The 125,263-nt window shown below is 45.9% G+C and overlaps 1 protein-coding gene across 1 annotated transcript; it reads right to left on the minus strand.

Annotated features, from left to right (window-relative positions):
* Window positions 1-9,148: 9,148 nt before the first annotated feature.
* PRKAR1B (protein kinase cAMP-dependent type I regulatory subunit beta) lies at window positions 9,149-117,701 on the minus strand. Its single transcript, XM_063143646.1, has 10 exons — window positions 117,502-117,701; window positions 98,796-98,966; window positions 94,475-94,566; window positions 66,425-66,486; window positions 65,186-65,232; window positions 54,177-54,335; window positions 44,243-44,303; window positions 39,740-39,861; window positions 10,042-10,123; window positions 9,149-9,428 (listed from the first exon to the last, which is right to left on the minus strand). Exons 1-10 carry the CDS (start codon window positions 117,676-117,678, stop codon window positions 9,256-9,258), a joined length of 1,146 nt encoding a protein of 381 aa, XP_062999716.1. The 5' UTR covers window positions 117,679-117,701; the 3' UTR covers window positions 9,149-9,255.
* Between the last annotated feature and the right edge of the window lie 7,562 nt (window positions 117,702-125,263).

Genomic DNA, 125,263 nt, shown 5'->3' on the forward strand with positions numbered 1-125,263 from the left:
TGAAGTAGTAGACAAACCTTCTGCTTAAATTTCCAGTCATCCTACCACCCAGACTCCTCCCAAAAAACTTACTTGTGGCAGTCTCCTTAGCTGCTTTCCTCATCATCAGTAGGTAAGGAGGTCGACCAGGAGGACTTTGTAGGTCCATCTGCATACCAACCACCATCAATGGTGAGTAAACATCCCAAGATATCATCACTCCGGGTGATGAAAACAGCCAATCAGAAAGGGGGGCATATAGCATGTGACTAGCAATGTCAGAGGAATTCACGTTGGATTAAAATGAATTTGGATTCCTATAAATCTGACCTGGAGATCCTTCAGTGCGCTCACTTTTTCCAAGTCACGCAGATTCCATGGACTTGTGGACTGGTTTTTCACTTTGAGGGCAGGGGCAGGAAGATTGGTACGGATTCACAGTAACTAAAATGTGCATTACAGCAGTTGTGCATGTGAGCAGCGGTTTATGCGCTAATGCATCTTTGATAATGCACACGTGCTAATCCGAATTAATGCTACTGTTAATCACCCAGGGAGCTTCAGCTATTGGGCAGTATAAAAATGCAATAAACAAATAAATAATATCACAGGAGAACCAAATTCTGGTAAAAAGAAAAATCCATGTCTGTCCATGAGCGGACGAGGGAATGAAAGGTACCCGGAAACGCATACATCCCTAGTGGTGACACATGGTGTCATGCCACATTATGAGATTCCAAACCACAGCTCCCAAGATGCGCCTTGATATGGCCCATGCGCAAACAACCTGTTTGCATGGATTGAGAATCTGTATTAAAAGAGAACTCTCATCCCAGCTCACATCGACGAATTCGTTACTTTCTGATCAAGTAGCAAATTCGCTCAGGGTAGGTTCACCCATCTCTAAAAACATTTGCTCACCAGCTCTTGAAATAAAAACAAATCTAGCACCACCGTGGAAGCCAGAGTGAGAGCCTAGCAATTAGGGACAAGTCGAGGAGTAGAGACAATTTCGTCTTGCTGGACCAGGGCAAAAACTAGTCTTTTAATTGTTGACCTGGAGGTGAAGCAGGTTGAAGGCATGACCAAATGCACATGATGGACGAGAGGTACATTATATACCCAATTTTCTGTATATGGACAGTGCCTAGATAGGATATGTCCTGGATTGTCCAGGGTGGCATTGTTGAAAAAGAGGAAATACATCACCAAAAAAAGAGGACAATGGTTTACATGTGCCAATTCACATGTACCGATGCACCTTTAGAGATATGTAGCATACTTTCGATAGAAATACATTACATCTTGCCATATTGGGAAAGAATGCAACCAGGTGGCCTGCTCCATCTGTGGTCCAGGTGCTAAGTCAAGACGGGCAACTCTGAAGTCCCTGCTGTTCTCCCTTCTTAAAGTTTTTTTTTATCTTTGAACCAGACTTGGACTGGACAGGCCTTCAAATGAAGGACACCTTCAAGTAGAGGAGTGTCCTCCAACAGCTCTTCAAACAGAGGACTGTCCCTTCTCATATAAGACACGTGGCCACCTTAGAATCATCGTGTACAATGCTTCGATTTCTATTGGGCAAAGGTAAGATATTATTAACAGGGCCTTTTTAGTCACCCAAGTTTTACAGCTTTAAAAACATGCATATGGAGGGGGGGGGGGAGTAGCAGCCATGCCCTCTTATTGCTCTGGCAACTGTCCCAAAAGCCAAAATAGGCATGTGGGTTTCTTTATGGCCCATTGGCAACCCTAATTAACGGGCAGCAGATTCTGAATTATTGAGTTTATTATTATATTTTTACCACTGGGGAGGGATGCAGGGAGAACAGGGGCGCCATTTGGATTTTCTTACTTCAGGCACCAAACTATCCCAGGCCATCTGTGCAAAACAGAAGCGTGGGCAACGGTCCCAGTGGATGGACAGGCCTGGAATTGGCTCGTCAAAATCACATCTACAGGCACGGAGGTTGCCATGACCAGGGCTCTGTATGTCTCCTGCCCTATACGAGCATGACCATTCCGTGAGAAATTCTGCAATGAGAAAGGCTAGATTCTACCCTAAACACCCTGCCAAGTTTGAACTAGGGGTGTTGGAGAAATCTGTTTGAGGGTGGTGGAATTCAATGAGCCCACAGAGTTTGGGGGGGGAACCCCAAACCTCGGCTAGCAAACACAAATCGAGCTGTACACGCCACGGAACCCTGTCGAGTCAAAACAGAACCGGATTTCACAGCGACAGACATTCCTAGTTTGCACAGCTTTGGTAGTCCAACGATCCTCATGCCCAGCCTCACAAGTGTGATATAGACCAGCCCGGTTGCGCGCAAAAGCACCCTCCGCATTCCAGGCAGTGGACAGATGGTAGCAGATGTTCTCTCTCTAGCCAGCTCATTCCGACTTTTACCATGCAAGAGATGTTAGCCAAATAAATCCCCAATGCACAACAAGGAGCTGTAGAACGTGTTAAAACATTGGGCAGGAACCTCATCCTGTTCATTGTTCTTGGTGGATTAATCTAAGGAGTTGTCCGTGTGGAATTTCATGGCGGGATTTCCAACAGATACCACGGGAGACATCCTGGTAGTTGTCGATGTAATGTAAAAGCCCAAGCTTTTGTGAGTGGCAAATCATGAGTGTGCAATAAAATGCTCTATTAGAGGACCCCAGAGAAGGAGGAAGAGGTACTGGTTCCTCTCTATTCGGCCCTGGTTAGGCTTCATCTAGAGTATTGTGTCCAGTTCTGGGCACCACAATTCAAGAAGGACGCAGACAAGCTGGAGCGTGTTTAGAGGAAGGCAACCAGGATGATCAGGGGTCTGGAAACAAAGCCCTATGAGGAGAGACTGAAACAACTGGGCATGTTTAGCCTGCAGAAGAGAAGATTGAGGGGAGACATGATAGCACTCCTCAAATACTTGAAAGGTTGTCGCACAGAGGAGGACCAGGATCTCTTCTCGATCCTCCCAGAGTGCAGGACACGGAATAACGGGCTGAAGTTACAGGAAGCCAGGTTCCAGCTGGTCATCAGGAAAAACTGCCTGATTGTTAGAGCAGTACGACAATGGAACCAGTTACCTTGGGAGGTCGTGGGCTCTCCCACACTAGAGGCCTTCAAGGGGCAGCTGGATAACCATCTGTCAAGTATGCTTTAGGGTGGATTCCAGCATGGAGCAGGGGGTTGGACTCGATGGCCTTATAGGCCCCTTCCAACTCTACTATTCTATGATTCAGTGATTCTATGAATAGGTCTATCTGCAACAATGGGAGTTTTGGATTAACGTTTTCTTTTGTTCCCATTTGTGTTTTGTTGTGGGTTTTGTTTTGTTTTCATGTTCTTCACCATTTCTTCAATCTACAGAGGCCCTGCTCCCTAGTTGGGACTAAAAGTTTACCTTTTCCTAAGTCCCGGAGCCCAGATTGGGGCCCTGAATTACCTAGCCCTTGCAAAGCAATCCAGAGGCTAGTGCAGAAAGTCTTTCTGTCTCTGTGGATTTGAACTACTGCTGCCCTTTAAAAGCCATTCTCCTTGAGGCCAGGGAGGAAATCAGGGAATGGACACCTTGCACAAACAAGTGAAGCCGCTGCTCATGAGGAACATTCCCTCACTCTAGGTGAATGCAGCCTATATCCCCCAGGGTCCTCCCCGCTTACAAATGGACGTACGATGTCATCGTTCTTTATTTTGAGAAACTCACAAGCCATGACTTCAGTTCCAAGAATTTTATTCATGTCACAATTCTGCCCGTTGTCCCGGTCAGCAATCTTGAAAACACGACAGAACATTGCTCGTTTCGTTTCCACTGAACGACTTTCAGTGGTCCATGTTTCTGCTTTTCATTGGAACGTTAACAACAGTAATTGCGATGTGGTTTTGGCCGAGCGACAGGTCTCTTGCAAAGAATGGGTGCAATCCAGAAAAATTAACCCAGCCAGAGTCAGGTTGAAATTAATAATACTTAAGTATTTAACTGTGTGCTGTAAAGTTCAGTCTTGCAAATCCACAAATGATGCTAAGCTATCCACGCACCCATGAATTTACAACCCTTCCTGCCCGCACGTGTAGTGGTAAGAAGGTTCAAAATGGCGGTCTGACGTCTTTCAGGTAAAATTCTTTAGCGCATACACATCCCGAAGGTAACTGTCTCTACAAAACAAGTAAGGCTGTGGTATCAACTTACTGGCCCTGTTCAGAAGACACCCTAACCACAGCTTTAACCACGGTGAATAAGGCTTTTGCCATGGTTTAGGGCGTCTTCCGTCTCAAAAAAAAAGTGGCTCAAAAAGCTTGAGTGTCACTCAAGATGAGAAAGCAGAATGGTTGGATAACCACTTCAAAAATGGCGACCATTCCATCGATTTTAGCCAGCCTCTTAAAAGAGGCATTCTTCTAACTAAATGCCGACTAGGACAAATGTGTGTTACATTTACCAAGAAAACACACTTCTTCCTTCAGAACCATTGGCCCTGTTCAGCCAACACGCTAAACCATGCTGCTTAACTACAAAATGGTTAATGGAATGCATGCATTCTGTTAACCATTTTGTGGTTAAGCAGCATGGTTTAGCGTGTTGTCTGAACGGAGCCATTGTCTTTACTCCGGTGCAAATTTAACTGATTCATGTGCCCCATTCATTGAGTAAAACTCACAGACCATAGCTAGATGGGGCTTTACCCCAGGGCAAACCCCAGGATTGTCCCTGTGTGTCCACATGATGCACGGGGGATCCCGGGATCAGGGAGGGTTGATCCCTCCCTTGTCCCAGGATCTCGCCCTCGCCTTTGGCCCTGGTTTTTCCGCGGTCCCAGGCTGAGCCCGAGACCGCAGAACATGTGGCCAGGTGCCGCAGGTTGACCTGGCTCCACGCAATTCCTCGTGAGGAGCCAGGAGCTGTGCCCATTGGGGGTAGAGTGGGGGGAGTGGGGAATTTATTTATTTATTTAAAAAATGCTTACATTTTGCACACAAGCGTTCGTGCGCTGCTGTTCCTTTAAAAAATTAAAATGGCGGGCGCAACACCTCTCCTTCTGAGGTCATTGCGCGTAAACAGAGGAGGGATCTCGCGTTAAACACAATGCGAGATCCTTCCCTCCTCCATCACAGGATAACAGGTAGGTCTAGCTAAGGCCACAGAATTAATTAGCTAAGATTTCTTTAACTGGGTGGCAGTCCACAAATGGACTTATGTTTGGATATGTGGTCTGCCTTTATAAAGCTTATGTGTAATTACTCCCTTTTACTCTTTTCTTTACTTTTTAGAACTTTGTAATATTTGAAACTGAGGCCTTTTAAAATATGTAGTTCTACCTGCGTTTTTTGTCCGTTTTGTTTTGTTGAAATGTATAATAGCTGATAAAATAAAATAAAAATTAACTGGGTGACAGTTATACATTGCAGAGTTACTTTTATCACCTCTCGCTTGGCCCCAGGCTAAGGTGACCATATGGAAAGGAGGACAAGGCTCCTGTATCTTTCACAGTTGCACGCGCTCTATGTGGGGCTGCCCTTGAAGCTGCTCCGGAAGCTGGAGCTCGTGCAGAATGCTGCAGCTCGGCTGTTGTCTGGAGCTGCCCCTTTCCAGCATGTAACTCCTCTGCTGAGGGAACTGCACTGGGTGCCTCTTCGCTACCGGGCCAGGTTGAAGGTTCTTGTACTTGTGTACAAAGCCCTAAGCAACTTGGGACCAGGATACCTGAGAGAGCGCCTTCTCCCTTACCAACCTGCCCGGTCACTGAGGTCATCTGAGGGCCTGCTCCTGGTGGTTCCACCTAGATCCATCCTCCGATTGGAATCCACCAGGGGAAGAGCCTTCAGCGTGGTGGCTCCCCTGCTATGGAACTCCCTGCCTCTGGAAGTCAGGCAGGCGCCAACCTTGTACTCCTTTCGGCGCCTCCTGAAAACATCTTTACTCCAAGAAGCCTTTCTCTAACATGCAGCCTTGGATTACTGTTATTGCTTCTTTTAAATTTTGTTTTAACTGTTTTTATTCTGTTTTTATTTTCATTTTACCTTGCACACCACTCCGAAATTTTTCAATGGGGAGTGGTATATAAATATTCTAAATAAATAAATAAATAAATAAAAAGACATTTCAGCCGGTGTCATTTGTATGCATGCAGCACCTAATTCTGTCTTCATCAAAACAGTTAAAGCAGCAGGAGCCCTGCCCTCTTTTATATCTGCTCAAGAGGGCAGGGCTCCTCTTGATGAAGACAGAATTTCACCAGGTGCTGCATGCATAATAATGACACCTGCTGAAATCCCTTTTCTATACAACTGTGCAAGGTACAGGAGCCCTGTCCTCCTTTTCATATGGTCACCCTACCCCAAGCACTATTTCAATGAGATGCGTGCCTGTAATTTTTGTTGAATTGCACCCACTTTTTCAATAGCGGTAAATCCTTTGAGTCTGAAATTCTCCACAATGCGGCAGTGATCAAATGTTTCCCGTGCATTACACCACTCACATTTTTTAATTTATTACCAATGAAGCCACAGAAATCCAATAAGCAAAACAAAAAGAGTGATTAAACATTCACTTTTTAAAAAACAAAAACAAAACCTTTTTCTTTCAAAAAAAAAAATATCCACACAGAACAGAATACCAAAATAGTTCACAGGAGATACGTTTATATGATTATGACTAGTATATATATTTGATTTTTTTAAAAAAAAAAAAATCTTTTTAGAGGGTGTCATTACATTACTGTTATCGAACACAGCATCTGATCTTCCATAATTTGTAATACATGCAAAAAATGGGAATGAAAGTCATAAATAAGAATAATAAATACAGATTACAAAGACCAAATAAGGTCTTTGTAAATACATCAGACAGAAAATACATCAGACAGAAACTCTTCTTGCAGATACATGCCTCCATCCTAACATTAATGGAACGGGGCCCAATCCAGTGAGATTGGGGCCTGGACAAGCCCAACTGTAAAATCAACAGGTACAATAACACTCCTGTTCATTTCAAATGCGCTTCTTCCAGGAGAATCGTGCCAGATCATGCCTGCAGCATATAAATGGAGTTAAATATGGAATCACAACTTGGCCAGTGTGTAACATCCATTAGAATATAAGAACATAAGAAGAGCCCTGTTGGATCAGACCGAGGTTCCATCTAGTCCAGCACTCTGTTCACACAGTGGCCAACCAGCCATTGGCCAGGGACCAACAAAGCAGGACATGGTGCAACAGCACCCTCCCACCCATGTTCCCCAGCAACCGGTGTGTGTCTCCCTATCCACATTCTCCACACCATCCATAATTTTGAACACCTCTATCGTGTCTCCCCATAGCCTCCTTTTTTTCTGAGCTAAACAATCCCAGCTATTGTAACCTTCCCTCATAGTGGAAATGTTTGATAGATAGATGTTTGATAGACAGAAACCCTACCTAAATTCTAAACACAGGTTTAGAGTAGCACTGAAAGGAAGTATTGTCAGAATTCACCCAGGGGCAGGCAGGGATGCCTAAAAAGGAAGTGCCCCAAAAGGAAGCAAGCTTATCTATATTAGCTGCTGGGGAACATGGGTGCTATTGCACCTTTGTCTTCCTTGTGGTTCCCTGGTTGACTGCTGGTTGGCCACTGTATGAACAGAGTGCTGGAGTAGATGGACCCTGGGTTTGATCCAGCAGGGCTTTTCTTATCTTATGAAAACAGACACGTTTACATCTTTCCCCACTAATGGGCACTCCATAATGGGTGGGCAGTGTCCTAGAGGGGAAATACCTGTGGTGGTGTTGCTCTCTCTGCTTTGCCAGGCGGGGAGGTTGTGTAAGCCTAAGTGCATGTCACTCCTGGCTAGACTTTTGCTCCATTCATTAATCAATTCCCCTTTGAAGGTCAGCATGTCCTTTTGTAATGTGTGAGGCCTCCAATCCCATAAAAAGGGACAGGTTGAAGAGCATCCAGAGAAAAGTAACCAGAGTAGTGATAGATCCAGAAACCAAGTCCTATGAGGAACGGCTGAAGAGCTGGGTTTGTTTAGCCTGGAGAGAGGGCTGGGCAGAGGAAGGGGGGCAGTGGGGGCAGTTGGCATGGGCCTACGATTTTGAGGGGGGCTACTCCGAGTACCCCAGTAGAGGCAAGGGGGGACCCTTTGGTAAAGATTCCTTACAAAGTAGCCATTTTTCTGTCATTGCCAGCAACAGTGGCCTCTAATGAGAGGTGCTTCAGTGTCCTAAAACGAATCAAATCATACTTTCGGTCCGCAATGGTGCAAGAACGTTTGAATGGATTAGCAGTTTTTGAACATTGACATTGACAAGGCAAAGTTGCTTGATTTTTCTGTTGCTGATGATGGATTTGCCCAAAGAAAAGCACGTAAAGCATTTCTGAGTGTGAAGAAGTGATGTCTTATATACATCTTGAATAAAAGTGCTTGCCATTACCTTTTTAATAAATCGTTCTAGTTCATATGTATTTAGAACTGATTAAAAAAAATACTTAATGAAGAATTTGAAATGGGGCCTACATTTCCCATCTGGCCCGGGCCTATTACCAGCTTTGCCCGGCCCTGCCTGGAGACAGAAGATTACAGGGACACGCTATAGCAACCTTCAAATATCTAAAAGGCTGTCAGGTAGAAGATGGTGCAGAACCGTTCTCAGTTGCTCCAGAAGTGAGGATTAAAACAAAGAGTGGAAAATGCAGGGCAACACAGATTTTGGCTAAACATTCGGTGAAGCTTCCTAAGAATAGGAGCTGTTGAATAGACTCCATTGGGAAGTGATGGGTCCTTTTTCACTGGAGGCATTTAAGCAGAGGGTGGGTGGCCATCTGCCAAGGATGCAGTGCAGAGCCTGCATTGACTAGATGATCTCCAGGGACACCTTCCATGATTCTATAAAGGGCATTTAACAATGAATATCCAAGGTGCAAAATATCTGAAAGAACGTCGACAGGGCTGTTTTTTCAGCACAACTAAGTTAAATAAATGGGGCTTTTGGACGTTTAAAATTGTGTTATTAAAAATGTAAGGAGGCCCAGTGACAACAGCAACCTGGAATGTGATTCATGTGTAGAATAATAATAATAAAAAACCAAACAGTTCCCCAAAAGCCCCTTTCCTCTCGATCTCCGTTGTCTACCCTTTTTAATGACAGATAATGATTGGATAACTAGTGCACCCATCATGAACGTGGTGTGGGGGGACATATATCAAATGGATGTGTCTGTCGTTCACTTCGCAAAGCTATGGAACGGCACGGGTCGGATTTTAAGTGCACGAGTTTGAACGTAAAAGGCAGTGGCAGGGATCACTTTAAACAGTCAGGGAAATGAAACTGTTGTATCTCTGGATGTTCCTCTTGAGGATTTCCGAGCAAGGGCCGAGGACTCGTTCAAAGCGAGGGCGGTCCAGCTTGACGCATTTCAGGGGCCCCCGGGCCACCACAGTGGCAGCCCGAGGCCTGTTGAGCAAGAGAGCAATCTCCCCTGGAAGTGAGAAGAAAAGGACCGTTGTCACACCTCTGTAGGTTAGGCACCTAGCCTCTTGCCTCGTCCACAGTGAAGGTCTCCGACCCCTGCTTTCCTCTGGTTTCGTCTAACTTCTTCCCTCTCATCCAGCACTCTTACTCCAAGCTGTAAACCTCATCACGGTCTTCTCCCCATCACCCCTCCCTTTCATTTGAGCTGCTTTTATGGCATTGTTTACCTAGCTGAGCATTTTAATTTATCTCCAGCTTTGTTGAAGTTAAGGGCTGCTTAGTTGATCTCCACTTCTGTTTTCCACCAACCAAGGAACATCTATGGTTTGCCCACGATGGAGACAGTTTTGAGTTAAGGGATGGATTTTCTATTTGCAAAAGTGGAGGATCAACTATTTATTCTCTCCCCTGCGTTTCGGCAGAGTCCTCTGCCACCGGTGGCCCCCTAGTGACTTTCGCTCCCCCATCGATGATCTGAGCCCTCCGAAAAGCTGGAACAAGACCAACGTGGCTGCATACCTGGGCAGCGTGCCTCACGCAGCAGCACCCTATGAATGCAATAAGCCCACATTTGCTGGCCTTCCTCGATTTTTTCCGACGGAAAGGAAGCGGAAGCTTACCGAAATAATCCGATGGCCCAAGCCGACCCACTTCCACATACTCCTCCTTATCAGACCGGCGCTGAAGGACAGAAGCAGTGCCCTGGGAAAATATAGCCAGAAGGGTTCATGTTAACTTTGCATAAATACAGTACTGAAATCATACGTTTGAGGGAAGGGCCGTAACTTTGCACGCTTTGCATACCAGAGGTCCCAGTTCAATCCATGTTAACTTAAAATAAAAAGAGCTCAGGTAACAGACGACGTGCAATTCCCTTCTCCACCTGAGGCCCTGAAGAGCCACAGACAGCCAGAAGAGATAAAACAGGGGTAGAAGGGCAAAACATCCCGTTCAGAGCAACTTCATGTGTTCCAAACAGTGTTGCCTCCAGGTTTTTGAGGGGCAAGACACCCTAAATGGCCTGCCTCCCTCAGTGGGGTCTACCTTCTGAAGACATAAGTACTACAACTCCCAGCATTCCCTGGCTAGCATGCTGGGAGATGTGGGCTTTTTTTCCTGACTTTTTTTCCTGTCTAAACATGCATAGGATTGCACCTTCAGTAAATCTGCCCACCATTAATCCCTTAATGTGTTATTATTTTGTGTTATTTCTTTATTGGTGGCATTTATATCCCGCCTTTTTTTTTCCTCCAAGGAACCTGATGTGGTGTACATCATTTATTTATTTATTTATTTCATTTCATTTCATTTCTATACTGCCCAATAGCTGAAGCTCTCTGGGCGGGTCACAAAAATTAAAACCATGAAGAGCATAATAAAACAAATAATAAAACAAATAAAATAATCCTCCTCTTGTCTGGGCTGAGGGTCTGCGACTGGCCCCAAGTCGCCCAGTGGGTTTCCGTGGCCGAGTGGGGACTAGAACCCAGATTTCCTGACTCCCAGTCCAACACTCTAGCTACTATGCCACACTGGTTCTCCAGTGATGGAGAGGGAATGAAGAGGGAACTATGGATCCTTCAGTTCTGTGTAGCAACTCAAAGGGGTAAAAAAAAATTAAAAAAATAAAAGCCTATGTTCTTAGCATTGTGCAAGGGACTGTACATTATAGAGTTATAGTAATAATAGTCATAGGAAAGAATCATAGAATAGTAGAGTCGGAAGGGGCCTCTAAGGCCATTGAGTACAACCCCCTGCTCAATGCAGGTATCCACCTCAAAGCGTCCCTGACAGGTGGCTGTCCAGCCACCTCTTGAAGGCCTCTAGTTTGGGAGAGCCCACAACCTCCTTAGGCCATTGGTTCCATTGTCATACTGCTCTAACAGTCAAGACATTTTTCCTGATGTCCAGCCAGAACCTGGCTTCCTGTGACTTGAGCCCATGATTCCGTGTCCTGCACTCTGGGAGGATCGAGAAGAGATCCTGGCCCTCCTCTGTGTGACAACCTTTCAAGTATTTGAAGAGTGCTGCCCTGTCTCCCCTCCATCTTCTCTTCGCCAGGCTAACCATGCCCATTTCTTTCAGACAAGAGCAATGTACCTTATTTATCTTACATTTCCACTTGAGGTAAAGAAAGAAGTGTGAAAGGAGAATTTTAAGCCAAACCTTGCCTTAGCCAAGAAGAGATTTGCTGACTCATAAGCCTCATGCCTGGAGCATCGTGCCAGCCAAGCGAGGGGTCTATGGGTTATCATGCAGGTGCACATACATTCCGTCTGCTGGGCAGCACTGCCACACGATTAATGCCCACTGCTCTCATTGGCCAAGCATCAACAAATCCCAGGGGAGGGCCTGCTGCCATCCCACAGTGGAATCTGAACCGCTGTGCCCGATCTCCCCTGTCTGCGTGCCCCTAAGACATCTTCCCCGTCTGATCATTCTCACTTGAGCTAGAGATGCAAGAGGGTATATTCGGAAGGTTGGAGAGGCCCACATTGCCCCCATGGCCACAAGCCTTGAGTGGGCTTGAGTCACACTGGTGTCCTGGAGCTCCATTTTCCAGGCCTGTAGTGGAAACAGAGCACTGGGAGGATCAGGAGATAAGCTAGGGTGTAGCGAAGCCGGGGCTCACCGTGCTGGTGTCTCTTCATTAGCAGGGACACCAATGTCATCTGCCACCCCCACCCAGCCCTCAGGCTTTCCTGTTCTGTCTGAGCTTAGCTTCAATCGTCACAGCAGCTAAGGTGGTGAAATGGATTTTCCCAGCTACCAGGCATGGTGCCCTGTTGTAATGCAAAAGCAGGGTCAGAAAAGCATCCAATGAAGTGAAAAGAAGGGGGAAACGAATTCTCAGGATGCTGAACTTTTTTATTGTAGGTTGTAAAGCCCGACACGTCGGGCTTTACAACCTACAATAAAAAGTTCAGCATCCTGAGAATTCGTTTCTCCCTTCTTTTCACATTCCCTGTTGTAATGCAAAGTCTTCTGGGGTAGCTTGGTCTTGAAGGGTCAAGGCATGTCTAGGCCCAGTATTGGGCAAAAGGCAGGATACAAATAAATATAAATATAATAATACACAAACCCTATATCTTGGGATCGTCCCGGGATCATCCCTGTGCATCCGAATGACACACAGGGGATCCCGGGAGCAGGCAGGGATGATCCCTCCATTTGCCTGGGATAATCCTTAGGTGTAGAAAGGACCTCAATCAAGACCCACTAGCTTCACCAAAGACCTGCTGCTAGAGGAATGGAAAATGGCTAGAACTGGTTGGTTGATACAGATCAACGCAGCTGCCTGCATTTCGGGATTCTCCTCGGGGGCGTGGCTAGGGAGACTGTAACGCTGAGCTTCTGCACGTGAACATTTACCACTGCGCCACTGCCTTGCTCTTTTTTTTATGAGCCCAAAGGGCTCAGCCTAGTACCATGGAGTGATAGCTGTTTACGATTTCTCTCGGCAAAACCTCCATCACCTCCCGCCTGGAAACAGGAACGTCCACGAAACGTCTCAACCCACTGGTGGAAAAATCACATTACAGCACCTTCTCCCTTACCAACCTGCCTGACCACTGAGGCCCGATGGGAATCCACCAGGAGAAGAGCCTTCAGTGTGGTGGCCCCCTTCCTATGGAATTCTTTGCCATTCGAGGTCAAGCAGACGACAACGTTGTGTCGCTTCCGGTGCCTCCTGAAAACGTCTTCATTTCAGGAAGCTTTCTTGAGGGACCGGCCGTGGTTATACCAGAACTCGGGTTTTATGAGAACTCTGTTGTTTTTAAAATAGTAATTTTCATATCGTGTTTTTTATTCTTCTATTCTATCTTTTGTTTACTGCTCCAAAAGCTTTTGGATGTGGAGTGGTATATAAACATAGTAAATAAATAAATAAATCAAGAGGAAGAGGAAATGCCGTAACTCTGTGGCAGAGGGGGTGCATTGCATGTACAAGGTTGGAGCTTTGCTCCCCGAAACCTCCGGGGGAGCGGGTGTTGGGAACGACGTTTTCCGCCCAAGAAGCCCAGGTCAGGATAGGCACTACTGGCCTAGGCAGATCTACGTAATGGCTCAGCGTGCGGCATCATCATGCATCCCAGTTAAAACGCCCCTCCCACATCCTCAATGTCGTGTTTCTCAGAAAACTCCTGCTTTCAATAGGAGGCAAATGACGAGGCTTGCTAAGTAATCTACAAAGCTTTTATTAAGCAACAAACGTCTCTTCTACCTGAAGAGACTCTAACCTCTTGGAAACGTCCCCCTAGGCAAAACTATGCAAACTAAGCAAGACAATTGTCAGCTCAAGAAGAATAGGAAGCCACTTCCCAAACGCCCGTTACTTCAGAGAGCGTGGTGCAGGTTCTGGCATAATCCAGCTGACTTCCTTCCGCCTGGTGCATTTGAGCTTCTGGTGGACTCGAGCATCAGCTAGCTTGTCGGGATGCTCACCCCCGGAAGAAACCTCACTTCCTACTGAGTGTGTAGGATTTGGCCTTGAGGAGATAAGCTCTAGAGAGGGCTGACTCCCAGCTGGGGAATCGCCCGTGAGAGCTTCCTCCCCCACTGGTACAGGCTGGCTGGTGTCTGACGCTGCATCTTCTAGTTCTGAATCTGATTCTGATTGATTACCTGAGACATCTTCTCCCAAAACAGGGGCAGTAGAGTTAGACATGACACTCAAGGATTAGCCAACGTCCCGTTACTCAACTGAAGAATGTGTCCAAACTATCTCCTTCTCTTCTCCATGCCTTTCCCAAAGTTTTGTTGTGGGTGAAAGAAGGGGGAGGGAGGAGAGCGTTGAATACTCCCATCGTGCAAGAAAAAGAAGGTTGAGGGAAGGAAATCTCAGCTTTCTATCCTGTCTGGGCTCAGAATTACGTGCCACCTTCCACAAATGCCACCACTTACAACGGGATGGTTGGGTTCCCCCCCCCCCCGATCCGATATAAGACTTCAATAACAACAGGGGGTTTGAGAGCTTTTTCTTCCACCGCTCTGTGCTGCCTTCTGGATCCAAGAAACACTGCGTGATATCAGCTGCGGAAGGGCAGAGATGGCCAGCCTCCACAATACCTTTTTTAAAAAATAAAAAATAAAATACACAGCTTAGCAGGAGGAAGCAATTCCTATTCCAAAGACATATTTTTTCCATTCTTGGTGTGTGTGTGTGTGTGTGTGTGTGTTTGTGTTGTGTGTATGTTTTTAACAGTCACATTTTCTGCCTCTACATAGTGAGAATTAGGTCCATCATGGACCAGAAAGAAAGCCGCTGATATCCAGACAACAGGAAGCAGATGCGAGAACAGATTACACCGTTTTGCCTCTCGCTGCAAGAGCCCTGCGCTTGGCTACTGCTTCCTGGAGCGCGGTCGGTGGGTGACCCTGCTGGAAATACGGGCACGAAAGGAAAGGATGCTCCTAATTAATCATCAAGAACAGCTTCGTTTTACATTTCGAATCAATCCTGTAGAATCTTCCATCTCCACGAATCCACATTATTCCGTCCGCTGGAGGATGCAAGGTCCACTTGTAGAAACATTGATAACATCCCCAACTGTGCACTGTTGCCATTCAGTGATACACAAACATTGACATTTCCAGACCCTTACTACTTCCCCTGGCCTTATTTTAATGGAGCTAAACAGTTCACAAATCTTTTATAAAGATTAGCGTGCTTATATTCAGGAAACTAGGGCACCCACGACCACCATAGGTTCTTCCAGGGTTGTCAGGCTTGTTTCAAAATCAGTAGGACCCCTTAGTTTAGGAAATAATCAGCCAATGCACTTCAACACACCTTAGTGTTGTTCAATTAACTCTGACGTAGCTAAATCGAAGACTCATCTTCAAAGGTAGGATAACCAGATGCAGAAAACAATGCATAGGGAACAGCCATTTGTCTTCTTACCCTGGTCCTGCTAGGATTCCCAGGAACAAATGGAAGGCCATGGTGGAAAACAGAACGCTGGATTGCAAAGCAGTTATTATGTTCAATTGACCAAGGAGCCTCAAAGGCCCCTGCCCATCTGATGGACCTTCTACCAGCCATTTTACAATCTTAGAAATGCATATGCCAGCCAGGAGTGCAAGATCTCATGGCCTTCAAGTGTCGCTCAGTTAAAGCTTCCTCGGGCATCCAGCAAGATTTGCAGCCTCATCTTGACATTTTATGAGCTCCAGCATCTCAAGATCACCCGGCGAGTTTGAGAAGGACGTTTGACCTCGGGGCAGATCAGCTGAGCGGAGGGGCTGGCCCTCCAGGCTAATAAATGTTGGGGGGTTGAAATGATAAATTGTGAGTGGTCTCGGGGCTTCTGAAAAAGCACTGGAGGGCCTCCCTTCTCCCAGGAACTGATATCGTTTCACCTCTCCTCCTCCTCCTCCCCTCCGCTGAGTAAATATGAGCATCGTGTTGCAAGAACAACAGGAGCCATTGACCTAAAGGCAGCTTGCCTTGGCCACCAACCCAGTATCTTTCCTCTCCTCCTGCTTTGCCCCATGCACCTGTCTCCCTCCCCGTGTCCCGGCAAACCAGCTGGGTTTGCAGAAGCGCAGCGCGTCGCTTAATGGCTTTCAGATGCCTGCAAAACATTTACAGCTTCTTGATGGTGCCGTCATTTGGGATATTCGAAATGAATTAAAATTTACAACCCGTGAACTCGCATCCCTTCTGAAGTAATGAGGTGGGGGGGGGCGTTCTTTAAAGCGATAAATAGATGTTTTATTTTGAAATGGTGGAACACATCCAAAATGCTGTAAAGTCCTGATTGCAAAGCCTGGCTCACGAGGCTAGAGTCTGACCCTGCATGGCATTAATCGGTGAACCATCCGTCTATCAGTGGAACTTGTCCTCATGGCTCCCATATGGTTCGGTCTTCCCCAGTTTCCTGTCTGAAGGCTACCAGTTAGTTTCTGGGCGAAGTATAAAGTGTTGGTTATTACTTTTAATGGTTTGGGTCCAGGTTACATGGTTTGGGTCCAGGTTACCTGCGGGATCGCCTTCTCCCATACAATTCTCCCCACACACTCAGGTCCTCTGGGAAGGGTCTACTCTAGTCAGTCACAACTAGGCTGACAACTGTTACCCAGAGGACCTTTTCTCCTGCCGCCCCCAGACTGTGGAATGGCCTGCCAGAAGAGATTCGTCAGCTTAATACTCTCTCTCATAGAATCATAGAATAGTAGAGCTGGAAGGGGCCCATAAGGCCATTGAGTCCAGCCCCCTGCTCAATGTAGGAATCCACCCTAAAGCATCCCTGACAGAAGGTTGTCCAGCTGCCTCTTGAATGCCTCTAGGGTGGGAGAGCCCACCACTTCCCTTGGTAACTGGTTTCATTGTCTTACCGCTCTAACAGTCAGGACGTTTTTCCTGATGTCCAGCCATAATCTGGCTTCCTGTAACTTGAGCCCATGATTCCGTGTCCTGCACTCTGGGAGGATCGAGAAGAGATCCTTGCTCTCCTCTGTGTGACAACCTTTTAAGTATTTGAAGAGTGCTGTCCTGTCTCCCCTCCATCTTCTCTTCCCCAGGCTAGACATGCCCCTGGCATGTACAAAAAACTCCTCCTCCCTCCCAATCCCCTTTCCTTTTTTGTCATGTCTTTTAGATTGTAAGCCTGTGGGCAGGGACTGTCAAGCAATACTTTTGTAAGCCGCCATGAGAGCCTTTTTTGGCTGAATGGCGGCATAAAAATGCTTAAATAAATAAATCTTCTCTTCTCCATGATCTTCTCCGTGTCTTGCTTACAGTTCTCTGGTCACAGCTGGTTGACCGCTGTGTGCAGAGTGATGGACCCTTGGTCTGATCCAGCAGGGCTCTTCTGAAGTTCTGATGTTCAATTAGAGTGGCATCGTGCCTTTCTGTGCAGATTCTTCTACTGGCTCTCTTAATGTTTCACCTTATCCAGTTTCCTTCCAATGACCAGCAATGAATGTCCTCAACCATCAAAGAAACCTCTGAATGGAAGAGTCATCACTTCTGAAGTTAAGAGGCCCGTGCAGAGCACTTACTGATTACTGACAAGTACTGTGAGCGTATTGTTTCAGGGAGGGAGCAGGCAAAAGGGCACGGGGCCAAGGAAAGCAGCGGCGAGATTATAGTTTGGATCCAATAGTTCTCCTCTGATTCAAACTATTGCTAAGAAGCAGTGCAACGCTGCAAAAGATGGCAGCCACATCAAACACTCCGGTGATTGTGCAATTCCAACTAATGTGCCTTCAAGTGTGGAGGCTTCAGATGGGGTTTTTATTGTGCAATCGGCCTGCCTCATTCGTGGAATTTTACAGAGGGGTGCCCATACAACCATGTCTTCCATTTGTAACCCTCCCGCGTTCTCCGAGAAAACCGGAAGAAGAAAAGTTAAGGGGAGAAACACAGGATAGCAGTGCAATGATCGGAAGCCCTCCGCCCGGAAACGCGCTAAGTCCATAGCCTAGAGATGCTACGATTAAGAACAGAAGTGTCAAGTATTAGGGGTCCCATTCCGGTTGATTGTTTCCCCCTTCTAAAAAATTGAACTGCCTCTTCTCAGCTTAGTTACTGGCAGGCAGTGCTTTAAGCTCGATGCACCTCCTGCTTTTGCTGCCTGCTGTTCTGAGAAGCATTATATGTATTTTTTGATGGAGATAGAAAGATGCCATCCAGACAAGTCTCTTTGCATTTCCTGGTGGGCATCTGTGGCGATACCACCTTTCTGTCCCTTAGGTATGTCTGGAAGTTTGTTTATCTAGTGAGTGCAGAATGTTTGACTGAGGCCATAGCTAGACCTAAGGTTTATCCCTGGATCGTCCAGGGGTCAAACCTGTTCATCTAGGTGACACACAGGGGATCCAGTGCTCAGGCAGGGGCGAACCCTGGATGATCCCAGGATAAACCTGAGGTCTAGCTGTGGCCTGAGCGTGTGTGGCTGATGATGCTGTGAGAGAGGGGGGAAGAGTATAAATGGGTTAGCTGAGGAGATTGTTGTAGTTGGAGTTTTGAGTGGGTTTTGAGTGAGTTAAGAGAGTTAGGGTTTGTTTAGTCAGGAGAGTGTCCAGTGGTGTGGAGAGTGAATGGAGATAAGATTACTGAATCTATTAGAACTAGTAGATTAAGCAGGTTAACTGGCATTAAAAGTAACTAAGATCTGTTAATCAAAAATAAACATTTTATTTTGTTTTGTTACCTCAAACCACGTGTCTGCTTGGCTTTATCACCTGCTCTACAGTTACTATCATAAACACTATATATATATATATATATATATATATATATATATATATATATTAATTATATATTTCAGCTTATTTCATACACAGCAGAACCTTTCCAGATTCTAGCCTTTACCCACTCATGTGAGGAAAAGGTTGTGTTTTACCCTACACTCAGGTTGTTCAAGTGTTAGTGCTTAGCTTGAGAAGGGTGTGCTAGGCCAGGCCTTCTGTATAAGGTCAGTGCCATCGCAGCATCTTTGGCCCCTAAGTCCTGATGCAAATGTTTGCCATCTTGGACACGTAACCCGGTTCAACCAGCATGGCTGAGAAATCTGTAAACCAATTAACCTAGGGTGACCCTATGAAAAGGAAAACAGGTGTCCTGTATCTTTAATAGTGGTATTGAAAAGGAAATTTCAGCAGGTGTCATTTGTATATATGGGGAACCTGGTGAAATTCCCTCTTCATCATAACAGTTAAAGCTGCAGGTGCCCTGCCCTCTTTTCAATCTGGTCACTCTAGTATAGCTCCTACACCAAGAAAGGACATGGAGAGATAGAGAGAGAGAGAGAGACCTACCCAAGGCAAACCGTGTAGGTTCACTGTTTGCAAGTAGGCGGGGGGAGGTTTGGAACTGGGTTTCTCACATCTACACACACTATTCTAAACTCAGCACCACACTAGATCTCACCAAGGCAACCACAGTTCCTCTTCCTCCCCAAAAAATTCTGTGCAGCAAATGCCATATGTACATTAAGCCTGTTTGCATGTTATTTCCCTAATATTTATTCTTCTTTTATTAGCCATGTGGATTAGTAAGATTGGTATCGGGGAGAAGGGAAGAGGGGACGGACAGAAGGAAAGGTATTGGTACAGTGAAACAGCTACAGTAGCTCAAATCCCTTCTGAAAGTAACTCTGTTGTTGTTTTCTAATTCAGAATTTATATCATAAGAACACAAGAAGTGTCCTGCTGGATCAGACGGGGTGTCCACTCTGTTCACACAGGGGCCAACCAGCTGTGCAACAGCACCCTCCCACCCATGTTCCCCAGCAACTGGTGCACACAGGCTTACTGCCTCTGATATTGGAGGTAACCCATAGCCATCAGGACTACTAGCCATTGATAGCCTTCTCCTCCTCCAGGAATTTATCCAACCCCCTTTTAAAGCCATCCAAATTGGTGGCCATCGCTACATCTTGTGGTAGTGAATTCCATAATTTAACTTCCATTAAATACTGATTAAAAAAACACACACGTCATCTAACAAAGAAATAATTTTAGGAAAAGGTTTTTAAAAAGGAATAGTTATTATAAGAATCTATTTAAATTGATAAACACTGAATTAATAATAAATCAAAAGCATGAGTCATGTCAATTGTATGATTTTATCTGTATGCCATCCTGAGATCTCAGTGATACAGGATGGGATACAAACGTTTAAATGAATAAATTGATGATCCCCCCCCCCATTATCAATACATGTTGTCCAATTCTGAATAAAGTAATTGTACTTTTGCCTCCTTTCTCTTGTACAGACATAATAAGCATGTTTTATCATTACCGCATCTCCACACGACTTATTGCCCCATTCAGATAAATGGGGGAGATATTGAGGAACTAGCTATTTAATGACATTCTTCCAAGCTACCATCACTCTGTGTAGTGATGTCAGGAAGTGCCATGGCTCAGCGGTACAGCACATGCTTTGCAAATGGAAGGTCACGGGTTCAATCCCCTGCATCTCCAGATAGGGATGGAAGAAACCCTGCCTGACACCTTGGAAAGCCACTACCAGTCAGTGTCAACAATACTAGGCTAGACAGACCAAGGATTTGAGTCAGTCAAAGGCAGCTTCCTCGGTCCCTAAGTTGCCCTAAGACCAGGCTGGCTCCAGGTTTGGAAGGTCTTTGGACAAGACACCCAGAATGGATCCTGCCACAACACAAGCTCTGAACAACAGACCCGGCCGCGGCTACTCCCTGCTCAAGCCAAGCACCACCGCTTGATACGCCTGAGGCAAGGGATAAAAACCACCTTCCTCCAAACTATGTGGAGGAAGGGGTTTAAATGGAGAAGGATTTCAAGATATAAAATAAAACACTGTGAGTTATATGTGCTGAGGGGAATTATTGACAGAGTGGGTGTTAAATGAGTAAACTTCAGATGTTAAATGCCAAACAGACACGTGGGATTTTTGTGATAGTTAAAACAAAATGATTAAAATTTATTTTTAAAAGTTCACAAGCTTTGTTTCCAATAAAACATTTAAAAACCTTTTTGAAACCTTTCATCCAATCCTTTCACTCATTCACATACATGCTTTCCTTTCCCTCACACAATCACTCTTGAACTTTCTTTATTATCTGTATTGATTAATATACATCAACTACGTGCACACCACACTCCAAAGACTCCACTCTCTACGCTGACCCTCAAATTTCCCAGAACTTAAGTACTCTAAACACAGAGAGCACTAAAGACTCTAAGAGGACCTAAAAAGTCCCCTCCAATCCCCTCAGTCATTATATATCACTCCTTCCCCTCCTAAGACATTCTAACTCCGCCCCCTCAGGCCAACATTCTAAACTCACCACAGACTTACAAACTGCAAACATACATTTGGGAACTGACTTGTGCGGTGTAATGCTACAGATCCCTCCTCCGGTAAGCCTACATTCTCACCACCATAATCCTATACACGTTAATTCCCACTTTGTTCCCACTGTCAGTTGGTTCAGCTACCAGCCTGAACATATTTATTTACTTATTAAATTGATTCAAGTAAGTCATTTAGTCACTCACGGGGCAATGCACAAGAAAATAGAGCAACCGTAACAACTAGGCAGAGTACATTGTGATGCAGTCAGATCCAGGTTTTGGGGGCACTTGGACAAGACACCCTCAAGGGCACCCTCCTTCAGTGAGTCTTCATTCTCATCACCATGGTCACCAGCAGCTCTGGTTCCTCATTCACTTTCACATCATGGCTGCCACTTGGTTGCTTGACAGAGAGCCAGAAAGCAAGTAGTAAGCGGCGTCTGCTGCAAGGAGCAAGGAGGGCATAGCGTCTCTGGCTTCTCCTCACCACCACCTCCGTTGTCTGTGCCAGAGTGAGCGGCAGGTGAACCAGCAGGTTGCCAGGGTGAAGAGGAGGAGCAAGTCCCAAGGGCACTTGTCAGTAGGCCCCAGCTGTGGGCCCTCAGCAGGTGCCCAAGGATACCTACCTATCGTTCTGTCGCTACCTAAGAGTAGCATAGATATTTATTATTATTATTATTAATAATAATAATAATAATAATAATTTATTTATTTCATTTATATCCCACCTTTTTTCCTCCAAGGAACCCAAGGTGGCGTACATAATCCTCCTCCTCTCCATGTTATCCTCACAACAACAACCCTGTGAGGCAGAGAGGCTGTGACTGGCCCAAAGTCACCCAGGGGGTTTCCATGGCCGAGTGGGGACTCGAACCCGGATCTCCCAATTCCCAGTCCAACACCTTAGCCACTACACCACACTGCTCCAGATATCCATATTGGACAAACCTGCCCATTGTGATGCGGTTATAACAGCTACATTTCTTTCTCCATGACAGCCCTGCTGTTGAATTTTGGCTCTCCAAAGGAGCTACTGAAGATTTTACGAGTGTGCTCCGGAATAGTGTACAACACACACTCATACACACACCCTCCAACAACGCAGCGACCACTAAACATGAGCCAAACCAACACTCAATCCAAGTCACGTTGCAGTCAATGGAAATTCTTGCTGGCTTCTGCAGCAGTTGGAGAGAACCCTATAAGAGCAAAATACATTTTACAGCACAGATGACTTAGGAGATTTATTTATTTTCATCCTCTTTGGTCATGTGCTTGATAATTTACCAGAAACGGACTGACCGACACCCTGCCTCGTGGTCATTATTAGCTTGAATTCAAGTGGTTACTGAAGCTATAACTGCTAAAATTACAAGTTTGGAAACACCGTCGGCCTAACGACTCCAGGAGACGCACCGAGATTCAACCCAACCTCAAGGTGATGTCTTTAAAACCCAGAAAAACAACCCTAAGACAGGACACCTGCTTTTAATTTAAACTCTACACCAGCGCAATTCCAAGCCATTTCTGTTCAATTTCACTGGAGTTTGCCTGCATGCCTCTTGCGGCTTTTTGCCTGTTAGAATGATTACCCCCTTTGAATTGGGGTTGCCTAGACAGGCCTCAGATTTGCATTTCAAAAGCAAACACTCTCTTGGAGCCCTGTCCGCTAACTGACTCGCTTTTCTCGGCCGGTGAAGATTAATTGGACAATAATGTGATGAAAGACACATTTCTCAATCTGCAGAGACACCAGCTTCCAAGCAACAGGAAGAGCTAGTGACTTCTTAACAAAAAGTGTACATTATTTTGTGCTGGGACACCACATGCCGCTCTGTGACTAATGAGCCAGGGCAGGGGAACGGCCAAGGCCCTCTGAAGCCTAGTGGTGTCCACGAGATGTGTGCGAATCCCACAGAAATCATTGTGAATGTACGGAAAGGCAGAGACAAAACGAACCCTCCCCGTTCTAAATGGTTGAACTGCCTCTCCTAAGGATTAGTTAATGGCTGTAAGAGCTTTAACATCTAAGGTCCTCCTCTGGGTGGACCGAGTTTCTCCGAGGGAAACTCTGAGGTTGGCAACAAGGCAGAGGGCCTTCTCAGTGGTGGCCCCCCAATTATGGAATGATCTCCCAAACGAGGCCAGCCTGGCGCCAACATTGTTGTCTTTTCAGTGCCAGGTCAAGACTTTTCTCTTCTCCCAGGCATTTAACAGCATATGTTGAGTTTTTAATTGACCCCAGATCTATCTTCAGGCCTAGCTGAGAGTTTAAAGTTGTTTTTAAATGTATATTGTCTTTGTATGCCATCTGCTTTATGCTTTTATGCTTTTAGGCCTACCCAGTGAAATTTTAGAATGTTTTTTAGAATGTTTTTAGGATGTTTTAAGGATGTTTTAATCATGTATGCTATGTTTTTAATCAGTTTTTAATGTGTTTTATATTCATTGTTGTTCCCCGCCTCAATCCAAGTGGAGAGGTGGGTAAGAAATAAATTATTATATTATTATTATTACATTTTGTCTAGCGGTTTTTAATGTTCCACGTTTTAAACTTTGTAAACCGCCCAGAGAGCTTCGGCTATGGGGCGGTATAGAAATGTAATAAATAAATAAATGTAAAAGAAGGTGATCTAATGGAAGAGAACCCTAAAATTCTAGCCAATGCTATATTCCACATCACAGTATCAAGAGTTCATCGTGCTTTCCCCATCTAGGCATTTTTAAAGCCACTGCTGTTATACCCCCTGTTTCAACTCCATGTTCCTCCCCAAAGGAGGCTTATTCATGTCGCATTGAATGGGAATCCCTTGGGACATGACCCCAAACCTTACTCGTGATTGTATAATGACCATGGGCCATGGCTTCAGCCTACAATGGGTCTTGAACTAGTAGCATAAAGGGTGTTGAGAAAAGCTACCTTTCTCAACCTGAGATGTGTTGGGCCATATTTCCCTGAGGTAGCACATCTGGAGAGCACTAGATCCAGAAATGTTCCTGTAAAGGCTTCGGCCTGACAGCCTCCATCCATCCCTTGACCAATCAGGGGAACTACAGCGAGATCAGCCACATCGGCCAAGGAAGCCTCCTTGCACCAATTGGCCAAAGCAAGTCAGCTGACTCTCCCTTTGTTTATTCATTCAGTCGTTTCCGACTCTTCGTGACTTCATGGACCAGCCCACGCCAGAGCTGTCTGTCGGCCGTCGCCACCCCTAGCTCCCCCAAGGTCAAGTCTGTCACCTCCAGAATATCATCCATCCATCTTGCCTTTGGTCACCCCCTCTTCCTTTTGCCTTCCACTTTCCCTAGCATCAGCCTCTTCTCCAGGGTATCCTGTCTTCTCATTATGTGGCCAAAGTACTTCAGTTTTGCCTTTAATACCATTCCCTCAAGTGAGCAGTCTGGCTTTATTTCCTGGGGTATGGACTCTTCTGGGTCAGACTGGCTTGCCAGCCTTCCTCTCTCATAGTACTAGAACCCAATGGGGTCATCCCATGAAGCTGATCGGTAGGAGATTCAGGACATATGAAAGGAAGGACTTCTTCGCAGAATTAAACTATGGAATTCGCTACACAAGACATAGTGATGGCCACCAATTTGGATCACTTTAAATGGAAACTGGAGAAATTCCTGGAGAAGAATCAAAGACTACTGATCCTGATGGCTCTAAGCTACCTTCAGTATCAGAGACAATAAGCCTACATACACCAGTTTCTAGGGAACTTGGGAAGGAGGGTACTGTTGCACTCATGTCCTGCTTGTGGGTTTCCCATGGGTAGCTGGTTGGCCACTCTGTGAATGCTGAACAAGATGGACCCTTGGTCTGATCCAGCAGGGCTCTTCTTATGTTCTTCTGACACAACAAGTAGGAGGACTGTCGTTGCCTTGATCTCTCCCCACCATCAACTACCCAAGGTCCCAGTCTGGCACCATGTTTTGTTTTGTTTTTAATCATCTTCATCCCTCGTTATGAGGTAGGGTGACCATGTGTCCTCTTTTACAGCCCTCTTTAAAAGGTTTTCCAGAGGACGGTTCTCTGTTTTGAAGGCATCCTCCCTTTGAAGGGCTGTCCTTTATTCTGGTATAAAGATAAATCATAAGAAGAAACAGCTGGGTCTTGAAGTTGACCATCAATGGCAACTGGACAATGGTCTCAGCAGAGAAGCACATAGGCCGCCTGGGCACAATTTTCCACATGGTGAGATGTGCTGTGTTTCTATTTAAAATAAATATTGCTAAGTTTGCATCTATACGAATACATTAGCATATGTAAATGTTATGCAAATCCAAGTCCTCCCTTTGGGTGATGCATGTCCTCTTTTAAGGGGGGGTTCATAAGTGCCAATCTATTATGAGGACCACAAAGGTCCTACAAATCATCCATGTATATTTAGAAAATAAGATGCATTCCCTCAAGAGGAAGAAGAACAAAGAAAGCTCTTTCCTTCTCCCTCTCTCCATTTGGGACATGCACAGAAATAGCTGCAAGAATTGACACACAGAGAGAGAGAGAGAGAGAGAGAGATGCTTTTCAAAATGACGCTTCATCAAGACAGGAGAGCAGTAAAAACAACGGAGCCACAGGGCATTTCCGAGGGACCTGTGAAAGGGCAGGGTGAAAGCCCAGACATGGATCCACCCAACTGGCCATTAATCATCAGGAAATTCCTTCTCCTTGATCCTTCCCTTCCCTTTCCAAATTAGACTGAGGCAGAAAGTGCTTTTTTTAGAATCGCCCTGTGGAGTTCGTACAACCTGCATTGTTACCGTCGGGTATTTGGTTTGGTGTTCATCGCAATCAAGATTTGGTGCCAAGAAAAGCCAAGAATTCCATGATTAGCATATATTATGCAAGAGGTTCCCGCATGAAGGAGCAAAAGGGCTTCATCGGACACTTTCTCCCTAACCCTGGTTCGCATCTACCCTGCAGTCCTCCTTGGCCTCCTCACTTTGCCACCTCCGCCCCGTCGGGAATGTGGCCATGTGTCCTACGTTACAGAGGACAATCCTACATTTCAAGGGCTGTCGAAAGACAGTCCTCGATTTATGGACATCTTTTATTTGAAGGGCTGCCTGGTCCGAGGGTGGTTTAAAGATAAAGAGAGCCAGCATAGTGTCATAGCTAAAGTACTGGAGTGAGAGTTGGGAGATCCGGGTTCTAGTCCCTGGGTGACTTTGGGCCAGGCACAGACCCTCAGCCCAACCTACCTCACAGGGTTGTTGTTGTGAGGATGAAATGGAGAGGAGGAGGATTATGTATGCCGCCTTGGGTCCCTTGGAGGAAAAAAGTTGGGATATTAATGCAATAATAAATAAATAATAATAAATAAAAATAAAGAACCCTAAAACAGAAGAGCGTCAGGGGCCTTGAATGTGCTCATCCACAGTTTCCTGGACAGCAAACTGAGCAGCAGTACAGGTCACCTGGGCCTAATCTACACCAAGCAGGATATTGCACTATGAAAGCGGTATATAACAGGCAGGAGCCTCACTACTGCTTTATAGCAGTATTGAAATGCACTGACAACTGTTGGGGCCCATTGACACATACCATATACTGCTTTCATACCACTATAACCAGCTTAGTGTGGCTACTGTGTTTTATATACCACTTTCATAGTGCAATATCCTGGTTGGTGTAGATTGGGCCCTGGTCACAGCCTTTGGCACTAGGATGAGATCCATTATATCTTTATATAAATCCAGGACAGGCAACAAAAGCAGGACATAAGAACATCAAAACAGCCCTGCTGGATCAGACCAAGGGTCCACCTAGTCCAGCATTCTGTTCACACAGTGACCAACCAGCTGTCGACCCACAAGCAGGACATGAGTGCAACAACACCCTCCCACCCATGTTCCCTAGCAAATGGTGTATACAGGCTTACTGCCTCTGAAACTGGAGTTAGCATAGAGCCATCAGGACTCATTACCATTGACCGTCTTCTCGTCCATGAATTTGTCCAATTCTCTTTTAAAGACTTCCAAGCTGGTGGCCATTGCTACATCTCATGGTAGTGAATTCCATTTATCTGTCTTGAACCTCCCACCAATCGGCTTCATGGGATGATCCCATTGGGTTCTAATATGAGAGAGGAAGAAAAATGTCTCCCTACCGTTTTCCCTGCACACCATAGTATCACTATTAGTATTCAATCAAAGTACAAAATATTTTGCCAAGCAGCAGAAGAAATGAAGAAAAAAACCTGCCCTGAGGAGCATACAATCTGAGTTTCGATAGTGAGGAGAAAAGGAATGAGGAAAAGGAGCGGTAACGAGAACCAGTTCGAGACATGGAACTTCTTACTTAATAAACAAAAGATAACACTCACGATTAGAAAGAAAACACACACACACACACAACTGTTACTATTTTCTTTTTCATTTCCTGCTATATTTCCCCCGCACCATTTCGATAAGAAGTACGCCTTTAACTCTCGAGCCGCAACGACTTAGAATTCAACCTCAGTCGAGTTCACGCCTCGATTTGTTCACGCAGTCCTGCTTGTCAAACGGCCGTGGTGGGACAAGCGACAAGATGGCGAGGTTAATCCTTGCGAGAGGTAGATCAACCTGGTTTAAAAGGACAATCCATCGCCCAAAGAAGTTGATCCATCAGGAGCAGGACGACGACATCAGGTCAGCCATAAAAATGGCCTTCGGGTGTCAAGCCCAGAAGCCTCACTTGCAGTGCTGGCTCCAGATTTTGGAGTGCCCTGGGCAAGACACACCCTCATTATCTTCTTACTACCATTGTCATGAACTGCTTTTGCTCTGCCTCCTCTTCCTCATCATTGCTACCATTTCACTTCTAGGGAGGTTCTGTCTGTGTTTTGTGGATTCTCCGTCGTCTTTCATCCCCTTGATGGAACTCGAATTATTTTAGGGACGTCCGCGAATTTTGTTCCACTCGTGCTAATGCACATCAGCACTAATTCGCGTGAGGGCTAATTCGCACGTACTGAGTCACATTAGCGCAACTGCGCATTTGTGAAAAAAACCCAAAAGTTAAAAAAAGAAAGGGTCTGCAAGTCCGCAGAATCTGTGGGATTCGGAAAAAAGCCGGTCTGCTGCAACTTCTACAGGCCAGATTCATAGAAATCTGAACTCATGTGAATCCATTGGTGGGTTTGTCTGACTTCCCTACTTGCTTACTTCACAGGCAAAGAGGGAGGGAGGAAGCAAACAGTGGCGTCTCCTGCCCCTCCTTCTCACTGTTGTCTGGGCCAAACCGAGAGGCGAGTCAGCAAGCAGGGTGCAAGGTCAGTGAACAAGCCGGTTGGTGAAGAGGAGGCACAATTCCAGGGAGCTCTTGTCAGTGGGCCCCTGCTTGGGTGGAGGCCCTCAGCAAGTGCCCCTACATGCCGACCCTTGACGCCAGCTCTGATCACCTGAAAGGTGTTTTGGCCAAGAGAAACAGCGATCGGCTTCTGTGGGAGAACAACGGAATTCTCATGCGCCCTGATGCAGAGCTTTGGGTGTTGAGCCATGTGGCTTATCGCCAAGAAGACTCTGTTTTCCTCCTTCAGACATGCCAGTGGGACAAAGCCATAAAAGTTGCAGAAGGGGAGGACGGAGGGGGGGTGTTGCATTTTAAAGATTCCTGGGCCCGACAAAGCTTGCCATTCTCTTTGCTTTCTCTGTAGCCAGGAAATGTCCACTGAGTCGACATAAAAAGCAACCCGATAATGGCTTATTCATCGGCTCTTCATATTTGGAACTGACCTTAGCAGCTACCAGGCTCGGAGTGCAGGCACTGCAGAATGCTGCCTCCTCCCGAGTCTGCGAGACTGAAGGCAAAGGAAGAAAGAGAAGGCAAAATCAAAGGAGTGGGGGGGATTTAAAAGGTGGAGGCAGCGCAGAATGGTTTCGCTCAACCTCCCCCCAAAATGCCTTTCTGGAGAAAATCATTTTAAGCCAATAATGTTCCTCCCACAAGCCACCTGCCGCCCTGCGAAAACATTCAGCTGATAGCGCTGCGCAGAGACCGAAGGAGGGGGGAAACGCAGGCAGACATCGTAATGGAAGCCTCGGAAAGGGTGGCGAAACTGGCGTCTGGGCCATTCGCTGTGGTAGGTCAGGGCAGCGGTGCGCTGGCCGGAAGAAAAAGGAGACCTTTCCAGCAGGAGCGGAATGAGCCGTTTGAACAAAGGCATGCCGTCGAGCACAAGGGACGCGGTGCAGTTTTTGGGGTAGAAAGGAGACTTTGTGCCCTTGAAGCTGCGACAAAGAGGGTTCTCTCCGACAGGAAAGGGCAGACACTGCTTTCGATCAGGGACGAGGGATTGCGAAAGCCCCCTGCAAGGACATCGCTTCAGGCCTCTGGCCGAGAGACCTCTTCCTCCCTCTGCAGCCCTCTGGGCAGGGAGGAAGGTGTGTCCTGCATGGAAACGAAGCGGTCTGATAGGGGAGGAATGGAGCTCTCCAGTCTAGTAAATTTGGAGGGTGGGGGTGGGCGGTACGAGTAACTTTTTGGACGTTTTTAAAAGGCTGGCATTACGAGATATATATATATATATGTTGTCACCGTTTATTCGTTCACTCGCTTCCGACTCTTCGTGACTTCATGGACCAGCCCACGCCAGAGCTTTCTGTCCGCCGTCGCCACCCCTAGCTCCCCCAAGGTCAAGTCTGTCACCTCTAGAATATCATCCATCCATCTTGCCCTTGGTCGGCCCCTCTTCCTTTTGCCTTCCACTTTCCCTAGCATCAGCCTCTTCTCCAGGGTATCTTGTCTTCTCATTATGTGGCCAAAGTACGTCAGTTTTGCCTTTAATACCATTCCCTCAAGTGAGCAGTCCGGCTTTATTTCCTGGAGTATGGCCTGGTTTGATCTTCTTGCAGTCAGCAGAGAGCGTTGTGGCACCTTAAAGTCTTACAAATTTATTATGGCACTAGCGAATGGACCCAGCTTTGCACGGGGAGGAATAGACCATATCTTGATACAGCAAAGGCTACAAGCTGTCAAAGTGGGACATGTACACGTATCTCCTTTTATTATTATAGATAAGCTTCCATGGATCCCGTCCACTTTATGCCATAATAAACCCATCAAGTCTTCAAGGTGCCACAAGGCTCTGTTGTTTTTGCTCCTACAGACGAACCTGACTCCCCCTCTGGAAACTGTTACAATAGAATGCGACGCAGCATTAAAAGGAAGAGCATGGAATAAAGAACAAGACGGAAAACAAAGAGAAGAGGAAGGAAACAGAAGAGGTAAAACTCCTTCGAAGCTACAGCCGGATTTAAAAGGCCTGGAGGAATACAGAAAGGTTTGCCTGGTGCCAAAAAGACATTAAGAGAACCTCCCTGGGGAAGGCACTCTACCGTGGTGCCATGACTGGAAAGGCCCTTTTATTTGAAGCAACCTGCTGCATCACACCTGGACGGGAGGCTTCAGGATCTGAGCAGGGATGTTCACTTCTGCATGGATCCTTGTGACACAGCCCTTAGACCCCATGCCACTCCCTGCTTTATATGTGAATGGGGCAGATATGTGAAAAAGGCTTCAACGTGTCTCCATCGTGCCTGGGTCCAGTTCCAGCTGAGAGCCCCCTCCCTCCTGCTATCAACTGTCACTGCAGAGGCCACCAGTGAGGGAGGAAGCAGCAGCCAGGCACCTCTCCATCGTGCCTGGGTCCAGCTCCAGCTGAGAGCCCCCTCCCTCCTGCTACCAACGGTCACTGCAGAGGCCACCAGTGAGGGAGGAAGCAGCAGCCAGGCACCTCTCCATCGTGCCTGGGTCCTCCTACCAACTATCAACTGTCACTGCTGAACTTTGAAACTAAGAATGTGGTGCCTGAATTTGCTTTGCTTTTCCCCCTCCTCCTCCCTCCCAATCCCCTTTCCTTTTGTGTCATGTCTTTTAGATTATAAGTCTGTGGGCAGGGACTATCAAGAAATACTTTTGTGAGCCGCCGTGAGAGCCTTTTTTGGCTGAATGGCGGCATAAAAATGCTTAAATAAAAAAATAAATTGCCCCCGAACGACACAGGCTAATCCATTTCAGTACAGACAGAATAATAAAACCACACGTCTTGGCCGCCATGTACAAAACGGGAAGGGTCGGGAAAACCCGACATACGCGAAAATCAAATGATCTGTAAGACGCGACATTTGTCACGAGTGGATTCGCACTCGATTTGCACATCCGGATACATCACCTTTTCCCCCTTAGCTGTCAAAGGAGCCCACGGTGGGAACGGCTACGTTCCACCGTTGTTAGGAACACATCGGCATTTCCAGCGTAAACCTCAATTTTAAGGGGTTTATGAATCAGATGTTTTGGATTACATCTGGGTGAAGCTGAACTGTTTGGAGGAAGCTGTCGTTCCAGATGTGGACTTACAAACCAGCCGTCCTCATTTGTTGCACTACATGTTGAGGATGCCAAATAAATAAATAATAAAAAAAAGGAGGCTTTGGGAATTTAAAGGTTGCAGGATGAAATTATTTTATGCCATTTTGGCTCTTTTTTGTAATGTTGCCATATTGATGAGGGTAGTCCATGGATTGGAGAAATTTAGAATAAAGCCCAAATCTGGATGGGTAATCCATGTTTCACAGCGGGGTTCAGGAACCTCGGGCTTGAGGACAAAATCTGGCCATCAAGGGTCCCAATCTGGTATTTGATCAATTTTTTATTGGGGGATAGATTGCCCCAGGTCTCTGAAAAAGTGGCCCGCTTTGCTTTCAGAGCAGCAATTCTAAGGAGGAAATTCTGTAACAAGTTAAACTGTCTTGATGAGCAATCATTTTAGGTTTTATTATTGTTTAAAACTGATGTATATCTTGCTTTGGGGGTTGTTTGTTTTTATGTGTTTTGTTTATTGTAATGGCTTTTGCTACACAAATAAATTATTTACTTACAACCTGGCCCTTCAGGGCTCCAGGATGGCCCCGCCCCTTCCCCAGTCTCCACCCCCTTTCCTGTAGCCACACCCCTTTCCACAACCAACAATCGTTTCCTGGTTTACCCCGTTTCGTGCCGTTTTCTCTGCCAAAGTTTAGTTACTGGTAGTCAGAGCTTCAAGCTAAACTATGTTGGTATTTGGGGTATTTTCATCCCCATTCCTTTTGCCTTTGACTCCGCCCCTTTTTTGGCTCCACCCATTACTGGCAATCCGCCTCCAAGAACTTCTCCAAAACCGAATCTCAGCCTTGGACTGGAAGAGATCTTCCCCCCATCCCTCCCTTAACAAACTACAAAAACCAGATCTGATGTACAGAGAAACCTTCGGATGCGTGCACCTGTGTTTGCCAAATGCTGCCCCTTCTTCCTTTCCAACTTCTCGAAGCTCCCCCTATTCTTCTTCCCCTCTCTACCGAGGGCTGGAAACCATCCTCATATTCCAGTCACCGATTTGCTACCAAGTCGTTTCGCCGCTGCCACGCTGGGCGAATTTCAGTGGGGCGGACTTCTGATTGAAGTGCTGTCAGGGGACAGTCCTCGTTTGAAGAGCCGCCCAGTCCATGTCCAGTTTAAAGATAAAGAACCATAAGACGGGAGCAGCAGAGGGCTTGAAGCTGCTAATCCACAGTGGTCACCTGGACAGCGTCTTCTCCACTACGGAGAGATGTCTGATGGTGTTTCTGTTGAAATTATAGTAGACCCTGGAGCCTCGCCCCACCCCTGAAGATGCCCACTCCAATCAAGAGCGACACTGGGGAGAAAATTAAACCCTAAAAAAATAACGATACCACATAAGAATAGAAGGACGTAAGAACTGTCATGTTGGATCACATGGTGGCCAACCAGCCGCCCACGGCAAACGTACGAGAGCAGCAGAAGCACCCTCCCCCCTCCGACCCTATTAAAAATAAATTAACCCGGCAACCCCAAAAGGCCAAGGTTGGGAATCACTTCTCAGAACATAGGAATCGTCCCTGAGAACCCGGGGTCTCTCGGAGGCATCCACAGCTTCAGAGTTGTTTTTCGTTTGTTTTGCTTAATGCAAGGATCACTTTAGGGATCGCCGTGGGTCGGGGAGGGGGGAGTTTGTGAGCCACTAATGGGGCTGGCTCTGAACTGTTCCCAGAGTGGCCCTTTGCAACTCCTCCCAGACAACATTCGTCTCCCTAATTAATCATTAATCACGCTGTGTTTCTTCAAGAGATTATCCAGGGCGATAGCAAAGTGAGCCTAAGGTGGGCCTGACTCCATTAATCCCCGCAGAAGAGGTTTCTTCGGAAGTTCTCAGGCTCGGGCGGGCACAGTGTGTGTGTGTGTGTGTGTGTGTGTGTGTGTGTGTGTGTGTGTGTGTCAAAGGGGTGCCTCTCAGGTTAAAAAGTCAAGCAGGTCAGAGTGAGGATCGGTATCTTCCTTCCTTCCTTCCTTCCAAAGAGTGTTTGCCTCATGAACCTTCAAAAGCAGTCCTCACGGACCTCCAAAAGAGTGCGGGTTCAGGGGAAGGAGGTGCGTTCATCTGAAGAATCCCGGAGAGCTCGACTGGGACCTCAAGAGGGCCTGGAATTCTGCACCCCATGGATATTGATTTGAAATGACCAGCCAAATCTTAGTACGGAAGCCTCCTGGTACATTTCAATGCATCTGGAACATACCAATGTTTTGAGGCCCTCACTAAGATTACTCAGGAGGCAGCCTGTGGAAAACTGGGTCACTATAAATTTTGTGAAATAATTTGGCCTTGCTTTCTTGCTCTCTTTTTAATTGCATCCTGCTCCGTCTCTCTCTCTCTCTCTTCCTGATTTGCAAATTTAACGTGGTTGGAATGGTTTCCCATCAACGAGATGGCATTCAGCCCAACTGCTAATCCAGCGTGGTGAAGCCCTCGACATGCAACCGATATTGGGGAGGGGAGGGAGGCGTCCTCTCTCAGCATACTGAGTGGAGTTCCATGACATAACTCCAGACCATATATGGTGCTTGCAGATGATAACTAGAGCCAAAGGATCTGATACGGGCAGGGGGGTGGAAACGTGGGAGCTGAAAAATCCAGGACGGCCTGCCACAGCTGTGGGTTTGAGCATTTTCGGGCAACTGAATCAGACCGACTCCCTCCTAAGATACCGTGCTGCTCAAGTCAGGCTTGGGGAAGATGCAGGGTGGAGCCCTTGGCAAACCTTCCCCTCCATGTCTCTACAGATTGCTTCCCTAAAGGCTTAGCTCCTTAGCTTCAAAGAGTAGTCCCCACTAGGGTTGAACCTCGGGGCCAAGATCCAGGATCCCTTAACCTGGGGTGTGGGTGGAGAGGGCAAAGGAAGCAATCATTTATTCATTGATTATATTTCTATACCGACCCATAGAAGCTGTCTGGGAGGCTGGCAAAACTTGAAAACATTAAAAATACATTGCACAAAGTCCAAAAGCATTTACATAAAAAGATATAAACAGACAGCACACACAGAAACAACAGCTATCTAAAAAAAATGTTTTTAAGAACATAAGAAGAGTCATGCTCAAGTTACAGGAAACCAGATTCCGGCTGGACATCAGGAAAAACTTCCTGACTGTTCGAGAAGTATGACAATGGAACCAATGACCTAGGGTAGGGAGGTTGTGGGCTCTCTCACCCTAGAGGCATTCAACAGGCAGATAGACAACCACCTGTCAGGAATACTTTAAGGTGGATCCCTGCATTGAGCAGGGGGTTAGACTCAATGGCCTTATAGGCCCCTTCCAACTCTACTATTCTATGATTTTATGCTGGATCAGACCAAGGATCCATCTAGTTCAGCAGTTCAGTGCAGTGGCAGAGCCACCGGAGAGCAATCAGAGAACCATTCCCACTGCGTCTGGATCCCTATTCAATGCCCTGCCTTAATTCAGCGCTTATTGTTCAAGACATTAGGGTGTGCCTGAGCACATCAGGCACACCCCTTGTGCATGCCTCTGAGCAGGTGCCTAATCCCTGAGCTATGGCTACTCCCTCCCCATCCCCCTATGGACTGAGGAAGACAGTAGCCTTTGACCATCCCAGCACACCAGAACCCCAAGGCTTAAGGAATTAAGCATGTTGGATCAATAATAATAATAATAATAATAATAATAATAATTTATTTCTTACCCGCCTCTCCAACAGGCCTTCAATTTATTTATTTATTTATTTATTGCATTTTTATACCACCCAATAGCCGAAGCTCCCTGGGCGGTTCATATGGCTCCTGTCCCGAAGAGTTGACAATGATCACCTTGTGGCAGGGAAACAGCAGACATGTGGACAAATGTCAGACATGTCAGAATCAGGGCCGGCGCTTCCATAGAGGCAACTCAGGCAGCCGCCTAGAGCGCCAAGGTAAGGGGGGCGCTGAACGCCGCACCCGGAAGCCGCTCTCCCACACCGGCTCTGAGAGGGCGGCTTCTGGGCGCGCCGTTCCGAAGCTGCCCACCCGCCTCAGTGTCCTGGCTTCGCTTCGGCTGGGTGGGCACCGAAGCGAAGCCAGAACACTGGGGAAGGGGGGTGGGCAGGGGGCTTCGGAACGGCGTGCCCAGAAGTCGCTCACCCAGAGCGGCTTCCGGCAAGGCGAGCCATTCCAAAGCCGCTCCCCTGCCCCAGTGTTCTGGCTTCGCTTCGGCTGGGCAGGCGAGATGGTGCCCCGCGCCCAGGTACGCTGGGATGGGTGGGTAGGTGAAAGCAGCTCACCTGCCTAGGGTGCAAAATAGTCTGGCACCGGCCCTGGTCAGAATGCCATTGACTCTTCACTAAAACTATATGTGGGATTGCATTATAACCAAACTGGAGACCCAGCTAAATACACAGCCTGCCTCTTTAAGGCAAGTACCTTTTTTAAAAAAAAAAACCAATACAGTTCGGTTTAGATGAAATCAGACAGGCAAACGCTCCCGAGCATTATGTACACAGCGGTGAGAGTTTATATGATATGGCTGCAAATTTGTTTTTGGGGAACTGTGCATCTGTTACGAGGTTCCCTTGCCAAAATGTAATTCTTTATGGCAACAAGCGTTGCACGGCGCTTAAGGTCCCGCACCTCTGTGCCAGGAATTTCAAACGGGATAATTCCATGACCTTGAAAATCCAGCAGATGCATTCCACATCTGCCCAGGCTGGGAAAGCCTGATGCTGTTGTGTGAAAAGCAGGGTGGGAAAGGAGATCTCAGAAAATGTCTGGAGGCAGAAGAATCCGTTGATTTGGTAGGGTTTGGGTTTTAGATCGTTCACCCTCCAGTCTTCACAAACCAAACCATGCAATCCTGCAAACATTCGAAACACAAGGAACTGCCTTATACCAGGGTGGACAACGTATTGATCAAGCTCATTACTGCCTATTCTGAGTGGCAGAAGCTTTTCCAGGTCTCAGGTAGACAAATTCTTGGAGGAGAAGACTCTAAGTGGCTACTGGTCCTGATGCCTCCATGCTGTCAAAGGCAGTATGACCATGTACACCAGTTGCTGGGGGACATGATTGGGAGGATCCTGTCCTGTTCGTGTCCTGCTTGTGGGATTCCAGCTTGTTGACTACTCTGTGAACAGAATGCTGGACCAGATAGACCCTTGGTTTGATCTAGCAAGGCTCTTCTTAGGTGCTTATGTCTTTAGACCATCATCAGTAGCTACTTTAGATTTCAAAAAAGTCCCTGCCCCAAATAGGGAGGGGGTTTAATCCCAAAGGAATTAATTCCATAGCAAAGCTAGCAAAGGGGCGTTATCGCCAATTACAGATGTGCAGAATGGTCCCTGTGCTTATCTCGTGTACAGTTGAGCTTTGCATAGATAACTCGCAGGCTTCCATTTCATGGCTTTTTAGCACCATTGTTTACCCGTGTTTTTTCTTTCTTTGTTTCTCTACCCATCGAGATACATGTCCACCAATTGGGAATATAGCCCTTTCATGCTTCTGATAAGGTGGGCTCTACTCCGTTAATACAATTGTCTTTAAGATGCTCCTCATCCTTTTTACTTTAACCAAGGAGGATGCATCTCCTACCCCCACCCACCCACCCCCAGCAACACATACACTTTTTCTATTGTCCTTTGGCCACCAGAAAGCCCAGTGGGTGTAGTGCTCAGAATGGCGGGACACGGGGAGCCGTGGTCTAGTTTCTGCTCAGTTGTGAAGTTCACTGGTTGAGCCAGTCACTGACTCTCAGCCTAACCTACCTCACAGGGTTGTTGTTGAGGATCAAATGGAGAGAAGGAGGACCATGTCAGCCATCTTAGAGGAAAGGTGGGAATATGAAGGCGTTGTACAGCGCCCAGAGAACTGTGGTTATTTGGAGGTACAACTCAAATAACTCAAATAACTCAAATCAGTGGGTGGATCTCCTGCTCTGCATGCAGAAGGCCCCAGGTTCAAGCTCCAGCATCTCCAGGTAAGGCTAGGAAAGGGTCCTGCCTGAAACCTTGCAGAGCGGCACTCCAATCTGGGACAACAATACTGGGCTGGATGGACCCATGTTTTGACTCAGTCTAAGGCTGAATGGTGGGAGATTCACGACAGATAAAAGAAGGACTTCTTCACACAGTGCATGGTCAAACTAAGGAATTCGATACCACAAGACGTAGTGAAGGCCACCACTTTGGATGGCTTAAAAGGGGAGTTAGACAAATCCCTGGAGGAGAAGGCTATAATAGCTACTAGTCCTGATGGCTATTATGTCTTATCTCCAGAATCATGCATGGTGTGGAGAAAGTGGATGGGGAGACCTTTTTCTCCCTCTCCCATAATACTACAGCCCAATGCGGTCATCCCATGAAGGTGATTGGTGGGAGCTTCAGGAGAGATAAAAGGGAGTTCCTCTTAGCACAACACATAAACTGTGGAATTCACTACCACTAGATATAGTGATAGCCACCAATTTGGATGGCTTTAAAAGGGGGGCTGGATAAATTCCTGGAAGAGAACGATATTATCAATGGCTACTAGTCCTGATGTCTATAGGCTACCTGCAGTAGCAGAGGGAGTATGCCTATGTACATCAAATGCTGGGGAACATGGGCAGGAGGGTGCTGTTGCACTCCTGCTCTGCTTGTGGGTTTCCCGGGGGCAGCCGGTTGGCCACCGTGTGAACAGAATGCTGGACTAGATGGGCCCTTGGTCCAATCCAGCATGGCTGTTCTTATGTTTCTTACCACGGCCATGCTGGTGGCTCTATCTGGTGGCAATTTTAGCCCAAAATCTCCAGAGGGCACCGCGTTGCCAATCCTTGATCTAGGCCCTTAAACATCCAAAGCAACACCTTGAATTGGCTCCGGTTCCCTCCCGAGTCCAATGAAGTCAACGAGCAATGATATGCTTGATACAGCTTGTTGCTCGGTCCTGTTAAAAGCACATTCTGGTTCCGCTGTAGCTTCTGGGCGCTTTCCAAGGGCAGTTCCACAGAGACAGCACCATGGTAATTTAGTTGTAATGAAGAGAACAATGACGGTGGCGTCAAGCGAATCCTTCCTTCTAACAACCTTGTTGTCAGCTGATACCAACACTGATGCATTCACACACAAACACACACACACACACACCACCTCTCCCATTCCATCCGTTTCGCCACAGCATCCCTTAAATTACAGAACGACAACTCAGCGTGATACAATCCAGTAAAAGGGAATGCAGCGCTTTTTAATTCTGACAAGTGGTATTTGCATAGGTGGGGCTCCCTTATTTCTAAATGGTTTCACACCCACCCACCCCACCTCACCTCACTCCATCTCCAGACACCTCTGCATTTCAATCTAGCCCACTGCTTGGAAACAACAGGGGGGGGCAGGTATAGAGATAAGTCAGAGGCAAGAAAGCCCCCACCCCACCCCCCTGCTGTTTCGGCACAGAGTGCTAAATTCTCCAGCTATGTTACGGCTGTAAATCCCCATGAAACGAGGTTTTAAATTGCAGCCCCAAACTGTGATGAGAACCAAAACTGCGGGATGGCGGAGTCAGTGAGCGTAGCTGCCCTACAAGATTTAAATGGGTTTACCAGTCCTTCCCTCTCTGTGGGGAACCCTGGGAATTGCAGTTCTGTGGGGGAGGGGGATTCGGTTTCTCTCCGAGAGACTTCTCAAGGGGGCAAGCAAGTGATTTCCACCATCACCCAGATTTTCCAAGCACCCATCCAAACCTCATATTGTCCTGTTTTTGTGCATTTTTCCATTCTTTTTCATTATTATTATTATTATTAGTAGTAGTAGTAGTAGTATCCCGCCTTTTGCCCAATACTGGGCCTCAAGGTGGCCTTACAAAATTTAAAACATATACATTGTAAACCTAGGAAAAGAAATGTACAAAAATTAAAATTAAAAAAATACAATATTAAAACATTAAATGTTCAAAACACACGACAATTTAAAGGCCTTAACAGAGATGGAGGACCAGATTATTCTCCAAAGACCTGTCGGAACAAACAAGTTTTTGCCTGCTTCCAAAAGCCCATCAAGGAGGGAGCCAGCCTAGCTTCCCCGGGAAGAGAGTTCCAGAGCACCGGAGCAGCCACCGAGAAGGCCCTCTCCCGTGTTCCCACCAAGCGCGCCTGTGAAGATGGCGGGACTGAAAGAAGGGCTTCTCCAGAAGATCTCAAAGATGGCGATTACACGTTTGTGGCGAGAAAGTCAGACTTACCTCTGTGATGATGAAAAAGTCATCCCCTGGCTGTCCCTGAACAACAATTTTCTCTCCGTCTTCAAACTGGACGGGTTCTAGTGCATCGGCCACGGTCAGTCGCTCCCACTTATCCAGCGATCCTGAAATAGGAAATGAGCCCGAAGAGGGGTTTCAGCACACCTGCTCTGCTAGTCGCTTTGCCTCTAACAACTTGGCAGAACGTCTTGGCAAACATGGAGCAAAGCCCATCCAGCCTCCCCACCTTCAAAGTGGTGGATTCGTCTGGGGAAAGTCGCATGCCTTTGGGCAGAAAAGACCCGTAACTTTTGCAAGCTGTGGAAGCGTCGGCCTTCAAACCTGATGGAATTTGGGAATCTGATAACTGACAGAACAGTCCTCCGTTTAGGGTCGCCATAGTCTGAATCCACAAAACCGGGACAATTTGTGGGGTGGGGGTTTAGGATTTTTCTTTAAAAAACTGAGCAATATGTAAACGTCTAGGGAAAGAAAGAAAGCTATCTAAGCTTTAGTTATCTAACACTGCAATCCTATGTGTGTCTACTCAGAAACAAATCCTATTAAGTTAAATAGGACTTATTCCCAGGTAAGTATGCATAGGATTGCAGCCTAAAGTACTTAAGCACCTGGAAATAAATAATAGGCAAAGGACAGTTTAAGCAAACAAACAGGGAAAAAATGACACTAAGTTACATTTCTCCACTAGATCTCAAAAGCTAGAGGAGACTTCAATATGGAGACTTGCACTCCACTGAGCAGGCTCAAGGCACCATTTCGGAGGTTGGAATTTCTCCAGCCGGCTGGAACAGGAATCCTGGATTCTTGACTGACTGGCCGGGACATTTTGGAAATGCTTGGAAACCGTGTCATTCCCAGTGTTCCGGGACATATGGCAACCCTACTTCCATTGCAACTAGGGCTCCTTGGGGCAATATTATCTCAAAAGCCATGCTGGATGGGGCTGTTGGAGTCCATCAACGTCTGGAGGGCCACAGGTTGCCTATAACAGGTTTCTGCAACCTGGCACCCTCCGGATGCGATGGGGAGCAATTCCAATCACTCCCAGCCAATAGGCTCATTTAGGCTGGGGCTGATGGGTGTCAAAGTCCAAGACATCTGGAAGACAACACATTGGGGAAGGCTGTCCTCTACTGAGCATGGCTGTGCTGCTCCAATGACTCACTAGCTCAGGCGTCAAGGGTAAGGGAATCCTCCTGCAAAATTCTCCATTGGTGAAACCATGGAAGCCAAACAACAACAAGTCCCATGAAGCTTTTGCAAGAGTCCATAGCCCTGGACTGTGTCCTAACTCTCTTTGAAATCCTATGGTGCAGAAATCCAAGTTCAGGGCAACTGTATAACTTATACGGTGTTATGCAAATCCATCTTCAAAGATGTATTTTCCGGTGTATAAGATGACTGGTCGTATAAGACGACCCCCAACTTTTGAGAAGATCTTCCTGGGTTAAAAAGTCATCTTATACTGTGCGTATAAGACGACCCCCAACTTTTGAGAAGATTTTCCTGGGTTAAAAAGTAGTCTTATATGCCAGAAAATACAGTATATTTTTTACCCTTTGAATTTGATTTTCAAATGATATGTTGATATAATTGTGCAGGTGCAAAGATCGTTAACACGTTCGCCGTGATTTGCCATAATTGGCACTCTTCATCTAGCTTGGAAAATAAGCTGCAGAGAAGGTACGTTTCGGCATTCTGGGTGCTTCATAAATAAGTGGATGATTTCCCAGACCTTTTCCTAAGCGCTGCAAATGTAATTGCAGATTCTCCTGTCAAGATCTATGAAGACGTTCAAGTACATTGCTTGCCACCTTTCCACCCCACCCCACCCCTGAAAGTAAGAAGCATGTGTCTGCTGAAACAGCAAGGGAATATCACCTAATGTGTAGGGTAATCATGTGTCCGGCTTCACAGAGGACAGCCGTCCCATTGAAAAACTGCAAGAGGACAGTCCTCTGTTTGAAGGCATCCTCTATTGAAGGACTTTCCAGTCCAGGTTAAAGAGAAAGAACCCAAAGGAGGGAGAACAAAGCAGGGACCTTGAAGTTGTCCATCCACAGTTAGCACTTGGACAGCAGACTCAGCAGACACATTGGTCACCTAGTCACTGTCTACTGCACTATAGTGAGGTGTCTCCTAGTTGTGAGACTCTGCATTAGAGTCAGCATCCAGCAGGGTTGGACCACTAGAAGACTAGGCTCTGTCATCCTCCTTAAGGCCTTGGTTGACTTCAGTTCTTTGCTGAGACAACAGCTCCTTATAGGAGGATAGTCCGGCCAGCACTTCTTGCAGTGGGCTTTCCAAGGTCCTGACGTGATTCCTGCCCTGACTACCTTGCTTAACACGACCCAGAACAGACAGTAAGTTGTGTGGACGCACCTACAAAGGGCAGAGTTCTGCATTTGGCACATGGGCCAAAAGTTCCTCACCCCTCCAATAAAGAGTTCCCAGGTACTAGAGTAACTTCATCTACCTAGCAGTCCAAGGCCCTCATTGACAGGAAGGACTATATAAAGGCTTCCTGTTCAGGTGGAGTCTGACTATTTGCCTAGGCAAAAGTCGTTCATGGCTCTGGCTTCCTACTCTTGGCTTGGTTTCTAGCTCTGACTTGACTACTCCACCCCCAGCTCCAACTCCTGGCTTCCCCTTGATGACTATCTATGGCAAAACATGGATGCCACGCAGCTTAGATGGACCTTGGTCTGCTCCATGCTTTGCACAACACCCATTCACTTTGGCAGAGTTTACGCACAAGAGCTTTCTGGCGGATTGTGCCTCTTGCAATGGTCACATTCAACAAAGCTGAAGCAAACAAAATTCCAAGCACAACTAGACACTAAATCAGCTTTCCCCAGTCTGTGTTTTCCAGATGCATCGGGGTGGAATGCCCGTCACTCTCAGCCAACATGGCTGTAGGGTACCAGGTTGGGGAAGGCTACACTGAACCACCATTTGATGCACGCAAGATGAGGTTACGAAAGACATCGTAAGCAAGAAGTGTGTCAACCCACTTTTGGGCAGCGTTACATGTGCATTAAAGGTGTGTCCAGTTCTGGGCTCCACAATTCAAGAAGGACGCAGACAAGCTGGAGGGCAACCAGGATGATCAGGGGTCTGGAAACAAAGCCCTATGAAGAGAGAATGAAAGAACTGGGCATGGTTAGCCTGGAGAAGAGAAGATGGAGGGGAGACAGGTCAGGACTCTTCAAATACTTGAAAGGTTGTCACACAGAGGAGGGCCGGGATCTCTTCTCGATCCTCCCAGAGTGCAGGACACGGAATCATGGGCTCAAGTTACAGGAAGCCAGATTCCAGCTGGACATCAGGAAAAATTTCCTGACTGTTAGAGCAGTACGACAATGGAACCAGTTACCTAGGGAGGTTGTGGGCTCTCCCAAACTAGAGGCCTTCAAGAGGCAGCTGGACCACCACCTGTCAAGTATGCTTTAGGGTGGATTCCTGCATTAAGCAGGGGGTTGGACTCGATGGCCTTATAGGCCCCTTCCAACTCTATTATTCTATGATTCTATGATTCTAAGAAGAATTGCTTTCGTCTGGAAAAAAATAATTTCTCACCTGTCAGGTGGAAAGCCTATGAGTTCACGGCACTCCCCGTCTTTCCAACTACCCACATGAGAAATGTTTGCAAGGATTATCAGAGCAGTGGAGGAAAATGCCAACTCAACTCTTCCAGGAAGGGTTGTACTTATACAGCACTCCACCCTGTGATATGTGAGGGGGAAGAGAAAAACATGGCTCTCAATCCATGGGAGGGGGGGGGCTTGTTTTCTTAATACCTGGTTCCATTCCTCTTTTCATCCCTTTCTTTAGGAAGAGACAGCCATGAAGACGCTACAGTGAAGTCTTGGTATTCCATCGCTAGCATTGTCAACATCTTGTCAAAGGTTAAAAATAACTGTTTCTATCCCATGTGCTCCACCCCGATAAACTGATGCAGGAAAGGAGTGGGGAGTGTTCTATGACAGCCTTTTAGAATGGGTGAAAATTGCCCAAAAGCAGGGAAATCAACAAACGCTAGCTGGGCTGCATTGGTATATCCATGGTGCGGATAGCTCCTTTAGAGTTTCTGACTGGTTCATAGAAACCCAGAGTGGATTCACCGCCCCACTGGCATCAGAGCCACCAGCCTGGTGGGCCAGTTTGGCCCTCGGGCCTCAGGTTCTGCACCCCTGATGTATGGGCTTTATGGATATTTTCTGGGTGCTTTTTGTGCTTTTTTATATTGTATTTTGTGCCTGTGTTTTTAGATGGTTGGTTGTTTTACTATGCTCTTCATGGTTTTAATTTTTGTGAACCACCCAGAGAGCTTCGGCTATTGGGCAGTATAAAAATGTAATAAATAAATAAATATGCTTGGTTTTACTGTTTAACCAGGGTGCGTTTTGCATTAATGCAAAGCAAACAACTTGAAGAAAGAAAGATGGGGAGGGGGGAACCCGAAGGAAGAAAAAGCAAACGCACCCAAAATGGAAACCTTGCTGAGGAATTCTTCGTACATCTTCCGCTTTCTCAGTGTGCTTCCCTGAGTAAGAAAGAGAAAAAAAGGAGAACGTTAAGGCTGTAAGAGCAACCTGGTGGAGTCAGTCTCAAAAGGCCATGTCCCCTAGAGCTCTGCCTCCAATAATGACCAGCCAGAAGATGCCTCTTGATAGAAATAGCCAGCCATTCTGGTTTGCCCCTGAGCACCTGTGACAGAGAGGGAATCTACATGTAGTACTGAAGGCGTTTGATACCTCGTGCATTTGGTGATGCATTTGATACCTATCTGGTGATGCATCTGATACCTCGTGCATTTGGTGAAGCATTTTTCATCTTGAGCGATTCCACCAGCTTCTACAAAAGCACACTGACTCCATGAGTGAATCTGGCCCCTGCTTTATTTCCCACACACACACCTACAAAGTCTAAGCAGAAGCATCTACCAATTAATTGCTCAATTACATTTCCTCGTTATCCCCTAAAAGTTAGCCAAGCTTGTAATTAACATGAAAAGGAAGCCGTTCTGTGGACACTGGGAACAGAACCCATTGCCTCGTTTCCCGTCTTGTATATGTCTTTCTTTCTCCCTGAGGGAAAGGCTGGGATATAATTTTATTTATGATGCAACACAAAAAGCTTCGTTGTGCTTATGTATGGGATGGGCCAGCCCAAACATTAGGCAGAGCAAGAGCCAGTGTGGCGTAGTGGCTAAAGTGTCGGACTGGGAGTCGGGAGATCCGGGTTCTAGTCCCCCACTCGGTCATGGAAACCCACTGGGTGACTTTGGGCCAGTCACAGACTCTCAGCCCAGCCTACCTCACAGGGTTGTTGTGAGGATAAAATGGAGAGGAGGAGGATTATGTACGCCGCCTTGGGTTCCTTGGAGGAAAAAAGGTGGGATATAAATGTAATAAATAAATAAATAAATAAATAAAGACCGCCGACTGAGGCAGCAAGTAGCAGAAAGTTGTTAAGACGCCCACCCTGCACCCCTAAATCAAACCCTGTCCCATCACCAATGCTGAAGTAAGATTCAGTGGCCAGTCCGGTTGGCTTCCATACATGGAATGGGGGTGGCGCAATTGGTCCTTTGCCCTGGCAACAAAATGTGCATTCCTGTGCATGGAATAAGTTAGGGCTGTGCACCCCCTCCCCGAACCGCTTCAGATCCTGATCCGAAGCGAGATCCGGAGGTCCGGATCGATATTCGGATACCATTTCCCCCCCCTTCCCCATTTACTTGCCTCCGCAGCGGGCGGCGGAGGCAGGTAAGTGGGGAAGGGGGAACAAAATGGCAGCAGTGGATGGCGGAGCCAGGTAAGCCCCCCTCCCCCCTCCCCCACTTACCTGGCTCCGTCATCCGCCGCTGACGCAGTCTGTGTGGCAGCTTCAACTGCCGCTCAGGCCTAAGGCCTGTTTCTGGCCTTAGGCCTGGGCTGCAGTTGAAGTCGCTGCACGGACCGCGGTGGACGACGGACCCAGGTAAGCCCCCCTCCCCACTTACCTGACTCTGCCACTGTCACCACACAGACCGTGGTGGTGGACGGGAGAGCCAGGTAAGCTCCCCTCCCCACTTACCTGGCTCCGAAGCTTCAGAACGGTTCAAATCGCTTCAGACCGTTCCGAACTGCTTCGGGCCGAACCGGACCTCCCCTGATCTGATCCGGAACCAGGCTTCGGAGTTTCAGATTGGCCCGCTCTGCTTCAGATCCAGGGATCCGTAACGGAGCGGAGCACACCTCTAGAATAAGTGTTTCTTTGCAATCCTAGAAGGGACTGCAAGAAATACGACAATGAGTATGATAATATGAACAGCTGCTGCTGGAAGGGAGGGCTTTACAGTCATGTGGCCCTAAAGTTGTAGAATGAGGCACGCACACACACACACACACACACACACACGGACTGAATGATCCCCCTCCTCTCCCTGTGAGGTAGGTTAGGTGGAGAGTCAGTGACTGGCCCAAAACCATGCAGTGAGCTTCAGAGCCAAGTGGGGACTTGAACCCATGTCTCCTGAGGCCTAGTCCAACACTCTAACCACTACACCACACTGTCTCCCCCCCCCCCCCTTAACATCTATGGTTTCTTCGTTGTTGTTTTTCTGGTTAAAGCGAGACCATTGATGCACGGGACTGGTTTGCACGGTCCATTTAATTAAGAGGGATTTTGTTTGGGGAGTGGGTGATACATTCTCCAGGCCGTGGGGAACCCGCATTTCCTTTCCCTTCCCAGCAGCTGGAAAGCAACCTCGTCGCGATCCATACCTTGCTGTGCACAGTTCGACTGGTTAACTCCGAGGCCTCTTAGATCAGCAATCAATGGTCGAATCGATTCACCACACTGATTAGCCGGTTCAAGCTTGCCATCTTACCGCCCAGCTGTACAAAATCGCTTCCCGGCCCTCTCTCTCCCCGGCTTTGCACCTGTCGGCCCACGCTTCGGAGGCCCCGAGACTTAGCAGAGGGCTGACATGTTAATCTTGCAAGGATCGGAGAAGCCAGAGTGGCGCTTAGTCATGAGCTGGATGGCGAAGCCATAAACAAACAGCCGTGTTTGCTTGTAACAGGACCGGTGGAGGAAGGAGAGGCCATTTGTCTTGACTTCCTCACAAGGAAAGGGTGCCGATCCACTCAGGGAGGAGACAAGGAAGTGGACAGTGAGTACAGAAGACACCCTCACATATACTAATTGGAAACTGGTTCTCTGAGTGGTTTTCCGTCTGTAGTCCAACCAGTACTAGTCCTAGAGGTACTGCCAGCTCCAGGTTTTGATGAGGCCCGCTCCGCTGGAGAACGTACCTCCTTGTTGCAACTGCTTGCTTGTTTGCTAAAGAAAGAGGCAAGGAATAATGGCATCTATGGCTCCTCCTCCTCCTCACCACCTTCATGGCCTTGGACAGACTGAGAGGCAGGCGGACAGGCAGGCTGCAGCGGGGAAGAGAAGGAGCAACTCCCAGGGGCTTTGGTCAATGGGCCTCTGGCAGAGCATGGACCCCCTCGGCAAGTGCCCAGCTATGCTGACCACTGACGCTGGCCCTGGGGAGATAGCATGCTTAAGGGGACCCCAAGGTTTGCAGAAATGCAAAGGAAATTCTTGAGGCCAGTGGAAACCCAACAGGATTTAAAAAAAACCAAAACTCAAAAGACTGTCTAGTGGAGGAGAGGGAATCGGAAAAGAGGGAAGAGGAAGGGAATGGAATATTCTGGAAGACAAGATGGCTGGCTTTGGCTGGAAGCCTGAATAGGAGCATGCTCTGATGCTACACACAATAATAATAATAATAATAATAACAACAACAACAACAACAACAACAACTAAAAGGAAGTACTTCACACAGCACATAGTTAAATTATAGAACTCACTACCACAAGATGTGGTGATGGCCACCAATCTGGATGGCTTTAAAAGGGGGTTGGATAAGTTCCTGGAGGCAAAGGCTATCCATGGCTACTAGCCCTGATGGTTGTGTGCTATCTCCAGTATTTGAGGCAATAAGCCTGTGTGCACCAGTTGCTGGGGAACATGGGAGGGAGGGTGCTGTTGCACCATGTCCTGCTTGTTCATCCCTGGCCGATGGCTGGTTGGCCACTGTGTGAACAGAGTGCTGGACTAGATGGACCCTCCATCTGACCCAGCAGGACACTTCTGATGTTCTTATATAACAACAACAACAGGCATTTCAACCTTTTAAAATGAGGGGAGAATGTGCAATAGCTGGGAAACTACCCAACGATTGGAGGTTGGGGGGAAACGGTATGGCCTTCCGGGGAATCCAAGAGGGCGGATTGTGGCCCTCCAGAAGGCTGGGATTGGGACCCCCTCCCAGAAGGCAGACTAGGCCCTAAGCCTGCAGTCCTGCTCCTCTCCCCCCCTCCCCAGTTTAAATGGAAGAGCCAAGAATGGAACTTGCACAAAGCAGCTGTTATTTCACCGAGCAACAGGCTTGGTAAAGTAAGTGCTGCGTAAACATGCTGAGCGCGCTCTGGGCCGATTTCCTTCGGAGTTTGCTGTGATCAGCCCCGGCCTGCCGTGACCCTCCTCTGACCTCCCCGTCAGATGAACCTGGCCCCTTCCCCTGGAGGATGCCGCAGGCCTGGAAACGCTAGACGTTACGACAACAAAGCCTCGCCAAAAACTGACAGCTCAGCGTGGGACAGTGATCGGAACGCTGGACACCATCCATCCGTCCGTGTCGTCCCACGGCAACCAGGGCAGAGAGTGCAGCTGCGGGCGGGCGCAGGGTTGACGGCGGTGGAAAACCGGGCAGGTGTTTGCCCTGTGTGGACGGGCTGGAAGAGGTGGGGGAGACACAGAGGCAGACGGCGCGCTTGCGCCTGCTGGCTTTTTTGGTATAACTGTGGGCGCAGAAGAATTTTAAGAAGCAGTAATCAAGGAGCCGAGGAAGGCGACTCAACCACAGCCTGGAATAGTGAAGAGAAACTAGACCGGAGCTGGGGAAGCAGGAATCCGGTTTGGAGGGAGGAGCAAAAAATAAAACAAAAGGAATTTAAAAACAAAGACACACACTTTTTGCTTTTCCTAGGGAAAGTGTTATGGACAGGTTGGCTTCTCACAGCCAGCAGTAATGTGATGTTCTGGAACTACCAGCCAGGACCAGCGGATAAACTCCTCTGGATAGGGACTTGGGATGAGGCTAGGGGCAAAGTCACTACCTCGGTTTTTCCAGCTATAAATTGGGAATAAATGTGACCTATTCCACGGGGGGGGGGGGGGTTGCATTATTAAAAAGTGAGGGCCTTTTCGATGGTGGTACATCAGTCATGGTATATGGTCTGGTCTGGTACCTGCGTTGTGGTCTTTTTAATGCCAGGTTAAGGCCTTTTTTATTTTTATATTCCCAGGCTTTTTAATCCTTCAGTTTTTTAAAAAAAATCATGTTAGGGTGCAATCCGTTGCATGCTTAGACAGAAAAAAGTCCTACAACACACAGCATTCCCCAGCATGAAAAAGGTTCTATAACCCCCACTATTCCCCAGCTATTATTGGATAAAAGAACAGCTAATTCGCCCCTGAAACATTCTTTTAATCTGGTAGCAGCCCTGAAAACTACTCTTCTTTTTATTAGCAATAATCAAATATAGCTGTGGACGCAAAAACAATATTGAGGGAGTTCGAAATGGAGACACTTTCAATCTAGATACCAATAAGGAGCATTATATTCTATTGCATTATAGAAATGCAATAAATAAATAAATAAATAAATAAATAAAATTCTAAAAAACTGGATCTGTGGTAGATCTGAGGCGCAAGAAAATGCCAAAAGGGGGATTTACAGGCAGCAAGTGTGTCCAAGGTTCGCGATGCGAGACGGCATCAGGAAAATAAAAGCAGGGGCCATTTCGTTTAGTCTTTGCAAACACACCATCACACGACCGGTCAGGGAGATGACAGCCCCAGTCTCTGATGTTACTGCACCTGTGGTCTGGTGTTCCCATCTGGAGGTCTCATTGCCAAACAGAAAGGAGTTCAGAAGTATTGCTAAAATATTCGGGAGTGATTTATAGGGCAGGATAAACATTGAAAGCTGCACGGCTTTTGATTCCTTTTTATTTTTCCCCTCCTTACTCCAAGCCGGACAGGAATCAAGAACGTTTTGGATGAAGAAAACAGCCGATGGAAAGACTTGAGAAGAGGTATTTAGACTAGAGGGTGAAATCCCAAAGAGAGGGAAGGAGGACAGCTGTGTACTTCTTCACGCGGTGCGCAGGACTATGGAATTCGCTACCGCATGTCGTAGTGAGGGCCACCAATTTGGATGACTTTGAAAGGGGGTTGGACAAATTCCTGGAGGAGAAAGCTATCAATAGGGATGGTGCAACCATCCAACTGGGTCTGCGGGGGCAGTCGACACACATACACACCCGCATCCGGATATGCTTGGGTGCAGTCCCGATCTGCGCCCAAACGCTTGTGAGCCTACTGTGGGCCGCCATTAACACAGCGGAGCGAAGTGAGCACTTCCTGGACGCTCCGGAAAGTGTGCAATTCCCCCTTCCACGCCAATGGCGGCTTTCCAAAGCCTCCTTCTAGAAAAGAGCATTTCTGCTCATTTCGGGGCATCCCCTAGGAAGCGCTAAGACACCTTTGCGTAAGTCCCGCTTGTACAACATAATCGGCAGGAATCAACAGAGTGGAAAAGAAGAGGCAGGGGCATAAGCGCCCCGTAGGATTCTGCCTTCAGTGAAATACGCTCATGCTGTGTGAAACGTGGCTTGCAGGAAACCTCAGCCACCTGCCATCCTTTCATGGCAGGGAAGACCTTGCCCTGAGACCTTGAGCCCATCCAGTTCAAGAAGAAAAAGAGGAAGAAAGGAAGGAGGGAGGGAAAAAGAGAAGGAAGGAAAACACAGAATGTCAGAGCTGTGAAAAGGAATGTTAAAAAGACTTATCAGGCTGAATTGCACCATTTGCTGGCTCCATGACAGTATCAAGGGAATCTATCACCTTCCAAAGCATACTTCAAACCGCCCACTCCCCTTGACTTCACCCTCTGTGGTTTCTCGCTTTCCCTTTCTGCTCCTCCAATCAATTCCCCTTCTGGCTTGCGAACCTCTTGGAATCTCGCTCCCTCACTCATTCGTCCAGCCCATCTCCAGCCGTTCCTCCCTTTTGACCCCAAGCCCTCCTACATCTGTGTTTCCAGGTGTTGACTGGCTGTCTCCTAGACAACTCCTCCTTGAATCAAGAAGTCGAACCAATGAAGAACAAGAGAATGGCAGAGCCAGGCTCTGGTTACAAATAAAAAGGCCAATCCTGGCAGGTGCGCAGCTGGCTTTGGGTCCCGGAATGGAGTTCTGCTTAATCCTTATGTGAGCCTGATATTGAATTATGCTTAGAATGTACATTCTTAGCAGAGCACAAAACAGACATACACACAAACTATGCATACTGATCATGAAACGCCAATATTTTGAAGGATCCTAGTACCATCTGCGGCACACGTGCTAAATGGAGCTGGGTTTAAATTGTTTGCACTTCTCTTTTTCTTAGAATTGCAAAGTTGGACGTTTGGGAGTGGATTTCTCAAAAGTTCTCAGGTTCCAAGATGGCCTTTTGAAGTGTTGCCGGCAAAACAGAGATTTAGAAGCATGTTTCTGAGAAAGCGTCAAAGGCCGTTCCAAGACAGTGCATGCCGTTATGGCAGGAGGCATCGGCAGGGGCAGACAAACTTTAAAATGCAGGGAAGAAGCAAGAAATGAAAAACTGGAGACCAGGGGAGAAAATATAGGGAGGAGAAAGAGAAGGCTGAATCTGTCAATTGCAGATTATCTGTCAATTTCAGCTTTGCATTCTTCCAATCTGAAGCCTGTTCCATTCCTCTTCCACATTAGCTTGCAATTTATTTATATATATTTTAAGCACAGAAATTCACACCAGAACATGAAGGAGGCAAAGTGGGCCCTAAGGAAGATTCTGAAGAACCTCAATGAGCTAGAACATGACACGTTCACCAGAAAAGGTATAGTTCAGCCATATCTGCACTGTTTCGCTGCTGTCAGCTATCTGCTCTTAAGATAGCAAAAAAAACAAAAACAAAGCAGGAACACAAACAGAAACATCTGGGCTTTGCACAGGTGTTAAATCAGCACAGCAAAGCTAGGAGGCAGCTGGACCACCATCTGTCAGGGATGCTTTAGGGTGGATTCCTGCATTGAGCAGGGGGTTGGACTCGATGGCCTTGTAGGCCCCTTCCAACTCTGCTATTCTATGATTCTATGATAGGAAGATGGGGTTGTCACCAATTCCTGCCATTGCGAATGGCCACTGTGCTTACCTTGGACACATTTCAGCTTTATGCAGAAACACAAGAAGAACCATGCTGGATCAGACCAAGGGTCCATCTAGTCCAGAGTTCTGTTCACACAGTGGCCAACCAGCTGTGGATGGGAAACCCACAAGCAGGACATGAGTGCAACACTACCCTTCAGCCCATGTTCCCCAGCAACTGGTATATATATAGGTCTACTGTCTCTGATACTGGAGATATCAAGTCTAGTAGCTATTGATGGCTTTCTCCTCCAGGAATTTGTCTAACTCCCTTTTTAAGCTATCCAGATTGGTGGTCTTCACTACATCTTGTGGTAGCAAATTCCATTGTGTTTGCTACAATGGCCACACACAGAGCCAGTGTGTGTGGTGTAGTGGTTAGAGTGTTGGACCAGGAGTCAGGAGATCCGGGTTCTAGTCCCCACATGGCCATGAAGCTCATTGGGTGACTTTGGGCCAATCCCAGACTCTCAGCCTGTTGTGAGTATATAATGGAGAGGAGGAGGATTATGTAAACCACCTTAATTTTCTTGAAGAATGAAAAAAGCAGAGATGTAAATATAATAAATAAAAATAAACAGGGATACGAAGGCATGGGGAGGGGTACGGAAAAAATGGAAGGGGTATTTTTATGCCGTTTTAATATTTTATTTTTCCCCGGGGATTTTTTTGGGAAAATTGGGGGAGAAATAGTTTTAGGGTTTTTTCCTGTTTTTTCCCCAAGCTTTCACACCTCTAGCTGCACGTGGTTACCTCTTTGCAGATGTGGACTTGTTTTCTCTTAGCATTAGTTTGAGATACTCGACTCACTATTTTGCTCCTGCTTCTTGGAGTTCGGCAGAGACAATATTAATATATTTGCCAGCTTCAGGTTGAGAGACCAGCATTGATCATTTTTAGGTAAGGATGGACTGAGCCATTTGGATAAGTCGCAAGTGACGTCCCAATAAGGAAATTCACTTCGTAACAGCAGGGCTCGCTTACACATGGTCTTGTGTGTCCCGCACAGGTGTGTGTGTGTGTGTGTGTTTGTGTGTGTGTGTGTGTTTGCCCACAGACAGCCCTGCAAATATATTGTAGCCAGGGAAAAAAGGCTCCTAGACGTATTAGTCAGCTTCCCAATGTGGGAACTAGCTAGGCCTCCTCAAAGAAGTTACGGCTGACCAGAAAAGGGTTGCACAAGATGCTCCTTCTGATCTTTCCAATTAATGGCAAGATATATTTCCCACTGAGTGAGTGAGAAAGTGAGTAACAAAGGAAGGAGGGGAAAGGGGAAGACTCCTGACTGAGCTCTGGTTGGGAAGGATAATTCACTGACAAAGAATTGAGCATCATTTTCGGCTGAAAGGTAGGTTACTATGGGCGCAATCCTATGCAAGTTTAGACAGAAGAAAGGCACGGTCAAGTGGGGAATGCTGGGAGGCGTAGTTTTTACCTTATACAAATTTTTATTAAGGCAACCCAGCATGGGTTTTAGCCAGACAGTTTTTACCTGTCTAAACATGCATAGGATTGCACCCTAAGTGAATAAAGAAAATTGACAGTGGAGCCAATCCACCAGAATCTATCCTGCACAAGCCCTATTGAAATGGACAGGAGCAGTGCAAAAAACAACAACTGTGGACTGAAATAACTGTGGCCACCCTACTGGACTGAATTGACCAGGCCTGGCATTACTACGATAACCCTACTTTCCACCTTCGCTTGGGTCAATTGAGTTGCATCTGTGGACATTCGGGTCCCAAGATTCCCACCGTTCCTTGCCTTTTCACACCATTCAGGCCTAGCTTTGGGTCCAACTCTCCACGACCCCAGCTGGATCTCGACCGTTTTCCTGCTCGCTACATTTCTGGGAGAGCCTGGAAGCTTCCCATGTCTCATAAAGATAACCTGGGCGGTGGCATTCCACTTGCAGTGTCTTTCTCTCCCGCAAATCCCATACAAACCCGTGCGTTGAGATTGGTTTTGCAAACGTAGTCGGGCCTCTACCCTGCTGAGACCTAACTTTAAAAGCCGCTTGCCTTTGTCGTGAAATGGGAAAGTGCCGTGTTGGTTTACGACATCATTAAAGGAACTCGTTAAACAGCGGCAATCGCTTCAGCGAGCAAGGAGGTTTTCAACCCACCATTAAAATGCGTCTGTAGCTATCCCTGTCGATGCCCCAGAGCTTGAGGTCCGACTTGGCTTTCACCGTTGCGGCTCTAGGCGTCCCATAGATGAGTGCGAGCTCCCCAAAGCTGCCTCCTTCTCCGATGCTGGTGACCCATTCTCCGTTGACGTACACCTACCGGTTGCGACAAAAGAGAGAAATACCCAATTTAGCCAGGGCAGCTCAGCCTGAGGGAAGGGATGACGGTCCTCCTCCAAAATACACATGACAAAAAATAGCTTGCTTTCTCATACTACCGTTTCTGGAAGTCAACACTCCAAAAACAATAGCTGAGCCATTTCCTCACAGAGTCACCCAAAAACAGAGAGAGAGAGAGAGAGAGAGAGAGAGAGAGAGCAACCTGCACTGCGAACAGAATTTCAAGTCTTCTTGCTTTTGGTACAATGACTGTATTTACTCTTTGAGTTTTCAGCTCCCCAGTGGCTTGCTGGCATCAGAATCCCCCCCGGCTTCCTAGCACTCGGTACACACATTGAACCGAGGAGCAGAACTGTCACCTTTTCTTTCGTTCTTTCTTTTGTCGCCTTTTCATTAACACGGTCAGATTTGGAAGGAGGAGAGGAGATAGCTGCAGTGCGGTTTGTAGGAAAACACCATCATTGTCAAGCCGAAAAGAAACCCAGCACACAACACGGAAAACATCTTACATAAAGGATGCTTCTCTTCCCCCCGCCCCCAGCACACACACATAAACTTCATTAGTGATGTGGATTTTTAGACATTTTTAAGGCCGCTTTCAGACGCCCAACTTTGTACGGTGCGTTTGGTTAGGGAGCAGGGTCAATCCTACCATTGGCCAAGTAAGGCAGCCACCTTAAATGGTTATTGGCCAGGAGACAGGGCCAGCCCTGACCTGAGGCAAAAGAAGGCAGACACCTCAAATAACCATTGGTCAGGAGACAGGGCTGGCCCTGACCTGAGGCAAAAGAAGGCAGACACCTCAAATAACCATTGGTCAGGAGACAGGGCCGGCCCTGACCTGAGGCAAAAGAAAGCAGACACTTCAAAAGGTTATTGGTCAGGAGACAGGGCCAACCTTTACCTGAGGCAAAAGAAGGCAGACACCTCAAATAACCATTGGTCAGGAGACAGGGCTGGCCCTGACTTGAGGCAAAAGAAGGCAGACACCTCAAATAACCATTGGTCAGGAGACAGGGCCGGCCCTGACCTAAGGCAAAAGAAAGCAGACACCTCAAAAGGTTATTGGTCAGGAGACAGGGCCAGCCCTCACCTGAGGCAAAAGAATGGTTATTGGTGGGGGTGGACACACAGAGAGAAAAGGAATGGCATACTCATTTTTGGCACTGGCTCCTCCCTCCAGTGGCCTGCAACCCTGAATAGATTATTACTGTTGAGGGAATATTCCCCACTTCTGGTGTACAGGATATCCCAAGGACTACTGTCAGTGCTATAATTCCCAGGGTCACCCAGGAGTAGGAATAACTTCACCCAGCTTATGTCTGTGGTGTAGCTATGTCCTAAGTCAGCTTTCTCCAATCTGGAGCTCTCCAGATGTGTTGCAGACTACACTTCCCATTATCCCAACCCAAGAAGAATCAGGCTGGAACAGGCCAAAACCTACCAAGTCCAGCATTCCGTTCCCAAAGTGGCCCACGTTCCAGCTGATGTTCCCCAACAGCTGATACTGGAGGTAGTATATAGCCATCATGACTCATAGCCACTGGCCAGGTTGGCTGGGCATGATAGGCACCATAGTCCCAACACATTTGGAAGGCACCCAGTTGGGGAAAGCCGCCCCACTTGGAGAAGCCAGGGTATCCCTGCTCAGTCCTCCAACATCCAACCGAGCGTGCAAAACGAAGCCACCTGGACGTGCCGTAATTCTGCAGTGCCATGAACTTAAGAACCTGCGTTCACTTCCCCAATAAAAATGCCATTTTCTAAGACCCGTCACATTAAAAGAAAGGAGGGGGGGGGAAGAAACCTTACACAAGCGACCCATGTGCTCCAAGCGGGAAGCTGCTGTACTAAAAACTTAAAACCTCAGTGTTTGGCCAGACTTGACTGTAAATTTTCTCTTGATGATGATGATGATGATGATGATACATTGTCCCGTCATCCCGCCCTTTGGCAGAAAGTTCAGCCATGCTAAGTTTACTCGCAAATCTGCCTCTCTTTTTTATTTTTATTTTTATTTTTTAAAAAAAGGAGGGGGGCGGTGGAGAGACAGAAAGAAACTTTGTTCCTTTAGATGAGGTTATTTAAAGTCCCAGCTGATTTTAGCCCTCCTCCAGTTTCCTGAGAATGAATGCAGAGGAATGAAGAGAGAGAAAATTCAGAAGGGCCTAAGGCAGTCTTACCCAAACGTGGAGCCTTGTGGGCACGTTGGACTACAGGTCCCATCATCCGATGATGGGAGTTGCAGCCCAACATGCCCACAAGGCTCTGGGTTTGCGAAGGCTGGCCTAAAGGGTACTTTTTCAAAGACGGAAACATCTGGTACTAACATTCAAAGCCCTAAGCGGCTTGGGGCCAGGTTATTTGAAAGAACGCCTCCTCCCAGATGTACCTGCCCGGTCCTTAAGATCATCTACAGGGGCCCTTCTCCGTGAGCCCCTGCCAAAGGAAGTGAGGCAGGTGGCTACTAGGAGCAGGGCCTTCTCTGTTGTGGCACCCCAGCTGTGGAACGAGCTCCCCAGAGAGGTTCGCCTGGCGCTTACACTGTATTCCTTCCGTCGCCAACTGAAGACCTTTTTATTTTTGCAGTATTTTAACACCTAATTTAACTTACATTTAAACTTTGCTGTTTTAATTCCGTCTTTTAACCTATATCAATTTCTGCTGTGTGGTTGGTTTTATCCTGGTTGTGCTTTTTATATTGTGTTTTGTATTTGTGTTTTTAGACTGTTGGTTGTTTTATTATGCTCTTCATGGTTTTAATTTTTTGTGAACCGCCCAGAGAGCTTCGGCTGTTGGGCGGTATAAAAATGTAATAAATAAATAAATAAATAAATAAATAAATAAATAAATTATTTCCCACCGGGTCGATTTCCAATTCATGTCCTTAACTTCATTCCTCTGTGACTGCATTAGCAACTTTTCCTGCAGCATATGCGTGTGCCTATATATCACCTATTGGCATTAGCAGGCTGATAGGACCGCAGCTCGTACATATTTATCAGGGCCGTGATAGGACCAAGTAGTAAGTCATGTAAAAATTTGTGAAAACTTCCCCTAACCATCTCTCTAGTAAAGGTCATGGAAATCTACTTATTTTAAACACACGGGTGCACACAATGCTGAGTTGATAATTGGGTTTGTACGGCTTTGGTATCTAGGAACTGTTACCCTGTAAAAGTCGGTACAAAATCCACACACGCCCTCTTTAGTTCCTTGAGCTGCTGACCCCAGTCGTACGGTAGCCAAAGAACCCTTCTTTGTCTTCTTTGCTTTCGTGTCGTTTGCACAGGAATGTGGAGATGCAGATATCCAAATATGAAGAGCAAAGTTGCCACCTGAGCCTGCAGCTTCCTGAAGATCAAACGCATTCTGGGCGTCTATTGTTTCCCGTTCTTTTGATATGAACGGCTGCAGTTCCCATGATGGGCTTGCAAATTGTCCAGGTGAGTGAGCTTCCTTTGCCCTCTTTTCACTCTGTCAGACGGGGCGGGCAACTTGTGGGCCTCTAGATGCGTTGGCCTACAATTCCCATGATCCTCCTCTCATTGGCCATGCCAGCTAGGGCTGATGGGAACTGTAGTACCAAACCATCAGAACGAAGGTGTAAGTTACCCACCCCGGCTTTAGGTGGTTGGCCGTGATGCTCAACTGAACCATAACATTGTCCCGACACCGTGTAAACCTGATTCTGGGATCGGTAGGCACAATCAGACATGCAACGTAAAGACACAATCCAGTGAGGGGTGTCGCGGGCGATGGACTGAGTCCGGAGTCCCCTGCGTCCCCCAAACCCATTCAGGCACCTAGGTGGACCCACGGACCCACGTTCCAAACTCCCATGAGGCCTGAAAAGTGCTCGGCAGCCATCCGCCCACCCCACCCCATTGCATAAATGGGCCTTTACAGATTGTACCCTGAATACAGCAGGGCAACTGAACAATAAAAGCTTCGTCTAGAAGCACTCTTGAACTCTGGCAACTTTAAATTTTGCTAAGGGCGAATAGAGACTTCTCAGTATCCTACAGCATATTACATTTCCCAGAATACTTTGGGGGAGGTGGGAGGGAGCCATGACTAATAAAACAAGGTACAAAACTGATATATATCTGTAATGCAGACATATGCGAAGGCTGCAATCTTATCCAGACTTTCCTGGGAGCAAACCCTTCTGGATGCAGTGGGACTTACTTGTGAGTAAACATGGCTACTGGTGTGGAATTTGGGCTTCTTTAATGCAGACTTTGGCATCTCTCGGGTTTTGTTTGTTTATTTCACGGAGTATGCCAAGCCCCAGACATAGATTAACGGGAGAGCTACTGGTGTGCAAGAAGAGAACTCCTGAGGCTGATTGCAGAAGGAGATGAAAGTCCAATAGGACATTGACCATAATAACCCTTTTTTTAAAAAAAAAAAAAACCATCCTGCGAATCTATTTTAAAAGCTTGGCTGACAGTGCTTCTTTATGCAGAGAAGAAGGAGGAAAAGAGCAAGGTTTGTAAAATTAAAGTAACCAACAGGAAGCAGGTTTATATTTGGAAATATGGATTAGGGATTTTTTTTCCCCCTTCAAAAATACAGACTTCGGAGCAGGTACTTTCAACATTTTTACTGGAAGCCCGTCATTTATGTTTCACCAGATACGTTTGGGCAGGGTGCCAGTCTTCTCTGGGTACCGATGTGGCCGCCTGACCGCCGAAACGGAAAAGCCTTAAGCTGCTCTCCTATCTAGTGGAAAGATTTTCCGTATTCAGGGTTTTTTGGCTGTGAATTAGCAAGATGTTTCTCAGCAGCTGACTGATTGACCGGAGCCGTAACGCCACAGCGGCGGACGTCAGATGGAGGAAAACAGGGCTGCCATGAGATATGCCCCCATTCCGATCCATGCCTCTGCCTGCACCACAGTCATTATGACCTGTTTTCATGGTGACTCAGGACCCAGAAGAGCATAGCCAAGAGATCATCTATAATAAGGATGTGTGTCTGTCTGCACCATAGCTCCAAGACCGTGAAAACTACATGCCTGAAATTTGGCAAGACGACTAAGAGGGCCCTTGGAATGTGCACCCTGGGGTTATTTTGCTTTTAAAAAGCATTAATTTAAATTAATGTAAATGTGTCCATGTGGATGAAGCCTGCAGTAACGTCTTCAGTTACCAGGGGCCGACTTCCATAACTGGTATATAGCTTTGCAGTCGATACAGTTTAAAGCCACGGGACATTAGTGGGCAGAGAGACAGGATCTTGGAATTGATGTAGATCACGAGCTGAATATGAGCCAACAGTGTGATGTGGCTGCAAAAAAAGCAAATGCTATTTTGGGCTGCATTAGTAGAAATATAGCTTCCAAATCCCGTGAGGTACTGGTTCCTCTCTATTTGGCCCTGGTTAGGCCTCATCTAGAGTATTGTGTCCAGTTCTGGGCACCACACTTCAAGAAGGATGCAGACAAGCTGGAGCGTGTTCAGAGGAGGGCAACCAGGATGATCAGGGGTCTGGAAACAAAGCCCTATAAAAAGAGAATGAAAGAACTGGGCATGTTTAGCCTGGAGAAGAGAAGATTGAGGGGAGACAGGACAGCACTCTTCAAATACTTGAAAGGTTGTCACACAGAGGAAGGCCAAGATCTCTTCTCAGTCATCCCAGAGTGCAGGACACGGAATAATGGGCTGAAGTTACAGGAAGCAGATTCCGGCTGGACATCAGGAAAAACTGCTTGTTAGAGCAGTACAACAATGGAACCAGTTACCTAGGGAGGTTGTGGGCTCTCCCACACTAGAGGCCTTCAAGAGGCAGCTGGACAGCCATCTGTCAGGGATGCTTTAGGGTGGATTCCTGCATTGAACTGGGGGTTGGACTCAATGGCCTTATAGGCCCTTTCCAACTCTACTATTCTATGATTCTATGATTCTCCCTCCCATCCTACTGCAGGATAGACCACCCCCCTTTCAGGGGAATGGAGCAAAGCTACCCCTCCTCGCAGACAGAGCTGGCACAATGTGTCCAGCAGCCATGTAAATTGCTCGAAGCCTTCTCTATATCAAACTAAGGGCTATTCCAACCCGTAAAAAAACGCTGTGTTCTGTTCCAGCTACTGTGCAAAGATGATAATCTCCGAACCAAACAGCTAAAGGCTCCAAAGAGTCCAAAGAAACCTCTTGCAAAAGGAATCATCCCGTTGTGTCTCAGTATGACTCACTGCTCTGCCCTTCCATTCTTCCGAGGACCTTCTGCTGGAGGCCAATCACTCTGCTCCCTCGCTGCACTGAGCATGACTGGAGAAATTCATTCACTCTCAATCTGGAGACAACACTGCAGAAATACTCAGCCTTGGAGGTGACTGGCTACTGTGTCTCTGGGTGAGTCACCACTCTGGGATTTCCCCCCTTCGTTCTGATTGGAGGAGCATTGATTCATGCACAACCAGACCCAGAAGAGTGATTCATGCCTAAGCAAACTGTGTGGGCTCTTTTGAGAAGAGGCAGCTCTGAGTTTTCCATTGCTCTTATATGCATGTCTTTGGGATGCAAGAGTGAAGCCGTGCCTCTCATTTCGATTTGGAAGAAAGAAAATGTGTGCCTCGGGACTAAATGACACACCACACTAAATACGTAGCGTACAGCTGATCCTCATCCTTATTTACTTTTGTGTATACATGTGGGTCCTCCATCTAGATTGGGAACACTGGCATGGCTAGGTTCAAACCCAGGCAGTTTTGCCCAGATTCACCACCGCTGGGAACATTCATTGGAGCCAATGAGATTCCCCCCACTTTTTTTCAACCCTGTGGGCTGGGGGAGAATTAAAAGGGGGGGAATGCAGCCCGGTGGGATCCCAGGGACCCCTAACCACATGCGGTGGTCCCTATTCAGGGCTAGATCCTGCGTGATTATCTAGAAATAAATAAAAGAGCGAGGGTCAGCTGCATACTGGATAGGTAAGCCCTCGGAGTTAAATACGTTGAGCCCTCAACGACTCGATAAGTTGTACAAGGCAATATGGGGGAGGAGCTACACAGCGCCGTGAAGGCGCTTGCATGCGCCTCCAGTGCGCCCCGAAAGTCATTGTGTAGATCCTGCCTTGGACTACGCTGGGAAGGGCGCCTCTAGTCCGTCCGTCCGTCCGTCAGGCTGGCCCCGCCCCATCCCGGCCATGGGCTTTATAATAGGAAATCCTTCCTCTGAATGGCCCGGGCTGAAGCATTTAACCTGTTGCTGCTGGAGGGGGCAAACGAGCAGTTAGTTCAAGCATCCTTCTGCCCCGCCCCCGCCCCCCCCCCGCCGCCCCCAGAAACGCCGAGGCAGCAAGGAGGTTGCACTCACCCGGGCCATTGGGAGGAAGGATTTCCTATTATAAAGCCCACGGCCGGGATGGGGCGGGGCCAGCCTGACGGACGGTCGGACGGACTAGAGGCGCCCTTCCCAGCGTAGTCCGAGGCAGGATCTACACAATGACTTTCGGGGCGCACTGGAGGCGCACGCAAGCGCCTTCACGGCGCTGTGTAGATCCCCCCCCCCCGGGTGAAAGAAGTCCGGGCGTCCACTTTTCCCTGCAAAGCAGCAAGGGTGGTTCGCTCTTACCTAACCTAGTGCCCTCCAGATGTTTGGGCGCTGAATTTTGATCGACACCCGCCCAGCCACCCTGTACTTTCGCTCAGAATCGAGCCTCAGCCCTGCTCCTGCCATGACAGGTAGTCAGCTGCCAAGGTGCCACGGGCTTTAAAAATAGAAGAAATGTTACCACGTTCCTATAAACAACCCCTTGCGATCTTGTTAAGTTGTCTTTCTCCTGCGTCCCGCTTGCTGATGTGGCAGAGTTGGCTGCTGAGCCGTGATACCTTCCTTGATAGGAGCCGTGAGTCACACGGGTGTCCTGAGGAGCGGGTGACTTCTGGAGCGTGAGGTTTCAAATTCCCAACAATGCCAATTAGTCCGCCCCCTGACACAAACAAGGGCTTTGAAAAAAAAGATGCCACAGACTAAAATACCTGCCAGGCCATGCCGGGTGGCTTAAAATACACCACTGGCTTCTCAAAATAGAATCAGGGTGGGGAGGGACCCACTGGATCCAATTACCAAAGCCTCTTGGCCAGGAGATTAGGCTGTTCCTAAAGAAACCACAAAAGGATCCACTCTCCGGCGTTTTCTTTAAAATCCTTCTCTTTAAAAGATTGCAAACCATGATTCTCAACTTTGCTCATTTGACACAAAGTTTATGCAACTGTTGTTGTTCCAATGCTGCATTTTTGTTTATGGGTGCGTTTTCCTTTTATTTGGAAAGACATGTAAACGGCCCGTGGATTAATTTTAAATTCAGTCTGTATCTATCTTTGGCGAGAGCATTTGCCAGTTGGTCAGTATACAAACTAAGACATCAATAGGTGAAATCTCTAAAGAGCATTTCACACAACCTCCCTAGGTATCTTTGCTCAACTGGCCTTCCAGAGGATGATGACGGTAATAATCCTAATAATGTTTTTATATATTAAAAATAATAATTACAAGCCAAATTTTAGGATAAACCCTCCCGAGGCAGCATACCACCCAAAATAAATCTCCCAAGGCATCATGCCACCCAAAAGAAACCTTCCAAGGAAGCATACCAGCCAAAATACCCTTCTGAAGGCAGCATATCACCCAAAAACACCCTCCCAAGGCAGCACACCACAAAACATAATAAATCAACAATAAAAATAGAAGCCCGGTAATTAACAGTTAAGCTAAATAGCACCATATACACAATGGCCCCAGTGTAGTTCTAACTTAATGAGAGTCTAATGTAAACAGGTGGGTTTTAAAGACCTGTTGAAGAGTAGTAACATTGAGAAAGACATCAACGATAATGATGAGGCAGGTGTCATTTGGCCCGCCGCTGCCTCCTCCTCTACCACTACCATTTCAAGCGTTGTCACCACCACTTCCGTTTTGCCTGCCACTTCACCATTTCACTCAGCTTGTTTACCTGCCCGCTCCCACTCCTGCCATCCCTGCACGCTCATCACCATTCTCTAGTTTCCTGGTGGGGCAGCAGCCCTTTTGAATGGGAGCGAAGCTGTCGCTCCACTCTGGCTGTCCGCCATCGTAAGGTTACCCGCAACGCAACACCTTGACACGTCAACTTTGGCTATTGGGTAAAATCCAAGGTGAGCTCTCCTTAGAGTAGACCCATTGAAATGGATGGAGCTTAGAACAATTGAAGTCCCGTTCAGTTCAACGGGTCTACTCTAAGTAGAGCTCACCTTGGATGTTGCTCACTGCATTTGAGGAAAGGAGCAAGAAGAAGAAGCTGAGCGCTCATTGGCAGCACCATGGCCAACGCCCACGCCCCCCGGGAGTCTGTTACCGGCTGGGCTAGCAAGGTTTCTCAATCCACAGGACTATCTCCTTGACTAGCCCAGGGCAAAACATTCAGATCTGCGAGCCTTCCAGGCTAGCAGGGCAATCTCATGTCTGTTTGATGGAAGCCTCCCCTCAAATGCACTCCCAACCCGTGATTCAGTCATTCAGAGCAAGTTTTGAAACGCAAATTGGGATATATTTTTTTGAAGATGAAACTCTCAGCCTGAGGCTTCCTGTTCATGCTCTATGGGGAGACATGAGCTACATGTAACCTAACCTGGGTGATTATCGAAAACACTCTGCTCTGGTTTCACCCGGCCCTCGAGTGCATTCCACCTTGATAGCCTTCCATCTTGATCTCTCGGTGGCAAGAATGTTGCCTACAGGGGTGGTTAATAGGGGTTCTAAACCTAGAGTAATTTGTTTGCTTATGATATCCCATTAACCTACTTCATACGGACTAATAAGCTTGGCTCGTGACTGTGCTGCATGGGGAAATGACTTCAAAGAGCCCCAAAGCTTCTAATTTGGGGTCAGAACTGACCGAGCTGGGTAGATCTGTGTGATGGAGACCATTGCTCTGACACTTTAGCTCAATTCGGACATAATGCGAAGCCATGGCTTAGCACCATTTGAACTCATGCACTCTCTCTCCTGTCCTTTTCTCTTCTAGCAGATTGGGAACATCTGTTTTCACTTCATAGCTAACTAGCGTTCTCCATTATGTCTAAATGGGGAACGCTGATTAGTTTAAATTATGGTGTGACGCCAAACCATAGAGCATAAACCACAGTTTGATCATGGCTTATTTAAACTAACCAGAGTTTAAATCTGGGCTCTCAGCCTTGTTGCCGTTGGACTCCAACATGCCCATGGACACCTCTCTTAACACCCACCAGGCTTCTGCCCCTCTGGATTTTAATTTTATTTCCTTAAGATATTGTTTAACTGGGCAAACGACTACCTTACAGCACCATCTTTATTAGAGTTCAAAACAGTGTTTTTGTCTTTTGGAGCTCAAACACCACGTCTGCCTTGTACCTAGGTTCTTGGGCGAGTAACTTTTCTTTTAGTCTTACCAGTTGCCCTCTGGGAAATGAGTATTTTGTGACTGTTTTATGAGAGCACCCTGACACTCTCAGACTTCCAGATGTGCCCACCAACCCCCTGGCAAGCCAGGATCATAAACCACAGTTTGATCCTGGCTTGTTTAAATTACCCAGAGTTCAGATGTAACGAAGAACTGCAGTTAGTTTAAAAGCAAAATTGGAAAAAGGAGACAGGAGGGTGAAGTGTATCATGTAGTGCTAATCTATGGTTCTTCATTATGTTAAGTAATCTCCTGCTGCATTCGGTCCCTAGGTGAATCCAACAGCCTAGAAACTGGCCAAGGTTAACGCAATAGAAGCATCCTAACAAAGACAGCATGACTGAGAAAAGAGGGGAGGAAATAAACATCTTCAAAGTGAGAAGTGAATAACAACTTACATCCACTTCCCCTTGATCGATCACATAAAAGTTGTCTCCTTCATCTCCTGCATGGACATAAAAACACAAAATAGTTTTGATGGTCTTTGAAAACCCGTTGTGACGTTGTTACAGAGGACATAAAACAGCCTCCCCCAACCTGGAGCCTTCCAAATGTATTGGATTACTACTCCCATTATCCCCAACCAATGAACCTACCAAGCTGGGGTTGATGGGAGTTATAGTCCAACACATCTGTTGGGCGCCGGCTTGGGGGAGTCTGACATAATACGCCTAGACATATTTCCACAGATTAACATCATTATTAAGGGTATTTCGTGTTGTTTTCCTTGAATACGTATAATCCGAGAGAGAAACAGAGAGATAGCTTCATCACACCAGCGTTATACTGTGCAATCACTGCGAATTGGGTGCAAAGGACTCCAAAGTTTTCCAGCTTATACTCTGCTTTGACTGTGAAGTACTCCCATACATCCTGCCTTAATTGTGCTTCTTAGCCAACCAACCTATTTTACTACCTCTTTAGGAGCGAATCTTTTGTTGTTCTCCGAGCTGGGGGCACAGGAGGAGGATTTGATGTGTTTAAAGAACAAATTAATGTACTTTGATATGTTTAAAAGTACAAATTAAACAAATGCTTACATCTGCGTAGCTAAAGACATCAAAATTGGCACAGTGATAGATATTAAGGAGGGCTTTAAGCATACCAAATTTGAATCGGATTGGGTCATCCGTTGATTTTTTAATGATTTTTTATATTTCTCCCCCTAAAACCCTTTTCCTGGTATGCAAAGGATCTTAGGAGCGCCACTGCCCAGGGTGTGATTTAGCTAACAACAACAACAACAACAACAACAACAACAAGAGAGAGAGAGAGAGAGAGAATAGAACTGCCCCCACTCACTTTTGGTTTGGTCCCTGATAAATGACACCAAGGGAATGTGTCCCTCAACAGAAGAAAAGGTATCCCAACCCTGTTTGACTATACCCATGCGTGTGATGGAAACAGGTGAGAAACGGCCGGGATAAATCTCAAGGGGAGAGCAGAAAGCATTAATTCCCTCTCCTTCTCCACTGGAAATGACCCCCTCCCCGCAGTTTACGGAAGACAAGCCGTGTCCAGGCTCCTTGTGTCTTCAAAAGAAACAGAACAGCCAGGGAATATCCCTGAACAGGGATGCCCAAAGAACCGTGTTTTTCTCACTCTTCCACCCAGATATACGAAGGGACTGTGCGTACCCTGTTGTATGACAGTTTCTTCAGCGATGTGTGTAACAGGGAACATGGCGTCAAATATGTCACTGCAAAAGAAGAAGGGGGGGGAGAGACATCTTTAGATGAGACTTGGTTGGCGCATCAGACAGAAGCCCTGCATTTGCCGTGACGCCGGGATCCTTCACATTTCCTATAGGGAGGTATTGCCCTGTTGCTGAAGGCTGTGCATTTTACAATTAGGGTGATTAAATAGGAGCCTTTTCAAAATGCAGATCCTGAAATCGGAAGGAATGTTGAATGAGCATAAAATTCCCTTTTGGATTAGGTCGATACATTCCCCCAAGGTGAAGAGCATTGAAACTGAGCTCATTTGTTTCCTGAAGAAGATTTAAAACACACACACAAATAGAATTCAAAACACCTCCGCTTTTTTTAAGGTATGAAAATACAAGCCAGACGAGATGTGGTGCAATTAGCCATTGCATGAATGGCTTTTAAAAAGTAAATTGCAGGCGTGGGGCCCCAATCCAGATTTGTACTCTGGCGTGAACAACCCCAAAACAAACCATGGATTCTCAAGCCATGGATTTTCTGTTAGAGAAAATAAGCCACACCGCATGGTTAACAAGCCATCCTGGCTGCGTTCAGAAAACACAATAACCCACGGTTCAACGAACAACCCACGGTTCTAAACAACTCATACTCAACTACCAGAGGGTGCAGAGGGAGAGGGAAGAGAGGGGGCCCTGTAGGGCAGAGGAAGAAAGAGAGGGGGTGCATTATGACGTGGAAAAGAAAAGGCGGATTAAGGAGAAAGAGAGAGGTTTTTAAAGTAGTCTCTGGAGGAGCGAAGAAGCAAGACAGGATGCTATGGATTGCAGAGAGAAAAGACGGGTTGAAATAAAAATTTAAAAAAACAGCGCTGAGTTAAACTGGTGATAAAATGGCTTTTGCATGATTAATGTAGCAACACAGCCCTCTTGAATTAGCAAAAATGTAGAAATGGCCTTCAGAGGGATTTGAGTCGCACACCCTGATGCGGAGCACATTCCTTACTGTGCCACATGAGCTAGGAGAACAAAGGGATTTTTTTAAAAGATTCACCCAACTAACCGGAAGGTCAACGACTAACCTGTGGCAAATTTTCACTCCCATATATGGGAAACTGCACGTTGCAAAATCCCATTATTAGCTTATTTCCTGTCCAGCAGTTCCAAAATTTGCTCAGGCTTGGTTCTCGGAAACACCCGGTCATAAATTTAAACGAAAGCCTGATCTTTACTCCTGGAGAGTTATCATTTCGCTGGAGTAGCTTGGTGTGATGCACAAAGTCACACACCGCACTTGAGTAGGGGAGCCGTCGGGAGGCTCAAAGCTGCCCCCTGTTGGGGCAATTGCTGCACTCAAAAAGCCCAGAGGTAGCCTAGTGGGCTTTCTGGTTCTACTGCACCCAGTTCCCATTTCAGAGGTGGCCAATGAAGAGATGAGGGGATGCAGTAGATCATGCTGAGGTCTCCATGCCGACTAGAGAGTACAGATGTCCATCATTTGAAAATCCGGCCCGTTTGCGACCTGAAGGAACCCTGCTGTCCACCCACCTCAGCTTTCCCCTCGCAAGCCACGGGTTTTTCCCAGAGTCTGGGAATGTTTCAGGGGGAGGTGTCAAATGAAATTCATGCAAATTTCAGCCAAAATTTGCGTATGTTGTGTCAGTTTGGGCTGCAATGGCACAAGTTACGACTGAAATTTGCACGGATTCAGCAAATTACAGTGGAATTCTGTGGAAATTATGTAACTAATTTGCGTAAACCATTTGCTATTTGCGCAATTTTTTTCCAATTTGCGCAAATTTTTTATTTAAAAAAAACAACAACCCTGGCAAATGCACAGGCTGGGCTGACTTGATGCACGTGGAGTTGGGCCAGCTTACTGGGAAGGGAGCCAAAGTCCAGGAGGGCTGAGCTGCTGAATACTCAATGAGATTCACACACAACCTCTGGATAGAATTCCCTGACATCCCTACCAGAGTACGGCCCACTTGTCTCAGCCAATTTTAAAACAAATTCAATGACTCCCATTTGGTTTAGGGCACAACTCCAAGTGCTAGAGTTGCCCTTTAAAGCCCCAAGCTGGCCTTCTGCAACCTGAGGACCTCCCCCCCTGATATGTCAGACTACAAAACTCCCGTCACCCGCAACCAGAACAACCATTTCTGATAATTTCCCCCCCCCCCCCCTCACCTGATGCCAAAGAGACCTTAACATAGGTGCCAGGCGAGCCTCTCTGGGGAAAGCATTCCGCAAATAGGGTGCCACCGCTGAAAAGGACCTCAGACTCACAACTGTATAATGACAACAGCAATTAGAAGGCTTTCCCCCTAAATTGGGCTGATGAAATGAAGAGAGCTTAGCTGGAAATCCAGAGTGGGTTTGTGGTTGAAAGGACTACCAGCTCCATTATGGTATTGAAAACAATTTCCTCGGGCTCTTGATAGTCACTTTCAAAGTTCTATTTGTTTTTATTTTAAAAAAAATCACAAAACTGATCCCTCAACCTGAAGGCTGTCCCCACTTCCTTGTCCTAGAGAAGGGGTGGACAGAAGGGATGGGTCATGACTGACTTCAACTCCAGATCATGACTGACTTCAACTCCCAGCATTCCTGACCATTGGCCATGCTGGCAGCAGCTTCTGGGAGTTGAACATGCCCTGGAATCTTAAAACCCTCTTTGGCAGAAACACAGAGTCTCCTCAGCTGAGACGGGCAGTGTAAAAAACAGTTCTGTGAGGGTTTGGAAGACCGAAAAGTACTGTATAAGGGGAATATTGGCCCAAAGAATTTATAGGTGCACTACTGAATTCCAGCTCGCTTTGAAGAAATATGAGAGAGAGAGAGAGAGAGAGAGAGAGAGAGAGAGAGAGAGAGAGAGATTTCCTTGTTCAGCATAACTTTCTTTAAAGGCCTCTGACTTATCTAGCTCATGAAAGAGAGGAAAGACCTGTCACAAATTCATAATTTAAAAAACCATTATAATCCGTTGATTACGCCTTGACAGAAGAGACAGGTGATCCGCATTTTCTTTGCTCTGCTGAACTTTTATTATCCAAGACAAAGCCGTGCCTTCAGGCACCCTACACCCATGATTTCTTAGCCCACAACAAGAGCACCACGCAGAAGAAGAGGAGGAGGAGCAAAGTCCGCACCTTTGTTTTATTATTTCTTGGTTGCCTCTGTTTATTACCCCTTCCTCAGGTTCGAAGACCCTCGGAGCAGTTTAGGGTTAAAAAGGTAAAGAGCACAAACACATCAAATACGTTTGAAAAACAGCAGTGTCAGCAATCCATACAAAATGAAAAGAAAATATCCACACAAAAAGAACTCCAGACTAAAAGAAGGCTGGCAGTGCAATCCTATACGTCTCTACTTCAATTGTTTTATTTCTTGGTTACCTCTATTTATTATATCCATTCTCAGGTTCAAAGACTTTCAGAGCAGTTTAGCGTTAAAAGAGTAAAACAGCATAAAAAAGTCCAATACGTTTGAAAAATGGCAGCGCCCGCAATCCACACTAAAAGGGAAAAAATCCACACAAAAATAACTCCAGATTAAAGGGAGACTAGAAGTGCGATCCTATACATATCTACTTAGAAGTTACTCTCAGGTAAGGAAGGAAGGCAGCCTAAAACTCATGCTTTTCCATCCAATGAGGCATCCAATGGAAACATGGCAGGTGGCGCATCGTAGCAGAAAATAGCAATGTACATATTGCCAATATTTCAAAGAGAAGTGCTAAATGGTGTGTCCTTCTAAAGATAGGTATGAGCAGGATGGGGTGGGAGATTTTTCATTTTAAGAATGGTATTAGGAAGACAACTTCCATTTCCAGATTTATAATAGTGTTAGCCAAGTCAGGAGTGGATTTTATTATGCAGAATGCAATTGATTATATTATGGGTGTTGAATAAGCCGAAAGTGTTTTACTGTCTGATATATGGTTTTTTCAATGTCTTGATTTTAATTTTTCTTCTTCTTCTTGGAGATTTGTAATGGTTGCACTCCCCTTTTAGTTGCGGTGTCCGGAACTGTACACAGTATTCTAAGTGTGGTCGCAACATAGATTTGTATAAGGGCCGTATGATCTCGGCGGTTTTATTCTCAGTTCCTTTCCTAATTACGCCTAGCATGGAGTTTCCCTTTTTTTTCCCCTTCTTTTTTTAACAGCAGTCACACACTGGGTTGACATTTTCATCTTGCTGTCCACCACAACCCCAAGATCTCTTTCTCGCTCTGCCTCATGACAAGGCCAGCCTTGTTCATCACACAGCTCTGTCTAATACATGATGTGAAAATGTTCTATGAGGACCTTTGGCAGTGGTGCCATCAGGGTAGGAATTCAGAGCAAATATCATGGCAAGAGGACTTACCACATTTCGAAGGAAGTGAAGTAATGTTTATTATCAGCTAAAGGGCTCTCTCTCCTCCCCCGCCCATCCTTACCCCCAGTAAGACCATAACGTCCATAGTCTAAAATTAACTAACTACGCAAATGACATCAGGACCAGGGCCGGTGCTACCATAGAGGCCACTCAGGCAGCCGCCTAGAGCGCCAAGCTAAGAGGGGCACCGGGCACAGTGCAGCACTCACGCGCATTGGCTGTGAGCCGGCCCGGCCCGAGGATTCAGCTGGGCCTGGGCATGCAAGATGGCGCCCCGCACCTGCCCAGCCGAAGCGAAGCCAGGGACGCTGGGGTGGGGCGGCTCTATGTTCGGACTTCTGGAACACGCCCAGAAGAGAGAGAGAGAGAGAGAGAGAGAGAGAGAGAGAGAGAATGTATGGGTGAATGGGGTGCATCATGGGGTCTTTGAGTGAATGCATGTGTTCATGCATGTGTCTGTTTGGAGTGAGTGATGCTGAGTGTGTGTGTGTGTGTGTGTGCGCGTGTGTGAGTTGGGGGGGATGATTTGGAGGTGACATACCTATTAAATAATGCATTTTAGACCCATAGACGTTCCTTTCCAATTTGTTTGCTATAATTGGCATGATGTATTTCTTGCACTTTAAAATAAATTTAGCCGTTTCAAGTTTTGTGCTTCTTATTTTTTCCAGGAAACATATGTTCTTAAAAATCAAAGTTGGCATTTTGGGAGTGGGGTGAAAGTAGCTCACCTTGCCTAGGGCGCAAAATAGTCTGGCACTGGCCCTGACCAGGACCATCATGATTCCATCCTAACCAACAGCAGCACTCTATTGGTGCAAGACTGCAGCCGAAGCCATCTCATCCCCACCCTCAGGTTCTTCATCTTGCAGTCCCCAAAACTCCTAAAAGTCCCGCTAAGGTGTGGTGGGGGAGGAGAGCGACGCATAGGAACGGCTGCGTACTTTCACGGTATCGTGATCTACTGCAATAAATCAAATCCTCCAGCCAAATTAAAAAAAAAAACTTACAGGCTGCATGCAATGCAAAGCTTCGTGTTAACTAGATGAGCAAAAGAAAGGAAGAATCTGTCCAAACATGAAATCTTTATCTATTGGTTAATGTGGGGGGTGGGGTGCAGGGAGAGAGAGAGAGAGAGAGAGAGAGAGAGAGAGACCAGCTGCTTTCTCTAGGAAAATCAAATTTTAGAAGTGTGTTGTTGTTTTTTGTTCTGTTTTTAGACGACTGTAGATATCAAAGACTCACTGCAGGTTTTAACATGCAGAGAGGCCTGAAAGCAACTGAAGTTTCATCTCAAGTTATAAATGCCCTCTCTGTCTTGCAACTTATGTAGTCAGCCATTCTTGTGCAAAAGGGGCTAGAAAGCTCCACATACAGCCATTGTGTAGTGGAAAGAGCACTTGCTAACCCAGTGAGATGGTTCAGCCCGATGTATAAAGCTGCCATAATTCTGAGCAGGTCGCAGTTTTTACAGCAAAGCACGCCAGGCACAAAGCAGGCTAAATAATGGACTATGAGTTCTCTCTCTCTCTCTCTCTCTCACACACACACACACACACACACACACTGCAAGTACAGTTGTATTTGCCATCACTGCTGCCGTCGCTTGACATTTTTTTGCCAGCCACAGAGAGAGGACTCAGCTGTCTTTTTTCTGTTCATTCAGTACAATTACTTTGTCAAATTTCAGTTTTGCAACCTCAGTGGGGCTCGTGGGAAGGCAAGATACAAATTTAATAACATCAAGGTCTCTTTCTGCTGTGCATAAATCACAGGAAAAGAGAGGCCAGAATAGCAGTATGCATGTACACATTATTTATTTATTTTTACATAAATGGAAAATCTCAAATATGCCTCCGGGTTACAATTTGTCAAACTTCAGTCAGGATTATTTCTCTCTGCGGGCACCCGCAAACTATTCCATTTGTTTGCTTTCTTCTCTCCTTCCTTTTAAGTTATATTGGGGGGGGGAGCAAAAAGCAAACCAAACCCCCCCCCCAAAAAAACCCCACACAATTTGGTGATTTCGCAAAATAACAACATATAAATACTTTCAGGCTAAAGAGGCACAGCAAAGATTAAACCTAAACCACCATCATTAATAGCTGATAAGGACAAAAGGGCCCTAGGCTGTCTAGAAAATAGTTTGGTGTTTCTTAACTGCAGGGCATATAGCCAAATAAGGTAATTACTTCAGCTAACTATGAAGTGATGCCAATGGACAGGTAGAGTTTGTCAGACGGGTCACAATTCAAGATCACACAGAACTCTGATCAGTTTGGTATTTCATACTGTTGTCCTGGTGCATAAAAAGAGTATGTCTGGATCAGGCCAGGGACCTGTCTAACCCTAACAGTGGTCAACCAGATGCCTCTGGGAAATCGACGAAAAGGACATGAGGGCAAAAATACTGTCCCCTATTGTTCCCCGGAACTGGGAATCAGTGGCATGTTGTCTCTGAATTTCGAGGTAGTTTGTGGCCATCATGACCAGTAGTCATTGATACCCTTATCCTCCATTATTATTAATTATTATTATTATTAATTATTTATATAGCACTATCAGTGTACATGGTGCTGTACAGAGTAAAACAATAAAATAGCAAAACCCTGCCGCATAGGCTTACATTCTAATAAAATCATAATAAAACAATAAGAACGGGAAGAGAATGTACCGAACAGGCACAGGGTAGAGTAAAACTAACAGTATAAAAGTCAGATCAAAATCAAGTTTTAAAAGCTTTAGAAAAAAGAAAAGTTTTTAGCTGAGCTTTAAAAGCTACAATTGAACGTGTAGTTCGCAAATGTTCTGGAAGAGCGTTCCAGGCGTAAGGGGCAGCAGAAGAAAATGGACGAAGCCAAGCAAGGGAAGTAGAGACCCTTGGGCACGTGAGAAACATGGCATCAGAGGAGCAAAGAGCATGAGCGCGGCAATAGTGTGAGATGAGAGAGGAAAGATAGGAAGGAGCTAGACAGTGAAAAGCTTTGTAGGTTAACAAGAGAAGTTTATATTGGATTCTGAGGTGAATTGGAAGCCAATGAAGAGATTTCAGAAGTGGAGTAACATGGTCAGAGCGGCGAGCCAAGAAGATGATCTTAGCAGCAGAGTGGTGAACAGAACCAACGAACTGATGTGAGAAGAAGGAAGGCCAGTGAGAAGAAGGTTGCAGTAATCCAACTGAGAAATAACCAATGCATGAACAAGAGTCTTGGTAGAAGAGACAGATAAAAATGATCGAATCCTGGCAATATTATACAGGGAAAAAAGACAGGATTTTGTCCCTTCACCTTTCGAAGCCATTTAAGTTGGTGGCTGTCACCACATCTTGTGGCAGTGAGTTCCATAGAGTAACTATATGCTACATGAAGGTGGACTTCCTTTGGTCTGTCCTGAATCTCCTATATAACTTCATGGGATGACCTCCAAATACTAGCATTGTGCGGGAGAAAGACTTTCCCCTACACACTTTCTCTACACGACGTATAATTTTATAAACCTCAGTCATGTCAACCATTACGCGATGATTCTTTCCCCTAAACATAAGACCTTTCCTCATAGCCGAGTTTTTCCAGAAGCTTCCTGGTCATTTTGCTCAGCTTTTTCTGCACTAGAATCATAGAATATTAGAGTTGGAAGGGGCCTATAAGGCCATCAAGTCCAACCCCGTGCTCAATGCAGGAATCCACGCTAAAGCATCCCCGACAGATGGTTGTCCAGCTGCCTCTTGAAGGCCTCTAGTGTGGGAGAGCCCACAACCTCCCTAGGCAACTGATTCCATTATCGTACTGCTCTAACAGTCAGGAAGTTTTTCCTGGTGTCCAGCCAGAATCTGTCTTCCTGTAACTTCAGCCCATTATTCCGTGTCCTGCACTCTGGGAGGATCGAGAAGGGATCCTGGCCCTCCTCTGTGTGACAACCTTTCAAGTATTTGAAGAGTGCTATCCTGTCTCCCCTCAGTCTTCTCTTCTCCAGGCTAAACATGCCCAGTTCTTTCAGTCTCTCCTCATAGGGCTTTGTTTCCAGACCCCTGATCATCCTGGTTGCCCTCCTCTGAACACGCTCCAGCTTGTCTGCATCCTTCTTGAAGTGTGGTGCCCAGAACTGGACACAATACTCAAGATGAGGCCTAACCAGGGCCGAATAGAGAGGAACCAGGACCTCACGTGATTTGGAAGCTATCCTTCTATTTCCAATTCTCCCCTATCAATCCAAAGGCCTGTCTAGCCCAGCATTCTGTTTGCACAGTGGCTAACCAGCTGCCTCTGGGAAGCCCACAGGCAGGACATGAGTGCAACAGCCCCCTCCTACCCATGTTCCCCAGCAACTGGTATACATAGACTTACTGCTTCTGATACCAGAGGTACCATTATAGCCATCAGGGCTAGTAGCCATTGATAGCCTTCTCCTCCAGGAATTTGTCCAATCCCCTTCTAAAGCCATCCAAATTGGAGGCCATTGCTACATCTTGTGGTGGTGAATTCCGTAGTTTCACTATGCACTGTATGAAGAAGAACGTAAGAACATAAACATAAGAACTTATCAAAGGCAACACTTACGATATGCAGAGAGCCGAAAATATAACTTAGCCTCTGTGTGTGTGTGTGTGTGTGTGTGTGTGTGTGTGTGTTTCTTTCTTTTTTTCCCCCTCCCTCTCCCCTTTTTCTTTTTCCCCCTCTTGGATGTAATGTCGTTATGTAATGCTTTTATGTTATGTATGTTTGCGAAACAATAAAAAAAAAATTGGACCACAAGAACTTAACAAAGGCTATGTAGGATCACACCAAGGGTCCATCTAATCCAGCCTTCCTCAACCTGGGGCGCTCCAGATGTGTTGGACTGCACCTCCCAGAATGCCCCAGCCAGCTGGGAGTTGTAGTCCAACACATCTGGAGCGCCCCAGGTTGAGGAAGGCTGATCTAATCCAACACTCTGTTCACACAGTGGCCAGCTGGTGTGATTCAGAAAGAATACACTTTCTGTTTACACACAACAATAAGACTGTCCTATTGGTATCGGCCAACTTCGCTCTTGCAGCTCAAACGTATAGAGCAAAATTTCTGACCTTGTATGTATGATTTGTTTTGGTATTGTTTTTATTGTGTTTGTTGTAACCATGGGTTGGAACAATAAGGCTTTATTACTACTACAGTGGCCAACCATGAGAAACCCACAAGCAGGACAGAAGCAAAATTGCACCCTTTCACCCATGTTCCCCAGCAACTGGTGTATAGAGCCTTACAGCCTCTTGGCATATAGCCATCAGGAATCGTAGCCATGGATAGCCTTGACCTCCATGAATTTGTCTAACCCCCTTTTAAAGCCATCTGCACTGGTGGCCGTCGCTATGTCTTGTGGTCACGAATTCCTTCACTGAACTATTTATTTATTTATTTATTTCACTTATATACCGCCCCCATAGCCAGGGCTCTCTGGGCGGTTTACAGAAATTCTAAAATTAAGATAAAAACGAGTATACAAAATTTAAAATTCTAAAACACAGAACATACACACATAAAGCATTAAAAACCATTAAAAAACTAAACATGTGGGTGATTAAGATGTGCTGCCATATGCCTGGGCAAAGAGGAAAGTCTTAACCTGGCGCTGGAAAGATAGCAGCGTTGGTGCCAGGCGAGCCTCATCAGGGAGATCGTTCCATAGTCTGGGGGCCACCACCAAAAAGGCCGTGTCCCTCATTGCCACACTCCGAGCCTCTCTCAGAGTAGGCACCCGGAGGAGGACCTTAGATGTTAAACGTAGTGACCAGGTATATTAACGTCAGGAGAGGCGTTCATCAGGTATTGTGGTCCCAAGCCATGTAAGGCTTTATAGGTCACAACCAGCACCTTGAATTGGGCTCGGAAACATACAGGCAGCCAGTGCAAGCGGACCAGAGCAGGTGTTATATGGTCAAACCTTCTGGTTCCTGAAATCAATCTGGCCGCTGCATTTTGCACAAGCTGCAGCTTCCGAACAGTCTTCAAAGGCAGCCCTATGTAGAGTGCATTGCAGTAATCTAACTTGGAGGTTACCAAAGCATGGACAACTGAAGCCAGGTTATCCCTGTCCAGATAGGGGCGTAGCTGGGCCACCAACCGGAGTTTGTAAAAGGCTCTCCGTGCCACCGAGGTCACCTGAGCTTCAAGTGACAATGACGGATGTAAAAGAACCCCCAAGCTACGAACCTGCTCCTTCAGGGTGAGTGCAATCCCATCCAGGAGCAAAATATGCGCTGCGCGAAGTCAATCGGCAACCATTTCCCAAGGGTCATGCCACGGTTTTCCAGAGTAATACTTTTAAGCTGCGGTATCACTTCTGAGATTAAGGGCTCCAAGCAGTCCTGGGCCTTCCATGTGTTTGCCTACCCTCAGTTAAGCAAATATCGCTGATGCTACCTTTCAAACGCTTCCTCCAGCTCTTTTATACTCTACGCCACATCATAGGAAATGCCCCTCCTTGTGTTTGTCTGGACTATGCGGGCTGCCGCAGTCTTCAAACGATAAACATCAGCGCTAGCAAACACAACATGTGCCCTTCATAGCAAGGAAGGAAGGAAGGAAGGTAGACTTTTAAAATGGACCATGCCATTCCCAAACTACCCAATCCCGTGTATATTTATTTATTTAGTTTATTACATTTTTACACTTCCCAGTAGCTGAGGTTCTCTGGGCAGTTCACAATCAAAACCATACAATACAGCAAATCAAAACATAACATAAAGCTTTAAAGGTTTTTAAAAATATGTTTACTCCATTTTTACAGTGTTTAGTCAAGGCGGCCTTGCTCCCATGTGCTTGAAAGCTCAGAGCTAGTTCACACCTGCATGTACATGCACTGGTTTTCCTGGCACTTGATTAGTACATAGAATATACCAGTGGTGGGCGACATGCAGTACGCTGGCTGAAAGCATCTCACCCCTGCAGCCCTCCAAATTTGTAAAAATAAATATATTTAAAATAATAATATTTTAAAAAGTCATTTGGAGACGCCATTATAAAGCTTCTTTTTTTTTTTTTACCCTTTCAGTGTATTGCAGCTACTACGGAGCTATGCGGCAGGGTCTTGCTATTTACTGTTTTACTCTGTACAGCACCATGTACACTGATGGTGCTATATAAATAAATAATAATAATAATAATAATAATAATAATAATAAAAATTGCATTTCTGCCCTGCTGCTGGTTTTATCCTGGTTGTGCTTTTATATTGTATTGTACATCAATATTTTATACTGTTCGTTTTATACTTTGAATGGTTTTAATTTTTGTGAACCGCTTCGACTATTGGGCGGTATAAAAATGCAATACATAAATAAATAAATAAGAAATTAGCTTATTTTCAAGCGAATTTTGACCCCTTTTGGTGCTGTATTTCGATTAAAATTGTATTGATTTCTATTTAAATGGTAGTCATTATTATTCAAGTTTGTATCTGGGCCTATAAGAATATGCAAAACTTATGCAACTCAGTGTCCTCTTGCGTCCTTGTTCTTGGTGACGCATGTCTTTGATGGTCCTCTAATAGACTTTAATAACATAAGAGCATAGGAAGAGCCGTGCTGGATCAGACCAAGGGTCCATCTAGTCCAGCATTCTATTCTCACAGCGGCCGACCAGATGTCCAGGAGAAACCCACAAGCAGGACAGGAGTGCAACAGTACCCATGTTCCCCAGCAATCGGTGTACATAGGCATAGTGCCTCAAATACTGGAGGTAGCATAGATCCATCAAGACTAGTAGACGTGGATAGCCTTCTCCTCCAGGAATTTGTATAATCCCCTTTAAAGCCACCCTACACTCGTATTTACCCTAGTAAATAGGAGGACCCTCACCTTCTGTCCAGGCTTGGTCAATTTCTTCTGTCTGTTGCAGAAGAGCCCTCTTCTCCTACCAGCAGCTTCATGTCCCGGATTCTTCACATTCTCCAGGCTCCGATTTGGGTGCTGCCACCCCAATCCCTCCCTGCTATCCGGGCTGAACGCCAGATACATAATTATGCTTTGTACTAGGATCAATATGGGCCTTATAAAATCGTTGCAACCAAATTACGTATAATGTCTTCTTTTCCTGAAGAAATGGCAGGTATGAATGAGCTCAATTTATTCATTACACTCAATCTTCTTGTCTCTCTCTCTCTCTCGCCCACCCGCCACCCGCTCTCCCATTCATATATCCTCAAGCACTTAGTGGAACATTTGCTTCCCTGATGGAGCTGAGAAATGTTCCCCGGTACTTTTTGCAGCGCTGCTCATCCCTTCCGCAGCACATGGGCAACAAGGGCCCGGCCTTTGCAGCGCCGAGTTGGGGCAGCTCCTCCGTGAAACCCCACAGTATTGCTACTGCGGTGTGGCGTCGAGTTATCTAAACAAAGGGAGGCAGCATGGGGGTTCTAGCAGCCATTCGGCTCGCTGGGCCCGCCCCCAGCTTTCGGTGACCAATGGAAGGTTGCCTTCCACCAGGAACGCCCCGCAAAGCGGCACTGGAGCGAGGACAGACGGTGGAAGAGCCGTACTGATCTCACTCGGGCAGGAAAAGTCAGGGTCAGTCCCTGACTTTTCCGTTGCACATCAGCATCTCTTTGCCACATGGTGGCAACGAATTGGTGGCTTAGGACCCCAATACCTGATGGAATGCCTCTCCCGACATGAGTCTACCCGTACACTGCGCTCAACATCTAAGGTCCTCCTCCGGGTGCCTGCTCTGAGGGAAGCTCGGAGGACAGCAACAAGGGAGAGGGCCTTTTTGGTGGTGGCCCCCCAATTATGGAATGATCTCCCTGATGAAGCTCGCCTGGCACCAACACAGTTATCTTTTCGGCGTCAGGTCAAGACTTTTCTCTTCTCCCAGGCATTTAACATCTCCGCTGTGGCACCCCGGTTGTGGAATGAGCTCCCCAGAGAGGTCCGCCTGGCGCCTACACTGTACTGCTTTCGTCGCCAGCTGAAGACCTTTTTATTCTCTCAATATTTTAACACTTAATTTTAACTTAAATTTAAATCTTACTGTTTTAACTCTGTATTTTAATCTTATATCAATTTTGCTGCGTGGTTTTATCCTGGTTGTGCTTTTTATACTGTATTTTGTAATTGTGCTTTTAACCTGTTGGTTGTTTTATTGTGGTTTTAATTTTTGTGAACCGCCCCAGAGAGCTTCGGCTATTGGGTGGTATAAAAATGTAATAAATAAATAAATAAATAAATAAATTTAACAACGCTAAGTTTGTTTGTTTTTTAACAGACCTCAGAACTGCTGTTTTAAAAGGGATACCGTTGTTTTTATACTGTTGTTTTTATGTTTTTGATGGTTTAAAATTTTTGTACGCTTTTTAATGCTCACTGTTTTTAACTGTTGTAAACTGCCCAGAGAGCTTCGGATATGGAGTGGTAAATAAATAAATAAATAAATAAATAAATAAATAACAAACGCAACGTGAATTCGGAACCACCGCAGGGCAAAGATGACGTTTAGACAGCCCCAAGCTGATTCAAGCTTGGCATTCAAGAGGCCTTCAAGAGGCAGCTGGACAACCACCTGTCAGGGATGCTTTAGGGTGGATTCCTGCATTGAGCAGGGGGTTGGACTCGATGGCCTTGTAGGCCCCTTCCAACTCTGCTGTTCTATGATTCTATGATTCTATGATTCTACCTTTAACAAAGTGACTTCAAAACCTACTTCTCTCTCTCCCTCTCTCTTTTTCCAGATGGCAAATAGAACCATTGTTAGGTTGTTTTTATTCGGTGGCAGTGGTACAACACCCAAATTGTACACAACTGCTCCTCTTTTCAAAGGTTCAATACGTCACACACAGAGGTCAGCTCAGATGTAGATATTTGACTGCCAGATTTTACAGCCCAGAGAGAGCGGCTTTCCGCCTCCTTTTTTTTGTTGTTTGGTTTTCAAACCGATAAAACAGCTGAGCAGTTCTGCCAAGAGGGCTGCGTACCTGCCAGGATTTTACTGGCAATGCCAGAATTTCATCCTCCTTATTAGATGCCAAAACAGAAGGACAGAAAGCCAGAAAGAAAGAAAAAGAAGAATGGCTGTTTACTGTTTTCCGTATAATTTTCCAATCTAGAAGGTGTTTGTTTGTTTGTTTAAAAAAAGAAATAAAATCAGATTTTTTCTTCATTTTCTTCATTTTTTCATTTCTTTCAGGAAAAAAACAAAAATGGCTATGGGGGAAAAAATGGGAAAAAACCAGTTTTTCCCCCAATTTTTTCTGGTTTTTTCCGGGCCTTCACATCTCTACTAGGGAGTAAGGCCCATTGGACACAGTGGGACATAGATCTGAGTGAATGTGTATCAGATGGCGTATGAGTTTCAGGCTGCAATCCTAAGCATGTTTTAGGTAGAAAAAGTCCTACAACTCCCAGCATTCCTAGAACGCCTAGGATTGCATCCTTAGTCAACAGACTGAAGCCATGGCTCAGTGGTATAGAGCCCTTGCTTTTCACGCAGAGGTTCCCAGGTTCAAACCTAGGCGTCTCTAGGTAGAGGTGGAAAAAAATCCTGCTTGAAACCCTGGAGATCAATGGAATCCAATTGGGTAGGGTGACCATATGGAAAGGAGGACAGGACTCCTGTATCTTTAACAGGTGTATAGAAAAAGAAATTTCATCAGGTGTCCTTTGTATGCATACAGTACCTGGTGAAATCCCCTCTTCATCACCACAGTTAAAGCTGCAGGAGCCCTGCCCCCTTTTGTATCTGGTCATGCCAGGCAAGGCTCCTGCAGCTTTAACTGTGGTGACAAAGAGGGGATTTCACCAGGTGCTGCATGCATACAAAGGACACCTGATGAAATTCCAATTTCAGAAGAACTGTTAAAGAAACAGAAGCCCTGTCCTCCTTTTCACATGGTCACCCTACTGGCTCATTCATTTGGCATCCACCTCTGTCAGATCCATTCTCTTCCCAGATCAAACTGTGCATCACATGCATAGCTGAGAGAGTCAAATAATTTCACTAGCAGGAGCAAGCACCTGGTGCTCTTAATTTCAGATAATCAATGTACTGTGATTTTGCTGGGTTATAAATATCAAGCTAGTAAACATGGTGCTATTTTAATCCTGCTCCCTTGACATCACACACACACACACACACACACACACACACACACACGATCAATTAAAAGGGACAGGATGGGATAAGGCACAATGATAACTATTTAACGAATCTGGATTTTGACACCTTATTTTCTGCCTTTTCACAGAGAATCAACAAGTTTTCAAAGCGTTTTCAACGTGAATCTTTTATCTGAGTTTGTCTTTTAGTAAACCCAGAACTGTTACCCTCCCTAAGCCTTAGCAATAGAGTGGGGTACACATTAGGGTGACCCTATGAAAAGGAGGACAGGTCTCCTGTATCTTTAACTGTTGTGTAGAAAAGGGAATTTCAGCAGGTGTCATTTGTATGCATGCAGCACCTGGTGAAATTCCCTCTTCATCACAAGAGTTAAAGATGCAGAAGTCCTGCCCTCTTTTGTATCTGGTCAAGAGGGCAGGGCGCCTGCAGCTTTAACTGTTGTGACGAAGAGGGAATTTCACAAGGTGCTGCATGTATACAAATGACACCTGCTGAAATTCCCTTTTCTATGCAACTGTCAAAGATACAGGAGCCCTGTCCTCCTTTTCATATGGTCAGCCTAGTACACATTGTTTTCAGACCAGCCTTCCCCAACCTGGTGCCCGCCAGATGTTTTAGAACAACAACTCCCTGAATTCCTGATCATTGGCCATGCTAGCTGGGGCTTATGGGACTTGAAGTTAAAAACATCTGAGGGGAACACCAGGTTATGGAATACTGAAGGACCACCTCCACCAGTATCAGCCTTACTGCACTTTAAGATCAGAAAGACAGGGCCTTCTCATTTTCCCACTCATGACAGCAATTAGATGGGTGATCACACATGGCAGGGCCTTCTTTGCAGTGGCCTCACACCTTTGGAACAACCTCCCATCAGAGGCCCGCCATGCTCCGTCGCTGCAGGCTTTTAAGAAGTCCATGAAAACATCGTTTTAGAATAGCCTTCACTGGAATATGATCGCTGATGTCGTTGATTTTGCGATTATCGTTTTTGCTGGTTTTATTGTTGGCTTCTGATTTTATTTCATTTTTATTGCTATTTTATTGTGTTTATGTTTTTATTGCTTTTAACATCTTAACCGCTTGTATGTTATTTTCTTGTTTGAAGCTGCCTTGCAGGGGCTTCTGCCCTGGAAGTCGGCCAAGAAATGTTTTAAATAAATAAATAAAACATAGACAGAGCCCGGGTTGACATTGCTAGGATGATGTGGCGCTTCTCAGGTCCTTAGGCAAAAATCGACCGTGTTGTTTTGGATGGAAGAGAAAGGGAAAGTAAATGCTTGAATCGGAGCACAGAAGGGTTTAGCCTTGTGTGATTTCCACCTTCCACCACCACCTCCACCTCCACCTCACCTCCAGACAACTCTAGGATACAGAGCCGGCCCTACCATTAGGCCGAGTGAGGCGGCCACCTCAGGCAGCAGATTTGGGGATGGCATAAAAGCCCAGCAAAATTATATACTTTTTGTTGTTATCTTATTTCTGCTGCCAGGGATGTGGAATTCTCCACCTCAAGTACGACAAATAATTTGGCTGGGTTTGGATACTAAGCACCTTGAGGTGGGTGGGTACAGTGCTGCCTTTTTCTGCTCTGCCTCAGTCAACAAAACCGGCTCCACCAGGAGCTAATGGGTCTTAATTGCCCACTCCAAACTAAGCCATCGCAGAATACTTTACACTACCCCAGGGAAAGCTCACAATATATATATATATATATATATATATATATATATATATATATATATTTTTGCTGGGGAAATCCATTCTCCCTTCCCCCCAGCTACTGTGAGGTTTGCAGCTAAGTTTAGGGGGAAAGGGACATCTAAGTAGGGGTGGCAGATGATACCAGAGTCCCTGCTAATAAAAAGGTGCCCATGCTGCATCTCTGTGAGCCATGGATTCAGCACACCACTGGTCTCCAGCATCTACCTCTCCAGTTTATTTCACTCAGTTCTCGCAGCCAACTTGCCTTCTCTGGGCTCCACCTCCTCCTTTCCTAGGCCTCTGTTTTCACTCATCTGCTCCTTCCTTTACTTCCCCATCCTCAGGCCAGCTTGTGTCCTCCTCTCCTCGATATCCAGACACACCGTTTGCCTGCTTCCAGCCATTTCCTCTGGTCCTTCTTTCATCCGCTCGCTGCCTCCCCATCTACCTACCAGGCTTCCATGACATCACAGCTGCTCAACCAATGGCTTGGGGGAGTAGGTCTTCACTTTGACAGATAACATCTAGTCCCTGTTTATCTCAAACCCTGCCCTTTCCCCCCTTCCAAATCTCATGGACTTTTCGGTTTGGCAAATCACTGAACCTGTCTGCTGCTGTTGTGATTCAAACGGATACAGCCTGTCCTTTTAATTGGACGCCACGTTCGTTTCTCTACAGCCGCGTTAAGTGCACTCCAAAAGAGCATCCAACACAGACATCCTGGTTGGGTTGTCCATCCCTCTGCCCAACCCCTGCTTCACTTGAACATGAGTCTTCTAGGTCCCAGATCTGTGCTTGACAGAAAAAAGGACTTGGTTTGGTTTTCGTCGCCTACTTCTTTTCTGTTCTTTTCATCAAACGCTGAGAACGATAACCTGCTCTGCAAATATGACTTCAAGCAGGTATGCAGCTCAGGCAAGTATTGTGCTTGCTCTATCAGGCCTCCACTTTTTAGAACAGCTCGAAAAATGCCCTCCGGCGTTCGAATCTTTCTAATGTTAACTATGGAGGAAAGGGGGGAAATACCTTACAATCCTTCCTTGCCACCCCCAGGGCTTGACATAAGGCTGAGCTAAATTATCTCAAGAAAAAGTGTGTGTGTGTGTGTGCACGTGTGTGCACAGGGGGAGAGAATACACACACACACACACACACATACTCCCTGCTTTGACATTTTATTTCTGAATGTGCTGAAAAGATGGGAAAGTCGCCGTGCAACTTCCTTTTCATTTCAACCCCGAATTCCATGAAGCTTGCAAAATATCAGGCCTGGGGAGGCCCCTTTACAGGGTAACTCTTATGCATGTCTGCTCAAAAGTAAGTCAATGGGACTTACTCCCCAGAAAGGGTATACAGGATTGCAACCTACAGGGGTTATTTGGTCCAATGCTCTGCACTGATGCAGCGCTGAATCCATCCAAAACCATCCTCGGGTCTCTACAAAGGAGACCTGGCACTAAACGTGTCGCCAAGAAACAGGCCATTATATCCGTTGAAATTTTCACCAGAGCTGCAGTGCCTGGTGGAAGGGGACTTTAACCCTTTCCTTCCACAGCTGTAATCAGTCCCACCTTACCCCATTATAAAGCTGGGAGGAAAAGTTCTCATTAGCATCACTGGGCAAAAAGTTGGGGGTACGGACCCTATCTTAGCTTCCCAGAACGCTTGTTCCTAGTGAAACTGCAGAACTAGTTCCACCTTCAATTGTTTGGCCTGAATGCTTCCAGTTAAGGAAGAATGTGAGGATGTGGCACTGGGGGGGAAAGGAAAGCGATTAACGGCGTAATAAACTGGAGCCTGTTGGAAAGAGGAAGGGACATTTAGGTGAGAATTTTTTTAAAAAAGGAAATGATTCAGAGGCTGGGGGAGAGATATTTTCAAGGAGATGGAGTTTCATGTACTTCATTAAATCTGACTTTGTTGGAAAAGGGAGGGAGGGGGCGGACCAAGCTGGAGGGGGAGTCAAATTGGGAGGACGGTTTAGGGGGCGCACTTGGAGAAAGGAAGCTGGGTCGGCGTCAATGGTAGGCGTGGTCGGGCATTGGCCGAGGGCCCATTCCACGGCAGGGGGTCCCAACTATGAGAGGTCCCGCTGGACTCGCTCTTCCTCTTCACCATTGCAACCTGCTTCTTCACCGGCCTCTCACAGTGAACCGGACAACAGTGGCAGTGAGGAGGAAGAGCACTGGATGGCCTGGCCAATCTACCTCACCGACTCTCAACCTGCCAAGCAAGTGAGTGGTACCCGTGAAGGGAAAGAGGATGAGTTTCAAGAGCAACTAGTGACCATGGTGCTGAGAAGGTAGGCACATTGAGACAGGGTAGTGTCATGTCTAACCCTACTGCCCCTGTTTTGGGAGAAGATGTTTCAGGCAATCATTCAGAATCAGATTCAGAATTAGAAGACGCAGCGCCAGACACCAGCCAGCCTGTACCAGTGGGGGAGGAAGCTCTCTCACGGGTGATTCCCCAGCTGGAAGTCAGCCCTCTCCAGAGCTTATCTCCTCAAGGCCAAATCCTACACACTCGGTGGGAAGTGAGGTTTCTTCCGGAGGTGAGCATCCCAACAAGCTAGCTGATGCTAGGGTCCGCCAGAAGCTCAAACACACAGGGCGGAAGGAAGGCGTGAGAAAGTCAGTTCAATTATGCCAGAACCTGCCTCCGCACCAGGATCTCTGAAGTTATGGGCATTTAGGAAGTGGCTTCCTATTCTTCTTGAAAGGACAATTGTCTTGCTTAGTTTGCATAGTTAGACTCTCTTCAGATAGAAGAGACATTTGTTGCTTAATAAAAGCTTTGTGGATTACTTAGCAAGCCTCATCATTTGCCTCCCATCAAAAGCAGGAGTTTTCTGAGAAACATGACAGGTAGACTCCCAGAAACCAAACTGGGACTGAAGTCCTTCAAAATGAGAGCCACCTCTATTTGTAGTGCCCAGAACTGGACTCAGTACTCCAAATACAGCTGGACTAATGCAGAATCGAGCAGAACAATTGCTTCCCATGACCAGAACATTAGGCTTCTATTAAGGCAGCCTAAGAACGCATTAGCTTTTTTAGCAGCCCTATCGCACTGCAGGCTCTTGTTCAGCTCATGCTCCACCAAGACACCTAGGTCCTTTTCATCTGCACTGCTTCCAACGATGTGGTGAAATCATGACCCTGTTTCAAGGATGGCCTCTTGGGCTGGGGAATCAAGCAAACAGAATGGATCAACTCCAGATACTCCCTCAAAATGGCGACCATCTAGAAACCCCCACAGGGCCACCTTGGGCTACTGAGACTTCCAGCGGGCTCACCAGGGTCTCAGGTAAAAGTCTTTCTCGTCACCCCCTCCCTGGCCATTTCACTGGAGATGTTGGGCTGATATTATCCAGGGCCTTCTGCAGAGCAAAGCACGTGCCTGCCCGAAACATTATTCTTTGCCCCCCAAAAAATCCTGGGCAATCTCAACTTTCTCTTGGATTGACACAACACGCTTTCCCTTTGCCCCATCTGCTAAAAGTCAAAACAACCTCCAAAATCAAGCTGTTGGAATCCTCTTCTCCTCCTCCTCCTCTCATGCTTCTTATGGGACGGCATTGTTTCCATTTAAGCCCTCAAGTCTGTTTTAGTGATGTTCCCAGCCTCCGCATCTAGAAAAAGTGAAGCAGCACGGGCCAAGGAGAGAAAGAAAGAGATCCCTTCCCCGGGGAGGCACAATCATCCGAGCGCCTGGTGCTTGCTGAAGAAAACACTCCCTATCCTGGTACGTACAGAGGAAGAAAAACCCTTGTGATGACTGCTATAGGAAAGGCCGCGGCACGGACGTTAAAACAGGGCAGCCTGGAAGAAATCCGGAATCAGCAGCGGCAGGAATGCAGAGCGAAAGCACAGTTCTCCAGATGTGATTCCAAGCTGTCTTTCTCATCACCACCTGTTGGATTTCTCCCCCCCCCTTTCACCCCACCCACAACAATAACTTGAATGTGGAAAGCATCTGCCCCCACACAATTGTGCGGTTAGGACTTCCTGACCAGAGGTTTGGACTGCTATCAGCGACCAGGGCGCTCTGAGCATGGTAAGCAAAACACAGCTGCAGGAATATAAGATGTGTGGCCTCATTCAACCCACACAACAGGGGCTCAAGTAGTTATAGCTCTTAGTACCACAACAGCTAGCCAGTGCGGTGTAGCGGTTAGAGTGTTGGACTGAGACTCGGGAGATACGGGTTCTAGTCACCACTCAGCCAGGGAAGCTCACTGGGTGACTTTGGGCTCGTCACTGATTTTCGGCCCAACCTACCTCACAGGGTTGTTGTTACGTGGCATTTCAAACTTACGTACGCCGCCTTGAGTTCGTTAAGGAGAAAAAAGGGGGATATCAATGTAATACAGAAATAAACAGCTACTGGTGGATCCTGTGAAAAGCAGTGAGCTTCGTAGCAGAGCGGGGACTAGAATACGGATCTCTCAACTCCCAGTCCGACGCTCTCACCACTACACCACCTGGGCTCTGCCAAATATCCCAAAACGGGGCTGGGTGGGTGGACGCAACGTGGCAGAGAAAAGCAACATTTTTTATTATTATTGCATTTATTTTTACTACTTACTTGACCCCAGAATAGTTGTTTTTAAAAGGCTGTTGTTTTTATGTTCCTGATGGTTTTAAATTTTGTATACTTTGTAAACCGCCCAGAGAGCTTCGGCTATGGGGCGAAATATAAATGTAGTAAAATTAATAAATAAATAATTTCATTTCTATCCCGCCTTTTTCCTCCAAGGAACCCAAGTTAGCATACATCCTCCTCCGCCTCTCCAATTTATCGTCACAACAACCCTGTGAAGTAGGTTGGGCTGAGAGTCTGTGACCGGCCCAAAGTCACCCAGTGGGTTTCCATGGCCGAGTGGGGATTAGAACCCGGATCTCCCGACTCCCAGTCCGACACCTTAGCCACTACACCACACATGGCAGACAGAAGCACAGGGTTAAGCACCTCTTCCTTGTTTGCTGCATCTCTCTGCAACGTTGCACCCGCCCAGTCCCCTTCGGGGATATTCGGCAGATATTCGGGTCGCCAGGGCCTGCCGCTGGATGTCTGGATGGGTCTCAGCTCCCTCCCGGCTTTGTTCCAGGCAGGCAACGGGCGCTGCTGCTACTGCTGCAAGGCTCGCTTTGCACAAAACGCCCCCGGAGCCATTGCAGTGCAAACCTCTTTTAACTCTGTTAGCTCTGTCCAGGTGGCTACCGGGAGGAGGGCCTTCTCTGCTGTGGCACCCCAGCTGTGGAATGAGCTCCCTAAGGAGGTTCACATGGCATCTAGACTATATTCTTTCAGATGCCAGGTAAAGACCTTTTTCTTCTCCCAACATTTTAACAATCTATAAATACATTTTAACATGGTGTTTTAAATTTGTAATTTTGCATTGCTGCTGTTTTTATCTGGTTGAGCTTTTATATTGTATTTTATATTATGGTTTTAATACTGTTGTTTTATACTTTGAATGGTTTTAATTTTTGTGAACCGCCCAGAGAGCTCCAGCTATTGGGCGGTATAGAAATGCAATAAATAAATAAATAAACTCCACCACAGCTAGGCAAAGGAGGGTCACTTCAAAGCCATCCATCTTGCCTTTGCACAACTGCAGCCCAGCCCCAGACCTACCCTTTATTTATTTATTTATTTATTACATTTTTATACCGCCCAATAGCCGAAGCTCTCTGGGCGGTTCACAAAAATTAAAACCATAGTAAAACAACCAACAGGTTAAAAGCATAAATACAAAATACAATATAAAAAAGCACAACCAGGATAAAAACGCAGAAAAATTGATATAAAATTAAAATACAAAGTTAAAAGAGCAAAATTCAAATTCAAGTTAAAATTAAGTGTTAAAATACTGAGAAAATAAAAAGGTCTTCAGCTGGCGACGAAAGGAGTACAGTGTAGGCGCCAGGCGGACCTCTCTGGGGAGCTCATTCTACAACCGGGGTGCCACAGCGGAGAAAGCCCTCCTAGCTGTAGATCAGGCTTCCCCCAACGGTTCTGAACAGCAACTCCCATTAGCCCATGGTGAGGAATCTTGGGAACAGTAGTCCAAAAGACCAGGAGGGAACCAGGTTGGCAGAGGCTGCTGGAGATTCTCACTCTACCCATCTGCCGTTATATCGAAACTGAAGTTAACGTGAATGTCCCTGTCGTTGCATTTGTGTCAATCAAAATGCCAAGTCAAATCTTTTGCTTTATTTTTTTCTCTTCCTGCCTACTCCTTGGCATATTGCTTTCCTTCTTCTTTTTTTCTTTTTTCTTTTTAAAAAACTATTAATAATCGTGAACACAGTGACACCAGGTGGCAGCGACCAAAATGGTCACCCTGTTATGACCAAACTGGAATCTACTTGATCTCAGGGATGCCACTAGGTCATTTCAGTCTCTAGATGTAATGGTGTTAGAGAGCAGTCGTACTGGGGTGGCCGTAAGCCTCCAAACCCAAAGGTTTATGGCCTTCCAATGCAGAGTGGGAGGAGAAGCATAGGCAATCTTTAGCTCTGTGCTCCTCGAGCTCTGCATTTCAGCTAGATGGGCTTTTTTTGCCCGTCTAACTGGGGCTCTGTAGAGCAGGAGGGAAAGAGGCAGGGGTGCTTCCCAAGTCCCCTTCCATGCCAGCCAACTGGCGCACACAAACTCTTTCCATCCTCTGCAAGGTCACCTTTGCGACCTTGGAAAGGCAGCCAGTGTAGTTCTTTCCCCACCAGCTCCGAGGGGGAAGGAACTGGGAGCTCACATTCCTGGCTCCGAGGTTGGAACATCGTCTCTGATCTCGGATCCAAAAATCCAAACTGTCCTATGCTCCCCCCTCGACTCTGTGTAAGGGGCATAGGATTGTTCCCTTACAGGGCCAGTTGGCAGTGTGGCTTTAGATAGCTATCTGTATTAATTCAGTGGTGAGGCACACAGCTAACATTTCTCCTCTTCTCCATCCTGCCATTCCATGCTTTACAACTGCAGCTACATTCCTGGTACGTTAAAAGCAGAGATACAAAAATATGTTTGGCTCCCCTGATTCAAATAATATTTAAAAAAGGAATACTCAGATCATGTGCAGTTTCACATTTGAAATTCACTTAAGTCACTGCACCATTGTGGCTACAGCCATAAAACCGGGTTTGCTTCCACTGCCTCGTGGGTAAACGTATTTCCTTTCAAATAAACCCCATTATGTTGTAGAAAAGAATATATATGTAAAAGCCAGGCCTAATGATACTACTGTTTGATCCTCTAGTTAAGAGGCATGGGGGGGGGGAACCCCACTGAAATAGCATGACTCAGAACTCGGGATGTCTGAGAAATTCCTTTTTGCTCACAAAACATATGAGCACCCACTGTTTGACACACTAAACATGAGCATGTGAGCATGTGTCTGCTGAAAATGTTCACAAATTGCTGGACATGTGCTTGATTTGTGAAACTTTCCCAGTTGAATTTTGCGCGAATTTCCTAATTTGCACAAATTTTCCCCTGCAGCCTGAAAACCATGGTTTAGTCTATGGGGGATGATTTTAGGTTTTTTTAGTGCTTTCAAAGCTATCTCCCACTCCACACACACACCAGCATTTAAGTAGCGGGGGGGGGGGGGGTGCTTTCCCCACCACTGTTAATTTTGCAATACTCAATTTCTTCTGACAGGAATTGCAGCCTTGCTAAATTTGTAGGTTTCAATTTTCCCATGTTTCTGGTATTTCTCGTCTGAGTTGGGGAACAAAATGAATTATAGGGATTTCAGATTACATCTACAGAAGGAAATAGAGCAAATGAAGAACTTGGGACCAGGATACCTGAGGGAGCACCTTCGCCCTTACCCAGTCACTGAGACTGGAATTCCTTCAAATCCTGCAAAGCTGTTTATTTCGTTTGTGTGTGTGTGTTTACTTTAGCTTAAAGATTTTCTCGTAGTTTGGTGCTTTGAGGATGTCACAACATTGTGTCGATGTGGGTTGGTCTAGCTGCAAAAACATAATTTTTTAAAAAATGAGATGGTTTACATCCAAAAACATTGCCCTGAGCACTTGAGGATGTCTGAGGAGTGGAATGTATCATAGAATAGTCAAATTGGAAGGGCCTCTAAGGTCATTGAGTCCAACCCCCCGCTCGATGCAAGAATCCATCTTAAAGCATACCTGGCAGATGTCTGTCCAGCTGCCTCTTGAAGGCCTCGAGTGTGGGAGAGCCCACAACCTCCCTAGGTAATTGTCGTACTGCTCTAACAGGAAATTTTTCCTGCTGTCCAACCAGAATCTGACTTTAGTTCAGCCAAAATTCTGTGTCCTGCACTCTGCGATGATCGAGAAGAGATCCTGGCCCTCCTCTGTGTGACAACCTTTCAAGTCGTTGAAGAATGCTGTCCTGTCTCCCCTCAATCTTCTCTTCTCAAGGCTAAACATGCCCAGTTCTTTCAGTCTTTCCTCTTAGGGCTTTGTTTCCAGACCCCTGATCATCCTCGTAATGTAAGGGGACTGTGCAAATCCAACCCATGAAACTCTCACATTGCGGGCCATCGTCAACCTTGGTGACCATCGGGCATTCAAGTATAGCATCCCCACAACTCTACCCTGCTGCACAACACACCGATACACACACACACACACACACACTTCGAAAAGAAAACAAATGACAAAATAATCTGGAGTTAGCAAATGCTTAAAGTATTCTGTTACTGCCAGTCTGAATATGTGCATGCAGCAGCTGACAGAGCATGGTGTATCTGACTCTTCCAGCTGTTGGAGCTAATTCAAAGACCACCTTTGTTTCTGGAAATCTTAGAAACTGTTCTTTTTTTTCCCCTTTTCTTTTCTTTTCTTTTTTACAAGGACAAGGATAAGCCAGCTGCCACCTCACAAGATGCAACGCCATGCAAGACAAAGAACCCAGGCTGCAATCCATAACTTGCTGACTCTGGAGGAAATCCATTAATATAAAGTCAACTGGGCTGCTGTGGAGCAACTGGGTTGTGTACTGCAGCCTGCAAAGCTAACTTGTACAACAAGTTAATTATAAGTACATATAAACTTAACATTACAATAACGCTTGGATTGGAACTTTCTTCTCTAGGGTGAGCCTGGCTTCCTCCTAAATCTGCAATGTAAATAAGTGATAGGCATATATACTAGTAATTCGAACACAGATTCACAGAACAGTCTTCCTTGCTTCCATGTGGACAGTCATTTTAAAAAGAAAATTAAGCAATGCATGTAATATTTATTCATTTAAACATTCATTTATTACCTAAGAGTTGCAAAACTGACCAGGATTGGAGGTGGGGAAGTGAGTTAGTGACAACACAGGCACTAGCCAATCAGTGCTGTGCTTTCCTAGTTTCTGCTGTAAACTCACAAAAATAGATTTCCCTGAGCTTAGCCCAAAAGAGAGAGTATTGCTTGAAACCAAACACAGTCCGTGGGTGGCCCTTCAGCACATGGGAGAGGTAATATAAAATAAGGGAAATCACGCAATGCTGAATTTGCAAAATGTATACAGGCAACAAAATACAGCCTCCCTTATCACAGGATTGGGGTTACCGGAGTGCAGGATTTAAATAGGGTTTATTTATTTTATTAAAGAGACATACATAATAACCCTGTTTAATTTTGGTTATACAGATGCTAGGGAATCACTTGCCCTAAAGCACTGGCGTTAGGAAAGGGATTTAAGCACATCATTAAGAAACATAACTAACTCGAAACATGATATGCTGAGACAATGAACAAGAATTTTATTAGGAGAAGCAGGTGGGCTGAGAAAGGAGGCAACTAGCACAGGCCTTAGTGACATTGAGGCTGGATTATTGCAATGCAGTCAACATCTAATGCTCTCATTTGCCTAGAGCACAGCAACAAGGATGTTCTCAGGCGTGCTCGTGAGACCATGTGAGACCTGTCCTGCAATGCCTGCATTGGCTGCCATTGTGATTCTGGATTCAATTCAAGGTGTCAGTGATTAAGGCTTTAAAGCCTTAAATGGATACCTGAGGGCCGACTTCCTCAGGTACCAACCTGACAACTCCCCAGGATCAGGTGAAGGAAAAGAAACTTTTCTGCACTGAACTGTAACCAACCCTAAAAAAAAAAAAATCTCAGTAGCCATATTTTCATATTCATAGCATCATAGAATTGTGGAGTTGGAAGGGACCACAAGGATCCAGTGTGGTGTAGTGTGGCGTAATGGCTAAAGTGTCGGACTGGGAGTCGGGAGATCTGGGTTCTAGTCCCCACTCAGCCATGGAAAACCACTACGTGACTTTGGGCCAGTCACAGACTCTCAGCCCAGCCCACCCTGATGTTGTGAAGATAAAATGGAAAGGAGGAGGAGGATTATGTACGCCGCTTTGGGTTCCTTGAAGGAAAAAAGGTGGGATATAAATGCAATAATACATACATAATACATCTAGTCCAACCTTCTGCACTGTGCAGGCAAACCAATTAAACCATCCATAAGAGGTGGTTGTCCAGCCTCTTCTTAAAAACCTCCAGAGATGGAGAACCCACAACCTCCGTAGGGGGACTGTTCCACTGTTGTACAGATCTTACCATCAGGAAGTTTTTCCTCATATTTAATCGAAACCTAGGTGGCTGTAACTTATACCTTTTATTTCAGGTCTTAATTTCTGTGGCCATGGAAAACAGTTCTTGACCATCTTCCCTGTGGGACCCTGTTATGTACCTGAACACTGCTAACATGTCGCCCCTAAGTCTTCTTGTCTCCAGATTGAACATCCCAGCCTGTCTTTATAGGGCACTTCCAACACTGATGTGCATTCAGCTAGCAACTGATAACAAAAACAATAATATAAATCAGGACCAAAGGACTGGGTCATACCTTCTCTCGTTATCATCCAGGTGAGCGAAGAGCACATTCTTGGAAATAGCCTTTGCCAGAGCAGTCATTGTCTTGTAGTCCTTGGGAATAACCTGGAATTGGGACAAGGATAGAGAATGACACACACACAGTCCAGCCAACCCTCTCACCACGGACAATCTCACAATGTTCCTGAGTTTAAAGTCCTATGTATTTCTGAGGCAATTTGGACCTCAGATGAGGATTAGATGAAATAGTGAAAGCCAGTGTCATGTAGCAGTTAGAGTGTTGGAGTAGGAGGCCTGAGTTGAAATCTCTGCTCAGCTAGGAAGCTCACTGGGCAACTATTGGTCAACCACACTCTGTCTAACCCTACCTCATGGGGCTGCTGGATAAAAGCAGGAAGTGAGAAGACCATGTTGGTGTCTCTAGCTCCTCAGGGGAAAGTGGGATATAAATTTGACAAATGAATGAATGAAACCTTTCCCCAAACAACTATCATTAAGATATAGGTTGACTACCCCTGTTCTAAATCTTTAATTGTTGTTCTGATATGATGAATCTATCTCAGCAAATGAGGTGTACATTTCAGTTTTATGTGAGATGCAGCAATTTTGGCGTCCATTTTGGATTTTTATATTTCCAATTTCTCAGCTTAGTAGTGTCACAGAAAGCTAATACACCAAACTATGCTCATTTAATGCCCCATGGATAAAATAGTTGATAACATAATTTGTACATATTTTGACTGGTTGCCTGAAAGATATTTCAATTGGCCACCATTTTGTGATTTTTCATCAGGCTTCCACAAATTCAGCCTAATATTAGCTTGCCCTCATAATTTCATTAAAAGTGTGGCTACAAAAACAAGCTTATGCTGCTAAGGGATTGGCATTTAAAGGTGACCAGGACAGTCCTCTATTTGAAAAGCTGTGAGGGAACAAGTCCTCTATTTGAAGGTATCCTTTCGCTGCAGGACTGCCTGTCCTAGTCTCATTTAAAGTCAAAGAACCTTAAGGAAGGAGGGCAGCAGGGTCCTTGAAGTTGGCCTTCAAGAGTTACCACCTGGACAGGCAAATAGGTCAAACCCATAGGTCACCCTAGTGAGTCTTCCTCACTGCAGTAAGAGGCACTGTATTTCTATTGAAATTAGTTATAGGCCCTATTCAGAAGACACCTTAAACCATGGCTTTAACCACAGTGTTTAAGACAGAAAGCCAGGCTGTGTTCAGAAGACACCTTAAACCATGGCTTTAACCATGGTGAATAAGGCAAAAAGCCTTGTTCACCATAGTTAAAGCCATGGTTTAAGGTGACTTCTGCACACAGCCTGGCTTTTTGGCTTAGCCACCATGGTTAAAGCCATGGTTTAAGGTATCTTCTGAACTATTTCTAATTTTATTTATATTTGTTAGCATATGCAAATGTTATGCAAATTGCCATCCTCTTTTGTCCTCTTTTTTCGGTGATGCAAAAGGGGCCCTCCTACCTGAGTTACCTTCGATACCACCCTGGATATTAAAGCCCAAAGCAAAAGTGGACCACTTAAGGACAGACAAATTTGCTCAGCAGGTCAAAAAACATTTAAAAAACACTCGAGTCAATTCCCCTCAAATAGCCTCAAACACTTGGGAAGGCTCCCTGACATTACGTGTGAACACAACCACTGCTACAACAACAGCTGCAGAAGAATATTTTGTCAATATAAGGAGCTGCCATGCCCCTTCCAAGAAACCTTGCTGTGTTACTATGCAATTTTAATACCGGGGAGGAGAGGGATGTACGAAACCACAAAACCCATACTTGTTGAAATGCTTCATATTCCATCTCAAATCTTATTCTGACTCGAGTTTGTATAAGATTGAGAGCATGGGGGGAGGGTTGCTCTTCTCATTTATGTATTTATTTATTTTTTACATTTTTATACCTCCCAATAGCTGAAGCTCTCTGGGCCGTTCACAAAAATTAAAATCATGAAGAGCATAAAAACAACCAACAAACTAAAAACACAAATACAAAATACAATATAAAAAGCACAACCAGGATAAAACCACACAGCAAAAATTGATATAGGTTAAAATATGGAATTAAAACAGCAAAGTTTAAATTTAAGTTAATTAGTGTTAAAATACTGAGAAAATAGACAGGTCGTCAGCTGGCGACGAAAGGAATACAGTGTAGGCGCCAGCCGAACCTCTCTGGGGAGCTTGTTCCACAGCCGGGGTGCCACATCAGAGAAGGCCCTCCCACTGGTAGCCATCTGCCTCACTTCCTTTGGCAGGGGCTCATGGAGAAGGACCCCTGTGGATGATCTTAAGGTCCAGGCAGGTACATATGGGAGGAAGCATTCCTTCAAATAACCTGGCCCCAAACCATTTAGGGCTTTGAATGTTAGTACCAGCACTTTGAATCGGGCCCAGACCTGGACTGACAGCCAATGAAGTTGTAGAAGGACTGGCATGATGTGGTCTCGCCGGCCAGTCCCTGTTAGTAAATGGGCTGCCCTGTTTTGTACCAGCTGAAGCTTCCGGAACATTTTCAAAGGAAGCCCCACGTATAACGCATTGCAGTAATCCAAACGAGAGGTTATCAGAGCATGGATAACTGTAGCTAGGCTATCTCTTTCCAGATAAGGGCACAGTTGGTATATCAGCCTAAGCTGATCAAAGGTGCTCTTTGCCACTGAGTTCACCTGTGCCTCAAGTGACAGTTCTGGATCCAAGAGCACCCCCAAACTATGGACCCAATCCTTTAGGGAGAGTGCAACCCCGTCCAGGACAGGGTAAACATTCGCATGAAAGTCCCTGCATATTCTTCCAAACATAAGCATCAATAGTAGACATCTTTGAAATGGACGCATCCTTCTCCCATTGATTAAATCATATTGGGGTGCATTTCCCCAACATACGCATGCTGCCTAATGCATTGTTTCTGGTCTGCAAACCACATTACAAGCTAGGAAATGTACAGACGTCAACCGCAGATTGTGTCAGAGTCTATGTTCGGTCCAGAAAGTGTGAACTGGGTAAATCCTGATCAAGAACGAGCAGAGATGAATTTCTCAACCATCCCTAGGTGTGGGGGACATGCAGCTATGCCCCAGGGATCAAAAACATGTGGAGGAAACACTGGGTTAACCTATGGATTCCTTCACTACATGAACTGAGCCCGCAGAGGTGATGTAGGTGAGATGTGAGAGGGATGTCATTATGTTATAAGAAACATCTATTGAGGATATTAAGAGCAGCTGCATAGGAAATAATTAAGTAGCTGGCAGCGCCTTATAAAACATTCCTTTTTGTAAATGCATCTTAAGCAATAAGATACATTAATCATTTAACTTGCTCTTGAATATTGGGTGCTTGCCAGTGTGACTCTTGTTTAAATACTAGCAGAAGCCAAGTCTTGGAAGTTCCAGCCAGGTCCCTTTCTCCATGCAGAGAAAGACAAAAAAGCTCCATCTCTCTCTCTCTGCACAGAGAAAATTAAATGGGGAGGGGGACGGATAATGTCATGGGAGGGGCTAGGGTTAGGGCGTGAGGCCTCGCCTACTGACATCATTCAGTCTTGGTCCAATGAGGTCCACCAGGTGCCCACATTGACATCTTTTCGGTACCAGGTTAGAAGTGCCTTCGTCTCTCAGGAATTCGGCAGCATACAACAAATCTTTTTGATCAAGTCCTTGATCATCTCTGGCTGATGGTTTTAAACTGTTTTTGTTGTGTGCTGTTGCGTTTTTACATCCTTACGTGAATGGTTTTTGTACTTTAGAATGTATTTGTAATGGTTTTTAATTTATGTGAAACACCCAGAGAGCTTTGGCTATCAGGAAGTATAGAAATACAATGGGCCTGTTCAGACAACATACTAAGAAATGGTTAGACTGCTAACCCTTTTGCAGAAAATGGTTAGTGAGTGTGTTTAAAATGTGGTTATGTAGCCACCATGGTTAGGAACAAAATCCGTATTATCATTCACATACAAATCATCAACAAAACAAAAAAACTTGTCTGTAATAGGTTTTGCCCCAGACAATGACTTGAGCTCAAAAACCATAAAAATACTAGGTTCTTGGACAATCCACCATTCATTGTACTAGGAGGGTTTCTTCTCTTTTGTATCCCATCCATGCTGTTAAGAGAAGCTCTTTGTGTTGGGGTGTTGCGAAGTTTACATGGGGGGCAACACTGAAAATAATCAAGTGATTCAGCTATTCCCAACCCAGCAGTGCTACTGATTTCCAGATCTATACAGCTATCTGTTTACCCAGCGGACCGAAAATCATGGATCAATAAGCTATTTATAGCACCAATCTCAAGAAAAGGATCCCGTGGATCATTACCTTCCTGACGTAAGAAACTGCATCTTCTTCAGTGTACACCTCGGCACTGACTCCTCCCCTTCTGCGCCGCGCCTTGACCACCGGATTTGGAGGTGGAGGGGAAATTTCGTCATCGTGAGAATCTGACTGCGAATTGGATTTCTGCCAAGCCAGTATCTGTTTGCATTCTTCCTGTGAGAAGGACAGAAGAGTAAGAAATCTTTTTTTCTCTCCTCCCCAACCATGAAACTCTCACTCAGCCACACCAAACTCTCACTCATCTCCCACCAAAACAAAGCTTAAATACAAATCAATGTTTGCTCAAGTCCATCCGTCGATGTGCAAAACTTGAGATGACTTTGGGGGATGGGGCAAAACTTTCATGAAACGTGGCTGTAAAATGAATCTCTTGAGTTTTTATGGGGGCTGAGTTTCTGCATAGGAAAGGGGCTCTGGATAGTCTCACTCTCTAAACTTCAAAACTGAAAATTATTATACATGTATGAAGGCAGCTGTCTTAAAAAGACATGACTTTGGAAGAGATTTGGAGCTGGAAAGAGCATCTTAGAGTAAGGTGGGGTGGATGGTCTCCAACAAATACCCAACCACTGCAGAATTGTAGGCAGATGTTCATCCACGCTAACCACCTATCTCCCTTCCACAGTCTAGAAACTTGAAGAGACGAGGAGGGAGTTTTTATTTTCTAAAATGAGTGATGATCAGGGGTCTGGAAATAAAGCCCTATGAGGAGAGACTGAAAGAACTGGGCATGTTTAGCCTGGAGAAGAGAAGATTGAGGGGAGACATGATAGCACTCTTCAAATACTTAAATGGTTGTCACACAGAGGAGGGCCAGGATCTCTTCTCCATCCTCCCAGAGTGCAGGACACGGAATCAGAGGCTCAAGTTACAGGAAGCCAGATTCCGGCTGAACATCAGGAAAAACTTCCTGACGGTTAGAACAGTACGACAATGGAACCAGTTACCTAGGGAGGTTGTGGGCTCTCCCACACTAGAGGCCTTCAAGAGGCAGCTGGACAACCATCTGTCAAATGCACCTGCACCGACAACACTTGGGCCAAACCAAGACTATTTGAAATGGGCGTGCCTGAGTATCTAATACCAGAGACCCTGAAATTTTCACCTTTTAGTTTTTTCCCCCTACACCCGCCCCCAACCAAAGCAGACTGCTCTTGACTATGCTCTGACACACTGTATACTAGGCTGGACTCCCTTCCAAAGTCTTGTCTGCTCTTGTATCCCGCTGACAAGACAATTTAGGAAGTGTGTCTACCAAATAGTAGGGTGCGGAGGCGGGAACAGCTCGGCTATCGACAGCAGACATGTGGCTAATTATCATCTTAATCAGTTGCTTGTATCGACACAGGAAATGAGTTATGGTTAGCTCATCAGTGGTAATGTGAGAAAAAGAGTATCGTACTTGTTTAAAAAAAAACGGTTTCCTAATTCGATGGCATCCTCCCAAACTGTCTTAAGAGTTGCAAGAAAAACACACGACAGATGTATTAATCGGCAGCATTATCTGTGACCACCTCAAAAAGCATATCGTTGAGCTGAGAAAGGGGAAGAAAAGGGGCAGCCATTATGTATTTATTTCAAAGATTTACTAGCCGCTGTTTTATTTATTTATTTATTTATTGCATTTATATCTTATCATTTTTCCTCCAAGGAACCCAGGGTGGCGTACATAATCCTCCTCCTATCCATTTTATCCTTACAACAACAACCCTGCGAGGTGGGCTGGGCTGAGAGTCTGTGACTGGCCCAAAGTCACCCAGTGGGTTTCCATGGCTGAGTGGGGACTAGAACCCGGATCTCCCGACTCCCAGTCCAACACTTTAGCCACTGTGCCACATTGGCTCTCAGAGCAAAACCCTCCCAAGAGAGGGTGTATGAAATATAGAAGTACAGAATGCAAGAAAACAATAATAATAAAATCAGGATTAACCCTTAAAAGCAGATGATACCATATTACCATATACCCAACAGCATCCAATGAAGTCCTAAGTCAATTATAGACCAATGGAAAGAAATGTCTTTAGGGCCCGCCTGAAGGCCTGCAAAGATGCGACATGGCCGCTATCAGATGGAACAGAATTCCAAAACTGATATCAGAGGACTGGGCATTTTTCTTGGAAAGCGCAACCTGTGAACTTTTCCTAATTTCATTATTATTATTATTATTATTATTATTATTATTATTAATTTATATAGCACCATCAATGTACATGGTGCTGTACAGAGTAAAACAGTAAATAGCAAGACCCTGCCGCATAGGCTTACATTCATGTTTGGTCCTCATAAAGGTATTGCTCAACTGGGAATTTTGAATGAGTAACTGCTGATGTAACTAAAAAATGATTCACTGTCAAGATTTCTAATGCAAATGGAGGGGACATAAAGAACCCCTGGGGACCACCAATGCTATTACTGCACCATCATCTCCCATTTATTTATTTATTTTTATTTATTAATTACATTTCTATACCGCCCAATAGCCGGAGCTCTCTGGGCGGTTCACAAAAATTAAAACCATTCAAAGTATAAAACAACAGTATAAAACCATAATATAAAATACAATATAAAAGCTCAACCAGATAAAAACAGCAGCAATGCAAAATTACAAATTTAAAACACCAAGTTAAAATTTATTTATAGAATGTTAAAATGCTGGGAGAATAAAAAGGTCTTCACCTGGCGTCTAAAAGCATATAACGTAGGTGCCAAGCGAACCTCCTTAGGGAGCTCATTCTACAGCCGGGGTGCCACAGCAGAGAAGGCCCTCCTCCTGGTAGCCACCTGCCTCACTTCCTTTGGCAGGGGCTCACAGAGAAGGACCCCTGAGGATGACCTTAGGGTCTGGGCAGGTACATATGGGAGGAGGCGTTCCTTCAGATAGCTTGGCCTCAAGCCGTTTAGGGCTTTAAATGTTAATACCAGCACTTTGAATTGGTCCCGGACCCATGCCAGTATGAAACCAGTATGATCTTTTTGCAGATGAACAGCTCTGGCGACTGGAAGTGGCCATTTCTAATGCTCCCTCTTTCATTTTGATCAAATATAGCAACACTTAGATTTGGGGAGAAAAACAGTTATCACTGGGAGCAAATTATATCTTGACACTAATGTGAAAAAGGAACTATTACAAATGCATTTAGAGCACTTATTCAGTGTGCGACGGTCCTTGGAAATGGCATCATTAAATCTGAATTTCATCTATATGCTGGTCAGTTTTCCATGGAGCTTGATTAGCAGGGGGTGAGGCACTTGAGTCTATTAAATTGAAGAAGGAGGAGGAGGAGGAGAAGAAGAAGAAGAAGAAGAAAAAGAGAGTAGAGTTGGAAGGGGCCTATAAGCCTATCGAGTCCAACCCCTGCTCAATGCAGGTATCCACCTTAAAGCATCCCTGAAGGATGGTTGTCCAACTGCCACTTGAAGGCCTCTAGTGTGGAAGAGCCCATGACCTCCCTAGGTCATTGGTTCCATTGTCATACCGCTCAAACATTCAGGACGTTTTTCCTGATGTCTAGCCGGAATCTGGCTTTCTGTAACTTGAGCCCGTCATTCTGTGTCCTGCACTCTGGGAGGATCGAGAAGAGATCCTGGCTCTCCTCTGTTTGACAGCTGTTCAAGTCCTTGAAGAGTGCTATCCTGTCTCCCTTCAGCCATCTCTTTTCAACGCTAAACATGCCCAGTTCTTTCAGTCTCTCCTGACCGGAGGAGGAGGAGGAGGAAGAAAAAGAAAAAGAGGAAGAGGAAGAGGAAGAAGACATAACCCAGATTCTGAGATTTGGCAATTACTATTCAGTGAACTATACCTACAAAAACAAGAGACATCAGAAGAACATTATGTAGTGTTTCATAGTATCAGTTCACATCATAAGAACAGAGGAAGATGAATCAGACCAAGGATACTCTTTTTTTTTCGGCTGGAAAGGGGGGCAAAGGGGTTCTGAAATGAGAAAAATGTTTAGGGTTGGCCAAGATGCTCTCTCTTTTTGGCCTTTCCCTATCAGCAGTCAAATCCACACTACAAAACTGAATTTTGTTTTGGCGCTTGTTACGGATCAATGCGTTTCGGTTCACAATTTGTCAGCGCTTGCCCCATTTAGCAACCCTAAATGCAAACGGGAGCGCATTTTCTCAACAACAACAACAAAAAAAGGTTCACACATTCCTAAAGCTGCAATTGCGTTTGAAAAAAGCATATTTTTGGGAAACATGTACTTTGAAATGTGAATTTTTCAACTAATACTCCTTTTTCATGTTTTAGTCAATGGGGGACGCGCACGCAGGCCAAACCGAGCTTGGAAGTAAAATTCCATAGAATTTCAGCCAGCTCAAACATCCCTGGTTCTTCTACCCCTAGTTCCTGTTTAACCATCAGGGTGTCCCACAAATCCTAGTAACGTAGTTTGCACCACTATAGCATGCTGAGAGTAGTACTCCGTTTGGGAACAGCTAGCTCCTCTGACAGAAATAGTTTCCAGCTCTCTGAGAAATGGAATGATATTAAACCAGTTTTAAGTTTGTTGTGTAGATAAACCCACCGAAACCGAAACACACAAGCACATGCAACTCTGGGGGCATGATGGCGTTGGGGTGGAGCCAGGCCCGGTGCTGCCATAGAGGCAACTCAGGCGGTCGCCTAGAGCGCCAAGCAAACGCGGGCGCCGATCAGCGTACCCGGAAGCTGCTCTCCTAGAGCAGCTTCCGGGTGTGCTGTTCCAAAGCCGCCACCCCAGCCTCCGCCCAACCAGGAAGCCAGGATGCTGGGGTTGGAGGCGGAGGCTTCAGTACGGCGCACCAGGAAGCCACTTCCGGGCGCGCCGCTTCAAAGCCTCTGCCCCGCCCCCCAACCCCAGCATCCTGGCTTCAAAGCCGGGAGCGGGAGGGAGCGGGCGGTGAGTGGGCGAGCAAGGGGGGAGCCGTAGCGGTGAGTGAGCGAGTGAGCGGGGGGCGGGGGAGCGATGGGGGGAGCCGGAGCGGCGAGCGGGCGGGTGGGCGGGCGGGCGGGCGGGTGGGGGGAGCAGTGAGTGAGCAAGCAAGCGGGTGGGCAGGCGAGTGAGGGGACGGTGAGTGAGCGAGCGGAGGGGCGGGGTGGAGGCTTCAGAACGCGCCTGCCTAGGGCGCAATATAGTCTGGCGCCAGCCCTGGGTGGAGCACAATGGAACACAGCAATACAAACATGTTGAAAGCTGAAGCACTGTACCTCCATAACTGCTGCCCAATGAAATCAACCATGTTTCAGAAACCGCAGACCACGGAATAGCGGAGTTAAAGCAAACCCTGGAGTCACCTGCTTCTGGTTCGGGGCGAGGGTTATGCATACTTCGATCATTCCTGCCAAATGCCTAAGCACCCCCTCATCTTCAAATCCCTCCGCAATTAAAAAAAAAAATAGTATGGCAGCCCTGTCGATCACACAGAGACCTCACAATGTTCTTCACTCTGGCCAGCTCAAAGTGGTTATGAATAAGCACATAGTTTTACCAGTTACTCAAAGGCAATGCAGAGAATCTACACAATCACATGAAAATCCAGCCATTCTGTACATCAGCATTTGAACTTTGGGCGGGGGGTTGGAGGTAAGTCCTCATATAGAACCAGCAGGGAAGGCTCTATATACTTTGAAATCACTATGCCACAAATATATGTATCTCAAATAATTCTCATTCCCTGTATAGGATTTTCATGTATTTTAGGAACCTCTCATAAGGAATGTCATAGGTTTTTAATGCTTTTTAAACACACACACACCCTCCATTTCCTCGGTCACCCTTTGTCCATTTTTGCCAACCTTTCATACAACTTTTTTTTGCCCCTGCCTCCCCAACTCCAGACCTCATCTTTGATGCACAATGAACTTTATGGATGGTCCCTTATTTGACCATCTAGAATAAACACTATTCAGAATAGCCAAGAATAAGTAAGGTTAGTCTTTGCTCCAGTCAGGAATGATGGATTTGGAATAAAACATTCAAACAGAAAAATCAATGGTTCTTAAAATTTACAAGCCCAAATAGCAGAAGGGTTAGAATAATAATAATAAAGAACAACTCATTCCAGAAGTTCCACCAAGATAAACAATGTTATACTTCTTCCAAAGGAACCACCACCACCCCCATTTTAGAACAACAGAACAAAGTAAATATTAAAAAAAGGCAAGTTACCATATGGTTCAATTTTTAAAGAGAGGTCTCTTCGCTATAAATTCCCTTTCTACGCGGTGCAGAAAACTGACCCACTGGCTTTTGCATATGACGCTATTTGCTGCCTAGGTATGAAAATCCATTACAGGACTCTAGCTTGGAAACTCAAGAATATATGACGTCCAAGGCTAAGCTTTTAAAAAGTCATCCTCCATAGATCATGGGGTAAAACCACACACACACACACACACACACACACTTACACGTAAAACAACGATAGCAAATCTTTGGAAGGAATGATAAATAAACCTTTTCAAGAGCGGCCCTTTAAAGAATGATCATCCGGTGCGCCTCGCCGCGATGCCTTCTGCAGAACTCACTTCCAAGTAAACACCACCCGTCCTTTTAATTATTATTTTTTAAAAAAATAAAAAAAACCCACGTCGTCATGACAACAAGCCCTGCTGCTGTACCGGAATGGCACGTATAATTCACAAGTGCAAAGATATCGTAGTTTGGACTGACGCTCACGTTCTTCCTCGTTCTCTCTTCCTGATCCTGCTTGGATCAAAACAACAACGCAACTATACTATTGAGAACAGAATAAGTCTAATATTCAGACAGGTGATTTAACAGGGGAGGTGGAAGGAGACAGTGTTACATTTTGATAGTGGAGGCTGGTGGCTCTGTCAGTGGGGTGGCGAATCCACTCTGGATTTCAGTCAGAACTCTAAAGGAGCTATCTGAAGTGCAGAGCAAAGCAGCTCATATCATACAGCATGTATACAAAGCTATGGTGCGACCACACTTAGAATACTGTGTACAGTTCTGGTTACCATACGTAAAAAATGATATTGGGGCTCTCTACACACGAGGAAAGCTGCGCAGGGGCTGTGGGTCTGCGCTGTGTCCATTATACAATGCAGCCGCAGCTTCACAGCCACTGTGGGGCTTTCCCGCAAAGCTGCGCATTGAAAAAGTCAGGGACTTCGCCTGAATTTTTCAATGGGAGCGCCATCAATATGGCTCTTCAGCCATTTGACGTCACTCCGGGGCCAATTCGAGGGTGGTCAGTGATTGGTCACCTTCCACCAAGAAGAGAGAGGGGGCAGCTCTGGTACCCAGATGGCCTCCGGAAACCCCGCACTCCCTCCTCAGCATCAGGACTACTAGTCGCCACCCCAGGAGATGAAAACCGTGGGGATTTGGAGGGAGGCGACACCATGAAGACAGCCCCATCATAGAGCTGGGAAATGGGCAGAAAAGGGCAACTGGGTGCAAATTGGGTCCACAGGCAGAAGACAAGCGGCAAGAAGGTGGTCTCTGAGGACATCTTTCCCAAGCATCCACCCCCCACAGGGGGAAAAATGAAACTGATACTGGTGTTCCCTCTGGACAAGCACATGTAAAAGAGAAAGAGACCATTTTATTATCACCATTTATTAAGGACATGGAGCTACATGGTGCTCTATACAGAGTCATGAGCAAGACCAGGCAGCTCCTTACTCCAAGGACTTAAACTCAGAATTCCAACACTGGCCTAATCTACACCAAGCAGGATATTGCACTATGAAAGTGGTATGTAAAAGGCAGGAGCCACACTACTGACGACGGTTGGGGCCCATTGACACAGACCATATACCACTTTCATACCGCTATAGCCTGCTTGGTGTGGCTCCGGCCTTTTATATTCTGCTTTCATACCGCTATGAAATCGCACTAGGATATTTCATAGTGCAATATCCTGTTTGGTGTAGTTTAGGCCACTAAGGCAGAAAACAGAGGGAGGCAAAAGTAACAGCAGTGTGTAAACCAGTATGGTTTTTCCTGGGAGCCAGTGTGGTGTAGTGGCTGGAGCACTGAACTGGGACTCAGGAGACCAGGGTTCTAGTCCCCACTCAGCCATGAAGTTCATTGTGGGACTACCTCACAGGGTCGTTATAAGGATAAAATGGAAAGGGGGAACATTTAAGCCTCCTTAGTTTCCTTGGAAGAAGAAAAAAGGTGGGAGATAAATGTAATAATAAAGTAAAAGGAAAGGGGGAACATTTCTGAAATCTAGACGTGGTGATCTTTAACTTCTTACTTAGGATTGAGGGACTAGGTCTCCAGCAGCGTTTCCCAACCTGGTGTCTTCCACATTGTACTGGACTACAACCCCCATCAACCTGAGCCAGCACCTGGAAGGCACCAGGTTGGAAAAAGCTGGTGTGCAGATGTCATGAGGAAACTCACAGCTCCATTTTCAATACCACAAAGCCAGTCTTCCAACAGACCCACAACACACAGTTCTTTCAGTGGCCCTCCAGTTCCAAGAAAGAAACATTTTTCTTCTTCGTTGTTATGTCTGCTGAGATTCTCTGCCATCATCTTCTAAGAAGTTTCACCACGCAAATGCTAGACTCAAAGTAATGATATGGATTTTTTAAAAATGTTCCGGGAAGAACTTCAAAAGCAAAACCGAGCCATTAAGTACCACCTAAGTGCTTTCCATTTGTCCTTGTCCGTCCCTTATGACGTTCTAAAAATCCTAGCATGGAACAAGTTTCCCAGTAAATAATTCTACCCCTCTTTCCATCAGGTTTGATCCTCAAAAATATAATCCAAATTGTCCTGGAAAATATCGTGTATCTATCAGCCAAAAATAGAAAGAAAGTCTGGATTTCAGAAAAGGCCTTCTCCTGCCTCGCCTCATATGACAGGGCCATAAACCTATTGCTACAGCGGGTTCCTGTGCTATGGTGCCTGCAATTAATATGGGATTTGTAGCCACAAGGTACCCTTAAATAACAGAGTGGAGGTTGTTGTTATTTTAAATTTCCCAAGGCTACTTTTTATGTCCTGGCTTGAGTGCCATTTTTGCTGGGTAGGCAGGGAATAAATAAAATAAAATCAATAAATAAACAAATGAAATATTTATATTTTACCAGGGGTGCTTCTAGACAGAGGGCTCCTAGTGCTACCAGGCCAAAAACATTGTGGAGCCCTTCTGACTTTCCCTCCTTAAAAAAGGCAGAAGCAGCTTACAGAGAACACAGGGGACATAATTTCAGCGATGCTTAAAACAGCCCTGTAAGGTAGGCCAGCATGTTGCAGAGGGAGAGAAGGGATTGAAGGAGAGAGGCATGCCTAAGGCCACGTGGTAATTCTGTGGCAGAAGAGGATGCCTCTTTCCAGACCTTTGGCTAAGACCCTTCTTCAGGTTCCCCTCCTGACACAGAGTCAGGTGGCAACCAGAGGCAGGGCATTTTCGGTTGTGGCACCCTGCTTTCCGAACAAATTGTAACTGAAGCAAATCAGAACCAGCAACTATAAAAACAACAATCAAAACAACAACAAAATACAATAACAGCCACTGTACCTTGGCAGTCAGTGGCTAGAAAAGTACCTCCCCACAACACAGCAGCCATTAGGGGAGGAAAACAAATCCTTGTCAGCAGCTTCCTACAAAGGCATCCACAAAAAGCCACATCTTTACCAGGCGGCGGAACACACATACTGATAATCCTGGTGGAATTCCCAGGACAGGGCATTCCACAGCATTGGTGCCACAACTGAAAAGGCCCTGCTCCTCGGACCCCATACATTGCACTTCAGTTAGGACCTCTGGCTTGATCAGATGGCACTTGAGGGAACATGAAGAAAGCATTCTTTATGGTGTTAGCAAAACACCCCTGGTGTTGCGACAGGTTGCAATGTGCAGTTTGCTGCTGGGGGAAAAACCTTGTTTGCGGCTGCTGAAACAACTCCTTTGCATGTCTCCTATGGCATTCATGTAAATACTCTGGCCTCAGAATAGATTTTCTGCTTCATCCTCACTTTCCTGCAATGACGGTGACCTTTCCAGAGCCTCTATCCCAGCTTTCTCCTGACAGGTTCACTGTCAAGCACAAAAGGAGCACATTTCCCTCCCTTCAAAGCTCGTTTACACTAACAGAGCAGCCGTCGCTTCTAAACGCAAGCTTTTCATGCAGAACTCATCCCAACATCTCTACAGACGTCGCTTTTATAATGCATTAAGCTGTAACGTCAAGCTAAGCTGCCGCACACGTAACGCTTTGTGAAACATCAAGTACTAATGAGGGGAAGTGGCAACTCTCTGGATGAGAGGAATCAAATCTATAGCAGCTCCTTTAAGACAAGCAAGATGGCATCCCGTTTCTGCCTATTTATTTATTTATTTATCTGAAGTATTTTCATGCTGCTCCTCAGTGAAAAAAGGCTCTCAGAGCAGCTTACATATAATCAATTAAACCAGTCTCGCAGGCTTACAATCTAAAAAGACATGACATACAAGGAAAAGGGAATGGGGAGGGAAGAGGAGAAAAAACTTAATTCTTTCAGTGGGGCTGCTGGAATGGCCTTGCTTCCCCTTTCATCACCCTCAGCACAGCCTGTTGGTGTTAATAGTTGAGGGAGGAGGATCATAGAATCATAGAATAGTAGAGTTGGAAGGGGACTCTACGGCCATCAAGTCCAACCCCTGCTTCGTGCAGAAATCCACCCTAAAGCATCCCTGACAGATGGCTGTCCAGCTGCCTCTTGAATGCCTCTAGTGTGGGAGAGCCCATGACCTCTCTAGGTCATTGGTTCCATTGTCATACTGCTCTAACAGTCAGGAAGTTTTTCCTGATGGCCAGTCGGAATCTGGCTTCCTGTAACTTGAGCCCATTATTCCGCATCCTGCACTCTGGGAGGATCGAGAAGAGATCCTGCCCCTCCTCTGTGTGACCACCTTTCCAGTACTTGAAGAGTGCTACCATGTCTCCCCTCAGTCGTCTCTTCTCCAGGCTAAATATGCCCAGTTCTTTCAGTCTCTCCTCATAGGGCATTGTTTCCAGACCCCTGATCATCCTCTTTTATGAGAGAAGTCTTGCAGAAGGGCCCATGGAGCCCTTCTTACTCCATGTTCAAAAGTTGACTGGACCAAAAGTTGAATAATTCCTCGACGCTGGCCACGGGACAGTACCCTTCACCATACCTGAAGGTATAAAGCAAGCTTAGGAGGCATGAGTTGCCAGGCTGCCACATTGGCAGTTTTCCCTCAGGCTGGCAACTTGTTGCTGAGGGTGAAAGGAAGCCTTATCCTCTCCCTCTGCACACGAGCCCTCTCCTCCACCATATTATGGCCACCTCCCGGCAAATGCCACCTGAGGTGACTCCTTCACTCTGCCTAATGCTAGGGTTGGCCCTGTCCTGCCTTATCAGGAGCAGTCCACCTGTGGTTGAAGGATCAGGAAGGCCAGGCTAGCAGGGGAGCTGTCCAGCACAGTAAGAAAGATGTTGCTTCAGCAAAGACAAGGCTCCAGCTGGGCAGCTTTATGGGGGGTGCTGATGCCCCATCTCTTCCTGGCTTGGCATTAGGGACTAGATCCAGAGCATGCTTCCTCCTCATGAGTAGGGCTCAAGGTTATTTGATGTGCTACCAGATGGACGCTGGACCTCCAGTTCTGAACTTCTATCTGGACACACATCCGCCTTTGGTCCTGGGTTTGACCCCAGTGGGTCTGTAGCAGGGGAATCGTACCAGTCCAGAGGCTTCAGTTCCTCTAATGCTACAGTGGGCCATCACTTCCATTGGTGGTCCGAGAAGGGCTACTGGCATCCTCTGACTTCCCCTCCAAGCTTCGCAATCACTAAGACCCACGACAGGTTCCTCCTCCAAGGTCTCCTCGATTTCCAGGGTTGTCTCAGGTACTGAGATACAACAACTGGTTCCACATCATCATTCAACCTCTCTTGAGTTTAGAACTTGACAGATTTGAATTCAGATGCTGCCAATAACTTCAAAAGAGGGGAAGACAGTGCCTAAACCTTAGCCGCCATGCCTTGGGCCGGAGAATGGGAATCTTGTGCATAAGGTACTAGTTCCTTGCTGGCTGAAAGAGGGGACTACAAGTGTATCAAATGGGGACAACCCAGAATCCTCCTGTGTCATGGAATCAGGTGACACTAGAGGGCCAATGCTGTACCACCAACCGATTTAAAGCTGGCACATTTGCAGCTTTCCATTAGTTCGGCAACTTGTTGCTAAGGGTGAAAGGAGGCCTTAAGTTTCTCCCTCAGTGTTACCAGACTACCGATCTTGATAGCTGGTGTCAAAGTGGGAGGAAGGGGGCAAGAACCCTCAGGGGAAGTAGCTCACCCCCTCCACGGTTACCCAAACAAAAGGCACTTTTCACATACAAATTATAAACTCAGCCCAAAACCGGAAAGACTGCTCCCTTAAGCAAGTTTATTCAATGTCAACACCATTAAAATAATAGGACATACTTCAGAGACATTCTGTTTAGAATGGGAGCATTCATATGAAATATATAAATCATTTCACTTTCAGAAATATATTATGAGGGACAAAGTTCATCTCCACACACACACAAATTCTCCAGAAATACACTTTGCTCCTTCTCTCTGCCATTGCCAGATTTCCTTCTGCCTGTCACACCTGACAGGCAGAAATCAACCAGTCGCTTGCCTGTCTGGCCCAAGGTGCCTGCTACCGGCTTGAACGCCTGACTGAGAGAAGTTGTCGTGCCCCAGACACCTCAGAGAGTGACTTTGAGGTGGAGGTGCAGGATTCTACCTCAGAATCTTCCAAGTCTCCTCAAGAAATAGCAACCCATGGTGCCATCTGAGGAAGAGGCCTAGACACCCAGTGGTGTTCCAAAGCCTTGAGCTCCCTCAGGCAAGGAACCAGAATCGACAGCTCTACTACGACAAAAACTGTCCAGGGCCCTTCACTTTACCTGTCGGCTTGCTAGTCCCAAAACACCCATTTCTCAGAAGACAGCACTTCTCTTTGCAACATGTCAGCCTCCCAATTTTTTTAAAAAAACAACTACATTATTTAGAGTGACCATATGAAAAGGAGGACCAGGCTCCTGTATCTTTAACAGTTGCATAGAAAAGGGAATTTCAGCGGGTGTCATTTGTATATATGGAGAACCTGGTGAAATTCCTTCTTCATCACAACAGTTAAAGGTGCAGGAGCTATGCTAGAGTGACCAGATTTAAAAGAGGGCAGGGCACCTGTACCTTTAACTGTTGTGATGAAGAGGGAATTTCCCCAGGTTCCCCATATATACAAATGACACCTGCAGAAATTCCCTTCTCAATACTACTGTTAAAGATACAGCAGCCCTGTCCTCCTTTTCATAGGGTCACTTTAGCTTCTGACTTTGACCACACCCTTAATCTTTAGAAGAGACTAATCACTAAAGCAGGAAAGAATGGAACGGTTGTAAAAAAAAATTGTACTCATAATTTTGTTAAGCTTGCATCATAACTTATTGGCAAGATGTCAACGCCTTAAGAAACAAAGCGCCTTTCTCATGCACTGTAGATAACTCTGCCCTTGGCATTTCTCAAAATGTGTTTTGGAAACGCAACGGCACAGTGGATTATTATTCTGCATTATTTATAAAACACTCGCCTGTTGGCATTATGTACACCGGGGTGGGGGGGGGGGGGAGGGCGTGCACTAGACAAGCAAGAGACAGACCAAATGGTGAGGTTTCAGAAACCGCTTTCAAAAACCTGCACCCTCTTAAGAGCCTTTGCTCAGGTATTTTGCGGGCTGGGCAATGCCTCTATGCAACCCGTGTTCCCAGTCAGGGACAAAGCACCTTAACATGAGCTCCATCAGATTATCATTATTATTATTATTATTATTATTATTATTATTATTATTATTTACATTTATATACCACCGCATAGCCGAAGCTCTCTGGGCGGTTTACAAAAGTTAAAAAGGGTGAACATTAAAAAGAAATACACAAAATTTAAAACCATAAAAAGCATAAAATGCAAACAAAACCAAGTGTTTTATTGCACGTTTGTTACTGGGCACGGATTTTCACGGGTCCCTCTCACAATGCCGTCTGCCTCCCGCTCCTTCTAGCGTTCTTTGTGCGACAAAAAACACCCCAGTAAGTCCAACTTATTTTTGAAGACGGAAGTTGCCGCTATCTCCCGCTGTGTGCAGGAGAAGCAGCGGGATCAAAACGGCCCACTGACTGGGCCACGTAAAGGTTGTTTACTTCCTCTTTCAAAAGAGGAAGTAATGAGGGACAAACGTGTGGGCGGAGAAGCGACGGTAAGCAAACGCATTTTCTCCCTGTGTGATGACACGCTCCCTCTTTGCCATCAACCAATAAGCGAGTCCGTTCACTGCTGCTTCTGCCCCTTCTCTCTGAAGCAAAAAGGCTGAGCTGACTCACCAACGCCTAGGGAGCCAGAAGAAAATGCCATACACGCACCCATGTTAATCGCAATCCCTTCTGGCAGACAAGCTTGGTTGAAGAAGAAAATCCAATGGTATAAATATAATACATTAATGAACAAGGATCCCAGCCAAAACAAGTACTGTAAGCCGATTCTTGGCTATGTAAATCACCTCCACGTCTCTGAATACAGAAGCATCCATGCTATGGTCTTTTGTGCGTATGAAGTAAAAGAGGGTCCAGTGGTAGAGCACATCCTTTGCATGCACAAGATCCCAGATTCAGTCCTTGTTTCTCTGAGTCAAGACTGGGGGAAACACCCTGGTCTGAAAACCATCAATGCAGACCAGTGATGCTGAACCTCAGGCCCGTGGGCCGCATCTGACCCATCTGGGCTTCCCCAAATGGCTTCTTCCCTTGGTGCCAGCCACTTTGGCTTTTCCATGTTTTTCCCCCATTCTAAAAAACCTTTGATACTGGCAGTAAGAGCTTTAAACTAAAACATGTGGACATTTTTGCTCTGCTGCTTTGTCTTTGGCCCTGCGTCCCCTGGGAGCATCTCCGAAATTGAGAAAAGCTCAATACTCATGGTGTAAATAACACAGAGTTAATAACCTGACATGCATAGGTAAATCAGAGCAACCGTAAATAGGTTGTCCGTACGGAAAGGAGGACCAGGCTCCTGTATCTTTCACAGTTGTATTGGAAGGAGAATTTCAGTAGGAAGGGATCTACGCTAGTCAAGTTAGAAGGTGCCTTACCGTTTTTAAGTGTGCGTTCGGTAGTATTTCGCCACATGACGTATAGTTTGTGACGTTTTATTGTTGTCTGTTCTCCAGTTTTTATTTTGATCTTCTCTGAAATAAGTCATTCTATTTGTTATGATGTGGCCGATTTCAGCGTATTAAATGGGTTTCCTGTAGTTCTTAATTAGCCAATCGCATTCCTGGGGGTGGGGGAAGCATGTTTATGTAACTTCTGTGCCCAGAGTTGGAGCCATTTTTTCCTTTCAAGCCTCTTTTTTGCAGCCACTTCCAGTTTCACTTTTGGGAGGCTGCTGGCTGGACTGTTTGTAGGTGGAGGATTGTCTCAGAGAGAAGAGGAAGTGGGAGGGGAAATTGGCAGAACAGAACAAACGGATTTATTTTCTTAGTGTGGCCAAAAGGAATGCATTCCCACGGAAAGAGAAAAGTAAGTAAACGTTTTAAAAACTGCTACATTTTAAATCGTTCAAAAACAAAACGTTCAATGACTGTAAAAACAACGTTTCATATACTAGTGTAGACCCCCTCCAGGTGTCATTGGTACGCATGCAGCACCTGGTGAAATTCCCTCTTCATCACAACTATTGAAGCTGCAGGGGCATTTCCCCCTTTTGTATCTGGTCACCCTATACAAAAGAGGGCAGGGCTCCTGCAGCTACAACTGTTGCGATGAAGAGGGAATTTCACCAGGTGCTGCATGCGTACCAATGACACCTGCTGAAATTCCCTGTTCTATACAACTGTTAAAGATACAGTCCTCCTTTTCATATGGTCACATGAAACATGAATAACTTGCGTCCCTCTTCTTTGCACTTCTGCTACAGCAGTCAAAGGAGGGATTTTCTCTGTAGTGAAGTACTTCAGCTCCGGATTGGGGAAGACTGGCAGAAATGATTGTACATTACAGTGCAAGCATCAGGGATAGGGTGATTCCAAAGTGAGCCTGGTGAAGCTGAGGATATCGGACACCATTTATGATGCTGCCCCCTGTAAGAGTCCCCAAGGTATAAATTTCTCCATCATACCCTCAGATCTTTGTCAAATATACCTTTTCTGGATCAGATGATGCATATATTACAAACCAGGTTTCAAAATATGCCCTGGCTGCCAGAAAATTAAGGGCCAAGCATCATACTCACATTAATCTATGGGGAAGGACTCTCTGTGTGCGTGCACGTCTGTGTTTTATTGCTGTTAATTTAGAGGGGGGAGTGTGATTTTAACATGTTACTTTAATTATTGTTTGTCTATTGTTTTTAAACTGGTCTGGTTTTTATTGCATTTTATTATTCTTGTGTTTTTGGAATCGTGGTTGCAATGGCATTGAATAAAAACAAACGAAGCATGTGCACAACAAGCAAGACACCAGCAAGGATTTTAAAGAAAGCTTCCTAACCCAGAGCAAGTCAATGTCCTTTTTTGTTTCCTTGGCTTTACATGCTATTTGGAGCTCAGCCCTCACAATGGCCAAGCTCTTGATCATTGACCAGGGCACACAGACCTGGCATAGTAAGTACCAATGTCCTCTAACACCCACTGTTGAGTTATTGAATGGCCAGGCAGTGTAACAGCTAAGAGACTGAGCTGTAAACTAGATCATAGCAAGCTGCGTCATACTGAGTCAGCCCATCTAGCCAAGCACCATCAACACCCACCATAGATGTAGAATCATAAAATCATAGAATAGTAGAGTTGGAAGGGGCCTACAAGGCCATCGAGTCCAACCCCCTGCTCAATGCAGGAATCCACCCTAAAGCATCCCTGACAGATGGCTGTCCAGCTGCCTCTTGAAGGCCTCTAGTGTGGGAGAGCCCACAACCTCCCTAGATAACTGATTCCATCGTCGTACTGCTCTATCAGTCAGGAAGTTTTTCCTGATGTCCAGCCGGAATCTGGCTTCCTGTAACTTCAGCCCGTTATTCCATGTCCTGCACTCTGGGAGGATCGAGAAGAGATCCTGGCCCTCCTCTGTGTGACAACCTTTTAAGTATTTGAAGAGTGCTATCACGTCTCCCCTCCATCTTCTCTTCTCCAGGCTAAACATGCCCAGTTCTTTCAGTCTCTCTTCATAGGGCTTTGTTTCCAGACCCTTGATCATCCTGGTTGCCCTCCTCTGAACACGCTCCAGCTTGTCTGCATCCTTCTTGAAGTGTGGTGCCCAGAATTGGACACAATACTCAAGATGAGGCCTAACCAGAGCCGAATAGAGAGGAACCAGTACCTCACGTGATTTGGAAATAGCAGAGAAAGGGCACGCAGGGCCACAGCGCCAGCACTTTTCAATGAGCAGGGACACTGACACCATGGGCCCATTCAGAAGACACCTTGAGCCATGGCTTTAACCATGGTGGTTAAGCCAGAAAGCCAGGCTGTGTTCAGAAGACACCTTAACCCATTTATTTATTTATTTATTTATTTATTGCATTTATATACCACCCCATAGCCGAAGCTTTCTGGGTAGTTTACAAAAGTTAAAAAAAGGGTAAACATTAAAACGAATATACAAAATTTAAAAACATAAAAGCATAAAAATACAGTATTCTTATAAAAACAGCTATTCTGGGGTCCATTAAAAACAAACAAACTCAGCATATGTTGTTAAATGCTGTTAAATGCCTGGGAGAAGAGAAAGGTCTTAACCTGGCGCCAAAAAGATAACAATGTTGGCACCACGCGAGCCTGGTCGGGGAGATCATTCTATAATTGAGGGGCCACCACTGAAAAGTCCCTCTTCCTTGTTGCGATCATCCGAGCTTCCCTCAGAGTAGGCTTTAACCATGGTTTATAAGGCTTTTTGCTTTATGCTCCATGGTTAAAGCTGTGGTTTAAGGTGTCTTCTGAACACAGCCTGGCTTTCTGGCTTAACCACCATGATTAAAGCCATGGTTTAAGGTGTCTTCTGAATGGGGCCCATCTGACACACACACACACACCCATGGACTTCCCTGTTCCCTCTGAAATTTTCTGTAATCTTCACAGCAGCCGGGGAGAAATGAATTTTCCCAGCAACAATATATTTGTTCCCTGTTGTAACGCATAGTATTTTGGGGTGTCTAGATCTTGAATGAGCAATGAAGACTCATTAGTTTTACCAAAGACCTACTCCCGGTGGAAATGAAAACTGCTAGAACTGGTTTGTTGATATGGATCAACACAGCTGCCTGGATTATTGGACCCTCCTTAGGGGTGTGGCTAGGGGGACGGTTATGATGAGCAGCTGCACTTCAAAAAGTTCCACTATATCACCAACACTGACTAACAGCACCTTTAGACCTCTTCCTCAGTGCTACACACACATTACACCAGGAAAGCACCCAGATAGGTACATAGGAAGCTGTCTCATACCGAGTCAGACCCTTGGTCCCTCTGGCCCAGTGTTGTCACCACTGACTGGCAGCAGCTCTAAAGAGTTTCAAGGCAGAACTACCAGAAGATGCTGAGGATCGAACCTGAGTTCTTCTGCATGCAAAGCATGCACCGTACCACTGAGCCACAGCCCCGTCCCTGTTTTCGGTTTTGGTTTTAAATGTGTGCGCTTCGCCACTGCAAACACTCGACGTTCACTGACCTTTTCCAATTTCTCAAAGTGTTCTCGCAAGAACTTCATAGGCCGATCGGGTTTCGCTATACAGAGGTTCACGATGCACTCTTTCAGAATCTGCTGGATGTTATGCTTCTGAACGTAGAGTTCACATCCCTTCAAGCTCTCGTCGTCTTCCACATTGCAAGAGGACGAAGCAGCCATCGTTGTGATGGTAAACGGACCGCAAACCTAAATGAGGAAATAGCATGGCTTTAAGGCGGCAAATTCTCCAAAATCTTCCTGCACAAAATCAGAGAGAAATCTTTCAAATATTGGCCATCTTGCTCTAGCCATTAAAAAAAAAACTCTCTACCTCAACCAGATTAAAACATCTATATATATGTTGTATGTTCTCATCCCAAAATCTTGAACAGCAAAATAACCTGCTGCATAGAAGTCCAGAAACCTCAAGGTGTTGCTAGTTGTAAGCTCTTCATCAAAGGTTTACAAAAAATACGATGATCGTTTCTCTACGTCCTTCTCTTACTTGTGCAGCATGGAGCCTAAAATAGACTGGCATTTTAAGCCTTGCCTTTTGCACTAGATTGGTTTGATTTTAAAGATTTTGGGATGGATTTATGTATTTTATATTTGCCTTTGTTCCCCACCTCGATCAAAATGGAGAGGCGGGTAAGAAATAAATTATTATTATTATTATTAATAATAATAATAATATTTAGATATTGGTTCACAGGAAGCTGATCTTGAGCTGGTGGTTTGGCTTTTTGGGCATATTGAATACCCCAAATCATGTTTCTCTGTAAAGAATAAATGGCAAAGAAATTCCAAAGAAAGCATTCAAATCATTGCACGTGATTCACTGTCTCGTTCTAAATTGTTCAATACGTGCCCCAACATTTGTAATGCCCAACATCCGTGGTGTAGAGAGTTAATACTTTCTAACTTTTACGTGTATTTATGATCCTAGGTTTCTTTAGCCTCCCAAGAGAGCAACATTTGTTAGTGAAAAAAATAATAACCCAGATTTGGAAAGTACTTCTCTTCCATCAAAGCAAAACAGCAGAAGACATAAATTAAAGAATCGATTATTCCTCCAGGCAATGCATTGTGGATGCCAAGTTCATCCAAAACAAATGGACATGTGTTTGTAGCTGCAACTATTGTGAGTTGCAAAATTTATAGCAGCCTTCCACGACTAGTGGCTGGGCTGGCAAGGGATGATGGAAATTGCAGTCAAACACATCTAGATGGCTCAAGGTTGGGCAAGGCTGATTTATGAAGTTTTTCAAGGAAGAGAATCTGCTTTCAAATGTTACTCATTAACAGCTTTAGCTTCCTTATGGGTCTAGAAGTCAAAGAAGTAGTTTAGGCAGAGATACCCCTTTGGGGAACAACCTGAAATCAGGGGTCTTTGGAAGACAATCCAAGAGGCTTCTAAAAGAGAGAAGGCACTCACTCCTCCAAAATCAGGAGGCACAAACTCTGTCAAACTGAATCGCCAAATGGCAGAACCCAAATTAAATTTGGAACTGAATTGAGGATTTGATCAAAAGTATTGTATGGTCTTGAAGATGCACAGAGGAAGGGAACCCGTCTGTCCCTGGACCTTCCAGATCCATTCCCAAAAAGCCTCTCTCAACCAAGCGACGGCTTGAGCAGTGTGAAGTAACGATTTAGACCAACCTTCCCGAAATGTGCCAACCTCCAGATGGGTTTGGACTACAAGTCCCATCAGCCCCAGAGTCTGTAATGCCTCTCTTGACCAAGCCAATGGCTTTAGCAGGGACAAGTGCTGCTTTAAATTATTATTATTATTATTATTATTATTATTATTAACGTATTCTTTATTTATTAAATTTCTATACCGCCAGCCTTCCCCAACCCGCCCCTTTCTGGATGTGGTGGACTACAGCTCCCATCAACCCCCATCGTCTTCAATACCCCTCTCATACAAGCCATGGCTTTCGCAGCAACGATTTGGACCAGCTTTCCTCAACCTGCCACCCTCTGGGATGTGTTGGAGCACAACTGTAGTCCAACACATCCAGAGGGCGCCAGATTGGGGAAGGGTATTCCGACATCACCACCCCCACCACCCCTGGTTGGTTAGACATGGTTTACAAACGGAGTCGGGGCGGGGGGGGGGGGGAGCACGACCTTCGACTGCCTTCTTCTACCTGCCCCATCAAAGCATCCCTCCCCATAGCACAGCCTCCTCTCCGTCTTCCTCCCTAGCATCACGGAGAAGGAGGAGATTGCTCAGTCTCCCCCCACATCCCTTCCCCCTGCCTGCTTTTCTTCTACCCTGGCATCTATCAGCAACAGCCTTCGGTGCTGAATTAAATCACAGCCATTGTTGCTGGAGGAAAGCGGCTCCCAAACGCAAGCCAGCCACCAAAGATGGATGGATGGATGGATGGATGCAGAGAGAGAGAGAGAGAGAGATCGGAAGAGATGCCCTGCCAATATCGCTGGGGAGACAAGATGTGCCGGGCCGGAGATTAAATACCTGGTGTGGGGGTTGTTGGATCAGCAGCAATCAGCAACAGCCTCTTCCTCTTTTCGTTCCCGTTATTCCGCACTGCAGCCGCCTCCTCTTCCTCCTCCAGCAGCTGCTAGCTGGTTTCTTGAGGATCAACCTCCCCTCCTCCTCTTCCCGCGTTCTCAGAAAAACCCCTACAAATCAGACACACACCCCAAATGCATGGACACCCAGGCACCCCCAGATTCCTCCCCCCCCCTTTCCAATTTGCTCCCCCCTTGCACACAAAGCGTTAAGGCTTTGTTGCGCTAGCAGGAGCTGCTTCCACACAGGAAGTCACGGCTGCTGTCAGTCATAAGGAAGCTCAGCCTCTCTTCTGCAGGGAGAGAAAACACACACACACACACACCGGGAAGGAACCGGCTCTGGGCCCTGTGAGATGCTTGTGGTTAACAGAGCAATCCTAGGCCCACTTACCTGGGATGATGTTCCACTGGACTCAGGGAGCAGAGGTACACCAAACCGCTTGGGAAAGAAACAGAACTCCCTAAAAAGGGGACAGCTAGATTCGAGGTAGAACAGCTAGACGTTGCACAAGGGAACCGGTTCGCCGGTTGAAGTACGAGGTTGCAAAGGGTCCTGCAAGGCAGGCGAGCCCAAATAAAGGTTTATTTGTGTCATTAATGGCATTCACGAATCGCTTACCTTGAAGACATTTCTAAGCGGTGTGCAGGGTGGGTTTCTAAGCGACGGACACACAGACCATCTTCGTACAAGCGCATAGAAGTGAGCTTACATGAAATCAAAATAATACTCACTGCAATCGAACACTCGAACACTACCAAAATACAGCATAGCACAAAATCCAAGTTAATGATTAGTAACCATTGACAGCCTTATGTGTGCATACATGAACATTTAGATATCATCATAATTTAAGTAGAAATACATCTCTCACTATTGTGAGGACCACAGACTAAATGACCTGTATGCTGTCTGTTTTTCATGCGACTTGGACAATGTCAAAGACCCTGCTTATAGTTATCCTTAATCCAGACTTGTCACCTCTTCAAATAGAGGACTATCCTGTGTAAAGTAGGACACCTGGCCACTCTGATTTCAAATCGGGTAGTGAGCGGGCCAGAAGAACTTGTTTCTGGAGGCTAAGTTCTGGAGAACTTGTTTCTGGCGGTCTGCCTGGCACCTACACTGTGCACCTTTTGTCACCAGCTGAAGACCTTTTTATTCTCTCAGTATTTTAATATTTAATTTTAACTTAAATTTAACTGTTCTAACTCTGTATTTTAATCTTATATCAATTTTTGCTGCGTGGTTTTATCCTGGTTGTGCTTTTTATACTGTATTTTGTATTTGTGTTTTTAACCTGTTGGTTGTTTTATTATGGTTATAATTTTTGTGAACCGCCCAGAGAGCTTCGGCTATTGGGCGGTATAAAAATGTAATAAATGTAATAAATAAATAAATAAATAAATAAGCAAACAAACAAACCCTGAGCATCACAACCCCAAACTTCTCTTGAGTACCCACCTCACTTTTCTCACCCGGTGGCAAGACCCAAATGTCCCAGACAGGTTCATGTGGGGGATGTATTCCCGAGGCATTAGTATTATGTAGATATACTGTATAAATACTGTTGATCTGGCATTAAAAGGGCTAAATAATTTTGCTAACAAAACATGAAATTTGGATGCTATGCTAATTAATATTATGGCATTATAAGATGTTAGAAGCTCAAGATGTTCTCTCACTAGCTACATTTGTAGTACCAGCTTTGTCAATTGCAATTCTTTTTGTTAATGTCATGTTTTTGGTACATTCTTTTTCCTTGTAATCACAGAGGGACTTTCTGATGCTCATGGAACCACCCTGCTACTTTAATTTTGTAATTGTCTTGAATAATTGTTCAATACGTGAGTTGCCACAGTGTCGTAAGTTGCCACATTTGTCCAGGCAGATTAGGCCTTTGCTTGTGTTCTTGAGAAGTACAGGGCAACCTCGGGCGACTTGCTGACTGCGTTTCTGATGACTCTTGGAAAGGGGAAGAGGGAGGGTTGAGCATGGAGTGCTTGGTGTACACTTTTCCCCAGAAAGGGGGTCTTTGGTGGGGGTCTTTTGGCCCATCCTAACATAGGGTGACCATATGAAAAGGAGGACAGGGCTCCTGTATCTTTAAGAGTTGCATTGAAAAGGGAATTTCAGCAGGTGTCCTTTGTATATATGGAGAACCTGGTGAAATTCCCTCTTCATCACAACAGTTATAGGCAGCAGCTGAGTCTGGGTGTGGCTCAGCAACCTTTATTAGGAAAAGCCCAGCAATCAGCATTTATGCTGGCTGCTGGAAACAATCTCTCCCCCAACTTCTCCTGGTTTCTTTGCCCATCTTGAACCCATGTGCTATGAACTTGGACTACGGCTTGACCCTGCTACTGGATTGTGTATGTATTGGTCTGCCAAACTCTGTTTGACCACTTCTGCTTTGCCTGACTCTTATGGCCCTGTGCAGAAGATACCTTAAACCACAGGCTTAAGCACCGTGGTTAAAGCCATGGTTTAACATGTCTTCTGAACAGGGCCATTATCTTGGCTTGCTTGCCTGTGTCTTGACCCTGGGCCTGTTATCTGGATCCCTCCTGCATTTGCCAGAGAGTTTCTGAAACTTGTCTTCTGGGACATTGGCCTGGGTTATAACTTGTCCCTTCCGTCAGCCCTATAACTAAGACTGCTACCACCACAGGACTGCTAAAATCAAATGTTAAAGTGTGAGATACTGTGTGTCTCTGGCCTGGTTCAGAGAACACGCTAAACCATGCTGCTTAACCACAAAATGGTTAAGGGAATGCATGCATTTTGTGGTCAAGCAGCATGGTTTAGCATGTGGTCTGAGCCAGGCCAGTGAAGGGGAAGGAAAATTTGTCTCTGTGTGTGTGTGTGGCCTGACTAGAAGAGGCAAGACATCCACTAATGGCACTTTGCTTTGGCAAGTGAGAAGCCTAGTGCTTTCAGCAGGAGCCTTTCCTCTGGGAGGAGAGTCTCAGTGACTTCAGCAGCGGTGTTGCACCTTGCCCTGGGGAGTGGGGGGGGGGTAAGGCACGCTGTCTTGTTTTCATTTGATTTTACTGTTTTAAAATTTCATATTGGTTTTAACATGTCAATGTTTTAATTTGTTTTAGGATTGCATATTTATTCTATTTTATATGTATGGTTTTATCTGTATGCCACCCTGAGATCCTTGTGGTATAGGGTGGGATGTAAATGTTTTAATTAATAAATAAAATGCCTCTGGGAAGAAGGGGAGTCTGGACTCTCCCAAATGCAAGGGTACTTACACAGTTCAGAGAAGGGCAGTGCCATGGGTCCTAAGCCCTGGAAAAGATGCTACTTGACATGGGAGAAAGACTGGGCTGCCTTTCCATCCCATCTAACCAAAGGGAATAATTGCTGTAGTTGCCAGAAACCTGCTTTTAACAAAAGAGGGCATTACATGCTAATGGCTGCCTTAAAAGACAGGTGTGCCACTAACCATCACCAGGTGTGTCACTAACTATCACTCTGGCTATCCAGTATTTCATATTCTGCTCAGGTTTAAAATAAAACAACACACTTTTGCCTTTGGAGAATACATGTTTAAGAGGTCTGTTAGGGACTGAATTGCTTGGTCCAGCCTTCTGCTGATTCCTCTCAGCCCTGTTCTCTGGGCTTTTCTCCCAAGGGGGGATGGCGACGCCTTGGCTTTTGGGCTGCCTCAAAATGGAGCCCCTACTTCTCGCTCGCAAAAGAGCTGCTTTGGAACAAGAGAGCTCCTTAAGCCCTGAAATAAGAGTAGGGTGACCATAGGAAAAGGAGGACAGGGCTCTGTGGCGTTACACCCCACAAGTCAATTCCAAATGTATGTCTGCAGTGTGTAAGTCTGTGGTTTTTAGAATGTTGGCCTGAGTGGGCGGAGTTAGAATGTCTTGGGAGGGGGGAGGAGTGATATATAAGGGAAAGACTGAGGGGATTGAAAAAACTTTTCAGGGGGACTTGTTAGGTACTCTTAGAGTCTTTAGTGCTCTCTGTGTTTATGGCACTTAAGTTTTGGGAAGTTTGAGGGTCAGTGTAGTGAGTGGTGTCTTTAGAGTGTGGTGTGCACGTAGTGGATGTATATCAATCAATACTGATAATAAAGAAAGTTCAAGAGTGATTGTGTGAGAAAAAGGAAAGCGCGTATGTGAAGGAGTGACAGGATTGTATGAAAGGTTTCAAAAAGATTTTTAAATGTTATTTGAAACAAAGCTTGTGAACTTTTAAAAATACATTTTGATGGTTTTGTTTTTAAACTACCACAAAAATCCCACGTATCTGTTTGGCATTTATCAACTTAAGTTTACACATATAACACCCACTCTGACAATCATTTACCTCAGCAGATATAACTCACAGCACATTATTATATATATTAAAATCCTTCTCCATTTTAACCCCTTTCTCCACATAGTTTGGAGGAAGGTGGTTTTTATCCCTTGCCTCAGGCGTATCAAGCGGTGGTGCTTGGCTTGAGCAGGGAGTAGCCGTGGCCGGGTCTGTTGTTCAGAGCCTGTGTCGTGGCAGGCTCCTGTAGCTTTAGCAGTTGTATTGAAAAGGAAATTTTAGCACGTGTCATTTGTATATATGGAGAACCTGGTGAAATTCCCTTCTTCATCACCACAGTGAAAGCTGCAGGAGCCCGGCCCTCTTTTAAATCTGGTCACTCTAGTATAGCTCCTGCAGCTTTAACTGTGGTGATGAAAAGGGAATTTCACCAGGTTCTCCATATATACAAATGACACCTGCTGAAATTCCCTTTTCTATGCAACTGTTAAAGATGCAGGAGCCCTGTCCTCCTTTTCATATGGTCACCCTAAATAAGAGGCATTTGCCACATAAAAAACCCCAGCGCTGAGGAGAGAAAAAATCCCCTCAGAAGGAACAACTCCCAGCAGGGCAGTTTGTAAATAGCTCAGAATGCAATTAATAACAGCTGGCTACAGTCTCACAAATGCTGGGAGCCAGAGGAAGACGAGGTAGACCTGCGTGAGGGTGAAGGTTGAGGGAATATGGCGTGAGGTAAAGAAAGAAAGAAGCATTTATTAAGAGTCTTGTAGGGTGGGTTTGATTTAAATCATGATTTAAATCACTACTCAGAAAGACTTTGAGGTGACCGCCCCCCCAAAAAAGTGCACTCTTCCTTGCTAAATTTTATACAACTCAGAGTTACCAAAGACTCATTCTTGCTGGTATAAGCTTAATATTTGCAACCAGATGAAG

This window comes from Elgaria multicarinata, chromosome 17, assembly GCF_023053635.1.
Source record: "Elgaria multicarinata webbii isolate HBS135686 ecotype San Diego chromosome 17, rElgMul1.1.pri, whole genome shotgun sequence".
NCBI classification, from domain to species: Eukaryota; Metazoa; Chordata; class Lepidosauria; order Squamata; family Anguidae; genus Elgaria; species Elgaria multicarinata.

Excerpts from the sequence above, each read along its gene's own strand:
- PRKAR1B (XM_063143646.1), bottom strand. The coding sequence starts at position 117,678 with ATGGCTGCTTCGTCCTCTTGCAATGTGGAAGACGACGAGAGCTTGAAG. Across the intron at positions 44,304-54,176 it reads GCTACAGACGCATTTTAATG|GGAAGCACACTGAGAAAGCG; the intron begins GTGGGTTGAAAA and ends TTTCTTACTCAG. Across the intron at positions 39,862-44,242 it reads CAGCAAGGTTTCCATTTTGG|GATCGCTGGATAAGTGGGAG; the intron begins GTGCGTTTGCTT and ends TTCCTATTTCAG.